Raw genomic sequence first — 144179 nt, forward strand, 5'->3', positions numbered from 1 at the left:
CTTTACTAGCTAGACATCTATATGTTACGAAAGTCGTTTAAACACTCTGTAGAGTGTATAGCAGGGCATGGGGATAGTAAAAAAAGTTCTAATTCCCAAACTTTTGATATACAGTCCCTTTACTGTATCTATATTAAAGATATTAAATGGAATGAATAAATTGACGAGTGTCTCAAAAGGGATAGTGAAGCTCACCATCAGTAAAACACGAACCACTTCAACACCTACATATATCTGCCACAGCGACACAGCCTGACAAATAGTATCATTTTCATCTCTCACACATTTATAAAACATTTCTTCTAAACTTTCATCTCTCACACATTTATAAAACATCTCTTCTAAAGAAGCACTCCCCAACTACTTCTATTCCATAAGAACAGACAATAATTAATAAGTTTGCTACCATATATTTTAGTATATCTACCTTTTTATTATTCACTAGTCAGAAACTACAAAAACTATTCACTATACCCAAATGCAAACCAGAAACCATATTCATATTTATCTCAACTTAGGATCACGTGATTCAAACTATGTGTACATGTAAAAGGATTGTATCACTTTTCCTATCTCCATCTCCTCTCCATGTAATCTCCAAAAACTGTACATGGCCCCACTGTACAACAACCTACCCTGACTTACATTCAAACCAACCTCTCAGTGTCAAAAATAAGACCACATCCTGCCCACATAACATTTCTGCATTTTGTTTCATCGCTTTTAACTTGATAACACATACGTCACCTACCTCCACCCCCAGCCCACTATTTCCACAAAAAGTATCAGTTGTAAACGTGCAACATTTTCTTTATCTCCTCAAATACATTACAAACTCAAATTAACGCTGTACCTCATTTTCAAAACAATACAGTCCTATAAAGATTAGGGGTGGGCGGAATTTGCGAAAGTGACTTTCGCAAATTATCGCGAAAATGTTAAAAATCTCCGCCAACACGTGGAAATATCGCGAAGATGCGGAAGTTTTTTTCCCGCCCGTTCGCGGTATTTTCTGCGTGGTCGCGGCTCGCCAACTTACCCATGCGGTTGCTCGCGGACGCGGCCATCTTGTTTTCACTCTTCTCATGGTGCATGATCGCGAGAAGAAAGACGTGATCGCGCGACCAATGACATTACTGCGGGCGCAAACTGTCGCGAGACTACCAACAATCCAACATCTCGTGGAGAACGCGACCGGATCGGGAAAACTTGTCGGCGAACGCGGGGATTCAGGTAAGGCGATCGCGTGCGCGCGGGAATGTATTATTTTACAGCACGAGCAAGAAACAAATTATCGCTAAGCTGCGGAATGCAGGAATTTTGACATTTTTGCGCTCTCCGCAGAACGCGAAAATATCAAATTATCGCAATTTCCGCGAGCGGAACGGAAATTTAGCCCTGGCCTAATAAAGATGATAAACTACACTTCTTCTCTGTGAAAAATTCCTAAATATATAATAAAATACTTATATAACAGCTCAAATTTTATGCATATTTCATAACCAATATCAAACACCACACTTTACTAACACTATATTACTTTGAAATAAAATATACTTTCAAAATTAAAAACATCACCTCAAATACTTAATCAATACTATAAAACACATAACACACCTTGTTCATTTCTAACTCACCTTTGTAGTTATTATCCAGATTTCAAATGACACACGCATACAATTCTCTCTTTCTCACATAGTACATGTAAAGCTCCGACTTCATCAAGAATGAAACCAGGAATGGCACAAATTCTCTGTCGCTCCACACATAAATACATGTAAAGAACAAATCAGAATACTTAATTCCTTCAACGACATTCCAAAACTTAACTCCATTGGTTAATTTTGAATTTTCCTACTGAAAAGCTACTTATTATTCCGCGCCACATACAGGTCACAAGTTCAACCTATTTTATCACCACACTTTCTGTAACCTTCTACGACACCTCTAGGTTAAAAGTTAATCTTTTTTTTTTTAACCTAACAATATACTTTTGCAACATTTTATCGTACATTTAACGACACATGCACGTTAAAAGTTCACAATAGGGGTCAGTAGTTCATCAGCTTTATTCCCAACTCCAGCAGCACTTCACCTTACGCCCCCAGCACCATCAGACCTGTAGGAGTCAGTGCTTTCCACTTTCCAAATACCAAATTCATTTCATACACACAAATTTACCTTCGCACTCCCTATATAACACCCCCTAAGCACCATACACAAGTTACAATGTTCGAAACAAAAGTTCCTCCAAGTAGCTATAACTACATGCTGACACTACTTGCACAGATGTGGCACAGCGGCAGAGCACATGACTTCACAGCGTATGACACAGTTTGGGCTCACGCTTTCATCCCCGAGTCTGGCAGCAGCTCAGCTTAGCAGCATGAGACTCTACACACTACCTCACATATTTTCCGTACCCAGGACTTTCACACCACTACGGGTCAGTAGTTCATCCTAGTAGGTATAAACACATGCTGACACTACTTCCACATCTGTACTGCAGCGGCCAGGGCACATGACTTCACAGCATAAGACACACAGTGTGGGTTCACGCTTTAATCCTCGAGTCGCGCACAAGCTCACCTTAGAAACATCACACACTAGCCAATACCTCACTTAATTTTTGTATCCTAGAACTTTCACACCGGTAGGTATGATTAGTTCACTTCTCACCCCCTCTATAGCACACCCTAAACACCCCACAAAGGTTACAGTGCTCCTACCCTCCTTTTTCCCACATTTTTCACCTTTTTCCCCCTTACTCACTTCAACGGAATCACAAAATGGCGGCCAACACTTCCAAGTTGCAAACGCTCGCAGCGCTCGCAGCCAATCAGCAGCATTCTTGTGCTCGTAACACCTCAGCCAATCAGATGGCAGAATTCCCAAATATCGATATCTGTAAATTTCGATATTTCTCAAAAACTACTGAACGGATTTACACCAAATAAACAAAAGTGTGCTTTCTAGACCAAGACCCTTCTCCCTGCCAAATTTGGGGTAATTTCGTTCACCCATTCGACCTGTAGCCTGGTCTAAAGTTTCCTATGGAAATTAACATTGAAAAAACACGTTTTGGGACCCTCATTTTTTCTCAGCCCCCACTTGACGAATCACCCTCAAACTTGCAACATAGGAGCTGATCTCAACAAAGAGTTAGTTTTGAAAATTTCACGAAGATTCATCAATCGCCGCCAAAGTTATTGCAAATAGAATGTTGCCATTTTCCTATAGTAACTAGGTCCTAACAATAACTACCTACTTTTCGACCGCCAGTAGGTTGTATATATATATATATATATATATAATATACATATATATATGTATATGTATATGTATATGTATATGTATATATATTATTTACTGGCGGTCGCTAGTAGATAGTTATAGTTAGGACCGTGTTTCCATAGGAAATCTGAAAATTCTATTTTGAATAACTTTGCCGCCGGTTGACAAATCGTTGTGAAATTTTCAAAATAGTTGGGGCGCTCCGCTCCGCTCCTACCCTGAAAGTCTTGGGGGGATTCGTCAAGCGGGGGCTGAGAAAAAAGGGGGGTCCCAAAAGCATTTTCCCCATGCATTTTTCCATTGGGACCTTTAGTCCAAGGTACAGCCCGAATGGCTGAACAGAATTACTTGAAATTTGGCAAAGAGGTAGTCCTCAGGTCAGGCATGTGCCTTTTGGATATCTGGAGTCAATCTGTTCAGTAGTTCCTGAGAAAATTGCAGTTAAATGTACATACATATCTATAGGCGCGCACCGTGCGTGTACGGTATGCATACCGTACGCGCACGCTGCCGTGCGCGAGCGTAATTCTGATTGGTGGTTACGTGACAGTAAACATTCCAGGCGGTCGAAATCAGGAAGTGTCGGCCGCCATTTTGTGTGTCTCACACTGAAAAACAAAGGTAAAGAACGTGAGAAGGGGGCAAGGTAGAGAGTTGCAGACCCCCTAGCCTTTGTCAGGGGGTCTAAAAAGGACACAGAAGTGTGAAAAATATTATTTTTTTTTTTTTTTTTTAAATCGCGACGTATGCGTACTGTGCGCGTATGGTACGCGTACGGCGGAAAAAAAATAAAGAAAAAAAATAGAATTAAAAATCTAAATTAAATGTTTAAATGTTTGTTGGCTCTAAAAAGAGCCGTTGTGTTTATTGAGTGTTTTTTTGGTACTTACAAGTAAGTACCGATGCAGAGTCTAAAGTTCAAGAGGAAGACTCTGTTCCCTTCATCATTGAAATGTACACCGTCTCCTCTATAAATGTCTTGCATGTTGTAACGCAAGTTGTTGTGACGTGCTTTCTTGCTTTGTCAATCTGCGGACAAAATTGGTTGGACCAGTTCCACTTTTGCCTTTGGCATATATTAGAATATACAAAGGCAGTTTGTGGAAAAAGTGACATCAATTGCACAAAGGTGTCCTTAACAAGCATTTCCAGACCTACCCCAGTTAAAGTGCCAAGGTCATTTCCACCACAGTGCACAATAATAAGGTTAGGCTGTGGGAGATGTAGAAAGGTTTTCACCAAAGGCATTAATTGGTGCCACTTTAACCCTCTCTGACCAATCCATTCAATGTCTACATTTGGCAAAGCAAGATCTTTCACAATACCTCTTTTTTCTGAAAACTTTTCACTCCAGAAGACATAGCTATGACCTACAATCCACACTGTGAACATCTTTCAAGGAGATCTGGATGCACTCAGAAGGTGTCTTTCAGTAGAATGGCAATATGAAAAGAAAGATAGTTGTAAAATGGAGGCTTACATACTTTTTTTTAAATAAAAAGAGCTCATTGCCTGTTTCAGACCATTTTACAGTTAAAACTAGGCTGTATGTTTAGATTTTTACAAGCATGTTTTGTATTGTCTCAGAAAAATGTGTACCCACAGAACATTACTTTGGATTTGCTGTTAGGTTTGAAAAGTCAAGCACTCTTGCTCTTTGGATTAGAAACATTGTGTGCTGAACTTTTGACCTCTCTGCTCACACCAGTGTTCCATGACCTGTTGCTATGGTAGCAGGCAGAAGTCATGTTGGGGGAAGGGATCATTTGGAAAGGGTTGAAATTTGCAACCAATAGAAATGTGTGTTTCCATTTGAAAAAATGTGGGAAACACTGTGATTTGGAGTTAACATGTATATGTGTGGAAAAAGAGAGGGAAACATTGCCATTAACTGGTTCTGGTGAGAGGAAAGAGGTGTACAGCTCAGAGATTCTGGCTCTGATAATCTGCTGTTTGAGTGCCACATTTCTTTCTGAACTAACTACTTTTAAAGGTGAGTTATGAATTTGAGAGGAAATGTATGTGGTGCATTTTGATATAAATATTAGAAATGTGATTGTTCTTTAAAGTTGTTTTTCACATTTTGTGTTTTGGGAGATATTTAACTGTCTTGAACTTGTAAGATATTATTGAGAATGTCTTCACCATAAGTTAAGGTGAACTGGTATCACCCAGGAATAAGGTTTTCTGCCTAGAATCACACCATGAGTCTGTTTACATACAGGAATTGTTATCAGAGATTTAATTCGTGTTGCTCTTGCTCTGTTAGCCTGGCACTCGCAGGAAAGGGGCAGTTTGTTTTCTTGAACTGTGATGGTTAGCATTCAGCAGAAATCACTTTCGCACAAATGAGAGGCAAATGCAAACACATTTGAAAATAGCATGGTACATTTTCCTAGCACTTTAAAAGTTGTGTTTTACATTTTATGTTAAGGAAGATATTTAAGTGCCTTGAACATGTCAGATATTATGGAGTATGTCTTCACCATAAGTTAAGGTGTACTGGTATCACCCAGGAATACTGTTTTCTGCCTACAATCACACTATGAGTCTGTGTGCACAAAGGAATTGTTGTCAGAGAATTAATTTGTGTTTGTCTGGTTCTGTAAGAATGGCATTCATAGGAAAGGCGCAGCTTGTTTTTTAGAACTGTGATGGTTTGTATTCAGCATAAAACAGCTGTTTGGGCATGTGCTATTTTCAGTTTCTGAAAAATATAATGAAAATGTGTCAGACTGTTAGAGTAATTATCATTTCCTCTACCACAGTAAGTGTGCTTTTAAATTGCAAATTAAATTTCATTTTATGTCTAGAATCACACCATGAGTCTGTGCGCACACAGGAATTGTTCTCAGAGATTCAATTCATGTTGCTCTGGTTCTTTCAGAATTGCATTCGTAGGAAAGGGGCAGCTTGTTTTATTGAACTGTGATGGCTACCATTGAGCCCAAATTAATATGTCACAAATGAGAGGGCAATGCAAACACATTTGACATCAACATGGTAGATTTTCCTTCCACTCCTGCAATGGGTCATGTAGTTTGTACCTGTTCAAAAGTCCAGTTAACCCTTACCACCATGTAGTGTTACATACATGTCTCCAATGTTTATGCAGTTGCGCAAGCGTCCATGCAGATCTCTTTTGCACCTGACAGTAGACAGTCTCCAGAAGCACAGTCTTAGCAGAGAGCAAGCTGTTTCTCATGTACAGTCATGCATACTATTCAGCGCTGTGTCGTGTTTCAGATAGCAGTGAGTAATGCTAATACATTGAACATCACCAAGGCTCATTTTCTTTGCTAGAGTGTAGTACGTCATTCAGGTTGCACATGTTCATGGTCTCAAAAAGCAGTTTGGGCATGTGCTGTTTTTTGTTTCTGAAAAATATAATGAAAATGTGACAGACTGTTACAGTAATTATCACTTGCTCTACCACAGTAGTAAGTGTGCTTTGAAATTGCAAATCAAATTTCGTTTTCTGCCTAGAATCACACCATGAGTCTGTGCGCACACAGGAATTGTTCTCAGAGATTCAATTTGTGTTACTCTGGTTCTTTTAGAATTGCATTCGTAGGAAAGGTGAAAACTTGTTTTCATGAACTGTGTTGGTTAGCATTCAGCCCAAATTAATATGTCACAAATGAGAGGGCAATGCTAACACATTTGAAATCAACATGGTAGATTTTCCTTCTACTCCTGCAATGGGTCATGTAGTTTGTACATGTTCATAAGTCCAATTAACCCTTATCACACATGTAGTGTTACATATATGTCTCCAATGTTTATGCAGTTGTGCAAGTGTCCATGCAGATCTCTTTTGCACCTGACAGTAGACAGTCTCCAGAAGCACAGTCTTAGCAGAGAGCAAACTGTTTCTCATGTACAGTCATGCTTACTATTCAGCGCTGTGTGGTGTTTCAGATAGCAGTGAGTAACGCTAATACATTGAACATCACCAAGGCTCATGTCCTTTGCTATAGTGTAGTACGTCATTCAGGTTGCACATGTTCATGGTCTCAAAAAGCAGTTTGGGCATGTGCTGTTTTCTGTTTCTGAAAAATATCATGAAAATGTGTCAGACTGTTAGAGTAATTATCACTTGCTCTACCACAGTAGTAAGTGTGCTTTCAAATTGCACATCAAATTTCATTTTCTGCCTAGAATCACACCATGAGTCTGTGCGCACACAGAAATTGTTCTCAGAGATTCAATTCGTGTTACTCTGGTTCTTTCAGAATTGCATTCGTAGGAAAGGGAAAGCTTGTTTTCTTGAACTGTGATGGCTACCATTGAGCCCAAATTAATATGTCACAAATGAGAGGGCAATGTAAACACATTTGACATCAAAATGGTAGATTTTCCTTCTACTCCTGCAATGGGTCATGTAGTTTGTACATGTTCAAAAGTCCAATTAACCCTTACCACACATGTAGTGTTACATACATGTCTCCAATGTTTATGCAGTTGCGCAAGCGTCCATGCAGATCTCTTTTGCACCTGACAGTAGACAGTCTCCAGAAGGACAATCTTAGCAGAGAGCAAGCTGTTTCTCATGTACAGTCATGCTTACTATTCAGCGCTGTGTGGTGTTTCAGATAGCAGTGAGTAACGCTACTACATTAAACATCACCAAGGCTCATTTCCTTTACCAAAGTGTAGTACGTCATTCAGGTTGCACATGTCCATGGTCTCAAAAAGCTGTTTGGGCAAGTGCTGTTTTCTGTTTCTGAAACAAATAATGAAAATGTGTCAGACTGTTACAGTAATTATCACTTGCTCTACTACAGTAGTAAGTGTGCTTTCAAATTGCAAATCAAATTTCATTTTCTGCCTAGAATCACACCATGAGTCTGTGCGCACACAGGAATTGTTCTCAGAGATTCAATTTGTGTTACTCTGGTTCTTTCAGAATTACATTCGTAGGAAAGAGGAAGCTTGTTTTCTTGAACTGTGATGGCTACCATTGAGCCCAAATTAATATGTCACAAATGAGAGGGCAATGCAAACACATTTGACATCAACATGGTAGATTTTTCTTCCACTCCTGCAATGGGTCATGTAGTTTGTACATGTTCAAAAGTCCAATTAATCCTTACCACCATGTAGTGTTAGAGACATGTCTCCAATGTTTATGCAGTTGCGAAGGATCAATGCAGATCTCTCTTGCACTTGACAGTAGACAGTCTCCAGAAGCACACTCTTAGCAGAGAGCAAGCTGTTTCTCATGTACAGTCAAGCTTACTATTCAGCACTGTGTGGTGTTTCAGATAGCAGTGAGTAACACTAATACATTGAACATCACCAAGGCTCATTTCCTTTGCTAGAGTGTAGGACGTCATCCAGGTTACACATGTTCATGGTTTCAAAAAGCAGTTTGGGCATGTGCTCTTTTCTGTTTCTGAAAAATATAATGAAAATGTGTCAGACTGTTAGAGTAATTATCACTTGCTCTACCACAGTAGTAAGTGTGCTTTCAAATTGCAAATCAAATTTCGTTTTCTGCCTAGAATCACACCATGAATCTGTGCGCACACAGGAATTGTTGTCAGAGATTTAATTTGTGTTACTCTGGTTCTTTTAGAATTGCATTCGTAGGAAAGGGAAAGCTTGTTTTCATGAACTGTGTTGGTTAGCATTGAGCCCAAATTAATATGTCACAAATGAGAGGGCAATGCTAACACATTTGAAATCAACATGGTAGATTTTCCTTCTACTCCTGCAATGGGTCATGTAGTTTGTACATGTTCAAAAGTCCAATTAACCCTTACAACACATGTAGTGTTACATACATGTCTCCAATGTTTATGCAGTTGCGCAAGCGTCCATTCAGATCTCTTTTGCACCTGACAGTAGACAGTCTCCAGAAGGACAATCTTAGCAGAGAGCAAGCTGTTTCTCATGTACAGTCATGCTTACTATTCAGCGCTGTGTGGTGTTTCAGATAGCAGTGAGTAATGCTAATACATTGAACATCACCAAGGCTCATTTCCTTTACCAAAGTGTAGTACGTCATTCAGGTTGCACATGTCCATGGTCTCAAAAAGCTGTTTGGGCAAGTGCTGTTTTCTGTTTCTGAAACAAATATTGAAAATGTGTCAGACTGTTAGAGTAGTTATCAGTTGCTCTACTACAGTAGTAAGTGTGCTTTCAAATTGCAAATCAAATTTCATTTTCTGCCTAGAATCACACCATGAGTCTGTGCGCACACAGGAATTGTTCTCAGAGATTCAATTTGTGTTACTCTGGTTCTTACAGAATTACATTCATAGGAAAGGGGAAGCTTGTTTTATTGAACTGTGATGGCTACCATTGAGCCCAACTTAATATGTCACAAATGAGAGGGCAATGCAAACACATTTGACATCAACATGGTAGATTTTTCTTCCACTCCTGCAATGGGTCATGTAGTTTGTACATGTTCAAAAGTCCAATTAATCCTTACCACCATGTAGTGTTACATACATGTCTCCAATGTTTATGCAGTTACGAAGGATCAATGCAGATCTCTCTTGCACTTGACAGTAGACAGTCTCCAGAAGCACACTCTTAGCTGAGAGCAAGCTGTTTCTCATGTACAGTCAAGCTTACTATTCAGCACTGTGTGGTGTTTCAGATAACAGTGAGTAATGCTAATACATTGAACATCACCAAGGCTCATTTCCTTTGCTAGAGTGTAGTACGTCATCCAGGTTACACATGTTCATGGTCTCAAAAAGCAGTTTGGGCATGTGCTCTTTTCTGTTTCTGAAAATGTGTCAGACTGTTAGAGTAATTATCACTTGCTCTACCACAGTAGTAAATGTGCTTTCAAATTGCAAATCATATTTCGTTTTCTGCCTAGAATCACACCATGAGTCTGTGCGCACACAGGAATTGTTGTCAGAGATTTAATTTGTGTTACTCTGGTTCTTTTAGAATTGCATTCGTAGGAAAGGGGAAGCTTTAATTTGTGTTGGTTTTATTGTGTTTTTCACTTGTAGGAAAGGGGTAGAAAGTATTATAAGATTTAAAAGCACACAAAAAATATAGTAATAAATTTAAATTACATAAAGGTATTTTTTTTTTTTAGTTTCTTTCAGATATTGCTGACCAACAGTGAAATAAATTAAAGATGCCTATAACATCAAGGAAGAGAAAAGAACAGAAAAAACATTTATATTTGAAGACAACTGGAGGACTCAAATTAGTTGAAGATGCTCATGTTGGAAAAAAGAGAAAGTCTTCTGGTAAGCAAACTAAGGATTTTTTTAAAAATATCTTCAAAAAAAGAACAAATTTGAAAAATGTCCCCACTGCAAATAGAGTTTCAAGTAGAAAACAACAGGCCAAAAAGTGAGAAATTACAAAATGCTAATGTCCAATTAGAAGCAATAAAGATTGACTTAAAAAGAAAAACTGCATTTAAAGACATTCGTAGAAAAATGTTTCAGAGAAGAGTGATGTCCAATTTACTAAAGGATGTGAAAAAATATAAGAAGAAAGCGAAATTTTATAATCGAAAAAAAGATATTGAATCAATTGTAGCTAAGGCTTTAGATTTAAAAAGAAAACTATTCATTTTAATTTTGAACAGGATCCGTACATTAGATAAAATGGTCAATGTAATGAAGTCACAAAGCAAAACGAAAAGAGTAGTGAAAAGAAATAACTTCTGTAAAGTGTTTTTAGGAGAATGGATGCATAGTTCAAGTACTGAACCATTTTTTAATGAAGAGAGTTATCTTCAAAGTAATAGTTTGCTGCATGCAGTTGACACCAGTGGCCGAGCTTATGAACTTAAAGATGGTTGTATAATGGAAAAGGAGAAAATGGTTCCAAGAAATGAGGAAGAAGTGTTAGCTGATGAGGTTATGGGGAGACGTCCTAAAGCCCCAGTGTACACTTGGAATTGTAGTAGTATTTGCACTGTACGACAGGAATCTATTGATAAATTTCGTGAGTTTTTAAGAGAATATAGTAAAAAAAAGTGTTAAACAGAAGATTAAGGTCCTTCAAAGACTAGATCCATGTAGAGTGAGAGAGAATACTGGTTTGCAAGGACATTCTCTGGCTTGTCTTTCTAGGAAAGTTTGCCAAAGTGTTTTTCACCATTTTAGGATGCTGGCAATTCATCATACTGAAATGAGAAAGTTTGTGAGAAGATTGTATTTTGCTAAAAGTCCAGCACTAAAGTTAAATGAGTTGAATAGGGCTCTATTCCGTGGATCTATATCAGATGTAGAGAAGGTTACTGATGAAATTCAGTTTTGTTACTTTGGTCCGGAACAAGAAAGTGCAGGTAATGACATAGTTATTGAAGAAAATGAGGAAGAGAATGTAGAACCCACTGTTAGTAAAAATTTTGAAGATCAAATGACAAAATTTACTATCATCTCTAATGAAAGACCAAATATTACTTGTATTTGTTGCCGGAGAAGCCATTATAAAAATCAAACAAGGTATGTTGATCTCTATAAAAAAAGTGAAAAAGAAAATAATACTAAGTGGTTGGATTTTGCTACATATTTATTTCTGGAAAATTGTTTTGATTTGGGTGAATATCACCGTATTTGTAAATTCTGTTATAACAAGTTAGAAGAAAATAAAATGCCAGCAAGAGCTGTACATAATAATTTAGAATTGGTTGAAATTCCTGCAGAACTTAGTGATTTAAATACGTATGAGTCTATACTCATTCAATGTGTCCATCCTTTTCAGACTATAGTTCGTATGGAGTCCAAAACAGGCAAATTACCTCTTTCGGATTTACAAAGAGGTTTAAAAGGAAGAGTTGTCTATTTGCCATTGGATTTGAAAAAAAATATGGAAACTATTGATGCAGATAGATTGGAAACTGAACCATTAGTTATTCTGGTTAATGGAGTACCAACAAAGAATAAGAAAATTTGGCAGGAGCTGGTAGATGTACGAAAAGTACAAAGAGCAAATTTATATTTGAAAAGAAATAATAAATGGTATGAAACAATTTATATGGATGAAGATGAAGAAGTTTTACTACCAGACTCAGGAATACCAGCTGGGCAAATTGAAAAAGTGGATAAGTCAAAAGAAGAAGAAATTTATGAACATTTCAGCATACATCCTCTTCATTCAAAAGAAGTTATGGCCAACACTATTGATCTGTTTCAAATGAAAAAAGCACAAGGAACTCCCGTGAGTGTATGGGAGGAGAGCTTGGAAGCTCGTTGTTTTCCCCAACTGTTTCCTACAGGAAAAGGTGGACGATATGCTGAACGTCCAGTACAGATTCCTGCTTCTGAGTATCGGACTACAAGATTATATGCAGAAGATCCCAGATTTCGTCAAAGTATTCCTTATTTGTTCCATCTTTTATTTGAAAGTGACTTGTCAGCACTATCTTATGCAGTAAATCACATTTTGAAAACTGGAGTACATCTACGTAATGTGACTGCAAAGGATTTTATGAACAAAGTGCAACAGCGAGATGATCATTTGGAATCTCAATTGATTAATCTAATGGTTTGTCAGCGTGGGACAAATAAATATTGGTACCGACGCCATGGAGAATTGAAGTGTATGTTACGGAATTTAGGAACTCCTACATGGTTTCTCACCCTAAGCTGTGCTGAGTACGCTTGGGATGATCTTTTGGATTTTCTTCGAGAGGCAAATTCAAATATTGAAAACATCCAATACAAGACAACGGGAGAATTGTGCTCATTGGATCCCGTTAATGTTTGCAGATATTTTAATCATAGATTTGAGGCTATGATGTCCTTCATCTGCAATAAAAAAAATCCACCTCTTGGAGAAGTTGTGGATTTCTTTTGGAGAAAAGAGTACCAAGCAAGAGGTGCTCCTCATATTCATATGCTGTTGTGGATCAAGGATGCCCCAAAATTTGGAACAGATTCTGATGTTGCAGTTTTAAGTTTCATCGAAGAATATGCAACATGTGCTATACCTAAAAGCACAGAAGAGAAAAATTTAAAAGAGCAAGTTTTACGTTTCCAAAGTCATCGGTGTGGAAAATACTGCCGACGAAAGTACCAGAGTAAAGACAAATTCTACACAAAATGTCGATTTGGATTTCCACGACCTGTTCTTTCAAAAGGAAGAGTCAACAGTTTTATGTCAGCTGTGCGACATACTATTACAAGAAAATCGCCTAAAAATACCTACAACCTAAGAAGAAAAGAAGAGTCAAAATATATAAATGACTACAACCCAGTCATTTTATCCATGTGGAATGCTCACATGGATATTCAGTATGTAGCTGACAATTCAATTGCTGTTGCTCGGTATGTCACATCTTACATCACTAAATCTGAGAAAACGGAATTGAAGGAAATGTGGGAAGAGATTTCTCACGAGAAGACTGTCAGTAAAAAGCTATACAGTTTCAGTTTAAAGATGTTATCGCATCGAGAAATTGGATCCTACGAATGCTCAGATAGGTTATCATCTGCAAGTCTGTACTCCAAATCCAGAAGAATAATTTGGGTAAGTTTAGGCCTTGCAGGAATGCGAAGTCGGGTACTGAAATCTGTTGGAGAAATTGAATATTTGGCAGAGAATGACCCGGAAAGTACAGATATTTTGAAATCAAACATGTTGGACACATATTACCCAAAAAGAAGTCGTCATCTTGAGAACATGTGTCTCTATGAAGTGCTGCAGAACTATATTTTTACACGGAAAGCCACAGAAGACATCAACAATGGAAAATATAAAGTCATTGGTGAGGAAGGATGTTTGGTGAAGCAAACAAAAGGAAGTTTGATTAATCACAGGAAGCTGAGTTGTGACACTCCCGACAAAAAGGAATTTTGCTACTTAGCACTTTTACAGCTGTTTAAACCATGGCGTTCAGAGGATGAATTACTTGGAGATTTTCACAACTATGAAGATTCCTTTAATGCATGTAAAGATACGATTGAATGCAGTACTTTCACAAATTATGTGCAAATGTTAAATGAAGAAATTGAACAGGAAGCTACAATTGCAGCTGAAGTAGCTAGAGACAGTTCTCAAGACAGCCAAAGTTCTGGAACGCTCAGTCAAGATCCCTTAGGACAACCAATCATAGAAAATCAAGCTGCAATAGCAATGACTCAAGTGGAAACAGCTATGAATCAAGCTCTGGAAGATTTAATAGACTTACCAAATTTGGAACAGCAACTGAATGAAGAACAAAAACAAATTTATGAAGAAGTCACAAAAAAAATTGAGCATGGATTACTACATGAAAAGAAAGAGTGCTCATGTGCATCATTTGAACCAATCAGGATGTATGTGAGTGGACAAGTTGGAACTGGGAAAAGTTTCTTAATTAAAGTCATCCGAAGCTACCTACAGCAAAAAACAGATTCAACTTTGTCTTGTGTTGTTACTGCTCCAACTGGATTAGCAGCATATAACATAAAAGGAATTACCTTACATCGCTTGCTAATGTTACCAGTGGAGCATGAGAACAAAATAGAATATCACAAGCTAACAGGAGAAGCATGCTTCGAAGTTTCAAGAGTGTTGAAGAAGATGCAAGTTCTCATTATTGATGAGGTAAGCATGGTATCAAACTTAATGCTTGCCTTTGTGCATTTAAGAATGCAGCAAATTCTAAAGAGAGACTATGACGTGTTATTTGGACGAAAATATGTTATAGTTTTTGGGGATCTTCTGCAGCTCACTCCAGTTAAAGGACAACCAGTGTTTAATACTGTGACACATGAAGACACAAAGAAGTCATTAGGAAGTATTGGTAATGCGAATATTTGGTCATTCTTTGAGTACAAAGAACTCACTACCAATATGAGGCAAGCAAACGATGAAGATTATGTAAGTATTCTGAAAGATATCAGAATTGGACTACTCACACAAGTTGGCAGAGAAGCATTACAGAGTCGGATGCTACATAATTTGGGGCAGATTTATGACGACTGGCGCATCCCTGCATATCAGCAGGGATGCGCCAGTTATTATGCGCCACAGCTGCGCCACCATGGATGCGCCGCATTTATAATGCGGTGCACCATGGGGCAAAAATGGCACAGATGCGTGACGCATCTGTGCCGAAAAGTGGCGCATTGCTGGAGTTGCGTCGCAAGCGCGACGCAGCTCCAACAATGATCTGGGGGGCCCTATCTTTAAAATGCTGCGTCAATCCTTACGCCTGCTTCAAGCAGGCGCAGGGTTTTGACGCAGCATGGGCCTAAAAGTGACTGAGTGAAATCTTGTAGATTTCACTCAGCCACTTTTAGGAGGCGTTCCTGCGCCGGAACGCCCCCACCTGCCCTGGAACGCCTACATGTGGCGCAGGGCTTTACAACGTGACGCATCTCCCAGATGCGTCACGTTGTAAATACCCCGCACCATGGCGCAGGATTTGCGCCGCTGCTGCGTCACAAAAGTGACGCAACGGCGGCGCAAAAGTGGCGCAAGTGCAACATAAATCTGCCCCTTTATTTCCAAATGAAGAAATAGTTGCAGAAAATAATACTGTAATCTGCTTAATGCCAACACTACATGAATGCTCGATATTCAATGAGGAACTTTTGAAATTGGAAAAGGAAGAGATTAAGAAAATGGAAGCAGTGGACAAAATTCAGCATGAAGGAATTACTATTACATTAACAGGAAAATTGAAAAATAAATTGGATTCTCTAGAGAAGAACATTTCGAAAACAGCTGGATTAGAAAAAAATCTTTATGTTTGTATGAACTGTCGAGTATTTTTAAGAAGAAATTTGGATGTAGAAAAAGGTTTAGTGAATGGAGCTATGGGTAAAGTAGTGGGTTTTGTGAAATACCAGAAAAAAGATGGAATTGAATTTTTAAAAATTAAATTTGATCAGATTGAAGAGGTTAAAGACATTTGTCGTTGTTCAATTCGTTTCCTGCTTGTGAAAGACTTATATGTACGTAGGAAGCAGTTTCCGTTTTCTCTAGCATATGCTGTAACTATTCACAAATCTCAAGGATTAACTGTAGATAGTGCTTTTGTAAACATTGGTTCTACTGTGTTCAAAGAAGGTATGGCATATGGTGCTTTGTCACGAGTGAAAACATTATCCGGTCTATTCTTGATAGACTTTGATGACTCAAAAGTTAGTGCTGATGCAAATTGTGTAAAAGAGTATAATAGATTAAGAAGAACCTATGCTCCTCATTTAGGTCAGTATCCTGTGTTTGAAAAACGTGTTGTTTGTCGGAAAAGGAGAATTGAGAATATCTTTAATGAGGATGTACAGAAAAGAAAACAAAAGGAAAGTGATGTGATTGCAAGCAAAAAGAAAAAGGACAGTGTTCAAGAGGTTGTTGGTTGTCATTTTGAAAATAGCTCTGGTGTCAACTGCTACGCTAATGTAGTGCTGAATGTTGTATTTTATCTTGAAAGTTTGCAAGAGCAGATAATACTAAATCATGAAAAAGGATTCTGTTCTCTGCTGAGTTTTCTTTTTGAGAAGCTGAGTAATGATAAAACTGAAATAGAAAGTGCTTCTGATGCTAGAAAACTTTTAGATGTATGTTCAGGAAGTACACAGTTTACTCAAAATGTCCAGCAAGATGCACAGGAATTCTTGATGTATATCCTTATGGTACTGGAAGAAGAAGGGGTAGAAATAGAAAATATGTTTGGTCTCTCTTATAAATAGGAACATAGTTGTGAAACACATGCAGCTCTAATGTTGATTCAGAAAGGTTCATATATTTAACATTACCAGAGAGTCAATCAGTCACTTTTAGTAAATTAGTTAAAGATGCCAATCACAGCATGGAATGTTCTAAATGTAAATCAGACATGTTTTCAACGTTATTTTTAAAGAAATATGGACAGTATGTAATTTTAATGATGCAACGTTGTAGAGGTGATGGTTCAAAATTGGACACTTTAATAAAGAAGTTTACAGGACATCAATTATCAATATCAGGAAAAACTTTTGTTGCAGTTGCAATAATTTTCCATGATGGACCTTCGATAACTTCTGGTCATTACACAGTTTATCTTAAATGTGAAAAAGGCTGGACACTGTGTAATGATTCTCAATTGATTTTCAAGCAACGTTTGCCTGCAAAATTACCAAATTCCTATTTAATTTTTCTAAAACCAAAATTTTAGATACAAATTGCAACATCTGAACAAATCATTTTTGCGATTTTATTGGATTAACATTGGATATTTCATCAAAAAAGAATTTAAAAATTACCATTTGGCCTCATGGAAAGGTAAAAATTTCTCTTGTGGACTTCTTTGACAGATATTATTTTGGTGTATGTGCTTAAGCAACAAGATTTACAGACGATATTTATTGAAAATAGTTATTGTTTTTAGATGATGTTTTTCTTAAATATGTTACTTTTCTATAAAGGTATGTTTTACTGAGAAGAGATTCAGGGCTTTTTTTAAACAATCTTTCAGATTGTTAATTTTTTTGCCCGCTGTTAAGTGATGAATGCAATTGGTTTCACGATTTACAGTGAAATTCAATATATTCTGAAAACAGCAAAAAAAGGGCAAAATATTGTTTTTTTAAATAAGAAAATATGTGTACTATATTGTAAAATGTATTGTTAAATATTAATACATTTTTCTTTTTTTACAGATTGAGAAAGAACATTTAGAAAAATTAATACTTTTTTCTAGCAATTAAAAAAATACAATTTATTGATAATTAAGTTATTTTGTTGGTCAGGTAACTTTGAAATATCTGTATTTATCACACATTTACTTTTGTACTCCCTTGTTTTCACTTCTCCTCACTCTGCTTTTCTCATTTCCATTGTGGTCCCTCATTTACATTGAATGGTGAAATATATATATGTATATATTTTTTTTAAAAGGTGCACGTACCGTACACGCACTTTAATTTTTTTTTTTTTTTTAAACTGTTAAAATAAATTTTAAAAAATTGTGAGGTAGGGTGGCTCTTAAAAGAGCCCTTGTGTACAGGGACAGAGGAAAGAGAGAATGGGAATATTAAAAGGTACCGCACTTGTGCTGCTCAATCTTATTGTCTATTAGAGGAATACTAGATTCCCCCATAGCAATAAGAGAGTAACAAGTGTTGCACCTTATATGTACTCTCTGAAACCGAGGGTAGATGTCCAGCGGAGCAGAAGAGGGTGATGCTCCCACCGCAGAGGAAGTGCTCGGCTGAGCTGCCGAAGATGTACTCGGCTGAGCTTCTGCGGATGTGCTCGGGTTACTCACTGGAGGGTTTGTTTCAGTATGTCGAGCAAAAGTCCTGGCATGTACTTCCCTAATGTGTCTAAACATAGAGAAATTTCCATAAGAATACTTCTTCTTTGGATTTCCTCTAGATAAGACACGCTGACAAAGTCTGCAGGTGACTAATGGAGCATTGACCTTTTTCTGCCCCTCTGGAAATGTGAAATATTTTCAGACAAAAGAATTCTTCTGTTTCCTCCTTCTCTGTCTTATAATGCTGTCCTGCTCACTCCCAGAAGTGGACTGCTGCTCTGCCATTGTATCCCAAAGACAATTCAGCTCCTTCTCCTAGGGAATCACAAGCAGTAATGAGGGGAATGGGTGTGGTGTTGGAAGTTTCTGGAAATGAAACAAGTTTAAACCAATGAAAAGTGTTGTTTCTGGATCACATGACCTACCGTGCGTGCCCAGTACGCTTACCGTATGCGCACGGTAAAAGTACACATGCGCGTACGTAAGACACGCGCACACGCGCACGCGCATTAGAGGCACGCGCGCACGCGTGCATGCGCATTAGAGGCACGCACGCACGCGCACACGCACGTACGGCGGGTCCGCGTAACGTGCGCGCGCGTGCGCGTAGGGAGCAAGCGCTTACGCGTCACAGACGAAGTACGGACATGTACGTAAATCGCGTACGCATGCGCACACGAAGCATAAATATTATGTACGCACACCGTACATAAAGCGTACCGTGCGCGTACCGTAAGCTTACCGTACGCGCACGGTAAAAAATCCTAAAAAATAAAAATAAAAAAAATAAAGGTTTGTAGAAGATATTAACAATGTTATTCAACTATATCTAACCATTTATTTAAAAAAGGTGAACCTTTCTATATTGCAGGATACAGTAAATCAATGATTATATACATAGGTAGCATATTGTTTAAAAAAAAATCAAAAGAAAAAAAAAAAAGAAAAGAAAAGGATTTAAAAAACCTTACAAATTCACTTAAAAAACCATAGGTATCACACACGTTATAGCTAGGAATTAGCATTTAAAAAACCTTGCAAATTCACTGAAAAAACCATAGGTTTCACACACGTTATAGTTAGGAATTAGCATTTAAAAAACCTTGCAAATTCACTGAAAAAAACAGAGGTTTCACACATGTTATAGTTAGCTGGACATTTTACTCGTACAAAACCATTGAAATTTCCCCGTTATAGTTAGTTCAGCTAACTATAACTCACGCGCCCGCAATCCACTGCTGATGACGTCACATATTACATCACTCATGACATGGTCAGTGACATCACTCATGACATCACTGATGACATCTCAAACGACTTCACTGATGACATCACTGATGACATCATCCATGTGATAAATTACCACATCTTCTCACACCCTAATATAACCTTTGATATACCGACACAAAATTTCAGAGTTCCATTCTCAAAACCATACATACTCCAATACCAATAACTACATACCCACTTATTAACTGTTAGGTCTACATACACCTCCACTCATTCACCTGTACAGTCACTCATACTTACAGTCACTCCATACAAGACTATCATATGCTTTTATACACCTACATAGACACTCACACACCACCAATCATCCATAGAGGTACTCTCACACCTACTCAGTCATGCAAATAATCACTCTCCCATTTTCTCACCTATGCGGTTATACACACTCAAGTTCACTTACTCACAAAAATAGTATCACATTCTTACGCTCTATTAGAATCATTGACACAAGCACACACTCATCCATACAGTCACTCTCACAATCACACACTCTCACATCTACCCACTTATATACTCTTACACACATATATACTGCCTTTCACATATGTAGTTAGTCACAAATGTACCACTGAGATATACATTCAATCCATAATACACCCATACATACACTCTCTCAACCATACAGTCCATCACAGATGCACTTTTAAAACCATGCACCCATAGAATCACCCACTCACACATCTATGCATAGAGTCACACACACCCTACCCACACAAACACTCAGGAACCCATACAGATACTGAGACAAGCAATCAATAACTCATATAGACACTTATATAGGTATTCACAAAACCATGCCGCCACTTATACACCAACACACAGACACATACAAACATTTATACAGTTTAGTCACTAGTCTGCAGTAAGATACAGTTAAACGACTCACTTATAGAGTCAGTTACGCACAACAGAAAATCATTCATTTACACACTTGTACACTCACTCATTCTTCAACAGGCCTTTCCCTATATATATAAAACATATTTAAACTTTTAGGAAAATCACACATTCACTGGATAATGTCATCAGTGATATCATCAGTGATGTCATTTGAGATGTCATGAGTGATGTCATGAGTGATGTCACTGACCATGTCATGAGTGATGTAATATGTGACGTCATCAGCATTGGATTGCGGGCATGTGAGATATAGTTAGCTGAACTAACTATAACGGGGAAATTTCAATGGTTTTGTACGAGTAAAATGTCCAGCTAACTATAACATGTGTGAAACCTCTGTTTTTTTCAGTGAATATATATGTATATTACCTACTAGTGGTCATGTTTCTATTAAAAGTGTTTTTGGTTTTGCCAATATCTTTGGCGCCGTTCGACGAATCTTAGCAAGATTTTCCAAACTAATGCTTCTCTCAGGTCAGCTCCTGTCTCGAAAGGTTCGGGGTGATTTGTCAAGCGGGGGCCAAGAAAAAAGATGGGATCCCAAAACACGTTTTCTCTATGTTAATTTCCATAGGAATTTTGGAGAAGGCTCAGCCCAAACTGCTGAACGGAATTACACCAAATTTGGCAAACAGGTAGCTCTTGGTTCAGAAAGCGCTTTTGATTTAAATGGTGTAAATACATTTAGTGGTTCCTGAGAAATTCAAAAAATAAAAATATGGATATCAGAGCACCGAGAAGGATTTGCAAACCCTCCCGAGCATGAGCTTTATTGTGATTGGCAGCCAATATTCCAAACCAGGAAGTGTTGGCAGCCATCTTGTGACTCAAAAACAGTAGTAAAAAAACATTAAAATACAAGAAAAGGGGGCAGGGTAGAAACACCCTGACCCCTACGCCTGCTCAGTGGGTCCCACAAGGACCCCAGGCCCAAAAAAAGCATTTTTTGTAAAACAAATTGGTCGCATTCACGCTGGGTGCGCAAATCGGTCTGAAAAATATAAAATAAGCCAAAGCACCGCTCCCGCTCTTTGTTTTCTATAAGCCCCCTGGTGGGCCAGGTCCCGGGAACAATGTTTATAATGCATAATGCGGGGGCCGAGCAGGCTTCTTTGAAAAAAATGTGTGGGGGCTCCTGCCCCCCCGCGCTGCCCTGGAAACCACCACCTCCCTAGGGCATCCTAAATTATGTGTGTGGGGGTCTCGAGGCCCCCCAAGCCCTGGGGACCACCACCTCCCTGGGTCTTAAATATAATTAAAGAAGTGTGCGTGGCTCCTGCCCCCCACAATGCCCCAGGGACCATCACCGCCCTGGGGCACACTTCATTAAAATGCGAGAGTCTGTTGCGGTTTGACAAAGAGAGGGGGCTGTGCGCCCCCCCTCTTGGAGCCCTCCATGGCCCTGGGGACCACCACCCCCTAGAGCCGGCTCCTGCAATGCCCACCCCCGGGACATTGCAGTTTGCAATGGCAGAGCGGGAGCACTGCTTCCACCCTGCCATAGCAAACACTGCTTTGCTTCTTGAAAGCGAGAGCAGGAAACCTGCTCTCGCTTCTAAGAAGCAAAGCAGAATTGCTTTTGGGCAAGAGAAGCTGCATGTTAGCAGCTCCCTTTGCCCAAAAGCAATGCTGGCTCCCGCAGGAGGCAGGGAGACAGTAGGGACCGTGGGGGCATTAGCATGGTCCCTAACTTGAGGGCCTGCACAGGGGGATGTGGTCCCCGGGGCCAGAAGTGGCCTAGGAGGGGGGACCACTCGGTCCCCTTCCCTTTCTAATTAAAAAAATAAATAAAAATAAGGCTGGCCCCGGGGGGTGGGGTCCCCGGGGCCAGAAGTGGCCCAGGGAAGGGAAGCCATGTGGCCCCCTCCCGTAATTAAAGCAAAAACGAGGCCAGGCCCTGGGGGATGGTGTCCCCGGGGCTAATAGTGGCCCAGGGAAGGGGGGCAATGTGGCCCCCCCTTCTGTATTAATAATTTTAAAAAAGAAAATAATAAATGAGGCCATGCCCCGGGGATGGGTTCCCCGGGACCGAAATCGGCCTCGGGAGGAGAGCCGTGCGGCCCCCTTCCTTTTTTTCCTTTTTTTAAAAAAATGGGTCAGGCCCTCGGGGATGGGGTCCCCAGGGCCCTCAAAATACTGAGGGAAGAGGGGCCACACAACCCCTTTCTAAAAAAACAAAGTAAAGCCGGCCTCTCCACGAAGGCCATGCTCCCTCCCTGTACCACTCTGTAAATGCACCTCCTGGCATGTTCTAAGTTGGAGGATTAAGTCCCCTTGAGTCCTGAGGGTCCCTGGGGGCCAACTAGCCCACTAGGTACCTCCAATAAGCCCCACACCGTGGGATTGCTGAAAGGAGGTCCGAGGCCAAGCCCCTTTTTTACCATGCTGCAAACATGCCTCTTTGCACATTGTTGGTGGGGTAAAGAGGTCCTCTTGTGTCCTGAGGACCTCAGGACTAAAGTGGACTTCATCGCCGATGCAGCTGTGCGCCAGGAGGTCCGTTCGCAGAGTGGTGTAAAAAGGGGGCATGGCTTCAGCAATCCAGCTGTGTCGGGCTTACTGGAGGTACCTGGTGGGCTAGTTGGCCTTTAGGGACTCTCAGGAGACAAGGGGACCTAATCCCCCAACCCAGAATGTGCCAGAAGGCATGTTTGCAGAGTTGTGGAAAAAGGGTGCATGGCCTGTGTCCATCTGTCAGCTATCCCACTATCTGGGGCATACCGGAGTTATCAGGTAGGCTAGTTGGCCCATAAGGACCCCCAGCAGTAAAGTGGACTTTAATCCCCATCCAAGAGCACACCAGGGAGCATGTTTGCATAGTGGTGGGGAAAGGGGGTGTGGCCTGCAATGTGAACTTAGCATAGCTGTTGTGTGGGTCTTTCTGGAGGTAATTGGAGGGATAGATGGCCCCCAAGGTTGTTCTTGGCGGCCAACTACCCCTACTGTTAGCTCTAGTAAGTCTCACACTGTGGTATTGGTAGGATGTCTTTGGAGGCCACCCCCCATTTCTCCACCGCTCTGCAAAAGTGCCTCTTGGCACACTAAGGGTTGGGGGATGAAGTCCACTTTGCTCCTGAGGGACTTTGGGGCCAAGAAGCCCTTCTGGTCCCTCCTGTAGGTCCTACGCAGCAGAATTCCTGAACTCTGGTTGGAGGCCCAGCCCCCTTTCTCCACCTCTCTGCAAACGCACATACTAGTGAAAGAAGCATTTGCAATGTAATAGGTTTCACATTTGCGAGAGTTAGAGCTATAGGCGTTGTAAATGTAAAAGTGTTTTACTAATGTTTCTTGGAGTGGAGTGGATGTAGGTTACGTGTAGTGGAATTATGTGGTATGATGTGCAGTGAAATTATGTGGATAGACTGTGACTTTGATGTAGATAGAAAGTATGTGGTATTTAGTGTATAGGAATTATGTAGAGTGAGATTATGTGTTATGGAGAGTAATTACATTGTATGGTAGTCTGTGTTGTGAAGTGGTATCCTTAGGTTTAGTCTTCCTAATTTCCATAGAAGCTAAACTATAAACTCAATGAGACAAAAAAAAGAAGAAATCACTGAGGAGCACTTCTGGACCTAGTCAGAGATATGAGCAGGGCCACTGGAATTATGCGACTGTTTGGCTGCACTGACTTAGCCACAATTATACATTTTCCGAATTTGTCACATAATCCATCATCTGTTGCATAATCTGTAGATTTGAACAAAAAAAAACTAGTTTCTAGCTCAAACAACTCAAACGTTACCAACAATGCAGTGACAAGTATTACAGCATGGTGGAAGGCCCTTTGAAAACCTAGAATGGTCACCTGTTAGTTATTGCTAAATGTAGGTATTAAATTGGGACTAACGGTGTGCAAACCAGACTTGCTTATTTCTGTGCCTCTCTTGCCTCTTTCTACATTTCTGTTGGTTCTTTCAGCGCCTTTATTTCTTTTTATGTACTTCTTTTGCCCCATTCTGCTCATCTCTTCTACTCTCTGCACCTCTGCTGCCTCTTTCTGCACCTCTGCTGTCTCTTTCTGTACCTCACTGCTTCTTTCTGCACCCCTCTTGCCACTTCCTATACCCCTCTTTGCTCTATCTGCACCTCTCTTGCCTTTTTTGCACCCCTGTTCCCCTTTTCTGCACTTCCCCAGCCTGTTTCTGCACCTCTCTTGCCTCTTTCTGTACCTCTGTTGCTTCTTTCTATACTTCTTTCTGCACCCTGCTTCATGCCTGTTTCAGTACCTCTATTGCTTCTTTCTGCACTTCCCTTCCTTCTTTCTGCACCCTTCTGACACTTTCTGTACCCCTCTTGCCTCTGTTTTTTACCTCGGTTGGTTCTTTCTGAACTGCTCTTGCTTCTTCCTGCACCTCATTTGTAAATTTCTGCATCCCTCTTGACTCTTTCTGCACTCTCTTCCCTATTTCTCTACCTCTCCTGCTTCTTTCTGCACTTCTCTTGCTTCTTTCTGCAGTGCTCTTGTTTCTTTCTGCACCTCTCTTGCAAATGTATGTATCCCTCTTTCCTCTTTCTGCAACCTTGTTCCCTCTTTCTGCACCTTTCTTGCCTGTTTCTGCATCCCTGTTACCTCTTTCTGAACTTCTCTTGCATCTTTCTGCACCTCTGTTGCTTCTTTCTAGACTTCTCTTGCCTCTTTCTGCACCCCTCCTCCCTCTTTCTGCACCTCTGTTGCTTCTTTCTGTACTTCTCGTGCTTCTTTGTGCACCTCTCTTGCTTCTTTCTGTACCTTTCTTGCCTCTTTCTGTACCCTTCTTCCCCCTTTCTGTACCTCTCTTGCCTCTTTCAACACACACAGGGCTACTTTTAAACTGACCTCATGCTCATGCAAACATGCAAGTGCAGAAATAGGCTGCTGGCCTCTAAACTGCCATGCCCTCATATGCTAGGGACTTAAGGTAGTTTCAATCCCCTGCCCTTTTCTATACTAGGGCCTTACAGGGGATGTCATACCAATCACAGGGGTACCCCAACCCATAGTGTACCCTAGTGTATGTAGGTGTTTTCACTGTATTCTAAGTGTCTTTAAGCATAGCACTGACTCCGGGCTGGGTTAGGCAGAGCCCAGGGTCAGTCAGAGTCAGCTACCACCAGTACCAGTCAGCAAAAGGTTGGGGGGTGCCTAAGGCACAGGACGACTTTGCAACAAGGCCTCTTTCTGCACCTCTGTTGGTTCTTTCTGCATTTCTCTTGCTTCTTTCTGTGGCTTTCTTCCTCTTTCTGCACATGTCTTACCTCTGTAGGCATAGTTAGAAATTTGTATTTAAAAAACCTTAGGAATTCACTGACAAAACTATAGGTTTCAGGGACGTTATAGTTAGAAATTAGCATTTAAAAAACCTTTGAAATTCACTGAAAAAAACATAGATTTCAGGGACGTTATAGTTAGAAATTAGCATTTAAAAAACTTAGAAATTCACTGACAAAAACAGGTTTCAGGGACGTTATAGTTAGCTGGACATTTCACTCGTACAAAACCAGAGAAATTTGTCTGTTATATTTAGTTGAGCTAACTATAACTTGCACCCCCGCAAATGCACTGCTGATGATGTCACATATTACTTCATTCATGACTTGGTCAGTGACATCACTAATGACATTATTGATGACATTTCAAATTATATCACTGATGATATCATCCACGTGATAATCTGATGCACACCCTCACACCTTAATATAACTTTTGATACACCCACTCTAAGATACAGACTACCATTCTCGAGACCATAGACACACCAATACCAGTTACTACATAACCACTCACTGATTTTTAGGTCTACACACACATCCAATCATTCACCCATACAGTCAACCATACATGCAGTCACTCATCAATACAGTACTATCATATGTAGGCCTGGGCAAAAATTTCGTTCCGTTCGCAGAAATTGCGATAATTTGACATTTTTGCGTTCCGCGGAGAGCGCGAAAATGTCAAAAATTCCGGTTTCCGCAGCTTGGCGATAATTTGTTTCTTACTCGCGCTGTAAAATGATACGTTCTCGCGCGCGCGCGATCGCCTTACCTGAATCCCTGCGTTCGCCGACAAGTTTTCTTGATCCGGTCGCGTTCTCCATGAGATGTTGTATTGTTTTTAGCCATTTGCGCTGTCTCGCGACAGTTCGCGCCCGCAGTGACGTCATGCGTCGCGCGATCACGTCTTTCTTCTCGCGATCATGCACCGCGAGAACAACTCAAAACAAGATGGCCGCGCCCGCAAGCAACCACGTGGGTAAGTTGGCGACCCGCAACCATGCAGAAAATCTCGCGAACATGCCGGAAAAAAACTTCCGCATCTTCGCGATATTTCTGCTTGTTTGCGATAATTTTAAACATTCTCGCGATAATTTGCGAAGGTTAATTCCGCAAATTCCGCCCACCCCTAATCATATGCACTCATACATCTATACAGACACTCACACACCGCCACTCATCCATAGAGGTACTCACACACGTAGTCAGTTGTGCAAAGAATCAATCACACTCCCATTTACTCACCTATACAGTTATACCCACATCACCTCACTTATTCATACAGATCCTAACACATACTTACTCTCTTATACAATCACTGATACAAACACACACTCATCCATACAGCCACTGTCACAATCACTCACTCTCACATATAGTCATTTATATACTCCAACACTCACATATACTGCCTTTCACAAATGTGATTCCTCACACACTGAGACATCCATTCACTCACCAACACACACATACACACACTCACCCACCCATACAGCCCTTTACAAATGCACTCTTGAACCCATACACTCAGTGAATCACCCACTCACACATCTATGAACAGAGTCACACACCCCACACCCACCCACACAGACACTCAGGCACCATACAGATACTCAGACAACCAATCAATAACCTATATAGACACTCATGTAGCTACTCACCAACCTGTGCAGCCGCTTACATACCAACTTACAGACTGATACAGACATTCCCACAGTTTTGTCACTAATCCATGCATTCAGTGAGACGCTTTTAATCACTCACTTATACAGTCAGTCCCGCACCCACTAAATCATTTATTTAGACTTATACACCCACTCATTCTTCAATGCACCTTGGCATATATATATATATATATATAAAACAAATTTAAACTTTACAGAAACACACAATCACTGGGCGATGTCATCAGTGATGTCATTTGAGATGTCATCAGTGATGTCATCAGTGATGTCACTGACCATGTCATGAATGATGCAATATGTGACATCATCAGCCGTGTATTGAGGGGGCACGAGTTATATTTAGCTCAACTAACTATAACGGCCAAATATCTCTGGCTTTGATAATGCTGCATACGTAAATAGTTTCTAAGTATGTGAGCTAATACATAACTCCCTCTGTGACTGGGTGAGAGAGAGGCTCAATACTTTGAGAAAATGCATGTCATTTGTATTATCAGTGGTATAGTCTATGTAGACATTGGCACAGGGGTCTGCAAGTGCATGAGTAGCTCACTAAAATTCAAAAGGTCATCTCTCAATCTGTTAAGCACAAAGCACCTTGCTTTATGACACACCTATAGTGTATCTCATACGTGAATCATGTGTACTAAAATGTGGACTTAAGAATGAACAAATGGCTTTACATGCCAACTGAAGTTGTCAGTGAGCGTGCACAGACAGGCTCTGCACTAGTAGGCCTGACCCATGTCTAAAGGAATACTTGTCTGGATGGATGATGAGGTTGTGTCACTACTTGCCTACATATCTGAATGAGTGAAGGAGTTCACCTATAGTAGTACCATGATATGTTCAAATAAATGTGCAAGAATGTGATTGTTTTAATACCTATATGGCTCTCTAAATGTACATGTAAGTGGCTAAAAGACTTCCTTAGTGCCTATGTTAGGGAATAGCAGGTGATGTAAGTGTGTCTGCAACTGCCTTTGATACTGCTGCATACATAAGTAGTTTCTGAGTATGTGAGGGAATGTATAAGTCCTTCAGTGCTATCTTACTGGATGAGAGAGAGGCTCCATGCTTTTGAAATATGTATGTTAGTTGCATTATGGGTGCTAAACTGTATGTAGTCCTTGTCCTAGGTGTCTGCAAATGCATGAGTAACTTACTGAAACTCAAAAAGAACATCACTCAATCTTTTAAAAACAATATGCTTGATGGCATGCCTTAATTGTATCTCAGAGGTGAATTAAGTGTACTGAAATGTGGGTGTAAGACTTGATGAACATCTTTTAAATGCTAAGTTAAGCTAGCAGTGAAAGTGCAAAGACAAGGTTGGCATTAGTAGGCCTCACCCATATTTAAAGGACTATTTGTCTGGATGGATAACAAGATTGTGTCAAAACTTGCCTAAATATCTAAGTGGGTGTGGGAATCCACCTATAGCTGTGCCATCAGATGTTTAATCAAATGTGCCAGCATTTGACTGTCTGTTTTAATAACTCTATGGCTGTGTAAATATGTGTGTAAGAGGCTGAACAAACACCTCAGTGCCTGTGTTAGGGAATAGAGGGTTATGTAGGTGTGTCTGCAACTGTTTTTGACACTGATGCATACATGAGTGGTTTGTGAGTATGTAAGTGAATGTATAAGTCCCTCTAGCATTGTCTGCCAAGTTGAGAGAAAGCATCTTTGCTTCGGAAACTTGTATGTCAGTTGTAGTATGGGTGGTGTACTCTATGTAGGTCTTGGGATAGGGGTCTGCACCTGCATGAGTAACTTACTAAAACTGAAGAGGACACCTCTGATTGTTTTAATCACAAAACACCATACTTTATGGCATACCGACAGAGTATCTCAGAGGTTAGTTATGTCTACTAAAACATCGGTTTAACAGTTGACAAAGGGCTTCTTCCAGGAAAAGTGAAGCTGCAAGAGAGAATGCACAGACAGGCTCTGCACTAGTAGACCTGTCCCACATTTGAACACCGCATTCTTAACTATGCCTAACACTCTCATAGTACATATGTGGCTCAGTATTAGTCATGTGAGCACATATAAACCTGCCCTATAATTTATCGAAAATTACCCTAAAGGGTATCTAATACACAGCTATCAAGTTTCACAGGTTCATGTGTTATGTACACCTATAGTGCATGTTTTTTTCCATTCAATTCTGAGTCTTGTAGTCCTCTTTTTTTAAATGTAATAAATAGGACTTCAAGTCCCAGAGATCAAAGAAAAACAATATTTGTGAGCAGCACATCATGTATAGACATGTAAAACTTTGGATATCTTCTAACACATTGTTAAGTATAAGTTTAACCCTTAGCATGCTAAGAAGCACTTTTGTTTCCAGCAATTAGAGCATGCAGTAGAACAACACTTGCACAATATTCGGTACCAGGTCAACACATTGTGAACTAACTTTTCACTCAGCTAGTCTGCACCATCAAACTGTTGCATACTCACACACTCAGAAAGCATATTACTCACCTTTTAATAAATATATATAAGCACTTACTTACCTGCTGAGACCATCCGCATTCACAAATCTCACCAGGAAGCATTCTAGCGCTCAAACATCACACTAGGGAACACAAACTCTTGCTTGTGTTCGCTAACTCAACTTTGGTGAGCAGTGCATGAGGTAAAACTCTGCCACGCATTGGTTGGGGGAGTTTTTCTGGAGCTCCGCACTCCAAGCGGAATGTGTAGTGGGCAAAGCTCTGCCAACTCTGCCAGCAGAGGGCAATTTTTTGCCCACCCCTACTTGAGAGTAAGTAGCAGAGTGGTAGAGAGGTAGTTCTAAAAACTGTTGTTAAAAGAGATGGGGTAGAGGTTAATGTGAAACTGCTTTTGGAATGTGTGCATAAATAAGTTAGTGATTCCATTTCTGTGTGCACACTGGTGCATTGGAGAGGGGCCCTCAGGCCTCTGGGCTTTGTGCCACTGTATCGTTAGCACCATTTATAGCCCTGCCAAAGATTTCGAGATACGGTTAGTCACCTAAAGTTATCTATAATTTTAGCAGAACCATTTAACAACACTTGAGGGCATATATGTCTGCAGCGAGCCATCAGTGGGTTGGGACCTGTAAATCATCTCTTGTTATGTTAGGATATGCAGATTTGGAGAACACACTATCACCACCAGGGTATCCAGGCGCTGATCAGGTGGACGTCTTGAAAAGCTAGGCCTTCAACTTCCTGCAAAATACAATAACTGAGGTGGAGGCTCTTATGTCTAGAGACAGGTTGTTCCATGATTTAGGAGCCATGTAAGAGAATACTCAACTGCCAGATCTGGTTTTTATGCTCACCATATGAGCTGCATATGGACCTCTAGAAGGTGTCCTTCTTTCTTGATGTTAGCACAACTGCAAATCCATTCAAAACGTGAAACAGAACTCTAAAAGCACTGTCAGACTGGATGGGTCAAATCTTCACTGTCATTTTAAAGAGTAAACTGTCCTCATTCTCTGGGCAACCTTTTGAGAGGTCAGTTGTTCTTGTCTAGACTCTTTGAGATCAATTCTCAACAGTGTTCATGTGAGATGTTGTAACTTACTCTATGGTACTGACTGTGATTGTAAAGCGAGCAGACACTGCCAACTGGCTCTACAGTTCATACTGTGCATTTATGATCCACAATTAAACTTTATTAGCCACTATTGTTCACAGCTGCATTTTAGTCACTTCTCCTACCTGAAAATTCAACAACCACGGCTGACAATGATGACGCTTTGAAGAGAATTCCCAAAAACTACCAATGACTTAGATGAGAAGTGTAGGATGCCCTTAAGTGGTCCTGTGTGGAGACCATGAAGCAGAAAAATACCACCATCCAGACGTAAGAACATGATGGTCAGAACAGCAATCTGAAATAGTTTTCTCAGAAAAGTGATTTTACACAGTTTTAAAGAGGATGCTGTTTATAGTGACAACCTTTAAGCATGCCTGTTGGGCCTGACATCATTGGCATGGTTTTCCCCCAACTTCTTGCCTTCCATCCCCCTGCTTTTGCTGGCCTTAGGACTCAGTGCACTTCACCACTGCTAATCTTTGCTAAAGTGCTTGTGCTCTCTCCCTAAAACATGCTAACATTGGTTTACACCCAAATGGCACATTTAATTTACTCATAAGTCCCTAGTAAAGTGGTACTAAATGTACCAGGGCCTGTAAATTAAAAGCTCCTATGGGGCCTGCAGCACTACACGCGCCACCCACTTAAATAACCTTTTAAAAACATCTCAGGCCTGAAATTTGAGCTTTTGTGTTCAGTTTAAGCTGCCATTTCGACCTCGCATAATAAAACTTTTGTCAGGCCTACAACTTCCTTTTTATTACACATATGTCATTCACCGGGCAGGGTGCAGTGAATTTTAAAAGTTAGACGTGTAGTTTTAACTTTTACTTGTCCTGCTTGTTCAATTGGAAGCAAATAGGAATGTCAAATTTCAAGACTAAAGAATTGTAATGTATACCCTCTTTAATCATCAAGTTGAATTTTAAGTCACGATTTTGAAATGCCACTTTTAGAAAGTTGCCAATACTGATAAGTAGTTTAAATAATAATGAAGAAAACGCGGGAGAACTCAAACACACCACGTCAGTACTAATTAATAGTACTTATTAGAAAATCATCTTTTTTGTTCGTTTGAATTTTTATCCATGAATATTCCTTGTCCTCACCATTTGGTAACCGCAGTCTGTATCCTGGTTCACATGACTAGGCATGGCTGGCAGTTGGTCTGTGTATATTGCTCTCAGACAGTGAGACAAAGGGAGAATAGGTGTTGGTAGTATGGGCCATCTCTGACTGGATGGGAAGAGGCGCAGTCACCTGCCATACTTGCAAATCACAGATCCTCTGCCTGAGCACACTCACTCAGCGTTTGACACTAGGTCTTTTGTGTTCCCAGCCAAGCTGGGGCCAGGGCAGGAAGGAAGGAGATTTCAAGAACCCCTGGGGGGTGGAATCCTCCAGAGCCTTCTTCTTCTTCAAACCTGGCACCAAGTATAAATATTGGACCCTCAGACCAAGCTTTTCATTACACCTCTGGACCTGTGGAAGACTTAGGGCTGCTGTGCTGCTCTGCAGAAGGACTACCTGCCTCTTAATACCAGGACCACCAGACACTCCAAGTGCTAGTTAGCAGGCCTCCTGCTGAAAGTGTCATGGACAGAAAAGGCTCAAACCACATTGAACCCAGCACCTGAGCTCTGTCTGCTGTGAGTCCTACCCCCCATCTGCTGCCACTCTAGTCCTGGAACCTTAGAAGTGGGCCTGAAGGTGCTCTGTCAACCCGGCTGTGGTCCTGTGGGCAGAACCGGCACAGCACGATGCAGCTCCCTGAACCTCCACTATGGGACGTACCAGTGGCGCCTCCTCTGCTAAGGCAGAGGAGCGCTATTACACTGCTTCAGCTGCAAGTGGAATACAAAAAACAAAATGGTAATAACGTTCGTTGTTATCATTTTGTTTTCTGTATTTAGCTTACAGCTAAAGCCAGGTGGGTGGGGCTGTGTTCCCCCTCACAGTGAGAGGAGTGGTGGCAGCACCTAAAGTGCGCATGACCCATTGGCCGGACGTCTCGGGCCGGCCAAAGCATCATGCACACTCTGCATGTTCTTCATGCAGGCTCCATTACAGCCTGCGTGGAGAATATGCACAGCCTGCCAGCCCCTGTCCAAACTAAGGCACCAAGGGGATTCTTGGGAGGCTGTGTGCTTCCTGCCATGATGACAGAGAAAGAAGAGGTGATGGCATCAGCTGGCATTAAAGAGGCAAGTTCTTTTATATTTTTTTATTATTCCCCGTCCCTCGTTCCCACATTACATCCCCAAAACCCTTCCCCTGGACAGTAGCAGCTGCTACTGGGATGTACCCTTGACGCAGCCCCTCGTTGACGGCATCGTCTATGATTATGCAGGACTCTGCATCACAACCCTGCAGCTTCCTTGCAACTGCATCCTAGAGCTGGAGATCTCACAACAGTCCGCAACCATGATTTAAGGTAATTTGTGCAGGGTGCCTCACTTGGTCCCTGTATCTGGCCTGCGCTCCATCGTGGTCAGCCTGAACTCATAACTTTGTCCCAGTCCGGTGCAACCAGATAACCATAGTTGGCACTTTGATCTTCTAGGCACTATTTTTCTTAAAAATGGAAAATGTCATATCTTTGGTTCTAGTAATAGGATTTTTGTTGTTTTTGTCTCAAATAATGTATTCATTTTTTTCTAAATCGGTATGGGATTTTACCTTGTGTTGTGTTTTTCCTTTATTACTGTTTGAAGTGCTCTATAAATACTTTACACATGGCCTTCAAGTTAAGCTTCTCTGCGTTGTGCCAACAGTGGCGGCTCCTCCGCTAAGGTGGAGGAGCATTGCCTCACTGCTTTTTAGCAGTGAAATTAAGTGGAAAAAAATTATAATGACTTGCGTTATTATCATTTTATTTTGTCCTGATGTCCAGCAGCTTTGCAGTGCGGGGCTGCTCTCATGGCAGGAGCAGGAGGAGTGATGAGCACACTGTAAGAGCGCATGAATGTTTGGCCGACCGTCTTGATCCGGCCAAAATATTAAAGCGCACTTTGCATGTTCACCACGCAGGCTGCATTACAGCCTGCATGGAGAACATGCCCAGGCTCCCAGTCAGCATTGCAGCATTGTGATTGGCTGACTGGGAGCCTGGGTGGGCTTCCTGTTCAGGCCAGAGCGAGGGACTACGAGAAGAGACGTGGGGAGGAAGCGGGGAGAAGGTAAGTTATTTTCTTTTTTTTTTGTTTATACCCGCTTCTCCCACTTCTCCCCCTCTAGTCCCCGCCACCCTACCCGCAATCCGTGGTGGCTGCCACTGTGTGCCAAGCTATCGGAGGGTTCAGCACAGGCAATATAGGGGTTGCTTGTGTTTCACCATGACAGAGATTGTGGTTGGTGCTTGGATAGGATTTGACCCCCCTCAACCAGTAATCTAATTTCCTACAATGCTTGTACCAAGTGAAACCAAGCAAAAAGAAAACACTATGCCTTATGCTGGTCATTGTCTAGAAACAGAAAAGGAGCGACATTACTTTGCCCTAAATTGGAACACATAAAATAGTGGTTATTCTGCCGTAAATCACTGCATTTTATGACTCAACTTTTGATTTGTAGCTTTCATTTCAAAAAGACAGCTCTGATTTTTATCAAACATGTTGATTTTTTTTCATCATAGTAATTATTATTTCTGCACCCCATGCCTTAACTCACCATAAATATAGCATTGTTATTGAAATAATTGATCGCTGCAACTGGCATGTGCTTTTCAATTCTCTGTTCACTTTGTAGGCTGTTTACGTAAAAAACTAAGAAATTGACCTTGCATGCTTGAAAAAAAAGTAGAAATGGAAAAGGCAGATGTGCCTCAAAATTAGCACAGTTTGGCAGCCATTCTGAAATAATGCAGCAACACATATCAAATCACCATGGTATTATATACTGCGGCCTTTAGATCTTTTGTTACTCTATTAATAGATTTTAGAATGCAAATAAAACATTTTGTGCCAGTAGGTAGAGCTGTAGTCAAACACATAATGCATAATGTAACACAAGGTCGAGGCCTATTCATATTTCTCAAGGCAGGCGTAAATGTTAATCTGGTGACATCATCTGGGGATTAGAAAGGCATGGCAGGCACTCAGGTGAAGGGTGCCCAGGATCCCATGGCTGCAGCACATGAGAAATGCAAACAAATAGAGATTTAAATAATGTAGCCAATGCATGAGATTACTAATACCATATAGTGTTACCAGTCTAATGAAAAGATAATGTTCTACAAGCAAATCTTCATGATGTCACCTCCTTTTTGGATGTTGTTGACACACATCGTGAAATTAGGATACTTTTGTGGTTAAGAGGCTTAATGACCCTGAACAAATTGTAGAAACTCAATTGCGACTGTGTAATAAAACAGAACCCTTTTAACATCATTGCGGTAGGAAACACAGTTCACTCATGAAATTATGCTGCCCTCTTCTGGCATTAAAGGTCGGTGGAATGTACATTTTTGGTCCACGCATACTCGCTTTATTTCCTTTTTGAATTCATCTTTTCTCCTTGAGTGCGGTGTCGTTCATCCCCCATTGGCCACTCACCAAAAATCTCACAAGAATGTATAATATCATATTCCGAGAATGTATTACGTATGTGCTGCTTACATATGTATAACACTGAGTTACTGTAGTTGTGTGTTTTAGGCACCCTCCTGAAGAAAAAGGCACTGACTGTTCATATCACCGTTTGTGATTGCTGCTCTAGCGTGTTTGACTAATTTTGCCTACTTTTTCTCATTATGTAGTATCCTAGTTTTGAAGCAGTTACTCAGCTTCTGTGAATGTTACCATCTGCTTTATTTAGATTACCGTGTTTATGCGCGTTTGGTTTAAACACGCTATGTGGACCCTCTGCAGTGCTGGTGCTGTGTAGAAGATACCTTTGAGCATTAGAGACGCCTAAATGGCTTCCACCAACCTCTTGTGATTGGTACAGGTGGCAAACCACGCATAAACGTCCAACAAAACATGTTTGAAAAACAATCTTGTCTGCGTCCACAACACTACGGCAATGCGACACAGTTGGCTATGCTCTCAACAGCACTTGCCACCACGAGGCGTCGTCACTCAGTAGCCATTTATTAGGACACACCGAACAGAAGACTTAACACACATCCAACATGGTCCGCTGAACACTACCACTACCCACCACACAGCACCTTTCCAATCACACCTAAAATGTGTCATTCTCAACCGGAATTTTCTAGATAGACTTCCTGACACTATTATTTACATACCAAAGCATTCCAGTCATAAAATGATCAATACACAGCCCACACGCAGTTTTTATTTAAATGCATAGAAATCCAATATCGTCAGCAGTTTGGCTATGAGACTGAAACTCAGTTTTTTTCTTCCTGGAGATACCCGACATGTTTTTGATTTTACTAAATCTATATGTATAATATAGTAACTTATAGGGCTTTCAGCCAGCCCCCTTATCTATTGACCTGCTATTATTGTATCCTTCACATTTTAGTTCTGCCCACTACAGCATACGGCATGGCTGAAGAGCGTCAGTCCTCTTCAACCATTGGCTGACTACATTGTGATTGAGGGCACTCCGGCCTTTCACAAGAAACACAACCACCCACAAAGTAGGTCCCTTAATTGCCAGGTATTACCAAGGAAATGTGTGCATTTTGAGAGCAAAGCCAATTTTGTTTTTTTAGATTGACGAGGGTCCCTCAGCTTCCCCAACAATAAACATTCGTAAAAACAAGGACAAAACAAAAAAACATTGGCAAAGCCAAAAGGCTGGCGACCAACATCAGACCTATTGGCGTTGCCAGTGTTTGTTTTCTCTGTGAACGAAGGTGCCACTGCACATCCCATTGCTGTGATGTTTCCCACGTATTTTTACCCTAGCTGATTGGTTTAATGTTATGAACGAAGGAGTCAATCCGTATTACATATGGCGGCCTCCGTTGCATAGTCAGTAAAGTAGGAAGACTGTTTTAGGCTTCTGTAATACTTTACTTTTAAGAATACCTGTAGTTGCAGTAGCGAAGCGCATTTTATTTTCCGGCATTGGTATTTTAATATCAAATATGCCCAGGCAAACATGATAATCCATCCGGCATTTTTGAAGATTGTCTGGTTCCCTAAGCAAAATACAAATGAGTTTCCTCAAAGTGGTTGCTCCCACATACTAAATGTGCTTCAAGTACTCCGGCTTTCGCACGTGCCGTTTTACATACGTGGGATACACAGATGGTTTGCTTGACTGGGCCATGTTCAATTACAACACCTTCCAGCGATGTGTTTTGTGTCTATCAATTGCAACCAAAGGTTCCATTCTTTCTAAATGTGCTTATTTTTTATGTTTGCCATTCAGATCTTTTCATTGCATGTAGAAATGTTAATAATGTATTCAAAGATTTTGACTTTATTTGTGGTGTTATTATTTTTGTCATACTATTTTTACTATTTACATTCATTTAGTTGTTTTCTGTGTTTTATCTTTTTCGTATTTGTATTGTTGTCATTGTTTTTTTTAAATGCTTTTATTTAGTTTTTTTCTAGTTATTGCATACTTGTTTCCTCTGTCAAGTCAAATGGGCCTATTTACTGAATGTCATGGGGAGGGAATGCAGATACAAATGCAACGAAATTGAGTAGTTTTTTTATTTGTATGATTGCTAAGTTGCTCCAGAAAATAGATGCAGAAAAATTAAGTGGTTCTTCCCCCTCTATGATTGCTCTCTGTATCTCCCCCCCTCTCTCTCTCTATATATATATATGTGTGTGTGTGTGTGTGTGTGTGTGGATGGAATAGTTGCTGGACCTACCCTTTAAAATAAAGACACAACGAACCAGTGATGTAACAGGAGAAAGTTCTTAGATAAAGGAATAGGTGAAGGATTTGTAAGATACAGAATTGTACCTTGTTTTTGGCGTAGGGCAAATTGTTTTGCAAGTGACCGAATGTGTTATTTATTGAAACATGGTATGGGGCTCGGTTCTAGTCATACTGATTGTAGGGCTCAAATTTCGAAACCAGGAGTAAAAAGAATCTATCAAAAATAATATAATTCCCTCTGTTTTTAAGTTATGTTTGTTAAATGAATTATTTTAAATATCCCAGAGTGGAATTTCGTGAACAAACAATATTTGATAAGTAAGGAATGAAAACCACAGCCGTTATGTTAAACCAAATTTCAACCGCAGCGTGGCCTGTGCGCAATAATATGGCAGAAGCAGCCATGGATGTGCCCACGTTGTACCATTGTCCCAGAACTCGGATTAGAATCCGAAAGTTGTCACAAATTTTCATTTCATGGATTAGCTATCTTAATAGGAACACAACATCAACTTCATAGACGTGGACATTAGATTGTTCACAGTGGGTGCTTTGATCTTTCAGGTGCTATTGTTCACTTGAAATTTTTTAATTCATTACTCCTGTTCAACTACTAGATTTTTGTCTGTTTGGCGGCAAATAATTTATTTAAATTTACTCTATTTTTCTAAATTAGTGTGGAATTTTCTTGTGTTGTGTTTTCACGTTGCAAGCGTTTAAATGCTGCATAAATACTCTACACATTGCCTCTAGGTTTGACCTAATTCATTTTGTGCTAAGATACCAGAGAGTCAAGCACAGGTTAATTTAGTGATCTTTTTGTGGTTTTACCCTCAAACCCTAATATGTAAGTATTGGAGGCAAGAACCTATGAAACTGATCTTTGTAGTTTCGAAAGTATTGGTGGAGCTTCAACAGTCATACTTTGCCTTTCCGGTATCAGTTTCATTGTTTGCGTTGCAAGATTCAAATCTTGTTTGATGAGGAACAAAGGAAATATTTTTCTGTTGTGCACGTGGTTTTCAATTCAACTGCACACTGATTGGTTCAGCGTTAAGAAACCACTGGCAGTATTCAAGCTGTGTGAAGAAGTACAAGAGGCAGGGTGGTTCTTGAGATGAACTTCTTTATTCAAGCTTCAGGTACAGCAACATCCTATCCACAGGGCACCCAACAGCAACTGATTCCAAGCACTTAGCAACAGGGACAAAGCACTCTACATTCTAGAGTTACAGTGAGGGGATGTTCCACATGGAAGCAGCAGCTAGTGCACAACAGCATATCAGGCAAATACTACACACCTTCCCCCCTAACCTAAAATAAAACATATCAACCCAGAGGAGAAAAGGAAAATAGATGGGCTATCAAAGAACATAAAACTAGAGAGTTGCAAGAACAAGGAAGCATAATCAGTTCACAACATAGTTGCGTAGATTCTCTGGCGCTTTATGTGTGCGAGAACTCCTGCGTACAGGAGAGACAACCCTGGAGGTAGAAGGTAGGACATTTTTATCAAAGGAGAGAAAAGGACGCATGGGAGCAATCCTACCCAAATTCCAAATGCGCCCATCGTCGAGCTTCACAGTATTGTGAAATAGCTTGGTCACCCTAAAGGGAGGGGAGAACCTTGCACCAGCAGTCTTCTGGGGAAAACTTACCTTTACATGGTCACTCACACGTACTAACGTGTGGGAGACAGCATGCCTGACATGAAAATTGGCCTTTCTTGTGGCGGACTTGAGATCCTGTAATGCCTGCCATTGAGGATCCTCATGAACCTCAATGTCATCACAGTTCCCTCTCATCCAAGTCTGGAACATAGAAGTGTTGGGGGTTCGGCCTCTAAACAACTCATAGGGAACTTTCTCAGTGGTGGAGTAAGGAGTCAAACGTTAAACCATAGCTCGTTCAAGTATTACAGATCTCCAGTCTCTGCCTTGTTCTTTGGCCAGTTGGATTGACTCCTTCAGTACACGGTTGAACCTCTCCACCTTCCGTTGCACTCGGGGTGGTAGAGGGAATAATGCTTGTGCTCAATCCCTTTCCTGGCCTGAAACTCTTCCATTTCTCTAGACACAAGCTGAACACCGTTGTCAGTCAAAAGAGATTCTGGAATGCCCTCCCTGCAGAAAATGTCCTACAATAATTTGGTAAGGCCCTTGGTCTCTATACCCTGAGTCACCTTGACTTCAGGCCATCTTGAGTACATGTCAATTAGGACAAGGACATAAGATTGTCCCGCCTTACTGGAAACAGGCCCCAAGAGGTCCAAGGCTACATGTTGCCAACACCGTGTGGAGGCATCTCGTATGACCATAGGTTGTACCCGTTTCTTGTAAACCTTATTGCAGGCATTGTACTACGTGCAGTCTCTCACCATTCGCTCCACCAGGATATCGATGCCCAGCCACCAGAAGTGCAAACAAACCCTTTCCTTTGTTTTGGAGATACCTTGGTGCCCCTGGTGAGCCAAGTGAACAATTTTCACTCTGAGGGATAATGGGGGAACAAGTCGTGTGTCCCTCCAAAGTAAACCTCTACCCACGGAAAGCTCATTAGGAACATTCCAGAACTTCTGGACATTTTCACTCAAGGACTTGATGCCTGTCCAACTTTCAGACACCAAATTGCACACTTCATGCATGTCAATATCACTCTTCATGGCGTCTTTCGACTCTGCCTTTGAAACTAAGCCTTCGATATTCTCGCATACCTTGAAGTCATCAATTTCCCAAGAATCTTCGAGATCAAGCGAGACTTCTACACACTGTTTTGGCACTAATCGAGTTGGTGACCTTGTTATCTGCCCCAGGGATGTATTTTACAACAAAGTCAAAATCTTGCAGACCAATCACCCACTTACATATTCTAGAGGAGAGAGCATCTAGAGCCTTTTTGAAGAACACATCCTTTAAGGGCTTGTGGTCTGAATGGACAACAAATGAGCTACCTCAGAGAAATGTCTTTACTTTCTTGATGGCCCAGAATATACACAGTGCTTCGTTTTCGATTACGGAATATTGAAGTTCTGGACCAACAAGAGCTCTGGAGAGGAACATGATGGTGACTTCCTTGCTGTCTCTTTCTTGCTGAAGGACAGCACCTAATCCCTTAGAACAGGCGTCAGTGACCAGAATAGAGCTTGAAGCAGTGTCGAAGCTCTGAAGAGAGGGAGCCGAACTCAGAGCCTTCTTGACATCCTCAAATTCCAATTGGGACTGAGGGGACAAAGAAAACTTCACGCCCCTCTTTAAGAGGGATCTCAACGTGTAGGTGCTGCAAGGAAACTGCTGAACACATTTATTGCAGTACTCCTCCATCCCTAAGAAGGTGACTAGTTTGTCTCTGGATTGCGGGATGGGAAGCTCCTCAATGGTCCTCACCAGATGATCCCTAGGCCTAACTCCACCCCCAGTCAGGCAGTGACCCAGGTAATTTATTTCAGAGAGGTTAAACCTGCATTTGTTTTCAAGCAAAGTCAAACCTCTCGCACTGAATCGCTCGAGTACGGCCCTCAGCCTTACATCATGCTCTTGTTGAGACAAGCTATGAACCAGTATGTCGTCTTGGTATATATTGACTCCTTCCACACCGTTCAACATGTCTTCCATGACTCTTTGGAATACTGAGGCTGCGGAGTTCAAGCCAAAGGGGAGACAAGTGACCTTTTAAGTCCCAAAAGGGGTTACGAAGGCAGTCAAGTCCATGGACTCATCATCAATTTTAACTTGATGATAAGCTGCCCTGAAATCTAGAATAGAGAAAATGTGTGTGTCTCCTAATTGAGCTAACATCTCGTTGATGTTACGGAGAGAGTACTTGTCAGCGACAACTGCATGGTTGAGGGCACGGAGGTCCACACACAAACATACTTCGCCGGAGGCCTTGCATGCAAGAACAACCGGAGCCAACCACTCGCTAGCCTCCGCCTCAACAATGATCCCCTCTTTCTTCAATTTTTCGAGCTCAGAGTGCATAGACTCCCTCATAGTCAATGGTACGCTGCACACCTTACATGTCACAGGAACAGCATCAGGCTTTAGTGTGATTTTGTGAGTGTAACTCGAGAGGCAACCCAACCTCTCGCTGAAGACTTCTTTAAACTCAGAACGTAAAGAAAAGCTCGACACAACCTCACTTGGAACAACATTTAAACTCAACTCATTCGAAACAACATTCAAAGGGACCGGATGCGGAGAGATGTCTCTGAGGAAAATGCAGAGGTCGCCACCAGGAATCAACGAGACAATCAGATCAGCCTAGTGGAACCAGCTAATTATGCTTTTGCCTCCACAGGAGATATATATTTTACCAGCAGTTAGCCTCCCTTTGTATTCAATAGTGCCTATGAAATAGCCAAACCATTTTATGGGTTGGCCACCATAAGCCAGGGGCTTAATGTCAGGTTTGTAAACCTTCACCCTCCCATGCAGTTTCATGTCAAAGAACTCCTTGGGGATAAGAGAGATCTTTGCCCCTGAGTCAAAAAGCATTCTAATGTTGCAATCATTCACCTGCACCTGCATCGACAGGCCTTTTACTCTTGTTGCAACCATTGAGTATTAAAAACTCCCCACAGTGTAACTCATATTAGTCTTCAAGGGGAACCTCCTTGCCCCTTCTGCCCATCTTATTCTTTTGAGCTCTACAAGCCTTGGCTAAGGGACCAATTTTCCTACAATTGTGACACTTAGAGCAGAAAGCAGGGCATGACTTGTCATTGGCAAGATGACGGATCATGTCACATTGGTAACACTTCATTTTGGTGTTTCCCTTGAGTTTAGAGCCAAAAGAGGAACGAGTAGGTTCACGCTGTTTCCAAACAGACTTTATGGGATTTTTAGTAACAGAGTGAACCTTCTCTTCTATGATGCCATTTTCTTTTTTGATGACCTCGACACAAGCAAAAGAGTGCTCTATCCTCTTGGCTACTATAACAACCTCACCGAGCTTTGGGTCATCCTTTTCGCCAAAGTTTATCTTTAATCTTCTCAACACTGCATCCTAGCATAAACTGATCGCGAATGGGTTCTTCCAGAGACCCATCAAATTTACAGATGACACCCAACTTACGCAAAGCGGTAATATATATCTCAACGGATTCTTTGGGTTTTTGTCCTCGTTTTCCAAAATGGTACCGCTCAAGAATAGTACTAACTTTCGGAAAGTAGTGCCTATCGAGATTCTTAAGGCAAAGTTCAAACTCATTGAGGCTATCTGATTCGCTATCGTTCAGATCAGGAAGATGTTCGAACACTTCCTGCCCTTCAGAACCCAGACAGTGTAACAGTAATGCAGATTTTCTCTCTGCGCTCAGTGAAACTCCACAAACTCTTGCATAATTAAGGAAAACCTTTTTCCTTTTTGACCAACGTAACATGGGGTCACCAGGGTTGGAAAGAAAGAACGGAGGAGGAGTAACATTTTGCATTGTGCAACAAAGAGCTCGACCTTATAGACACTGTAGTAGAAGTGAACTTTGCATGAGTAAAACTGCCATTTTACAGTCACGCCTCTTCAACAAAGAAGTAGTGTAAATAACCAAGAAGTAGCGAATGCATTTATCACAAACAAGTAACGTACGTACTCAGACGTGAGTTCGAATTTGTTGTGCGCTTGGGCGTATAGACAAGTGTATAAAGTTCAAGCTGTGCGTGCCAGCGCGGAGGAAGATAGACACGCTAAGTCTGCACACTCTACAAAGTGCGAAGCAAGGCTTGGAGGAGTTGGCAAGTAATAGATGAGTAAACAAGCTGTGCGTGTCAGCGTGGTTAAATAATGAACCATGAATGCATAACTTAAAGAACTGATCCGTAAGTAACCACAAGGGTTAATTGGTATGCTGAGCATATCAGTACAGACAAAGACAGGCAGAAAAATGAACACTAGAAGAGCTGACACGTAAAATGCTGTGCGTATCAGCGTAGTGATGGGAACTGAAATTGAGTGGTTGTGCGCATTGGCGCAAAATGACATGACATGCAGCAGAAATGCGGAAAAAGATAGGACATGCTGTGCACGTCAGCGTGTTCTCAAAGATACGGAGAAGATCCGTGAGCAGGTTGGACGTCATGCGTCAGGGAATTGCAGAGCAAGGAGTGATGACGTTGGCCTTCGCTGTGGAGAAGAATGGAGGTGTTTGCAGGAGTCAAGAGAGCGTTCTGCGCAAGCAGGTAACAGAGCAGTTTTGTAAAATGCTCTGAGATGGGCTCTTGCACTTGTTAGTCAAAGCAGGAGGCCTTACAGGTCCATGAAATGTGAAATGAACGCTTCCCCAGCGAATGAAGAGAGCAGTTCAGACGCAGCGAGTGGCATCTCTGCCACAGCAGCGTAACAAGGAAAACAAGTTAAAACCAGTCCAGAAAGTGGGTTGTAATCTTGCAGTAATTGAAAGCGCACTGTATGGTAAATTGGATTTGCGCTGTATGAAGGGTGCTTAGGGTACGTGCCGCGCTGTAAAGTATTTACGGGAGAAGGCAGCGAGTCGTGAAGAGACCTGCTGAGTGTAAATTCAGCATGCAGGCCGCATGCTAAAGCGTAAAGCAGAGCTGATGGGCAGAGAGGCACCCTGGGTATATAGTCTTGACTAAATACAGTGTGTACAGTACCTTGTAGTTCCAAGAGAAACTTAGCTGTGTTAGGACGTTTGCTGTTGACCACATTGGAGACTTCTTCTTGTCTTCTTGCCTGGGTTCAATCTTCTTCACTCGTTGCCAGTGTGAAGAAGTACAGGAGGCAGGGTGGTCCTTGAGATGAACTTCTTTATTGAAGCTTCAGGTACAGCAACGTCCTATCCACAGGGCACCCAACAGCAACTGACTCTAAGCACTTAGCAACAGGGACAAAGCACTCTACATTCTGGAGTTACAGTGAGGGGATGTTCCACATGGAAGCAGCCAGCTAGTGCACAGCAGCATATAAGGCAAATACCACAGAAATATGTTTCTGTAGTGCACATGGTTTTCAATTCAACTGCACACTGATTGGTGCAGCATTAAGAAACCACTGGCAGTATTCAAGCTTATGTGCCTCTGGAGGGATTTGAACCTTGGGTTGCAGTGTTGGAGACAAATATTAATACTACTTAGTTGGATGGTTCTATAGATACTGGCCTTGCATCAGCATATTCCTATTCTTTCTTAGGCTGAAATAGCTGATGCAAATGGTGAAGAATGCAGTTATTCCTCTGCTTGCTACCACCTGAAGAGAGTAGACCACTCTCTTCGCCACCTGTCCAGGTGTCCCATCTCTCTCTCTCCTCCATTGCACAGCCTCAATTTCATGACCAAACTGGGCATTCAGTACGCCCAGGACCAGCTATGCAAAATAAAGAGGCATCGAGTACATATCCAGCATCTCTCTAAATGTATTAGTGTCTTTAATTTCCTCTATTTCTGTCCCTAATTGTGCACAGGTGCAGCGACATAGATCAACTGTCACATTGTATTTAAAATTTGTTTTCAGTTTGTTTTGTGCTTTTGAATTCGGATGTATTCATTTTAATAAAAAGCTAACAGTACTTTTAATTTGGCTCACATCATGATATTCCACCTACTTTCAGCTCTACAAACGTTGCTGTAGGCTAGAAGCACATGTGCTTTGACACTACCGTTCAGTGTCACAATGAAATTAATTGTACACAATTGGCTTAATTTAAAAAAGCAGGATGCACCATATTATTTAAGAAAAGCATGTCTCAACAATTGAAAGTTGCCACAAGCTATTTGTTGCTGTGTGGGCCAAGTGATATTTTCCATGATTAGTCCTGTTTGTCTATAAACGTTGTTTTTATAATGTGATGTAAGAAATTAATAGAACAATGCTTAAATGTTATTTTTCACTTCTTATTAACATTATAATTCAATAGTGAAGATTTTTGATTTCTAATGGAAAATTAACTTTTAAAAACTGTTCTTGGGATTCAAAACCAGTTCGGTTAAATGTTGTCGCTACAGTGATCACCATTATCATTTTCATTAAGCATGAATTGCTATCCTCCTTGAAGACTACTCAGCCACTTTTAAGACCAAGTAGGGTAGAAGTTATGCAGATACGACCAACATATCAAGAATTAGGTGAATTGAAACAGGAAAAGATGGTCATACAATAGACTGCTACAAGCACTTCCTCTTCCATTGATAATCCCAAATGGGGACCCAGGTGACATAAACCCATTCATTCTCAGAGCACCTTCAGACATCAATTCTCAGCAGGAGGGAGCGCTAGTGTAGTAGAAGGGGTCGTCTACATAGAGGGTGCTGTAAGACAATAACCGGCTATTAAAAGCAGAAGATGGTCACCTTGAATAAGGGATCCCTCTAAGGCTTATACAGTAAGTTAAGAGAGTAAGTGTTGAAAAATTAGACTAGTTTTCTGATTTCATTTTTTCAGGATTTTGTGTAGGAATTGACACCTTTTGTTAGTCCATAGGATAAGAATGGAACCCTCCCTCCACTTTCTCAAAACATTCATGGAACTGGAAGAACACCTAAAGAAAGACTAAGATTCTACTTGACTGCAAGAGCAACGAGCCTGAAGCACTCCTGATATCCACTGGCATCCAGGCTCTGTAACAGCTCCCTGAGTGTCGTTTTTCTGCTCCCTGCTCAAAGTTTCAAGAAGAAAGAAGGGCTCAATCCTGTGAGATTATCCAACTGGCCAACTGTGAGTGGACTGTAGTGGACATTTGAGAGAGACCCAGCTAGAGAGCGACCTGGTCCTTAGAAGACCGCCCTGAGGACCTGGTGCCAGTATGACAGGGCTAAGAGTGTCTTTCAACGTTTGTGACTTACTAGTTTTTATATATCTGGAGGACATGGACAAAGCACTAATGCTCCCATAGGAAGGTGTGACCTAGTAAGTAACAGACTGTGTCTATCTCCCACTAAGAGCTTTTTTTTACACTTCAACATTACCACAGGACTGCCACAAAAGCACATTTGACCTGTGAAGCAGTCATTGGTTTTAGCTCTGTGGCTTCTCACAGGGAAACCTTTTAAAAACCAGAATTGAAACAAAGTGCCTGATTTAGATGTTGGCAGTAAGGATTTTCCTCTGCGATGGAGTATCCTTAACATGATGGGCCTCCCACCCAAAGAAACATGGGTGGACCATAGGTTTGGCTACGGTGGTGACAACTACATTTCCACCATAGCCAAACATCTCTGTTGGCCCGACAGTCTAAGGGCCATAGACGAAATAGCTATAAGTCCGCTCACGTGATCAAGATGGGCAAACATAGAACCATTTTTTACTATCTGTCACTGTAATGCAAACCCTGCCTGTCAGGGACCATAAAAAGCTAAAAAATGCTCCCCATGCCATTGTAGATACCTCTCATGGCGAGGGGAGTATGACATTTATTTTTAAAAAGAAAATCCCATTTCAGGATTTTGTTTTCGAAAATAGAAAACGAAAACTGTTTGGTGCAGAGGTTCATCATGTTGATGTAGTCCTGCACCAAACAGCGAAATGCAGTGGCTTGAACCGCCATGATGGTGTTGTAGCCCACTAGGCTCACCCCAATCCCACTCTATCATGGCGTGACTGAAGTCGCACCTGCCATCAACATTGGCTCTTATTGGTGCTTTATGTTTTTAGTGATTTTGTGACCGAACACTTTTAAGATCCATAGCTCCACTTCCCATTATCTGACTGTAACTATTTGTGTGTCTTTTTGCTTATACATTTTTCCTAAACTGTTTTAGAAATTCATATTTTTTGCTCAACTTTAGTGTTGTTAGGTACAGGTTGACCTTAGCACATATGGCTCTGAGAAAAACAAATCTGTAGTGCCAGCAGGTCATATCCACCCTATGCAATGACACTTCAATTGGCATCACAGAAACTGTACCGAAGAATTTCTCACAAGCACAGATATGTGCTCTGAAAGGGTAAAGCCTGCCAGCATTACAGATTTGTTTTTTCTTGCTCCAATTACTACTGAATACCACAAAGGGGTGGAAAGTCAATTTTAGCCTTGACTGCCCATTACCCCCTGCTCCTTTTGGTTGCTGTCTTCCTACTCTTTGGATAACAAGACTAGATGTTATGGACCTATCTAATTTGAATTGGGCCCTGAAGAAGTCCACTTTATGCTGGACGAAAGTGTTGGCTGGAGTTTTGAGCATTTTAAAGAAGCATCAATAAAAGAATAACATAATTTGAACCCCCCCCCCCACACACACACACACAATATGCACACATTCAAGCCAGAGCACCTTTCAGTCAGTCTATTATTGACCAGTCTTGGGAGAAGCCATATGAAAATCATCTCTGTCCAGGTAACAACAGTGTGGCTCACTCTGTATACTTTTAAACAGGACCCTAAGCAATCTCAGCTCATTTACAGTATTGTTTAACCTTGTCAGTGAGCTGTGGGACTCACGTCTGACATATCTATTCCAATCATATTTGTATTGGTATCTTATTGGACAAAATAAGGTGTCAGTATGTTTTTTGACAAGTCTGATTGGGATCCTGCTAATCAGGACCCCAGTCACTGTAATTCCTCCCTAAATAGACCATGGTAAGTGCTGTTGTACATCAACTATTTGTTACTGGTTGACTCTTTTAAGTCCCTAGTATATGGTACTAAGGTACCCAGAGCATAGATACATGAGGGGTCTCCCATGGGCTGCAGCATGTATTGTGCCACCCATGAGAGACCACTCAAAATTTGACTACAGGCCTGCCATTGCAGCCGGTGTCAGTTGGTGCTAGCACCCCTCACAACAGATATATATTTTCCTATATCTGCAGTCACTGCACTTAAAACCTATAAGTGACCTCTTTGGCAGGCCTTTCAGTCCTGAAGGAAGGGTGCTTGGTTAGAAGTGTGAGGGTGTCCCTCAATGAGCATGACACCCCTACAACCCCCTGAGTCAATTCAATTCAATTCAAAAAAACTTTATTCGTCCTTAAAAGTAATAGACCATAAAAGTACGTAAAAGAATAATGCGCAAAACAGAAAAAACACATGAGAATTCAAAATAGTAATAAAATGAGAAAGAACCTAAGATGCGAAATAGAATCAATTTGTAGCATGCTGTTACCAAATGGAAGTTAAAAGATACAATTAGAAAGCAGGAAGAGGGATAGCAGGAGAACAAAAATATCCAGTAGGATCCGCCATGCGCTTCTAGTGTCCCCCAATAATGGACCCGGCGCATCTATATGTTCAGTGTATTATGCCATGCTGCGGGGGAAATTCTATTGGACTAGCATGTGCACTTTTCCTAGAGACGGCGATGAAGTGGAGGAGGGCAGCCCAGGGATGCAGCAGCCAAGGTAAGTGTTTTTTTATTTACTTTAAAGTCTTTTTATTTAAGTTTTAAGCAATTGTTAATGGGGGCATGGGAGGCGGGGGCCGGCCAACTCCGCTCCGCAGCAGAGTGTGCAGAGATCTGCCTACTCCGTGTTCTCACGCAGAGTAGACAAATCTCCGCACACTCCAAGGAGGTCTCCGTCCGGGGTTAGTGACCTCTCTTTTAAAAGATCACACCTTTCAGGGTTCCTCTGCCAACATAAGGTCTAAGACCTTAGCTCTGACTTCTTGTATTTCTAAGGGATCCATTCTGAGCCCACCGCTCTTCAACATTTACACCCGCCCATTAGCAAACATGATTGAGTAATCTTGACTCACCCTCTTCTCATACGCTGATGATTCTCAGATCATATTTTCATTATCTGCTGCTCAGCATCAAGATCCCTCGTTACTCCTGCTTGGTCTCAGAAATGTCTCCCTCTGGATGAACGAAAATGCACTGAATCTTGATGGCAATAAAACAGAGATCCTGGTTCTGGAAAATAACCCCAAACTTTGGGAAGTCAATCATTGGCCGGATTCTCTGGGATCACTACCAACTCCGGCAACCAAGGTTAAGAATCTCAGGTTTATCATTGACAACAAGCTCTTCCTTAAGCCTCAGGTGTCCAAGGTCACAGCCACCTGTTTTTCAATTCTCAAATGGCTCAAGAAGATCCTCTGGCTAATTCCTCCAGCTGCCCAGAGAACAGTGATGCAGGCTTTGGTGACATCCAAATTCGACTAAGGCAATGTTCTATACCTTGGCGCAGACAAAGCATTGATCCATCGCTTGCAGCTCATTCAGAATGCGGCTGCACGGTTCCTTTCTAGCAGCCTAGATATGCTTCAGTTTCTCTGCTGCTTCACAAACCACACTGGCTTAGGGTTGATCAGCGTATCGAATTTAAGGCCTTATGCAATATGTTCCGGGCCAGGCATGGCATAGCCCCTTCATACATTCAAAGCTTGGTGAAACCCTATGTGCCCACCTGACAGCTGAGATCACCCAATCTTTCACTGTTTACAATGCCCATGTTTCGTCTTGCTGACATGAATGGTCGCTCTTTTTCCTACCTAGTCCCAAAACTCTGGAATTCTCTCCTGGTTTTCCTAAGAAACTATCACTCCCTGCTTATCTTTCGTAAGAATCTAATCTTCTGTTACAAAGGGTTGTTGTTAGCTGCCCATCGTGACTCCATTTTTGCAGCTTATGTCCGGCGATGGGAGACCATTTTTGGGTAGCTGAGCACTTTATAAGTTTCACCATAATATTAATAATAATAATCATAATAATAATAATACCCCAACACTGATTCCAGTGTTGGAAGTATGATGTACAGAGAGGCTCCCTTGGTGTACCCCTATCTACTCCCAGTTACAGCTTTTAGGGTCTGACAGCAAGCTAGTGCTACTGCCAACCATAGACATGATTCTGTCCTCATGGTTCTGAGCCAAGCTTGAGCAAGGAAAGGTGGAACAATAGGTTTCCTGTAGCAGGGACGTGTGACCACCTCCCAGACAGTACTTAGTGTATTGGGTTGGGGTGGGGGTGCTTGCCAGAGCCACCAGACTGCTTGGAGGGCACATTTGGTGTTGTCCTTGCATACTCCAGTTGGAACCAGTTCTGGGATCCCTTGGCTTCTGTTCTGGTGTGAAACTGGACAAAGCATATGGGAGTATCCTCCCCTCTGTCTCACCCCTCCTTTGGGAGGAATCCCTGAGTAGTTTCAAACCTTTCCCTAGGGTACCTAAGGGCTTACCTGTGGGTGGTTCTTCAGATTTGTCGAGGGACAAGACTCAAGCCTGAAACCACGTCATTCTTCGACAGTCTGATCACTTGGACTTTGGCTGAAACTGAGAATGCATCAAGGAAGACTCCTGCTGCTCATGTCTCACTGCTCTGCAAATATTCTTCATCGTCTGTGTCTGTTCTTCTTCCAGGTACTAAACAGACTTCAGGGCATCAAGGACACCCAAAATAATCTCCCTTGGAATAAAGGAGTCACCCCTCTGCACCAGCAGGCCCTGCAACAATGCTGACCTGTCTGCTGCTCCTGACATCCCATGGACTTCGAAATGCTCAGCAACACAGGTGGTGGTTCTGCAACTCCCTCGAGTCATGACCTGTCCTTTCTGCAATTTGAGGCCAGAATCTCTTGTCGGAGCCACTGGAATCAAACACCTGTGCACCACATCTACTTACCATGGCCAAAGCTTGTAGACTCTGTGTTAGACCTGGCCCCTTTGGCACGGGTCTCCCTTCCATTTTTGCTGTTGCCTTATGTGTTTTTGCTGGTGTTAGATGCTTTGGGCACTGTGCCACTGCTGTCCAGTGCCACAGTGCAAGTGCTCCCTACTGTAAATGAATGTATTGATTAGTGATTCCATGATTGACTGATTTGGTTTACTTGTCAGACTCCAGTATAGTGTACTTGGGGGCATATCAGCAACAACCGGCGATAATTATCGCTAAGCGCACTTAGCGCTAGGATAATTATCGCCGGCAAGCGTGGATTTTTATTGCTGAGATAGCGTGCTATCAGCAACGCTTATCTCAAAAGCGATAAAAATCCTCGCGCTAACTGCCTAACGTGAGATTATTGCTGAAAACTCAGCGATAATCTCACGCAATGTGGCGTTAGCTTGTTGATAGGGTCCCACAAACTTAGCCATGATATCCACCTTCCATAGGATATCATGGCTAAGTCAGTCCTGAAGCAGGCGTAAGGAAAGTAGCGATAACAGGGGTTATCGCTACTTTTCTTGCCGCTATGCTTCATAGCGTGGGGCTTGATGATAGGAGAAATGTCGCTTAGCGAAATTTTTCCTGCCATGTCGGGTTAGGAACGTCCACTTTGCATCTCATTAGAGATGCAAAACTGGGCGTTAGGAATTTCTACGCTAACGCAAGTTTTCACGTGTTAGCTTGCTAATTAGGCAATAAAATCATCGCCGCATTTCGGCCGAAAACAGCTGCAAAAGCGGTATTGCCTCGCCTTGCTGATATGCCCCTAAGTGTGCCCAGGGCTTGTTAATCCAAATGCTGCTGGTGGGCTTGCAGCACTGGTTGTGCCACCCACAGAAGCAGCCTTGTAAAATGTGTCTAAAGTCTGCCATTGCAGAGCCTGTGTGCAGTCTGGTACTGTTGTGCTGACTGGGCAAGTGCACCCACTTGCCAGTCCCTAAACCTTCCCTTTTCTTCATATCAGACACCCCTAAGGTAGGCCCAAGGGCAGGGTGCATTGTAAGTATAAGGTAGGACATGCCCTGATGTGTGTGGCATGTCCTGATAGTGAATTACAGCCATTTTCGTTTTTCACTATTGCATGTTTATAATCTTAACTGACTCAGAGAACATGGTAGAAATTCGAGTTTAGTATGCCTGAACTCAGAATGATAAAATACATCTTTTAGTGAAGGTGGTTTTAACATCCTGTGTTTGAAAAAAACACTTTTAGAAAGTAGGTATTTTCTTGCCTAACCTTTCAAGCCTGCCTCTGCTAGGTTGTGTATTCCTTTGTCTGGTTTCTGTGAGTGACAGGGCTGGGGGATTCCAAGAGACAGGATGAGTCAGCCCAGTGGTGAATAGAGAGATCTAGATGGGAGGGAGGGGTTACACCTGAACCTTGAATAGGGCTGTGCCTGACTTCCACAATGCTGGCTCTACCTCCTGGGGAGCGGCTGATGTCTCTGCCCTGCACAGTGAATTAAGAGAAGAAATCCTGTCAACAAAGTGCTGCAGGGCTGTACTTGCCTTCCACAATGCTGGCTCCACCTCATGTGGGGGGTCTGATATTTCTGCCCTACACTGTGAAAGGAAAGGAGAAGTCTGGTAAACAGAGTGCTCAGGAACTGGTTTGGACCAAGCAAAGGCCTCTCTACCCTCAGAGAACAAAGGATTTTTGGGGTATAATAGGGGGACCCTGATCCCAAAAATTTAGATCACTTTTGGAACAAGAAGAAACCTTTACTGAGGAGCGGAACCTGAAGAAACTGAGGAGAGACTATCCCTAAGCTGAAGTGCTTCTTGGGGGATTGGCCTGCAGTGGTTTGCCTGATTGCCAAAGGAAGGAGAAAAGACTTTGGTGCCGATTACGATCCGGTAAAAAAACTCCCCGTACGACACGTATCCGGTCTTTTTACCGTACGAATCGTACAAGTGCCGTACAAACTGCCAATTACGATTCGCATGGGAAAAACTCCATACGAATCGCATTGGGAATTACTCCCCACACGTCCTCGGGTCGGAAAATGTGTCCGACACGTCCTCGGACGAATCACCGTACAAATGTGAAAAGTGAAGTCCGACCGCGGAATCACGATCCATCCCGTGCGTCCGATGTTACAACCGTATGGAAAAAACACCGTCCGCACCGAACTCCCATGGCAACCATGGAGACATGTGCCCGCATACGCGCCCGACATTCCCCCCAGCCCCTGTACGTTCGAGTCGTACCCCCGTGTATGTACACCCATGTACGTGTCGTACCCCCCGTGTATGTACACCCGTGTACATGTCGTACCCCCCCGTGTATGTACACCCGTGTACGTTAGAGTCGTACCCCCACCCGTGTATGTACACCCGTGTACGTTAGAGTCGTACCCCCGTGTATGTACACCCGTGTACGTGTCGTACCCCCCGTGTATGTACACCTGTGTACGTTAGAGTCGTACCCCCACCCGTGTATGTACACCCGTGTACGTTAGAGTCGTACCCCCCCGTGTATGTACACCCGTGTACTTTCGAGTCGTACCCCCGTGTATGTACACCCGTGTACATGTCATACCCCCCGTGTATGTACACCCGTGTACGTTAGAGTCGTACCCCCACCCGTGTATGTACACCCGTGTACGTGTCGTACCCCCCCGTGTATGTACACCCGTGTACGTTCGAGTCGTACCCCCCGTGTATGTACACCCGTGTATGTTCGAGTCGTACCCCCCGTGTATGTACACCCGTGTACGTTCGAGTCGTACCCCCCGTGTATGTACACCCGTGTATGTTCGAGTCGTACCCCCCGTGTATGTACACCCGTGTACGTTCGAGTCGTACCCCCGTGTATGTACACCCGTGTACGTGTCATACCCCCCGTGTATGTACACCCGTGTACGTTAGAGTCGTACCCCCACCTGTGTATGTACACCCGTGTACGTGTCGTACCCCCGTGTATGTACACCCGTGTACGTGTCGTACCCCCCGTGTATGTACACCCGTGTACGTGTCATATTCCCCATGTATGTACACCCGTGTACGTGTCGTACCCCCGTGTATGTACACCTGTGTACGTTAGAGTCGTACCCCCACCCGTGTATGTACACCCGTGTACGTGTCGTACCCCCGTGTATGTACACCCGTGTACGTTCGAGTCGTACCCCCCGTGTATGTACACCCGTGTACGTTCGAGTCGTACCCCCCGTGTATGTACACCCGTGTACGTGTCGTACCCCCCGTGTATGTACACCCGTGTACGTTCGAGACGTACCCCCCCATGTATGTACACCCGTGTACGTGTTGTACCCCCGTGTACGTTCGTGTCGTACCCCCCTGTATGTACACCCGTGTACGTGTCGTACACCCCCCCTGTCTGTACACCCGTGTACGTGTCGTACCCCCGTGTATGTACACCCGTGTATGTGTCGTACCCCCCCGTGTATGTACACCCATGTACATGTCGTACCCCCTGTGTATGTACACCCGTGTACGTGTCGTACCCCCGTGTATGTACACCCGTGTACATGTCGTACCCCGTGTATGTACACCCGTGTACGTGTCGTACCCCCCATGTATGTACACCCGTGTACGTTAGAGTCGTACCCCCACCCGTGTATGTACACCCGTGTACGTGTCGTACCCCCCGTGTATGTACACCCGTGTACGTGTCGTACCCCCGTGTATGTACACCCGTGTACGTTCGAGTCGTATCCCCACCCATGTATGTACACCCGTGTACGTTCGAGACGTACCCGCCATGTATGTACACCCGTGTACGTGTCGCACCCCCGTGTACGTTCATGTCGTACCCCCCTGTATGTACACCCGTGTACGTGTCGTACACCCCCCCTGTCTGTACACCCGTGTACGTGTCGTACCCCCCGGGTATGTACACCCATGTACGTTAGAGTCATACCCCCACCCGCGTATGCATGGAGCGTACCCCCACCCCAACATTCTAAGTACGGAGCGCACCCCAGGTCCCAACATCACCACCTTCACACAACATCGCGCATGTACGAGTCGTACCAAGCCACACACAAGGACAGCACTGTACAACAAAATGGCCCATGTACACACCGTACACACGCTAAAAACGCACGTACACAACCAGGTCAAACCAAAACGACACAAGAATACACCATTCGAATGGCACAAAGCCACAAAACATGTCCAACAACCACGAAAACAACACATTCACTGACCTGCAACTGCCAAAAACCAAAACAGAGGCCCAAAGCACAACCACTCCTTATAACACACCCACCCAAACTTCAAACACAGCCACACCCACCAATGGACCAATAAAAAGGGCCCACACACACAAACCATGAGCCTTTGCAACAGACTCACTGCTGCCAGACCCCACAGACAACCTACAGCACCATACTAGAAGCTTTACCACACCTTACACTTGCACACCTTCACACACACACCTTCACAAACACCCCCTCATCACATTCACACACACACCTGCACAACCACACCCACACACCCACAACCATCCACACCCCCCAACCATCCACACCCACACCCCTCACCATGCCCACTAACAAGAATCCAAAGTTCACTAGCCGAGAGTTGGAGGTCCTTGTCGATGAAATCCTCAGAGTCGAGCAACACCTCTTTGGAACATTGGTCAGACAGACCAGCACTTCAGCAAAAACAGCCATGTGGCAGACCATCGTTGATGCTGTGAATGCTGTTGCGGACACCAGAAGGAACACGCAGGAATGCCAAGCCAGGTGGTACGATCTGCGGAGGAGGGTCCGAGCCAAGATGACCGATGAACACAACCAGGCCAACGTCACTGGAGGAGGCCCGGCCCGCAGACCCGTACACTACCATCCCTGGGAGGAGAGGGTGATGGCCATACTGCCGGTGGTGGCAGTCGACGGATTAGAAGGACTCCGAGACCCGGGTGAGTACACAAACAACTCACCTCACATGGGGGGAACGTCATCCACAACCAAACTCACAAACAGGCACGCAACCACCCCAAGCTATCGCATGACTCAACCACACTCCATGAACACGCACATGCCACTGGCGCCACCATGCCCCATGCACCCAGCTGGACAATGTCAAGTCACAGGCCACAGAAGACACAAACACATGACACGGTAAGCCGGATGGCGGAAGGGTGGGCCCAAAAAATCACATAGTGCAACTCAGAAGCAGACAACAATGCCCCCTGCCCATATGGCCTAGGTCACAGCCAGACAAACAGTGTGTCCCAACACAGGAATGACTTGCCAGCAAACGGCGGACGCCTTGCATCAACACATGGGGGTGACGGCACGTTCTTGCACATAACAGCAGCCAATGAACAGCCAACACTGTGAAAGAGTGGCAGCACACACCACCACAGCAGCAGTGCAGACACAGACACTACACCCAATGGGTGCCTGGAGATCAGAAACAAACTCACATCAACAATCCAAGGGCCATTCAAAGACCTGCTAAAAGTGTGTGCCCAGGAAGCTGGGCTGAGGTGACAGAGGGTGACACACAGAGGGAGGGAGAGGGGGACAGAGAGGGAGGGAGACACAGGGAGATGGACAGAGGGAGGAGGCCGACACACAGAGGGAGGGAGAGGGGGACAGAGAGGGAGGGAGACACAGGGAGACGGACAGAGGGAGGAGGCTGACACACAGAGGGAGGGAGAGGGGGACAGAGAGGGAGGGAGACACAGGGAGACGGACAGAGGGAGGAGGCTGACACACAGAGGGAGGGAGAGGGGGACAGAGAGGGAGGGAGACACAGGGAGACGGACAGAGGGAGGAGGCTGACACACAGAGGGAGGGAGAGGGGGACAGAGAGGGAGCAAGAAAGGGACACACAGGGAGAGCAAATCAGCCTTGTGGTGTGTGGGAATGTCTGCTCGTCAGCAGGTGGACTGCGTGCATGTAGACAAGGGTGGCCAGTGCCAGAACCCCCCCTCTTCTCCATGGCAAAACACAGGGCCATGTCACAACCTGTGCACGAGCACAACGACAGCTACCTGCATTATCTAAGTGTGTGGAACCACTCCATGTGCCCACGTACAGTGTTACACGGAAGGCGCCAATGCATGGTTCGCCACACCTGCCCACTCCACTGCTGACTGCAGTCACAATTGACAATTGAGGAAATGTGCCAACTTAGAAACCAATGAAACATGGATGTTGCATGGAACAAAATTAACATTGTCTCTCTCACACACAGGTCAACGTCGTGAATCACCCCCCAACACTGGGGGGGAAGACTCACAGGACCCGGCTCAGCGGGATGAAGGAGCCACCGGCAGCGACGACTCTCACCACTCTGTGGACGAACCCGACCCCGACCAACCTGGCCCCTCTGGTGTCCAACGACCTGCAGCACCTGCGTCAGGTACAAAGGGGCCAACCACCGCCCCCACTCCTGCCACATCCCAGGAGACACCCAGGATCCCTGCCCCACCACCACAAAGCAGCCAGGCTGGCAAGGAGGGACACGGTGTCCCGGGCACCCAGGAGGAGGCAGGCGACAACGCCAATGCCACCCATCAGGGGTCCCGGAGACCCGATGTGCCCACAAGGGCATGCCAGGTGCAAGTGGGCAGGGGTGGTGGGAGTGGAGGACGGCGGAGGCGCCAGCCTGACCAGTTGGCTGGGGAACCGGTATATTCCCATGTCCGAAACATCCTGGACACATACCGGCAGGACACCACGGGCATGGCCCAGGTTGTGTCCATCCTCGAGGAGATCAAGACCCAGCAGGCCCAGCAACATGCGGAGCAACATGCCTGTCTACAGCAACACCAACGGCGGATGGAGGACAGACAGGCTGAGTTTGTGACGTGTTCACGGGAATTCACAGTACACTCCGTCGGATGGCCGACAACATGGGCAACCCTCCCTGTGCCATCAGGCGTAGAACATCACCACCCACAGGGAGGGATCAGGAGGAGGAGGAGGAAACATCCGATGGAGCATCCCAAACATCGTCACGGCCTGCTTCTGAGGGTCCCCGCAGGAGGGCGGGTCGTCCACGTAAAAGACCGTGAGGGTCGGCGCTACAGCACCATCTCCCAGGACACCTGGCCTGGCACCTGGCCCACTGGAGCAACAGCAGCACAGCATCAAAAGACATACTCTGCCACATGGCCTTGCTGGTCACTGTCTGACCAATGTTGACAAAGACTGTGGCATGGACTCTGAGGATTTCAAATGGCAAGGACACCAACTCCCCTAGTGAACTTTGGATTCCACACACCCGGAAAGCCCCTCATGTCAAACCCCCCCCCTACCCCAACCAAAATAAAAAAGTCACACCATAAAGAGAAGATGCCTACTGATTGCATTATTACCTTACATGTGTCTTGTAAAGTCTAACTATGCCTGAGTTCTCATTTGACTGCAACCATCCACACCCTGGGGCCTGAGTCTGGCACAGGACACACATGGGTCACATTGTATTAGGCAAGACAGACATGGAGCACCATACACACCCGTGATGGGCCCAACCAGCTGAGGGGGTGGCCGCACAACCGTGCCGACAGACATATTGAGTACAGCGACAGCCATGCGCAGAGGTCAGGGATCATGTGGAATGTCTTGGGGGGCACCCAGGTATGTGTGGACAGGTGGCAGAACCATGTCCTGCAAGCTTGACTCAGGTGGATGAAGTGAATGGTGGCCTGGCCAACGTTGGATGCATGGGGATGGCACATGTCACAATACCCACACAGTCATTGACTACATGCACAATACACAGTCTAATCCCACACAAACAGCTTGCATCTTGCTACTCTACACATAGACACATAGCCACTATCACGGAAAACCATGCCAGACATGCCGGAAGCACCGTGGCAAAACACACCAGCATTGACTGAGAAAAGGCACCTTGGAGGCATAGGGACACCTTTATTAGTCATGTATTCGGGATTGCAGAGTCAACTCGGAGTACACATGAACGGGTCATGTGGAGTAACATGTGGGTCCAACACTGGAACCCCCCTTCTGCAGCACAAATGCGTGATAGCCATGGAACTGGCACACAAGTGTCGGCTAACAGCTAAACACCCCCTGCTGCTCACGGAGAGACTGCCATACACCATTGATCCGCTGATGTGGAAGTCCCACAGCATGTCAAGCCAAGGCAAACCGTATGTGTCCGAGGGCAGTGTAACACACATTGATGCCATCATCACATTCCACAATCCCATCACTGATGACTGTCAACAAGTCTGACCATCTATTCAGGTGTACCCAGCTGCATGTAATGTGTACCATGGTGATGCGACATGTCTGCAGAGGAACCAAACATCGACAGGGGCAGTGTGCATACATCGTGAACAACTGCCACACCCAATACACCCCTGATGCATCCCTTACCCTAAGGAGACTTCCAAACTTGTCCGTGCGTGTAACGCTGAGTCAGCACACGATGACGTGTCCATGAGGAATAGCAGTGCCACAACAATGCAACCAGCAGACGGCATGCGCAAGTACCTGGGGATGAGAGACACACAAGAAGTCAGCCACAAAAAGCACAGCCACTTGCATGTGCATGTACTCGACACATGTATGGATGACAACATGCTAGGTCACAATTATGACTGGGGAAATACACTCATCACTGGCACCATCACTCCAGTGACACATCCACACACACCTCTGACTCACGTGGCATACATGCAGATGGACACACACATCGCAACACATGCCACACGGGGACCAATGCGTGCACACTCAGACACTGGTACTCACCACTAAGCAAAGAAGTCGCGTATGAGCCGAGTCCGGATGTCCTCTTGCGGCTCCACATCCTCCACATCACTAGCCCCATTGCCAAGACCTTCGTCCTCCACGGGTGGATGGTCCTGATCATCTTGATCCAGGATGAGTGGCACAGCTTTCTCAACTGCCATGTTGTGCAGCATGCAGCAGACCATGAAGATTTTGCAGACCTTCGCCGGGGCATATGGGAGCGCGCCGCCGGTCTTGTGGAGGCATCGGAATCGGCTCTTCAGGAGGCCAAACGTCCTCTCTATCACTCGCCTTCTCCGGCCATGGGCGGTGTTGTAGCGGAGCTGGGCCGGCGTGATGGGGTTGCGGAGAGGTGTGATCAGCCATGGCATGTTGGGATAGCCAGCGTCCCCTACATGGAAAGCACATGGACATCAGTAGGACAGGAGAAGCGGTTGTGCTGGAAGTCTACGCAAAATACAGGACAGACAGACTGTACCCACCAACAACACATGCTCGTTCGTTGCGCAGCTGCGTCATCATTTCAGGCATCCTGCTACGCCTCATGATGTAGGCATCGTGTGCTGATCCTGGAAAACGAGCACAGACATGTGAAATCACCATGTTGGACAGACACACCACAAGGGCATTGATAGAGTGGTAGTGCTTGCGATTCCTGTACGCTACCTCCTGTGCCTGTGGTGGTACCAAAGCCACATGTGTCCCATCTATGGACCCAATGACATGGGGCATCCCTCCCAGGGCATAGAATCCACGCTTGACCCCAGTCAACATTTCAGGGGTTGGGAAATGGATGAAGTCATCCAGGTGAATCAACATGGCCTCTAAGAAATCATGCAGCACACGGCAGAACATGCTCTGGGACATGCCACCAACATGAGCTATGGTATTTTGAAAGGTACCCGTGGCAAGAAAATGTAGGGCTGCCATTACCTTCAGCTTGGGTGTCAGTGCCGTAGGATACCTGTGCAGCGGTTGCAGGTGTGGTGCCAGTCTCGCCGTCAACTCCAAAATCAACCGTTGGGGGAAGCGGTAGCACCGGATACAGTCATTCTCCCGCATGGCAGCCAAGTCCGGAATTGGTCGTGGAAGAGGCGGCACTCTGCAGTAATTTGGAAGTGACAAGGAAGAGTGAGTGCACCACAACAACAATTTATTTGTACTGAGCACATGTTAATCTGTCAATACACATATGCGACATACGGAGTCAGGTATGTGCCACATGCCCTGGATACGTATGGCTGCCAGGTGACACTCCTACCAAGACCCAGCTACACACGGAGATTGTGAACCTCCACATGCCATGGCATGGGATTAGCTGTGTCCCAGTGTAAGTGAACAGCCAGACGCAAGACAGGAGTGACATACATCCACACATCAGCAGAAGTAGGATGTCGATTGCAGAGACTGGTAGCGGTACACTAGAGCCACAGGTCACATGACATTACACTAGGACAGCCCACACACCTTGCCATGAAGGTGTACATGTCATGACTCACCACACATTCATAGAGAGGATGCAGACATGTCCTTGTTACGCTACTCCGTGTCCCATGCATACATACGCACCTCACATCCGATACCACATGTGGCATGGTGTGCGGAACAGTGTGCCATGTCCATCTACACACAGACACATGTTGGTTGCTGCAACAGCTGCAGCTTTTGAGGGAGCTCCAACATCAAGCTAATGGAAATCCCCCACACATACATGACATAGTCACATCGTGCACCGTGGGTAGTGACATGTCAGGTGTGGTAACCCCTGTACCGGGCCTCAGGGGACACTTCCGTGTGTTCTTGTCCGTGCCATGCCAGTGACGCTCATCCCAAGTGTGCAGTACGACATGCACACATGTCAAATGAGTCAAGGGCATGCCTGGCACACATTGCACAGTCACACATTACATGTGTACACATCTCATCATACATCTGGTGCCTTCTCGACTCTGGAGTAATGTGCCACATCACAGCCTTTCACACCTGTGCCCCACACATGTAGTACTGCCCAGAAAATGCCTTGATGTCCATCCATGGACAAGTATGTCAGCCCTATTCCTTCCTGTGTGCTGCCTGTCACCACTGTGATGTGTGAAAACCACCGTACTTTTGCAAAGAGGGCCTGTGTACGTTCCCGTATCACTATGGGAGTGCTGCCGTATGTGTACCCATAGTGATGGTGAGCGTACAGGCGTGTGTACGGTCCGTACCACCATGAGTACGCATACGCAAGAAGACCCATAGTGGTACAGACCGTACACGCGTGCGTACGCACACTATCACTATGGGTGTCCTCGCGTATGCGCACTCGTAGTGGTACGGCCCGTACACACGCCTGTACATTCACTATCACTATGGGTGTCCTCGCGTATGCGTACTCGTAGTGGTACGGGCCATACACACGCCTGTACGTTCACTATCACTATGGGTGTCCTCGCATATGCGTACTCGTAGTGGTACGGGCCGTACACACGCCTGTACGTTCACTATCACTATGGGTGTCCTCGCGTATGCGTACTCATAGTGGTACGGCCCGTACACACGCCTGTACGTTCACTATCACTATTGGTGTCCTCGCGTATGCGTACTCGTAGTGGTACGGCCCGTACACACGCCTGTACGTTCACTATCACTATGGGTGTCCTCGCGTATGCATACTCGTAGTGGTACGGCCCGTACACACGCCTGTACGCTCACTATCACTACGAGTACGCATACGCAAGAACACCCATAGTGATAGTGAGCGTACAGGCGTGTGTACGGCCCGTACCACTACGAGTACGCATACGCGAGAACAACCATAGTGATAGTGAACGTACGCACGCGTGTACGGTCCGTACCACTATGGGTGTTCTTGCGTATGTGTACTCATAGTGGTACGGACCGTACACACGCCTGTATGGGCCGTTGCTATGCATTTGGGGTGCCCTAGGGCCCCGGAACGCACCGTACCTGTGTGTGAAGCTCAAAATTACATAGGGGACACATGAGGGACAAGTATTAAGGCCTACATGCATGCTGGTTGTCATGGAGACCAAGTTTAAAGTTTGAATTTGTTCTGGAAGGTGCACAGCAGAAGTCAGTTGGAATGAATCTACTTTGTTGCAATGTGTTTGTGGGGTTGACATCATGCTGAAGAAAAAAATACAATAAGAACCCACTGACTGTGCTAGGTTTGAAGGGATTGGAGGAAACATAGGATGCAAATGTGAGTGACCAATCACTCTGTACTCCTGTGCATGAAACAGGCCAGCAAGGCAGATATAAGGCAGCCAGGTCCCATGAGGGAGCACTTGCCTGCACATCTCTGGATTCCACGACCCAGCTGCTGCTACTGATTCCCTGGAACCATGTCAAGGTCTGTGGAGAGGTCACAGCCCTTCACCCTGGAGGAGAACATGGCTTTGCTGGATGTGATCCTCCCACAGTACCCCATGCTGTATGGGCGAGCAGGGTATCAGGTGAGTGCAGAGTCCACTAGCACAGACTGTGTCCCTTTTTTGTGACTTCTGCCATTGTGTCCAGGTGTCTCACACATGCTATGTACTGTAGGGGGGTCCCAGGGGGGGGAATGCCTGATGTCTCCCAGCCAGAGCATGCAGTGGTGCATGTCTGCCATCCTCACTTGCATTGTGTTTACTGTGACAATCACTGCATGGTGCATGCCACATTCTGCCTGTCTTATCCTCCTGGGAATGTTGCCTCTACAGTCCTCATGTGATTATGTGGTCAGCCCAGTGTGACAGGTGACTGTACCCACAGATGTGTGTTAGTTCTGTGTACCTGTGCTGAGAGTGTCCACATGATGTGTTCGTACCCTGGACATCGGTGTGTGTGTAAGTCCCCTGTCATGTGGGTGGGTGCATATGTGGAGTGTAGCACCCCAGCTGCATTAGGGATGGATATACCCTGCCCATGTGATGTGAGCAGGGAGCAGTGCTGTGTGTCTGACGTGCAGAGCCAGCCCCACACCTGTGAGCCCCCCCCAGTCTAGTGGCACATGTGCAGAGTGAGGTATGTCGCTGCATTTGGCAATGGCAGGTGAATGTCCTGTGCCTGTGTGTGTCTGTGTACTCTGCTGCGGTAGCGTCAGTGGCCTGTGGCATGTGACTGCTTAGAGGTGCTGCACATTATCCTGGTGTAGCTTGTGATGCACAGTGTGAGCCTGGATCATTGATTGTATAGTTGCCCTCATTCCACCTGTGTCCTTTCAATGGCACGTACTGCTTTTGCCCTTCCCCAGAGGATCATGTCCCTATGACAAAGGTGCAATGCGCTGGATGCATACTATGCCTTGTTGTAAACAGCAAATGTGTTCTAATATGTGTCCCTGTGACATGTGCCAGGTGTATTGATGTAGTGTCACTTGTTCATCCTCACAGGTAGGCGCCTCTGCCAAGGAGCAGATATGGCTGACCGCCGTCAGCGCCGTGAGGAGTGCGGATGGTCGGAAGCGGTGCCTGTCCCGGTGAGGAAACGCTGGCAGGATATCCGGTGCTGGACGCGGAGGATCGCACTGGTCCTGCTGGGGGACTCACCTGAGAGCCATAAGAACCGCGGGCGCCGCCGACTGAGCCACATCCACAAGCGTGTGCTGCCGGTGGTCTTTCCAGACTTGGAGAGGCGCTTACAGGAGATGCAGCAGCAGGAAGGGGGCAGGTACATGTGTGCTTGTTGTGTTTCACCAGCATTTGTAAGTGCACAGTTGCATGGATACACTGCCAGGGTTTAAAGGTGCTGTGCAGATCCAGTTACCCACTGTATAGCTGTGCTCTCCTGCCTCCCTTCCCCTCCTTGCAATGTGTTCCCTGGTCTGTGTGTAGTCACTCCTTCACAAGGTTATCTAGGCTGGCACTTTCTCCACGTGAACTATGCCTGTAGCATCATATGTGGGGGTGGTGTGTAACAGGTTTTGGGACCTTGCCTGTGCCCTGTCCAGTTCAGTACATGTGGGTTCCATGTCAGTTGGCACTGATGCAGAGTCCAGACATGGGAGTTAGTCCACAAGTGTCATGCCTTACAGCGCGCATGTCCTATGTTGTGGCCTGTGACATGATGTGCATGAGTGTGCGATACGCATAGTGCAGGGATGGTGGCGTGTGTTGAAGTCATTCCCATTCAGGACCATGGAGCTGTGTTGCCACTACTGTCCCCTGGGTCATATTTTCCTAGGTGTCATGTGTGTCATCACAAAACGTGGACACTCTCAGTGTCTACAGCATAGGTTGTGCTCTCTGCCATTGTCCCCTGGCACCATGTATATTGACGTGAAATGTAGTACAAGTGTCCACTGTACAGCCTGACCTGATTTTCCTTGTTCATAGTCACAGTGGCCAGTGCCTGTGTGTCTTGTTACAATCATCTGATGCTGGCCATTTGTATATGATTATTTGGACAGGCGCACCTCGGGTATTTGGCGTCCAATCTTGCATTTATGCATCCCCTGTGTATTTCACCCAGACTAAGAGATGTAAGTGCCACCTGTGTCTCAACAAATTGTCTCATGTAGGGGGTGGTTGGTGCGGGGCAAGCCTACATGTCAAAACCTGAAATCTCCTTGCTAGTTCTGGCCAGTGTGTGATGTTTGGCTGGACATACACTCAAGGTGCAGTGAGCCAGTCATGTTGGGCATGTTTTCAGTATTACCTATGCAGCATGTGCCTCAAGCTCATGGATTTGGTCCCTCCTCATCCCTATTGTCGGCAACGCTGTGTGGTGCAGATGCAGTGCTGGATTGTCCCCAGGGCCTGGCTCCTATGTCAAACTCCATTTCATGTCATTTGCTATTGTGTCATGCTCTCCATGGATTTTCATTGGCATGGTGGGTCAACCAACTGTGTGTTGCATGCCCTACATCTGTACCTTGTTTTGTAGATGTTACTGATCTTTCTTTGCAGGCTATGCACTGTAACCTATGTAGATTGGACTCATGTGACATATGTATCCAGGTGTGTGATTAATTGCTGTCTCTTCACCTTGCCCACAGCATCGTCGGGGGACACGGAGGGAGACATGAGCACAGACAGAGAGGAGGGACCGAGCACCAGTGCCAGTGTTGACATCGTGGCTGGCACATTGAGTGGTACAGAGGCGGAGGAGAGTGAGGCCGAGGACCTGTCCACTGGCACCACCAAATATGAAGCTGACGGGTCCGAGGATGATCTCTCCGAGTGGGCGGAGGCTGCACCACCAGCTGACAGCGGCACAACATCGCACCCCGCCCCCTCCATTGCCATCAGCCGCCTCCCAATTGCTCGTGTCCCTTCCCAACGTGCCCGGTCACCACATGTCTCCATCCTGCCAGGCTCCGCACCCCCTGCCCCTGTCTCCACTGCTGCCGCCAATGCCGAGTCTGTGGACATCCAGCGGCAGTTGCAGGTTGGTCAGGCTGCGATCCTTAATGTCCTCCATGGCCACAGCCAGGTCCTCAACAACATGGAGGCATACTTGGAGGGCATTCACTCATCGCAGGCTGACCAACGCAGCTTGCTGAGGTCGATAGACTCGACACTGACTGCAGCAGTGGGTCTCCTGCAGCGCTACATCCAACCCCCTACCCCTGACCCATCCACACTTCCCACTCCCATGCCTGTCCCACGTACACCCAGACGTCAGCATGCATCCACCACGACGGACACAGGCACCACACCAGCAGGGAAGGTCACCCGCACACCTCCTGGCACGCACACACAGGGTGAAGTAGGCACACCCACTGGGTCAGGGGGCAAACGTAAGACACGCAGCCAGAGTGGGAGTCCGCATTCCACCAAATCCACTCCCTCCAAATCCCCTCCCCTCAGCTCTCCTGGCCACATATCACACAAAGACTCCTTCATGGCCGCTCTGTCCCTGAGCCCCACAGTGACACCACCCCGCAAGCGGTCAAGGGAGTCCCCGGTCAGGGTGGTTGAGTCCCCCCCCCTGTCTACACCCTCCCCCAGTGGCGCTGCGACCCATCCCTTGGGGCCTGTGGTTCCTTCGGGTGCAGGGGATTCCCTGGAGGACCTTGCTAAGGTGTGCAGCGAGATCCTGGCCTCCGCCTTTGGCCCTGCCCCACCCCTGTGGAAGACGACGGAATCTAACTGTGCAGGCAAGCTAGGGGACACGCATCCCACTGTGTCCCCCATCCAGCTGTGACTTCTGGACTGCCCTATGGGCTTTGTAAATATTGAACTTCCTACAAACAAGATTTTTTTGTTCATGCTGAATAAAGCAATTTATTTTTTTCCCCTTGGAACACTACTGCTTTGCTGGTATTGCTGTTGGTGGGGCTGCTATATGGTTTTGGGTGGTGTTCATGTGTTGGGTGTGTGGGAAATGTAGTAGTGTGCTGGTCATAGGGGGGACCCTGGGATCTGTGTGCCATCACACGGTGTTAGCTAGGTTTCTCTGTTCATGTGAGCAGTTGCTGCATGGTGAAATTGTCCAAAGGTGTATTCCTTCCTCTGTGTACCCTGACATCTTCCCTGCAGGGTGTTCCCAATATTTAGCGCTGAGCTGTGTGTACATTCGCTGGGTGTGTGACGGACTCCTTCAACTTTGCACATGCATGCTGAGCGATGTCTCCACCTGCATCATTCGTGGCATCCTTGGTAGTCATTGTACTTGTGTATGTGGACTATTGACATGACTTCATGTGGATATGTTTTCTTTTCTGCGCTATGCATGCGTATACTCCCAGCCTCGCACACATGTGGGACATGTACTGCAGGGTCTTTGTGCACCTGACTGAAATTTGTGGGCATGGTATCTGTGGCTACTCCACCCTTTGCGTTCCATGGGCACTGCTGTGAGTGTTAGGCACCCACCCCTCCTGTGTCTGGGCACTGCTGGGAGGACTCTGCACACACCCCTCTTGTGACTGGGCACTGCTGGGAGGACTCTGCACACACCCCTCCTGTGACTGGGCACTGCTGGGAGTGATAGGCACCCACCCTTCCTGTTTCTGGGCACTGCTGGGAGGACTCTGCCCCCACCCCTCCTGTGTCTGGGCACTGCTGGGAGGACTCTGCACACACCCCTCCTGTCTCTAGGCACTGCTGGGAGGACTCTGCACCCACCCCTCCTGTCTCTGGGCACTGCTGGGAGGACTCTGCACCCACCCCTCCTGTGTCTGGGCACTGCTGGGAGGACTCTGCACCCACCCCTCCTGTGTCTGGGCGCTGCTGTGAGTGTTAGTCACACACCCCTCCTGTGTCTGGGCACTGCTGGGAGGACTCTGCACCCACCCCTCCTGTGTCTGGGCACTGCTGGGAGTGTTAGGCACCCACCCCTCCTGTGTCTGGGCACTGCTGGGAGGACTCTGCACACACCCCTTCTGTGTCTGGGCACTGCTGTGAGTGTTAGGCACCCACCCCTCCTGTGTCTGGGCACTGCTGGGAGGACTCTGCACCCACCCCTCCTGTGTCTGGGCACTGCTGGGAGGACTCTGCACCCACCCCTCCTGTGTCTGGGCACTGCTGGGAGGACTCTGCACACACCACTCTTGTGTCTGGGCACTGCTGGGAGGACTCTGCACCCACCCCTCCTGCGTCTGGGCACTGCTGGGAGGACTCTGCACCCACCCCTCCTGTGTCTGGGCACTGCTGGGAGGACTCTGCACCCACCCCTCCTGTGTCTGGGCACTGCTGGGAGTGATAGGCACCCACCCCTCCTATGTCTGGGCACTGCTGGGAGGACTCTGCACACACCACTCTTGTGACTGGGCACTGTTGGGAGGACTCTGCACCCACCCCTCCTGTGTCTGGGCACTGCTGGGAGGACTCTGCACACACCCCTCTTGTGACTGGGCACTGCTGGGAGGACTCTGCACACACCCCTCCTATGTCTGGGCACTGCTGGGAGGACTCTGCACACACCCCTCCGGTGTCTGGGCACTGCTGGGAGGACTCTGCACACACCCCTCCTGCGTCTGGGCACTGCTGGGAGGACTCTGCACACACCCCTCCTGTGTATGGGCACTGCTGGGAAGATTCTGCACACACCCCTCTTATGACTGGCCACTGCTGGGAGTGTTAGGCACCCACCCCTCCTGTGTCTGGGCACTGCTGGGAGGACTCTGCACACACCCCTCTTGTGACTGGGCACTGCTGGGAGGACTCTGCACACACCCCTCCTGTGTCTGGGCACTGCTGGGAGTGATAGGCACCCACCCCTCCTGTTTCTGGGCACTGCTGGGAGGACTCTGCACTCACCCCTCCTGTGTCTGGGCACTGCTGGGAGGATTCTGCACACACCCCTCCTATTTAACAATATGTACGCTTAGAACATACACGTGTGTGGGTTCGCTCCATGGGGGTACGGGTCGTACTTACACTGTTGGGGTGGGAGTATGCTCCATACGTATGCGGGTGGGGTACGGGTCGTACTTACACTGTTGGGGTGGGAGTACACTCCATACGTACACGGGTGGGGTACGGGTCGTACTTACACTGTTGGGGTGGGAGTACGCTCCATACGTACGCGGGTGGGGTACGGGTCGTACTTACACTGTTGGGGTTGGGGTACGCTCCATGCATACGAGGTGGGGGTACGTGTCGTACATACACGGTTGGGGTGGGGGTACGCTCCATGCATACGCTGGTGAGGGTACAGGTCGTACTTACACTGTTGGGGTGGGGGGTACGCTCCATACGTACGCGGGTGGGGTACGGTTCGTACTTACACTGTTGGGTGGGGGGTACGCTCCATACGTCCACGGGTGAGGGTACGGTTCGTACTTACACTGTTGGGGTGGGGGGTACGCTCCATATGTCCGCGGGTGAGGGTACGGGTCATACTTACACTGTTGGGGTGGGAGTACGCTCCATACGTACGCTGGTGAGGGTACGGGTCATACTTACACTGTTGGGGTGGGGGGTACGGTACGTACATACATGGTTGGGGTGGGGGTATGCTCCATGCATACGGGGGGTGGGGGTACGGGTCGTACATACACGGTTGGGGTGGGAGTACGGTACGTACATACATGGTTGGGTGGGGGTACACTCCATGCATATGCGGGTGGGGGTACGGGTCGTACTTACACTGTTGGGATGGGGGGTACGCTCCATACGTACGCGGGTGAGGGTACGGGTCGTACATACACGGTTGGGGTGGGGGGTACGCTCCATGCATACGTGGGTGGGGGTACGGGTCGTACTTACACTGTTGGGGTGGTGGGTACGCTCCATATGTACGCGGGTGAGGGTACGGGTCATACATTCATGGTTGGGGTGGGGGGTACGCCCCATGCATACGCGGGTGGGGGTACGGTCCATACATATCTGTACCCATGCTGTGGAATGCTTGTGCGGGCTGTACCCAGGCCTTTGCCACGTGGGTACAGCCGTCCCGCCATTGTTGGGGTGACGTAGGTGTGGGCGTGGTATGACTCGTACCCACGCTCTTAAGGCGAGGGTATGGGACGTACCTGTATTGTTGTGTTGCCGGTTCGCGTCGTCAGGCACTTCCGTTGTGGCGGACGCTGGCTTTGCTGGACACACCCCCACCCCCTCGTAGTGACCAGGGCCTGGGGGTCAGGTATGTCCAGGGCATGTGTGCTGTGTGACTTTGGTGGGGGTTTTGTGGCCTGCCCCTGGTCCTGCCCCCCCCTTTCCCCCCTCCCTTTGTTGTTCTGACCTTCTGCGGCGTCTGCGTCCGAACCTGTAGAGGAGGTCGACTGCTATGAGGGCCGGGATGACACGTAGGTTCGGGTCCATGTCTGTCCGTGGCGTACAGGTACTCCTTGTTCGCGTTGTACTGATTTCCCGGCAGTTTTTGGCAGCCGGAAAATATTGTCCGTGCGGGATGACGTCTGTGCGAATCGTAATTCCTGGTTCGTGAATGGCAGGCTGCGTGCGTCCCGACGTCACGTCGGCGCTTTCCCGGATCGCATTTGTATGTTTATTTTCGTCGGTCGGGGTTTTGTACGATTCGTACGGAAATTGAGTTTCCGTGCGAATCGTAATTCCATGTTTGTATATTGTTACGACCGGGTACGCGTCGGACGGAGAATATGCTCCGTCCGACGGTTCGTACCCGGTTTTTACAGGATCGTAATCGGCACCTTAGTGTGCTTATTTCAACTTGTAAGGATCTCCAAGGGCTTGGAACAGAGCTTGCCTCCTGCTGAAGTCTCAGGGACAACAGACTTCAACTTCCAGCTCTCCAGAGTTCTTTGGAAGTGCCTGCTGCTGTTTTGGGTCTTCTGAGGGACTGCGTGTCGCAAGGAGCTGGAAGCGCGACTCAACGAAGGTGAAGCGTGTCGCACTTCTGAACAAGGGTGTCGCAGCTGGAGTTGTCGCACTGCACTGCATCGAGAGAAGCGTCTCGCAACGAAGAGGAAGCGTGTCGCCGTCGCTGATGCCTGCCGTCGCACTTGTGAACAAGGGTGTCGCCGCTGGTGTTGTCGCACTGCACCGCATTGAGAACAGGGTCTTCAAACGTGGAAGAAGCATGTCACCATTGCTGTTGCTGCTGTCACACTTCTGAACAAGGGTGTCGCCGCTGGAACTGTCGCATTGCACCGCATCGAGGAAAGCGCCTCAAATCCCAAGAGAAGCACGCCACCGTCGGAGCTGCTGCCGTCGCATTTCTGAACAAAGATGTCGCCGCTGTAGTTGTCGCATTGTGTGGAAGCTTCCCGCAAACTGGGATAAGACTGTCACAGCTGAAGCTGTTGCCGTCGCACTTCTGAACAAGGGTGTTGCCGCTGCAATCCACGCATCGAACCGACAACTTCTCGCATCCCCGGAGAAGCGTGCCGCATCTGGAAGATCTTCACGTCTTTATTTCTTTGCACCAGAACTTTGCCGCATTTCCATCGCTGTGACATCACTTGTCATGGAAGCGCAACGCATCGTAAGGTACATTGACGCAAAGTGTTGCATCTTAAGAACTGAACTGAACTAAGCTAAAAACTACCATCTTAAAGTAATAGTATTGTGTATTTTTGTTGTTTATGGTCTTGTGGTAAATCTATATAACACCTGTGTGGTGTCCATTTGTAGTGTTGTCACTGGATTACTGTATGTGGTCACAAATGCTTTACACACTGCCTCTGAGATAAGCCTGTCTGCTCGTGCCAAGCTACCAAAGGGGTGAGCAGGGGTTATTGTAGGAGTGTACCCCCTTACCCTGACTAGAGGCAAGGGTCCCTATTTGTCACAAGTACCTACCTGTGCCAACTAGAGACCCCCAAATCTAACATTGGTGGTCAGCGGTGCGGATTCTGGACTTGCATTTGTGACTTATGTACAGTGATTGGTGAACACTACTTAGTGAGTGCAGACCATAACGCAACCACATACTTTTTCGTAGATACCTTTTTGGATTTTCTATTTTTGAAAGATGCCAGATTCAGTTGTCATGGGAGATACAGAATCCATAGCCTCTATTGATTGTGATTGGGAAGAAGAGAAGCTAGAAAGCTACAAAGTATGGCATCTGAAGTACTTCTGCAAGAAATTCAAGGTTTCCACTGTTCGGTGCACCAAGAAGGAAGAGTTCTACAAGGCTCTGAGGGTTTGGGTAGAAGCAAGGAAAACCCCTAAAATTGAGGAGGGTGATGACCATGCAGATGTACAGCTGGAAGGGCCAGTGGCCCAAGGAGGAAGGGAAGAACCTTCCCCCGTAGGTAGGAGTGCTTCTGGCAAGAATCTGTCTCCAGTGGAGCTGGAGGACAGAGAGAGATCTAGGAGGCACAAAATGGAGGTGACCAGGCAACTGGAGCTAGAAAATAGGAGATTAGAAATAGAGGGAAAAAGGTTACAGTTTGAACATGAAAAGGTTTTGAGGAAGTTGGATTTTAAAACCAAGAGTTTAGAGGTTACTCCCTCTGGTGGCAGCGTACCGTCAGTGCCTGTGGAAGCTAGAGTGTACATTCCCAAAGATGTGGTGAAATAATTTTATAAAAATTATGATATTGGGCAGTGGTTCAGAGCCTATGAGGTAGCCATGTCTTCCCACCTGGTCCCTGAGAGAGATTGGGGAGGGGGTTGTGGGGAAGGTTCCTTAGTGAGGGGTGGGACACACTATTAGACTTGCCTTCTGAAGTCCACAATTCATACAGCCACATGAAGGATGCAGGTCTAGGTATGGTTTGACCCCTGAACTCTATAGACAGAGGTTCAGGAAATGCAAGAAGTTAGAAAACAGTACCTGGGTAGCGTATGTCACTTTCTTTTGCAGAGCATTGGATGGTTGGGTGAAGGGCAGCAAGGTTAATGATTTTCAAGGTCTCTTTGATGTGATTGCATGGGAGCACATGTCTGAAAATTGTTTTCCAGAGCTGCGTCAGCATCTGATAGATAGCAAGCTGACTAACCCTAGGAAGCTCGCTGAGGAGGCGGACCACTGAGTTAGCACAAGGGTCCACAAGGGTCACATGGGAGACTCAGCCAAAGGTGGGCAGGGTCCCCAGCCGAAGAGTGGGGGGGACAAGGGTAAACAGATGGAGTTCCGTAAAGGGCCCCAAAGTAGTCCCCAAGGGAACCAAGGAAAAGGTTCCCAGCCTCCCCCTGAGAGAAAGCAGGGGGTCCTGACAGGTAGTCCTGTTCCACAGGGGCCCCTGAAATGTTATAAATGTGGGGACCTGGGTCATAAGGCGAATGATCCCAGGTGCCACCTGTTTGGAAATACATCACCCACTGGTGCTCCACCCCAGCAGATGGCTAGTGTAGCCTTTGGGGAGGAGATTGCTGTCCAAGGTGGGTGGGGTCCCGTAGAGCTGTCCCTTGTCTCTTTAGGAGACTGTGAGGTGGTCCCAGGGACCCAACTGCCCAGGAACACTAAGAAATATGGGCAGTGGGTGACCATCAATGGCCACAAGGTGGAGGCTCTTAGTGTTACAGGAGCCAGTGTGACAGCTGTCAAGTGTCACCTGGTGTCTCAAGAGCAGATTGTCCCTCATGCATTTTGCTGAGTTGTTGCCGCCGACAACACAGAGAGCCATTGTCCAATGGCTCAGGTTCCCTTCGAGTGGGAGGGTCTCTGGTACTCTTCAGGTAGCTGTGAGGCCTGCCATGCCTGTTGACTGTTTGTTGGGGTACGATTTGGAGAGCTCATCTTGGGGAAAGGTGGAGAAGAGTACTGACCTGGAGATGTTGGGTCTGCCTGACTGGGCGTGTGTGACCACCCGGTCGATGGCAGCCAGTGGGGGTGCTCAGGAGGACATGGAGCCTGAGAGGGAGGTCCAGGAACCTGCCTTAGAGAGAAGAGGCCGGGGGTGCGGGAAACCGGCCCCCGAAGTTCCCACGACCCAGGAGGAGGTAGACCCTGAGGGGGATGCCCTGGAGTCTACCGGGGAGCAAGTAGCTGAACTGGGGGACCTACCTGAGCTGACCCATTGGCAGCAAGAAGGAGGCCCCTCCAGGGAAGAATTCTGCAGGAAGCAGAGAGAATGCCCTTCTCTTGAGGACTTGAGGCGACAGGCTGCAAGTCAGGCAGCAGGTGATCAGTCAGGATCACATTGGATTTATTGGGAGAATGGTCTCCTGTATAGTGAGCCTAGGGTTGCTGAACCTGGGTCAGCCTGTGTGCTGGTGGTACCCCAGAGTTTCAGAGCCTTCCTACTGGGGCTGGCTCATGATTTGCCGTTAGCAGGACATTTGGGACAGGACAAGACCTCTGAAAGGCTTGTCACCCACTTTCATTGGCCCCAAATGAGCAAGCATTCAGACACCTCATTGCAGGATCTGTCAGACTTGCCAGGCAAGTGGAAAGAGTGGGAGGAAGTAGAAGGCTCCTCTCCAGCCATTCCCTGTGGTCAGTACCCCCTTTGAACGGGTGGGGATTGACATTGTGGGGCCAGTGGACCCCAAGACAGCCATGGGCAACAGGTTCATCCTGGTCTTGGTGGACCATGCCACCCGGTACCCGAAAGCCATACATCTGAGGACAGTGACGGCCCCCGTGGTGGGACGGGCACTGATGGGAATTTTCTCCCGAGTGGGATTCCCTCGCGAGGTAGTGTCTGACCGGGATACCAACTTCATCTCCAAGTATATGAAGTCCCTGTGGCAGGAGTGTGGGGTAACTTACAACTTCACCACTCCTTACCACCCCCAAGGAAATGGGTTGGTTGAAAGGTTTAACCAAACCCTGAAAGGCATGATAATGGGTCTTGAGGAACCCCTGAGGCGTAAGTGGGACGTCCTTTTACCATGCCTACTCTTTGCATACCGGGAGGTGCCACAGAAATCTCTAGGGTTCAGTCCCTTTTTAGATTCTCTATGGACACCCAGTCAGAGGACCTCTGAGTCTGGTCAAGGAAGACTGGGAGCAATCTTCCAGGAAACCTCCCCAGGATGTATATAGCTACATGCTGACCTTCAGGAACCAGATTAGGCATTTCAGGCAACTCGCTGAGGCGAATCTGGAAGCCAGCCAGGAGGAGATGAAGCGATGGTATGACCAGAATGCCACTCTGGTAGAGCTTCAGCCTGGTCAGAAAGTGTGGGTCATGGCCCCAGTGGAGCCCTGCACGCTCCAAGATAAGTGGACCAGACCGTTTGAGGTTGTGGAGTGCAAGAGTCCAGTTATCTACTTGGTGGACTTGTGATCTCCCAGGAACCCCTTGAGGATCCTGCATGTCAACCGCCTTAAGCCCCATTTGGAGAGGTCCGAAGTGGGCATGCTCTTAGCAACAGATGCTGGAATGGAGGAGGAGACCGAGCCTCTTCCTAACCTCCTGTCTGCAACAGAGCAAGATGGGTCAGTGGATGGTGTTAACCTCTCTTTCACCATGACCCCTGAGCAACAGAATGACTGCCGCCAGTTGCTGAGACAGTTTTCTGACCTGTTCTCCCTGGTTCCTGGTATCACAGATTGGTGTGTCCATGATGTGGATACAGGAGACAGCTTACCTGTGAAGCAAAAAACTTACAGGGTAACTGACAGGGTGAGGGCTTGCATCAAAGAGGAGGTCTCATAGATGCTTGCGCTAGGGGTGATTGAGTCCTCTAGCAGTCCTTGGGCCATCCCAGTGGCCTTGGTCCCAAAGGCTGCAGTGCCGGGTGCCACACCCAAACTCGGTACTGTGTGGACTACCGAGGGCTCAATTCGGTCACGAAGACTGACACGCACCCCATCCCCAGAGCTGATGAGCTCATTGATCGGCTAGGGGCTGCACGGTACCTCAGCATGTTTGATTTAACATCTGGGTACTGGCAGATTGCCTTGACTGATGGGGCAAAGGAGAGGTCAGCATTCTCCACACCAGATGGGCATTTCCAGTTCCAGGTTATGCCCTTTGGGATGAAGAATGCCCCTACCACCTTTCAGAGGTTGGTCAACCAGGTTTTGGTTGGACTAGATGAGTTCAGTGCTGCCTACCTGGATTATATCGCAGTGTTCAGCGCCAGTTGGGAAGAACATCTGCACCACCTCTGGGAGGTGTTGTTGGCGCTGCGGAAGGCGGGCCTCACGATCAAGGCGAGTAAGTGCCAGATCGGGCATGATTCCGTGGTGTACTTGGGACACCAAGTTGGGAGCGGCCAGGTGGCACCCCTACAGCCCAAGATTGAAACCATCCTGGCTTGGGAACCCCCCAAAACCCAGACAGAGGTGAGAGCCTTTTTAGGACTCACAGGGTACTACAGGAGGTTTGTCAAGGGGCATGGCAACATTGTTGCACCCTTGACAGAGCAGACTTCCAGGAAGCAGCCCAAGAAAGTGATTTGGACTGACACCTGTCAGAAAGCTTTTGAGGCCTGAAAACTGCCATGTGCACGGCGCCCGTGCTCCTGGCACCCAACTTCTCCAAAGAGTTTATCGTTCAGAGGTATAAGGTAGGACATGCCCTGATGTGTGTGGCGTGTCCTGATAGTGAATAAAAGTCATTTTCATTTTTCACTATTGCAAGGATACCTGTTCTCCATAGGCCAGAATGGGCTGGTAGATTATTATATGTTTATAATCTTAACTGACTCAGAGAACATGGTAGAAATTCGAGTTTAGTATGCCTAAACTCAGAATGATAAAATACATCTTTTAGTGAAGGTGGTTTTAACATCCTGTGCTTGAAAATACCACTTTTAGAAAGTAGGTATTTTCTTGCTTAACCTTTCAAGCCTGCCTCTGCTAGGTTGTGTATTCCTTTGTCTGGTTTCTGTGAGTGACAGGGCTGCACTTCTGAACAAGGGTGTCGCCGCTGGAGTTGTCGCACTGCACCACATCGAGAGAAGCTTCTCGCAATGAAAAGGAAGCGTGTCGCCGTCGCTGCTGCCTGCCGTCACACTTCTGAATAAGGGTGTCGCTGCTGGAGTTGTCGCACTGCACCGCATTGAGAGAAGGGTCTCGCAACGAGAAAGAAGTGTGTCGCTGTTGCTGCCGTCGCACTTCTGAACAAGGGTGTCGCTGCTGGAACTGTCGCATTGCACTGCATCGAGGAAAGCACCTCGCATCCCAAGAGAAGCGCTCCGCCGTTGGAACTGCTGCCATTGCATTTCTGAACAAGGATGTCGCTGCCGTAGTTCACGCATCAAACCGAGAACTTCTCGCATCCCCGGAGAAGCGTGCCGCATCTGGAAGATCTTCACGTCTTTATTTCTTTGCACCAGAACTTTGATGCATTTCCATCGCTGCGACATCACTTGTCGTGGAAGCGCAACGCATCGTAAGGTACATTGACACAAAGTGTCGCATCTTAAGAACTGAACTGAACTAAGCTAAAAACTACCATCTTAAAGTAATAGTATTGTGTATTTTTGTCCTTTATGGTCTTGTGGTAAATCTATATAAAGTATACTTATTTTTTATATAAAACCTGTGTGGTGTCCATTTGTAGTGTTGTCACTGGATTACTGTATGTGGTCACAAATGCTTTACACACTGCCTCTGAGATAAGTACGGGTGGGCGGAATTTGCATAGTCGCGTTACGCAAATCTCCGCGAACATGCAGATATTCCGCAAACACGCGGAATTGCTTGTTCGCGATGCTTTTTTCCTGTTCGCGACCGCTGTTTGCGTGCTCGGGGGGAAATATCCCGTGAACACGCATTTTGAGATCGCGAACAAGCAAAAATTCCGCGAAGCTGCGGAAAGCAGAATTTTGGGCAATTCCGCGTTCTCCGCGGAACGCGAAATTACCTAAATTCCGCAAATTCCGCGAGCGGAACGGAATTTTAACGCCCAGGCCTAGAGATAAGCCTGTCTGCCCGTGCCAAGCTACCAAGGGGGTGAGCAGGGGTTATTGTAGGAGTGTACCCCCTTACCCTGACTAGAGCCAATGTTCCCTATTTGTCACAAGTACCTACCTGTGCCAACGAGAGACCCCCAAATCTAACACTCTGCATTCCAGAGATCTTCAGGCTACAACAAGTTCTAGCCTCCAGCATCTTCACTGCATCAACTGCACTGTGAACCTTCCTTCTTGGTGAGCTGCTCATGGTCGTTTTATGACTCCTGTGCCTTAAGCCTGTGGGTCCTATTGAGGGTCTTCTTCTGCTTCAGTTGACTCCCCTGCTTGTTCAGGGCCATCTCTGACACCCCTGCTTGTGGTAAGTCCCTTGGACCTTGCTGGTACTGACATTGCTCCTTTTTTGCTTTCCATGCATGTTGCAGCTGCCAAGGCTTGTTGATGCTCCCACCGGACACCAACCCCCTGGTTCTCGACTTCCAATGTGGGATAGCTCATGAATGGCTCTTGATATTCCTCAGCATCACCTGGTCCTCACAGCTGCATTGACAAGTTCAGTGTCGACTCTTCAGAGCCGTCCGTCATTGGTGGGCATTGCTCGTCCTTGCCTCCTGGTCACCTCCGAGTGGCATGGACACTGTCCCCCCTGCTTACAGGTTCTTCACTTCCAGAATCCACCCTTGGATTCAACCGGACTCTTATACAGTCTTCTCCAGCAGCATCTTTCCTGAAGTCCTCGATTGTGGTCTATGGCAGTTTCCGACATCACATCGCAACTATGCACCCGGCTTCCCAGGTGTAGGTATTCTGGTTCCTTTGGAACCACGGGTGGGGTGACTCTCCAACCTTTTGTCTTTCATGGGGTTTCTTAAGGATCTACTGGTAAGGGTCCTTCTTCTTGAAAACTGCAACCACAACTTCCCAGTTTACTTTTATTGGACACATAGGTGTGTTTCCACTCTGCACACTGCCTCCTTGGGGTTCCTGGGTAATGTCCTTGTGTCCCCATGTCCTCTGAGTCTCCTGGTCCATGTCCCAACTTCGGTCGCAGTTCACATTCCATTTTCGTATTATATTGGTTTGCTCTCCCCCTGGAGACCACTATATTTTGTGCTTACCTATTGCAAACAAAGTATTATTGTGCATTTGTGTAGATATCTCCGGGAAGGAGATATGCTAATGTCTTAGTGAGTGCTGTGTAATAAATAGACATATTTGTATATATACGCTGTGTGGTTATTTTTAGTTTGACCTACACTACATGATTACAAATGGTAAAACAAGCTGCTTAGCACCCCTTCAAGATAAGCCAGAAGGCTGTTCTCCACAGCTACCACTTCCAGAGCTTTCAAAAGGTTATCAAAGACCACCAAAACCACTGTAAGTGTTGCATGAATTAGTACAAGGTGTTTCACTTAAATAAGTGTGCACTATATAGTAAGCCAGCCTCCTACACATGTGAATTAAGGTCACCCACTGGTAATTTCTGTAGACTACATTCCAGTCCATCATTTTTGCAACCGCAGACAGTGACAAACCATAGGCAAATTAACATTGGTCCTGGTCTAAAAGGAACAGTTTGATCGGAACTCGTAGGCTACGCCTCTTTCTAAGGTCCTTTATGAGTGTTCTGGAAAGTGGCACAAGATTTTCCCCACCCTCAGAGTTACCAATACTGGGTATCAGTAACTAGGATGGTGGGGAAAATATAGGCCATTACTAGTGGGACCCTCAAGGTTCCCTTAGAAATGTTGACTTATCAGGGAAATCAGTTACTCTGAGTTCAGTTCCCAGAAATGTCGCCATCTCCCCAGGATTTTAATAGAGATGTTTTGGCTGCAGGCCATATGAAGTTAAACCATTTCATGGAAACAGTGCAGTGCTCATAATTCCAATGGGACTGTTAACTATTGTTACTGTCCCCGTTTGAATTGGGAAGCTGCTCATAATGAGTGCCAAACAGGGAATCCAATCAACCATGTATCAGTTTTAGTCCTATTTTGTCTTATCAATGAGGTACAGCTTGTGCTCTGTTTCATTGTGAATCCTATTTCGTAGTATGTCTCAATTGATAGGAGTTAAAAACCTCTGTACTCCAGTTCTATTTGCAGTACATGACTGACAATCTGGCACTATCAGACAGTGAAACTCAACATTTTCCATATTATGGCATATTTGCTAGATTGAGGAGGGTAGAAAGGGAATTACATAGGGGATCCAAATACATTTTATATCTCACATCTGTCCGCTGGCACCCAAAAATAAACAAAAAAACCACATCTTCCTTCTAGAGAGGAGCGGTGAATGAAGATGCAGTATAGCCAGTAGTAAGGTGAAACAGGATCAAGTTTTATTCTTAAGGTTGTAGTCTCAGGTTTTAAGTAAAATAGGCATGAAGGGAGCCCCACCTGGAGCAGCCTCCTTGCTGCTCAGCCCATGCATTCAACTGACACTCTCAAATCGTGCTCACACCAGCATTTTAATTACATGACAGTCACTCTGGCTGAGCAGCAGGGGGCATTATACTAAGAGGAGAATGCATGGCAAAGATGAAGGTACCACACACCTCCCTTCTTCATTGAACAAATAGACAGTATCAATGCAAGTAAGACAGTAATACAAAACAGCAATAAAAATGAGAACAAAGCAAAGGAGTACAAAATGACCAGAGAAAAGAATAATGACATAAGAATAACACATACAAATCTCAATCAGTAGAAACACTCACACTCTCCCCTTTCACCGACAATAAAATATGGAGGGCCAACAAAAGTGACAGTATTCTTGTACTATGTTGCGACTTCGCAGCATAGTACAAGGGTGCAATACATGTGACCCTACTAGGGCCATACAGTTTCCCCATATTAAAGTGCAAAAATTATGCCCCTGCAGGTGCAACACTTATGCTCCATTCACAAAGGTCAATACTTGTGCCTCTACGGGTGCCAATGCTTTTGCCCAATATTAAAGTGCAAAACATATGCCCCTGAGGGTACAACACATATGCCTCAGAAAACAAGAGTACAATATGTGTGCCCTATGGGTGCCATAAACTTGCCCAAAATGAAAAGGTAAAATATATGCCCCTGCTAGTGCAACACATATGCCCCAAAAAATGCAACTGCAAGAATGTTTTGAGCGTAAGTCAAATGCCCAACACCAGGAAACAATATACTCCACCACAGGTAAATGTAAGAATGGTTTGAGCGTAATGCTGATGCCCACCACCATGAAACGTAATTACTATTTGGGGTTATAAACCATATACCCCACAACAGGTAAATGTACAAATGGTTTGAGCTTAATGGAGATGCCCACCACCATGTAACGTAAATGCATGTACGGTTTGAGTTGCAAGATCCCTGCACCATCACCAAAACTATAAGAACTACTCAAAATGAAATCCATTTTATCAGCGTTGCCAGTGCTGCTTTATGTTTAATGGTTACAAAGCGCCAGGATAGATTGCCTGGCGTCCCTCGGATGCACTCCTAATGGGTCCGGGAGGAGTCAAAAGGTCGTCTGAATGAATTTCGCAAATGCTTGAGAATATATACTCCACGGTGTGTTTTGTAGATGGTGAAAATCTTTTATTCACTGTAACATTAAAGTAAATTTCATCCTTTGTACGTAATAAACAATGCATCAATCAGTTGTTTAAGGTAGCATGGTAATCCCGATGCATTTCGAGTCGAAATGACTCTTCGTCAGGGGAAAAAGGTCCTAGGAATAAATGTAAAAATCAATAACAAGACACAGGACATAAACATTGCGCAAGTGGTGTGCTATGAGATAAGACTAGGTGATTAGAGGAAAAAAAGTCACTAGATTAGGTGTGCGATCCCAAAAGGGTCAAAGCGTGTCGAGGAGGAAAGTAGAGTAAAAAATTTGGTGAGAATGGTTAGACACAAGAGATCATGCCAAACCAGTACATAGAAGGTTAGGGGTGTTACGTGAACGTAGGAACGCAGTGAAGAAACAGTCCAACGAGAATATGGTTCAACGATAGTCAATAAAGGTGCAGGTTGAGGATAAATGGAGAATACAAATACCAGGTGAAGGGACCCGAAGAAGTGGGTATAGCCAAGGTGCAAGATGCAGAAGAAATAAACAGTTGTGATCATGCTAATAGAAAAAGGTCGTAAGCGTGTACGCTGTGGGGAACTTGAGGAGCATGAGGCAGAAGAATGGATGAATTTCCTTAAATCAAACGGAGAATCTGTGACGGTACAAAGGTTTCTAAATAACCAGGTCTATCGGGGTGAAAAATAAGGTTGAGATAGGTGAGAACTAAAACGGAAAACTTCAATAAAGTTACACATCGGGATGTAAAAAAACGTGAATGCCTCTTACCGAGTGTAAAGCGGTCTTCCGTTACACCATGAAGTGAAGAAAGTAACAAAGGACCAGGATTGGCCGGGTAAAAATACGTAAAGGAAGTAAGACAAGGAAATAGGACTAAAGGGTAAAGGAGGATAATGGCGCGCCATGTTTGAACAGGGATCTGTTCAAAGAAGGTTGTAGCGAAGCTAGCAGGGTATAAGCAAGAAAGATCAATAAACAAATAAGAAGGATGTAAGAAGAGAAACAAAAGAATGGACAGGTCGCGCTGGATAGAACGGGTGCAAAAAAAGCTTAAGACGGGCAAGAAGGAATCAAAGAATGTGTGTGTATGCGGATATAGGAGAAGTCCAAGATTCACCAAAAGAGTGTTAAGGATGAAGAACAGGAGGTGTGCCAAGTGTAAAATGGGAACTGTGAGTGTATCAGCAAAAAATGTAATAAACAGTGTGGTAGGGAAAACATCATGAATGAATAAGGTACACTGTACAATCAGGAGATATTGAGATCACAGGAAACAACTGTATTCCAGACGGTCATTAAGCCCATTGGGGTGACAGGAATCGAGTCTTTTAATCCAAATAAGTTCTTTTTGCAGGAGTCTTTTGGTGTTGTCGGTGCCTTGTAGTGTGTTCACGACTTCTAGCACCAGAAATCCCAATTGACTGATGTTATGTCTCTCTTTGTTGAAATGGACGGCGATGAGTGATTTCTCAGACTTGGTTCTGATGTTACTTTTATGTTCAGTTAATCTGACTTTAATTTTGCGCTCAGTCTTTCCAACATATGATAAGCCGCAGGGACATTTGAGTAAGTAAATCAAATTTTTTGAGTCGCATGTGGCGGTCGTGTGTAATTGGATAGGTGTTCCTTTGGTTGGATGGAGGATCTGTGTGCCTTTAATAACGTTGTTGCAATGACTGCAGTTCAGGCAAGGGATTGTTCCTCTGTACGTACCAACGGTGGGTTTAGCGGGGTGAGACAGCAGTTCTTTCAAATTTTTTGTGCGTTGATATGCAAAGAGTGGTTGAAAATTGAATATCCCGTTAAAATCGCTTTCATTACGCATCATAGGCCAGTATTTCAAAATCACTCTTTTAATTTGTTGACTTTTAGTGGAAAATTTAGATACAAATACCGGTCTATTAGTTGTATCTGATTTCATAGATTTGTTGAGTAATTGCGTTCGTCCAACTGATTTAGCTCTCTCAATAGCATCGGTGATGACTGTGATGGGATATTTTCTTTCTTGGTAATAAGAAGATCTTTGTTTTTTTCAAACATTTCCGTGGTGGATGAGATGCGTTTAATCCGTAGGAATTGAGAGTACGGCAGGTGTCTTTTCAGGGAAATCTGATGGCAACTATTGAAGTGAAGAGTGTTATTTCTATCTGTGTCTTTCCTGTATACATCGGTCATCAATTTCTTGCCTTGTCTTATGACCAATACGTCCAAAAACGGTATTTGATGGAAATTCATGTTGTGGGTGAACTGAATTCTATCATTAATGGTATTCAAGACTCTAAGAAAACGATTCAAGTCAGCAGTATCGCCATGCCATATCAGGAAGATGTCATCTATTTATCTCCAAAATTGTAGGATCTTGTCGCACCACTCAGGATTGAATAAAATATGGTCCCGTTCCAGTTTGTGCATGTAGAGGTTCGCATAGCATGGAGCTGCACAATTGCCCATAGAAGTACCAGATATTTGCTGGAAACATGGTTCTCGACTTCCAATGTTGGATAGCTCATGAATGGCTCTTGATATTCCTCAGCATCACCTGATCCTCACAGCTGCATTGACAAGTTCAGTGCCGACTCTTCAGAGCCGTCCGTCATTGGTGGGCATTGCTCGTCCTTGCCTCCTGGTCACCTCCGAGTGGCATGGACACTGTCCCCCCTGCTTACAGGTTCTTCACTTCCAGAATCCACCCTTGGATTCAACCGGACTCTTATACAGTCTTCTCCAGCAGCATCTTTCCTGAAGTCCTCGATTGTGGTCTATGGCAGTTTCCGACATCACATCGCAACTATGCACCCGGCTTCCCAGGTGTAGGTATTCTGGTTCCTTTGGAACCACGGGTGGGGTGACTCTCCAACCTTTTGTCTTTCATGGGGTTTCTTAAGGATCTACTGGTAAGGGTCCTTCTTCTTGAAAACTGCAACCACAACTTCCCAGTTTACTTTTATTGGACACATAGGTGTGTTTCCACTCTGCACACTGCCTCCTTGGGGTTCCTGGGTAATGTCCTTGTGTCCCCATGTCCTCTGAGTCTCCTGGTCCATGTCCCAACTTCGGTCGCAGTTCACATTCCATTTTCGTATTATATTGGTTTGCTCTCCCCCTGGAGACCACTATATTTTGTGCTTACCTATTGCAAACAAAGTATTATTGTGCATTTGTGTAGATATCTCCGGGAAGGAGATATGCTAATGTCTTAGTGAGTGCTGTGTAATAAATAGACATATTTGTATATATACGCTGTGTGGTTATTTTTAGTTTGACCTACACTACATGATTACAAATGGTAAAACAAGCTGCTTAGCACCCCTTCAAGATAAGCCAGAAGGCTGTTCTCCACAGCTACCACTTCCAGAGCTTTCAAAAGGTTATCAAAGACCACCAAAACCACTGTAAGTGTTGCATGAATTAGTACAAGGTGTTTCACTTAAATAAGTGTGCACTATATAGTAAGCCAGCCTCCTACACATGTGAATTAAGGTCACCCACTGGTAATTTCTGTAGACTACATTCCAGTCCATCATTTTTGCAACCGCAGACAGTGACAAACCATAGGCAAATTAACATTGGTCCTGGTCTAAAAGGAACAGTTTGATCGGAACTCGTAGGCTACGCCTCTTTCTAAGGTCCTTTATGAGTGTTCTGGAAAGTGGCTCAAGATTTTCCCCACCCTCAGAGTTACCAATACTGGGTATCAGTAACTAGGATGGTGGGGAAAATATAGGCCATTACTAGTGGGACCCTCAAGGTTCCCTTAGAAATGTTGACTTATCAGGGAAATCAGTTACTCTGAGTTCAGTTCCCAGAAATGTCGCCATCTCCCCAGGATTTTAATAGAGATGTTTTGGCTGCAGGCCATATGAAGTTAAACCATTTCATGGAAACAGTGCAGTGCTCATAATTCCAATGGGACTGTTAACTATTGTTACTGTCCCCGTTTGAATTGGGAAGCTGCTCATAATGAGTGCCAAACAGGGAATCCAATCAACCATGTATCAGTTTTAGTCCTATTTTGTCTTATCAATGAGGTACAGCTTGTGCTCTGTTTCATTGTGAATCCTATTTCGTAGTATGTCTCAATTGATAGGAGTTAAAAACCTCTGTACTCCAGTTCTATTTGCAGTACATGACTGACAATCTGGCACTATCAGACAGTGAAACTCAACATTTTCCATATTATGGCATATTTGCTAGATTGAGGAGGGTAGAAAGGGAATTACATAGGGGATCCGAATACATTTTATATCTCACATCTGTCCGCTGGCACCCAAAAATAAACAAAAAAATCACATCTTCCTTCTAGAGAGGAGTGGTGAATGAAGATGCAGTATAGCCAGTAGTAAGGTGAAACAGGATCAAGTTTTATTCTTAAGGTTGTAGTCTCAGGTTTTAAGTAAAATAGGCATGAAGGGAGCCCCACCTGGAGCAGCCTCCTTGCTGCTCAGCCCATGCATTCAACTGACACTCTCAAATCGTGCTCACACCAGCATTTTAATTACATGACAGTCACTCTGGCTGAGCAGCAGGGGGCATTATACTAAGAGGAGAATGCATGGCAAAGATGAAGGTACCACACACCTCCCTTCTTCATTGAACAAATAGACAGTATCAATGCAAGTAAGACAGTAATACAAAACAGCAATAAAAATGAGAACAAAGCAAAGGAGTACAAAATGACCAGAGAAAAGAATAATGACATAAGAATAACACATACAAATCTCAATCAGTAGAAACACTCACACTCTCCCCTTTCACCGACAATAAAATATGGAGGGCCAACAAAAGTGACAGTATTCTTGTACTATGTTGCGACTTCGCAGCATAGTACAAGGGTGCAATACATGTGACCCTACTAGGGCCATACAGTTTCCCCATATTAAAGTGCAAAAATTATGCCCCTGCAGGTGCAACACTTATGCTCCATTCACAAAGGTCAATACTTGTGCCTCTACGGGTGCCAATGCTTTTGCCCAATATTAAAGTGCAAAACATATGCCCCTGAGGGTACAACACATATGCCTCAGAAAACAAGAGTACAATATGTGTGCCCTATGGGTGCCATAAACTTGCCCAAAATGAAAAGGTAAAATATATGCCCCTGCTAGTGCAACACATATGCCCCAAAAAATGCAACTGCAAGAATGTTTTGAGCGTAAGTCAAATGCCCAACACCAGGAAACAATATACTCCACCACAGGTAAATGTAAGAATGGTTTGAGCGTAATGCTGATGCCCACCACCATGAAACGTAATTACTATTTGGGGTTATAAACCATATACCCCACAACAGGTAAATGTACAAATGGTTTGAGCTTAATGGAGATGCCCACCACCATGTAACGTAAATGCATGTACGGTTTGAGTTGCAAGATCCCTGCACCATCACCAAAACTATAAGAACTACTCAAAATGAAATCCATTTTATCAGCGTTGCCAGTGCTGCTTTATGTTTAATGGTTACAAAGCGCCAGGATAGATTGCCTGGCGTCCCTGGATTGTGTGTGTGGTTGTATGTGTGTGTGGTTGTATGTGTGTGTAGTTGTGTGTGTGTGGTTGTGTGTGTGTGTGTGTGTGGTTGTGGTTGATTGTGTGGTTGTGGTTGTTGTGTGTTTGTGTTTTTTTGTGTGGTTGTGTGGTTGTGTGTGTATGGTTGTGTGTGTGGTTGTGGTTGTTTGTGTGGTTGTGTGTGTGGTTGTGTGTGTGTTTGGTTGTGTGTGTGGGGTTGTGTGTGTGTGGTTGTGGTTGTGTGCATGTGTAGTTGTGTGCGTGTGTGGTTGTGTGTGTGGTTGTGTGTGTGGTTGTGTGTGTGTGGTTGTGTGTGTGTGTGGTTGTGAGTGTGTGTGTGGTTGTGTGTGTGTTTGGTTGTGTGTGTGATTGTGGTTGTGTGTGTGTGTGTGTGTGTGTGTGTGGTTGGGTGTGTGTGTGGTTGGGTGTGAGTGTGGGTGTGGTTGGGTGTAGGTGTGGGTGTGTGTGTGGTTGGGTGTGGTTGTGTGTGGTTGTGTGTATGGTTGTGTGTGTGGTTGTGTCTGTGTGATTGTGTGTGTGATTGTGTGGTTGATTGTGGTTGGTTGTGTGTCTTGACATTATTCTGGAAGACCATACTTTGGTTAAGTGTTTCGTGGCAGCTAAAGATCTGGTAACTTACACAAACATTATGGGATGTAATACTTAACATATTGCACTATTTTTACCAGACCTCTGCAGAATGGAAAGTAAACAGGACTGGAAACTTGGTGTGGTGAGATGATAGCACCAGCCAAAAGGGCGTAATTAGAAATTATGCCTATTTGATTTGTCACTTATGCAGATTTTTGGGACTGGTGATATTTCAAGAGTACTTAAAGTGCTGCATGATCTTTTTCCATAGTTAATAGCAAAAATGATCAATAGGTGAGGTGTCACAGTAGATTTTAACCGCAGATGCACCCCAAATGGTGACATACATGTTTAGCCTAGATGTACCTAAAAGACTTTATAAGACTAGAAAAGAGCTTTTAAAAGCTCAGACCTACCTAGAGGGCGTGGTAAAGCCAAGTGTACTCTTCAGTTTCATACGATTTTTCAGGTTAAATCATTTTGGGAAGATAATTGGACTGGTTTAGTCTAATTCCACAACCATTCCATAGCAAAAGTTATTGCAATATGAAACTGCATCCCATTTACCCTGGCTATCAAGTGTAAGGTATCAGCCAAGGCACAGCAGCAGCAAAGGAATCTTAAAGTCTGCAGCTAGAGATTCAGGTGGCCCAAATTTTTGTGGTTTACCTGATGGTAAAAATATGAACTGCTGCGGGGCAGGGAAAATGAGAAAATTGGGGGAAGGGCAAGGAAATGCTATTTTTGTTTAATTGTGACACAATTTGGATAATTCTTAATGTTTACACCAGATAGTTTCAGATATGTTTACAATTTCATAGTGTAACCAGAATTGAAATAGTTTTAAGCAGCATCTGCCAAAAAAAGCAGAGAGTAACACATTGTCTGTCATTGGCTGCTGAAGCATTAGGATATTATAAGCTACAGAGTTCTTGGAAAGGAGGCCTTTGTTACAAATAAGTACCCGGATTGGGTTTCCTTGCATGAAAATCCCACTGCATACTCTATTAAGAATAGGCCTCCCTTTCTGTTCTAAAAGGTTATCGGCATTTGAATTACCATATGATAGATAAAGGATGCATAAACATTGTGACATACAAGATACACAATACAGTGCAATAGAATTAATTGTATCACAAAACATAGATCAAATTAAGAGTACAAGCATGGACCGTTACCACCCAGCATAGTAGGTCACATATGATGAATTTATAGGCCTCCCTTTCCTCAATTCGGGAACATTTGTCTACCATCTACCTCAGTGGAATGGACATCTGCAATTTGCACTACCAGGAGGAGAAGTTGTTACATCAGAGAGCTCATATTATCGCACTGGTGGCTTCAGGCAACCAAAACTGGGGGTGCCACCTCAGAGGTATGAAGTATTCACAACCTGAGTTATTCTGCTCTCACTCATCAGTGAGGGTTAAAAACGCGAGTTCTGAACAATTATTATAAATGTTTCATGCTGTGAAACAGTATGTCATGGGACATTCATGCAGCCATCTATAATTGTTCTATATAATTTATACACAGTATTTGTGGCTAGAGAGGCCGGTAAGCTTTTATTAAGATCTCCAAACCCGAGAGCTAGGAGAACCAGGTTTGTAGTATCCAAAGTCAGATGGGCTCGTAACCTTGGCACTATGCATATTTCAAACCTAAACTCCACCACAATGGACAAAAATTGTCCCCATATTGAGTGCCTCAGTAGAGAGGCCAAGGACTGAATGTGCAAGCAGACGAAAGGCAAAAGTACTGGTTTTTCACTGGAGGGGATTGTGAGGAATACTGCACTGGAGTGAAGGGCTGCAACTTAACGTGCTCTCAAACCAACTCAACAAACAATACATTCACAAGCAAAAAAACAAAAGAACCTAGAGGACTTTTGGTTTTCATATTGCACAATGCAACAAACATTAGTTTTGGTGCGATTGCTGCAACGCATCATATGGTCGCAGGTGTTAAAGAAAGGCAACCAAATGCACTAAATACCCAGACTCATGATTCCACCTGGCATGACATGTATTTGAAAACGTTTGCTAACGCTGCAAACTGATTTTCCATTTTCGCACTAACCTGCCTAAGACATTGTTCACACATGTGTTTCAGCGAGACAAAGACATGCATGGACAGTGAAACACTGACTGTAGTCAATGCAGCTGTAAAAATGTTAATGCAATGGAAGGTGAGCTATTATTTGGTGACTGTGCAATGAGTTTGTTTTTACAACAAAGTGGTTAGTATATAGCAAATCTACAAGCACAGTTATCCCACAACAATAAGGGGCCATTATACATGGGTACACTCAGGTCACATTTACAGGAAACCTGTTAAAGCTGTGGCCGGCGGTAGCATTTTTTTCTTTCTAATTGCGGCATCGGTTCTTTACTTTTAACATTAAAAGTAAAGCGCCGGTGCCGCGATTATAGCAAAAGTAAAGAAATAGAAACTAACATCTATTTCTTTACTTTTGCTATAATCGCGGCACCCGCGCTTTACTTTTAATGTTAAAAGTAAAGCACCGGTGCCGCGATTAGAAAGAAAAAACAAGCGGCCGTGCAGCCGCGAAAGTGATCGCGATCAAACATCAAAGCGGCCGTGAAACTGAAAGTAATCGCGGTAAAAGCGGTGCGCGTGCCCGCGCACATGCACTGTAGCTCTAGGCTGGCCTGGTAGCACTTTTTGGAGACCTCTCAATAAGTCTCGCCAGACCAGTGCATGCGCTGGGTCAGGCGAGACCTAAAAACAAGCATTGGCATAGCCAATAGGTATCGCCTTTGGGACCTTATAAGTGTTTAGCCATGCAACAGTTGCATAACTAAATACTTATAAGGTCCCAAAAGCAAGACCTATTGGCTATGCCAAGCGGCCGCGAAAGTGAAAGTAATCGCGGTAAAGCCCGGCGCGCACGCCCGCGCACATGCACTGTAGCTCTAGGCTGGCCTGGTAGCACTTTTTGGAGCCCTCTCAATAAGTCTCGCCAGACCAGCGCATGCGCTAGGTCAGGCGAGACCTAATGACTGCTGTGCATCACAATGCATGCATGCATCACAACACGTGTACACATCACTAACCAGCTCGGAATGGGTTTTCTTTAAGAATAAACCACTGCAAAACTGATATGCATGCGTACATCTGTATGATGATGCAGGTGTGTCCATTGCTTGCCCTTTTAAAACAAGACCTTTTGACTTTGCCAATGCTTGTTTTATGACGCAACGGTCAGACAACTATGTATGATGAAATGTGCCATTGACAGATTTTAATGTTATTCATATTTTTAAAGGTGCATGTGAGGAGCTTTGCCCACGTCATTTTCGTACATCAGGTGTTTATTGTTAAGTGCTGAGCATTAGCTGCTTCTAGCAACAATTCACCCCACTAGCCAATGTCACAAGCACGGGGACAGTCTGACCAGAGATAACAGAATCCACCTATGTCTCACACCAGGAGGACTCTTTGTACTATTGGATGATGTCGGTATGCGTGGACACCTCCTAATGGACATCTGTAAACATTAATGAGAACGGGATGAGATGTTAAACAAGACTTGTTATTTTTCCGAAGCTAGGCCCTGCTGGCAGTGGCATGCACCTCTGAAAATCATACACACTGCGTGCCAGCAGGGCCTAGCGTCAGAAACGTAACATTTCTTGTAGATAGAAATGTTTCTGAAGCTAGGCCCTGCTGGCACGCATCGTATATGCTTCTCAGAGGAAGTGCATGGCAGGGTCTAGCTCTGCTTCAGAAACATTTTTAAGTGCCACTGCACCAGTGTGTCTGTGTTCCCGCTATATAAACATTAACACTCTTTGTAGTGCAGAGTCACTATGCACTTCAAAGAGTGTTAATGTTTATATAGCGGGAATGCGACCCGAACCAAAGCTGTTAAGCGCTACAGGCAGCTGCGGCGCCGCAGTGGTGGCTGGCTTACATGAGCGTGTCTGGACTTCGCAAAGTCCATGATCAAACTAGTAGTCAGTACGCACAATCGAATATACTGTTTTAATCACAATAACATTCAAATCTTAAATCTTCCCAGCCATGCCTAACGAAAAATACTTTGTTAGGCACAACGGTGAAGATTAGGATTTTTATTTTATTAAGTGATTTGCCCAGAATCAGAGGATGTTGAGGCGACGACGCCGATACTCGAATCTGGTTCCCTTTAGGTGAACCAACCAAGTTCGAGTCTTGGCGTCGATGGCTCGACATTTTATTGTGCAACGTAGTGTGCAGCAGGGTTCATGGTCCAAGAACCCTGCTGCAAACTACGTTGCACGATAAAATGTTGAGCAAACGGAATCAGGGCCATAATGCTCACCCACCAAATTAATTTGTTGGAAGGCGGGTGACAAGTTATGGTTGGAAAACTGAATCATTTGAGAAAAGGTTAAATAAAATATATGGGACCTTCTCTCATAAAGGTTTAAGGAAAAATGTGGTCATTCTAGATTGGAGTGAGCTGGGGAACAGGTCCTGGCTGGTCAAAGTATAAATAAGGATGAAATGTGTTATAACTCACTTGTGCTCCGTTATCCTCTTGCCAAGGATGAAATGTGTTATAACTCACTTGTGCTCCGTTATCCTCTTGCCAAGGAATCTTACTATGTGTCCTGTGAACGTCACATGTGAGGGACCCCCCCATGGAAATAATGCCAAAGATTCTGCCCGTCGCCCGGAAACAACATCGGGTTGTAGGGTGAAAGGATGGGTAAGGGGCAGAGGCAGGGGAGACGGACGTAAGCCTAAGGGCGAAGGGATGACCCCGCGTAAATGTAGGGACACAGAAGACAATACTTTCAGGGTCAGAAGTGCAGAGGCGGTGTCAGACCATGGCAGAACTAGGGGGCGGGAGGAGAGGAGACAGACGGGAGGGGTTGCAGTAGAAGAGGAAGCCTTCCTTGGAAGAAGGGGAGGCTGACGGCTGATTTGGGGAAAGAGCTAAGATCGATCGCGGGGAAAAATGCTACCGCCGGCCACAGCTTGCAGTGCATGTGCGCGAGTGGTGCACGCGCAGCAGTAATCACGCCATATGGCGCCGCTGCTCAAGCGCGCGTCCGCGCACATGAACTGCAAGCTGTGGCCGGCGGTAGCATTTTTTGAAGCCCTTATTTAAAGTCTCGCCAGACCAGCGCAAGCACTGGGTCAGGTGAGACCTAAAAAAGTACCACTTGAATAAGCGAGCAGTGGAAGTATGCACAAGAATGTGTCCATGCTACAGGGAAGGACCAAACACAAGAAGAGGAAGGGAAGCCTACGAAAACCTCCTTCACCAAGGACCTAAGGCATTTGATCTTGCCAGAGTTAAAATCAATATATCCTTTTATCTCTGAATTTAATGCTGTTCCAGGGGAAATACTTTAGGCAGAGAACATTGAGAACAACTGTTCAGGCTTCCATCTCACTAAGGCCTGTTGCTGTTTGAATGCTGAGGCAAGCACACACACAATGGAAGGTGGGCAGGAGGGCTGAGGAAAGCAGTCAGACAACAAAGGGTATGAGGAAGGGGCTGGGGAAGCACATGGAAAACAGAGGGTGGGCGGCAGGAGAATGGGCTAGAAGTAGATGAGAGAGATAGCTGGAAAACACATGCACTCTCGTGGAGTGCTTAACAAAAAGAAACAAGCAATGGCATAGCCAGTAGCTCTCGCTTTTGGGACCTTCTAAGTATTTAGTTATGCAGCACAATATCCTTGGTGCAACCACATCAAATGTTGCGTGGCTAAACACTTATAAGGTCCCAAAGGCGAGACCTATGTGTGGTTGTGTGTGTGTGTGTGTGGTTGTGTGTGTGTGGTTGTGTGTGTGTGATTGTGTGGTTGTGTGTGTGTGGTTGTGTGTGTGTGTGTGGTTGTATGTGTGTGTGGTTGTGTATGTGTGGTTGTGTGTGTGTGGTTGTGTGTGTGGTTGTGTGTGTGGTTGTGTGTGGGTGTGGTTGAGGGTGTGGTTGTGGTTGTGGGTGCGGGTGCGGTTGTGGGTGTGGGTGCGGTTGTGGGTGTGTGTATGGATGTATGGTTGTGTGTGGTTGTGTGTGTGGTTGTGTGTGTGTGGTTGGGTGTGGTCGTGGTTGTGTGTGGTGTGTGTGGTTGTGTGTGGTTGTGGTTGTGTGTGTTGTGTGTAGTTGTGTGTGTGGTTGTGTGTGTGCGGTTGTGTGTGTGTGGTTGTGATTGTGTGTGGTTGTGTGTGTAAGGTTGTGTGAGTGTGTGTGGTGTGTGTGTAGTTGTGTGTGTGGTTATGTGTGTGGTTGTGTGTGTGGTTGTGTGTGTGTGTGTGGGTTTGTGTTACTATCCTTGTGGGGACTTGGGTGTGATAACACACTCACGCTGTGGGGACTTGATTGCACTGTGGGGACCTGAACCCAAGTCCCCACAAGGCAATGTCTTCTAAATGATAAAAAAATGACTAAAGGAACATCTGTGTCAATTTTTACAACATTTTGAAAAAATGCCTTGTGGGGACCTGTGTTTTATCAAGTGTGTTTATATTTCTGCTCAGCTCTGCCCCTGTAGACAGGAGGCGGTATTGCAGTCTTAAACACACTTTGCATTTAAACACACTTTCCTCATTGGAAACTCATACTTGCAGTAGAAAGGACAGATCTCTTGAAGGAAAAACTGCATATCCAAATATTTTTCATGTAAATTAACCATTTCTCTATTTATTAAAAGGAAAATGTATTTTAAATGAAGCTATTGAATTTAGATTTTCTGTGTTAGAAAATATTTAATGGTTTTATTAACATTGCTAAACATTGCTGAAAGCAATTTGGGCCAATTTTGAATTCCAGAATACTTCACTATTCCTGTTTGATCTTCCTCTGCAATTAAAGAATGATGGTGTACTACACTGCCGTAGATTATAAACTGATCTCATAGATTTTTGCAAATAACCTAAAGGTAATCAATTCCTATTGTTACATTGTAATGCTTGTAAAATAAATGAATGGGTATTTGATCATTATGATGAATGGTGAATGTATAGATGAATTGCTGGTTTCATGAGTTAATGGATGAATGATTAGGCAAGCGGACGCATGGATTGAAGTGTGAGTGCATGAATGGATGACTGATAAGTGGATGTACTTATCAGTGATTCGGTGCATCGATTGTAAACAGGGGGATGAGTGAGCACTCTTGTGGCTCCTTCATCAGCCCAAAGTGTGCCTGCTACAGGGTGCCCTGCACTGGCAGCCACTTTACAGTTTCCTCTGAAATGTATGGTACATTGGAGAGGTCGAATAATAGCTGTCCAGAAGAATGCATAATGTGAGAAGTTGGCCTGGTATATGATGCTCACTAGTTAAAGTGATCACCTTGTACCATGCCAAGCAACCCTTATGGTGTGGTTGTAAGTCAACCTTTTCGGACTAGCTGCCCTAGTGGTAGCGTAGGCTAAGCAGTCTTTGAGGCTAAACTCGTGAAGCGTGTTAAGCCAGCTGTTTTACCAAATGTAACCCCCTTTTATACCAATGAAAGGACACCACACAGATATATATTCAAAATATATATGTATTTATTTCTCAAAGTAACCCCTAGTCTCTTTATGAGCACAGGAGCACAAATCGTCAAACAAGATTATCACAGAATACACAGAAGTTGCACGTTATATGGATAGGCCCTGGTGGCCACTCAAACCATATACTAAAATAGTGGTATAAGTACCACGAACAGAAAAGGGAAAAGGCCTAGGGCCTCTAGAATCGCTGGGCCTACAAGGAGCTAACGTCAGTTAGTGACCAGGAGGTCCACGGGTGGCGTGTGCAGAGCAAATAGTCACACGCGTGCTCCCATAGGTTTCAATGGGTGCGTAAAAAGTACAAAGTTACTGCAAAGAGGATCTTCCGGATGGACTAGGAACTCAAGATTTGGAACACAGGCACTAGAGATGTAATACTACACTTGGGCACAGGTGTGCCAGCTTTACCTCACCCACAGGAAGCGGGTGCATAGGCCTCGAAGTGCGTCGGGTTTCTTCTATCTGTTCCGTGGAGCTTGAAGACAAAGATGCTGCAGGCGGTCGGTCCGGGAGAGATGCAGTGGATCCAAGAGTGGATCGGAGATGTTGAAGACCTGTAAGCAGAGGGGACAGTGTTCACAGTCACTAGCCAGTGACCAGCGTGGCACCAGGTGGGTACCAGGCGAAGTCGGGTGCAAACAGGTGATGAGGGGTAGCTTGTCTCCGCAGCCACGTGGTCCCTGAAGGTCGACGACGTCCAGGAGTCGGCTCACGAGCTGTCCCACGCAGGCTCTCGCTGTCGGCGGTGTCGGTGACTTGATCGAAGCAAACAAGCCTTGGCAAAAGCAATTGTAGGAGGATTCGGAAATCAGCTGTTGGTTCTGACCAGAAAGATCAGAGGGATTGCTCCTTTGGAGGGGAGCAAGGGCCACTCTGGAGCAACCAGACCAGCAGTGTATTTCGTAGAGTTCGTCGCCAAGATGGCCACTGGCCAGCGGGCCAGCAACCGGTTAGGCACGTCGAGTGGCAAAATGCAGAAGGGCCCCACGCAGGTCGTGGAGATGCTGGAGGGCTCACCTTTGGTGCAGATGCTGCTCGGGGGTTGGGCTTCTCAGATCCCAAAGCACAACTTGGAGGGAGCCTCGGTTGTTGCACTTGTCAGCTTGTCGTAGTCGTTCCAAGATGGCTGGCTCCACGTGTCTCGGTGCCTCCACGGGTCTCTTCTTCTCAGGGACTGTGGATCGGGCGGTGAGAGGTCTGGAGGTCCAGGTCTTGTCAGTCTCTGGGCTCGGGCTCCGGCGGGAGGCGGCGGCAAAGCAGACGTTGATGCGCTGGATGGTGCTTGCGTTAGCAAGGTGGTCACTCCCTGACCACAGGGGAGATTTTCTTCAGTCTTCTGTGCAGCAGAATGTCGAAGTTCCCGTCTTCTTCTTAGTTTCAAGTTGATTCCAGGATGTCTCTTTTAAGGTTAGGTATAGGTATACTACACCTAAGTAAGAGGTGATTACACCAACTTACCCCAGCTGAGTGATCAGCCAGTTGTGTCAGATTGTTAGGCCAAGCCTGGGGTGGCATAATACATGCTGCAGCCCTTGGCAGGCCTTGGGTACACCAATGCCCTGGGTACCTAGTGTACACTGGTACAGGGGCTGACAGGGTGATCCACTTCCAATTGGTTATGCACCTAGGGTGCATAGTTTTAATTTAGTAGAGAGAACAGCAGGCTGGGGGTCTGATTGGCAGGCCCACAGCCTCAATATGTCAAAAACCAGTGAAGCAAAAAGCAAAAATTTGGGGTGACCATAGGATAGCAGACCCTACTCTCCTACACAACCCCCCCCCAAACGCTGGGACATTAAACTAGCCTTGACCAGTCTCGTCTTCATGTCCTAAGTGGAAGTACCTGGAGAGACCATCTGCATTCCCATGGTCAGTACCTGGCCGGTGCTCCACTGTAAAGTCCATCCCCTGTAGGGAAATGGACCACCTAAGCAGTTTGGGGTTTTCACCCTTCATCTGATTTAGCCACAAGAGGGGCTTATGGTCGGTCTGAATCTTGAAGTGAGTGCCAAACAAGTATGGCCTCAGCTTCTTCAGGGCCCACACCACAGCAAAGGCCTCCCTCTCAATAGCTGACCAATTCTTCTCTCTGGGGGTCAACCTTCTGCTAATAAAAGCAATGGGTTGGTCTTGACCATCTACATTAAGTTGTGACAGCACAGCTCCCACACCCAACTCAGAAGCATCTGTTTGGACAATAAACTCTTTGGAGTAGTCAGGACTTTTCAGGATAGGTGCAGAGCACATGGCCTTCTTCAGGTCATCAAATGCCTTTTGACAGCTTACTGTCCACTGAACCTTTTTGGGCATCTTCTTGGATGTCAGATCATTAAGAGGAGTCACAATGGACCCATAGTTCTTAACAAACTTCCTGTAGTACCCAGTCAAGCCCAAGAAAGCTCGAACTTGAGTCTGGGTGGTTGGAGGGGACCAGTCCTTGATGGATTGTATCTTACTCTCCAGTGGTTGAACTTGGCCTCCACCTACAAGGTGGCCCAAATATACAACCTTACTCTGCCCTATCTGGCACTTAGTAGCCTTGATAGTGAGGCCTGCCCTCTGCAGGGCCTCAAGAGCCTTCTTCAGGTGGATCAGGTGATCCTCCCAGGTGGAGCTAAAGACAGCAATGTCATCAAGATATGCTGCACAAACGTCATCCAACCCAGTAAGGACTTGGTTCACCAGCCTTTGGAAGGTGGCAGGTGCATTCTTCAGACCAAAGGGCATCACCACAAACTGATAATGCCCACCTGGGGTTGAGAATGCTGTTTTGGCCTTAGACTCCTCAGCTAATCTGATTTGCCAATAGCCAGCTGTTAAGTCAAATGTGCTCAAAAACTTTGCAGAAGCTAGTTTGTCTATGAGCTCATCTGCCCTTGGAATAGGGTTTGCATCTGTCCTGGTGACAGCATTGAGTCCTCTGTAATCCACACAGAACCTCATCTCTCTCTTGCCATCTTTGGTGTGAGGTTTGGGGACCAGAACCACTGGGCTAGCCCAGGGGCTCTCTGAGGGTTCAATGACACCTAATTCCAGCATTTTATGTACCTCAGCCTTTATACAGTCCCTGACGTGGTCAGGTTGTCTGTAAAGCTTGTTCTTTACAGGCAGACTGTCACCAGTGTCCACCACATGGGTACACCAGTCAGTTTGACTAGGTATCAAGGAAAACATATGTGAAAATGATTGTAGAACCTGTCTACATTCAGTCTGCTGATGGGCAGTGAGGTTGCCTCCAAGGGTCACTCCTTCAACTGAGCCATCTTCAGGGTTCTGAGACAACAGGTCTGGGAGAGGGTCACTCTCTTCCTCCTGTCCCTCATCTGTAGCCATGAGCAAGCCCATGTCTGCCCTGTCAACATATGCTTTAAGCCTGTTAACATGGAGTACCCGGTGGGGACTCCTGGGAGTTCCTAGGTCCACCAAGTAGGTGACCTCCCCCTTCTTTTCCAGGATTGTATGGGGTCCAGACCATTTGTCTTGGAGTGCTGCTGGGGCCACTGGCTCCAACACCCATACCCTCTGTCCTGGCTGATACTCAACCAAGACAGCCTTTTGGTCATGCCAAGCTTTCTGTAAGGCCTGGCTTGCCTCAAGGTTTTTGGATGCCTTCTCCATATACTCAGCCATCCTGGAGCGGAGACCAAGTACATAGTCCACTATGTCTAGCTTAGGCTTTTTGAGAGGTAACTCCCATCCTTCCTTCACCAAACACAGTGGGCCTCTCACAGGGTGCCCAAACAACAATTCAAAGGGGCTGTAGCCAACTCCTTTTTGTGGGACCTCTCTGTAAGCAAACAGAAGGCAGGGTAGAAGGATGTCCCATCTTCGCCTGAGCTTTTCAGGTAATCCTTTGATCATACCCTTTAGGGTCTTGTTGAATCTCTCAACAAGCCCATTGCATTGTGGGTGATAAGGGGTGGTGAACTTGTAGTTGACACCACATTCCTTCCACATAGCTGTCAAGTATCCTGACATAAAGTTGGTACCTCTGTCAGATACTACCTCCTTAGGAAACCCCACTCTGGAGAATACTCCCAGCAGGGCCCTGGCCACAACAGGTGCTGTAGTGGTCCTAAGGGGAATTGCCTCTGGATACCTGGTGGCATGATCCACTACCACCAGTATAAATCTGTGCCCAGATGCAGTGGGAGGATCCATGGGACCCACTATGTCTATTCCCACTCTTTCAAAGGGGACCCCCACCACAGGTAGTGGGATTAGGGGGGCCTTTGTTGTGCCACCTGATTTGCCACTGGCTTGGCAGGTGACACAGGAGCGACAAAACTCCTTTGTATCTTCATTCATATGAGGCCAGTGAAAGTGAGGGACAAGCCTGTCCCAAGTCTTGTTCTGGCCTTAGTGTCCTGCTAAAGGAATGTCATGGGCCAAGGTAAGAAGGAAGCCCCTAAATTGCAGAGGTATGACCAACCTCCTGGTAGCACCAGGCTTGGGGTCTCTAGCCTCTGAATAAAGGAGCCCTTCATCCCAATACACTTTATGGGTACCTTGAGCATTCCCAGCAGCCTCAGCAGCAGCCAGCTGTCTGAGGGGTTCAAGAGAGGGACAGGATAACTGAGCCTGCCTCAAGTCAGCCCTTGAAGGTCCCCCTGTCCCCAGAAACTCAACCTGATCAGGTTCAAGCTCTTCAGGGACAGTTCCTTCAGGGTCCTCTAGATCAGCTTCCTGGGAAGGCTGATCATCACTCTGAGGCAGGGGGGAAGGCACAGCCTTGACCCTCCTGTTCTTCTTCTTGGTAGGTGCTTGGTCCATTGTTCCAGGATCCAAGACCTGAGGTTCAGTGAGGCACTTTTTGGCCTGTGACCTGGTCACAGCAAGGACATGTGATGATATACCTAACATCTCTGCATGAGTCCTGTACTCCACTTCTGACCATAGAGAACTCTCTAGGTCATTGCCCAACAAACATTCTACTGGGAGGTCTGCACTAACCACAACCCTTTTGAGGCCAGTTACCCCTCCCCATGAGAAGTTAACAACTGCCACACTATGTGAAGTAGTGGCATTGCTGGCATTGGTCACCAGGTAGTTCTCACCTGGTATGTACTGTCCAGGGTCCACAAAGCCTGGTGTCACCATAGTGACACTGGCACATGTGTCCCTGTAGGCTTGAGCCACTTTGTCATTAATTAAAGGAGTCTGTCTGTACTTGCCCAGGTTACTGGGGCTCACAGTCAGGGACAAATCAATGTCCCCATCACAGATCAAGACTGCCTGTGTAAGGGTTCTGTCTAAGTCAGAATCTCCTTCAGTTCCCATAGTGATTCCCACTACACCCTTTGTCTGGGGACCAACACTGCTAACAGTAGTACTGGGAGCAGGTGCCTTAGGGGCAACAGTGTTGGGGGCTCCACCCTTTTTGCAATCACTAGTCCAGTGAGTTGTATTTTTACAATGATTGCACCAGGGTTTCTTCTGACCTTCTTTCTTCTTCTTGGACTGTTGGGACCCACCCTCCTTAGCAGTAGTTTGGGGCCCTGTTGAAGACTTCTGGTCTTTAGGTTTCTGATCTCCACCCTTTTGGTCTGTTTTCTTCTGATCACCCCCTTGGCCCTGGTTCTGGTTCTTTTGCTTAACCCTGGTTCTGACCCATTTGTCTGCCTTCTTTCCCAATTCTTGGGGAGAGGTCAGATCAGAGTCAACCAAGTGTTGATGCAGTTGCTGGTTTTGACAGTTATTTAAAATCTGTTCTCTCATCATCAAATTATACAATCCTGTAAAATCAGATACCTTACTTCCCAGCAACCAACCCTCCAAAGCCTTAGTGGCACATTCAACATATTCAGACCAGTCCTGAGTCTGTGTCTTTTGGGTGTCTCTGAACATTAACCTGTACTGTTCAGTGGTTAAGCCTAACCCATCTACCAGAACACTCTTCAGGACTCTGTAGTTTCTGACATCCTCTTCTCTAACAGTGAGGAGTCTGTCTCTGCCTCTTCCTTCAAAGGAGAGCCAGAGGATTGCTGCCCACTGGTCTTCAGGAACCTGCTGTACTTTGCAGGCTCTCTCAAGAGCAGTTATCCATTTGTGGATGTCATCCCCACTTTTGTAGGGGGGCACAACCTTAGACAGGTTCCTATTGTCAAAGACCCTATCTTTGTCCTTAGGGACAATGCTGCCACCAGTGGGTATAGACCCACTCTCTCTAGGTTGCCTAGCCTTGTTCAGTTTTTCTTCCATCAGGGCTACTTCTAGCTCCTGCTTCCTGATCCTCAGCTGGGCTTCCTGCATTCTGGCCTCATGTTCCCTCCTCTGAGGGGTGGTCATCCTTTTCCTGGAGTGACCTTGAGAGCCTCTAGAGCCATGAGAAGCATTGGAGTCACCTGAGCGATTCCTTTGCCTCCCAAGCCCTGTGTTAAGTCCACTGGGGAGATCCAATGGGGTGAACCCATTGTCAGTCCCCAATAGCCTTAGTTTAGCTGGGCCAAGTATAATACTTGGCACTGGGCTAGTTCTCCCTTCATCATCACTACTTTCTGTATCCTCACCACTTTCCTCCCCTGTAGTATGGTTCTCATCTAAGGGATGGCTATTGGAACTGGGTACCTCTGTAGTATCTTCAGAAGGGGGGCCTCCTGTTCCTGACCCTAAGGGGGCTAACTGGGAAGCTTTCTTGAGTGCTCTCTGATTCTCATCATTCTGTAAGAGCTCTCTGAGCTCAGCAGAGTTTGGGTTCTTGGGCTGTTTAAGGCCTCTAAGAGTTGCCAAATGCCTGAGCTCATTCTGATTAAGGGTAGCAAAGCTGGATGTTGCCCTCTGGGGGTCACTCTCAACAGAGATGGGTACAGTGGACCCCTCTGCCCCGGCCATTGCTCTTAAGTGTGGGTGGATGTGTTGCAATCTACCTACACTTGGGTTTACCTACTAAACCTATCTAGTAGTTGTAGTCAGGGTGTGCTACTCCCTTTGCTCTACAACAACTAAGTTCAGTAGAACTTATGTATATCTAATCTTGTTTTATATGTACCTACAGGTACCTATGTGATCTTTCAATTGGTAACCAAGAGATTACAATGGTAAAACACAGCAAGCTCAAATCCAACCGCTGCTCACCAATGTGAGAAGTTGGCCTGGTATATGATGCTCACTAGTTAAAGTGATCACCTTGTACCATGCCAAGCAACCCTTATGGTGTGGTTGTAAGTCAACCTTTTCGGACTAGCTGCCCTAGTGGTAGCGTAGGCTAAGCAGTCTTTGAGGCTAAACTCGTGAAGCGTGTTAAGCCAGCTGTTTTACCAAATGTAACCCCCTTTTATACCAATGAAAGGACACCACACAGATATATATTCAAAATATATATGTATTTATTTCTCAAAGTAACCCCTAGTCTCTTTATGAGCACAGGAGCACAAATCGTCAAACAAGATTATCACAGAATACACAGAAGTTGCACGTTATATGGATAGGCCCTGGTGGCCACTCAAACCATATACTAAAATAGTGGTATAAGTACCACGAACAGAAAAGGGAAAAGGCCTAGGGCCTCTAGAATCGCTGGGCCTACAAGGAGCTAACGTCAGTTAGTGACCAGGAGGTCCACGGGTGGCGTGTGCAGAGCAAATAGTCACACGCGTGCTCCCATAGGTTTCAATGGGTGCGTAAAAAGTACAAAGTTACTGCAAAGAGGATCTTCCGGATGGACTAGGAACTCAAGATTTGGAACACAGGCACTAGAGATGTAATACTACACTTGGGCACAGGTGTGCCAGCTTTACCTCACCCACAGGAAGCGGGTGCATAGGCCTCGAAGTGCGTCGGGTTTCTTCTATCTGTTCCGTGGAGCTTGAAGACAAAGATGCTGCAGGCGGTCGGTCCGGGAGAGATGCAGTGGATCCAAGAGTGGATCGGAGATGTTGAAGACCTGTAAGCAGAGGGGACAGTGTTCACAGTCACTAGCCAGTGACCAGCGTGGCACCAGGTGGGTACCAGGAGATGTCGGGTGCAAACAGGTGATGAGGGGTAGCTTGTCTCCGCAGCCACGTGGTCCCTGAAGGTCAACGACGTCCAGGAGTCGGCTCACGAGCTGTCCCACGCAGGCTCTCGCTGTCGGCGGTGTCGGCGACTTGATCGAAGCAAACAAGCCTTGGCAAAAGCAATTGTAGGAGGATTCGGAAATCAGCTGTTGGTTCTGACCAGAAAGGTCAGAGGGATTGCTCCTTTGGAGGGGAGCAAGGGCCAGTCTGGAGCAACCAGACCAGCAGTGTATTTCGTAGAGTTCGTCGCCAAGATGGCCACTGGCCAGCGGGCCAGCAACCGGTTAGGCACGTCGAGTGGCAAAATGCAGAAGGGCCCCACGCAGATCGTGGAGATGCTGGAGGGCTCACCTTTGGTGCAGATGCTGCTCGGGGGTTGGGCTTCTCAGATCCCAAAGCACAACTTGGAGGGAGCCTCGGTTGTTGCACTTGTCAGCTTGTCGTAGTCGTTCCAAGATGGCTGGCTCCACGTGTCTCGGTGCCTCCACGGGTCTCTTCTTCTCAGGGACTGTGGATCGGGCGGTGAGAGGTCTGGAGGTCCAGGTCTTGTCAGTCTCTGGGCTCGGGCTCCGGCGGGAGGCGGCGGCAAAGCAGACGTTGATGCGCTGGATGGTGCTTGCGTTAGCAAGGTGGTCACTCCCTGACCACAGGGGAGATTTTCTTCAGTCTTCTGTGCAGCAGAATGTCGAAGTTCCCGTCTTCTTCTTAGTTTCAAGTTGATTCCAGGATGTCTCTTTTAAGGTTAGGTATAGGTATACTACACCTAAGTAAGAGGTGATTACACCAACTTACCCCAGCTGAGTGATCAGCCAGTTGTGTCAGATTGTTAGGCCAAGCCTGGGGTGGCATAATACATGCTGCAGCCCTTGGCAGGCCTTGGGTACACCAATGCTCTGGGTACCTAGTGTACACTGGTACAGGGGCTGACAGGGTGATCCACTTCCAATTGGTTATGCACCTAGGGTGCATAGTTTTAATTTAGTAGAGAGAACAGCAGGCTGGGGGTCTGATTGGCAGGCCCACAGCCTCAATATGTCAAAAACCAGTGAAGCAAAAAGCAAAAATTTGGGGTGACCATAGGATAGCAGACCCTACTCTCCTACACATAAAGATTATTATTATAGGGGACATTGAATTACGTTTCTTCTTTGGAATTTGTCTAAAGTGCTTGCAGGTTTTACATGGATGAGGGAGGGCTTCTTAGATTGTGGTCAGGGCCTACCGGAATATTACAAGTACGCACTTTTGTGATGCAAACCGCGAGCAAAGTTCAGTCTTGGATAATACCACTCCTGAGTGATTCTTGTGTTTTTATTTTGGCCTTTAGTGGCAGACAATCTTTACTAAATAGGATGAAACTTCTAAGAGCTGTTACTCCCATAATGCACAGACCCAGAAGGGTCTCACCTTTTTACAGGAAGGTTCATGCCTCATTAGCACACAAGTAGTTTTGTTTCTCTCTTGATATGGTGATGAAAAAAGGAGAGCGCTGTAGAGGCCAAGTATAAAAACATTAGTACGAACATTTGTTATGTTCTTTTGTACTTCAAATACCTAAAACGTTCTTTCCTTCCTCTATCAAAAACAAAATGTTAGCCATATGTATGTATTTTGTTATATAACGCTGTATTTTCCATATATTTTAGTTATACTCAGTGCTTTAACTGTGCAGGTACTGTCCCGTACTCAGTATGTACACTTCTATATTTCCATTTAGAGCACTGACTACACTATTAGAGAGTAGAATCACAAGGTACCCCTGGCGAATATATGTCGTTACAACGCAAACAATTACAACGCTTGCTTGTACAGCACGGTTTTTACATCGCAATTACCATTATATCGATTAATGATTTTATAACGCATGCCATTACCATGCATTTCTGAAACCTACCATTACAACTCATTCCATCACAACACATACCATTACAACGCATAATACTTTTAGGGCAACAGTAATATATAGGATAGTGTAGGGGTAAAAATCACTATTCCCACTCCAGTGAGTGCAACAGTAGGGTAAGTGTTGGATAGCGAAGGGGTAAAAATCACTATTCCCACTCCAGTGAGTGCAACAGTAGGGTAAGTGTTGGATAGCGTAGGGATAACAATTACTATTCCCATCTACCCCAAAACCACCCTAAAACAAAAAAAAATCCATTACAATGCGTTGCAATGGAATGTTTTGTAATGGTATGCGTTGTAATGGCATGCATTGTAGTGACATTTATTGTAATGGCATGCGATGTAAAGGCAGTTGCTTTGTAACAGTTGTGTTGTAAAAGCAGTGCGATGTAATGACTGCGTTGTAATGGAGGTTTCCCACCCCTGGCTGGGTGGAAGGACGGAGGATACGAGACACTTGGAGACCTCTTTCACGCTGACAATTGCATCACCATTGAGAAGGTGGTGAGACATTTGGGGTGGTTCCTGATGTTTGCTGCCCTTACTGGTGTGGTACAAATGCTGTGGCCCGACGTCCCTCTGACTCATAAACAGAACTTTACTCTGGTCATACTATTAAACTTGGAATCATCCAGACGATTAGTCTCTAACTTAAATAGAGCTTTGAAGGACAACCAATTTCAAGTCGCCTTCCCAGCATGGGGTCGGTGGGAAAGGACTTACCGGAACCCATATCTGATGCAGAATGGATCAAAATGTGTGCCCTCAAGAAGGTGTCATTCAATGCACACTTTACGTTGGCCCAGTTCAACATTCTTCACAGACTGTACTTGGCCCGCATGGGGCTTAGCAGGATATGTCCAACTCACACAGATGAATGCCTGAGATTTAGGGAGCACGGAGTGGGATTCTCCCACATAATCTGTTGCTGTAGCAAGATAGACCAGTACTCGCAATCGAGGCTGCTATCTGATGATCCAACACTCAATTGTGAGCTGGTCCCTGAACAGACTCTTAAGAATTCCAAAGACCAAATTCTTCACAGCACTTCAGCACAGCTTTTTATTTGAATATGATGCAAAATCTTCATGGCAACTTCACGTGGTAATAAACGCTGCCTCTTTCAGGCACTAGTTATCTTCAGAAGTTTAGTTTGTGACCACATAGCTTCCAATGTGAGAGCCTCAGGAAACCCCCAAAAGATTTTTGGAAAAGATTAAAATATTTTAGGGGTTCTTCCCAAATAGCCCCCAAGTCCGGCAATAAGACTGACTTCCCCTGTGGCCACAGATTGTTATACAATTTCTGTGGAACACTGGAAGAATAGTGTGGCAGTAAATGCAAGCCTGTTACTTGTACAAGAAGCTTGGTGCCTTGATATTCCAAGTGTCAACCTGCTTATCATCATAGGGTAGTCTAGTAGTACTGTTTATACTTCACCATGTGAGGGCAATATTTATTATAATTTTACATGGATGTTTCCACAACTCTGTGCAATGCTTCATTATGTAAAGCGTTCAAATAAGAAGTGCTGATCAACTTTTGCGCAAAAAAAAAGCTTTGCACCAACATTTTATGCAAGTGGTACAGCATAATAATTTGCTTCCCAAATCACCAGGCACCGGGACTCTGAAACGTTTTGTTAGTTCTTTAAAGTGCCTTGCTAGACACCTCTGTACTGTGCTTGCTTCACGCCAGTTCTGGATGGGTAGATGTTTGCACTTCCCTTTGTGACCAGTTGCTCTTGAGGGCCTGTATTTACACCTTGAAAAATTAAACATGCTTCTCTGTTGTCCATGCAATATTGAACAAAGAAGCAGGAAAAGGTGATGCCCTCAAAGTAATTTATTTTCCTTAGTTAGATGCTTTCAACCACAGCTCTTTTTCATATTTTAGAAATTATGAACACAGAGGGAGGAGAATAACAAATTCTCATTCTATATGAGTATAAAGAAACTATTTGCAATGTATATTCTTCCATAATCTGTGCCCCTTTAAAATCAATTTTGGCATAACAGTGGAGAGAGACGTTAGAACCAATCACTCTTTGACTATGTACATGCCTGCTTTAAGGACCCACAAGTTGTGAAGCATATGCTGATATTGAAGTGTTGTGTGCTGGTGGTGGGCGCAACAGGTAACATACACATATCCCTACATGTCTTGGTCACGATTATAGTTATAAACACATCTGCAGTGCACCTTATAGTTGTGTTGATTTTGTATGTACACTTATTTATTGTGTGAGCACAAAACGTATGTCAGGGAGCAGGTGTGCCACAATGGTATAGTCAGTGCTAGCACTCCTCCTGCCATAGCAATAGTGTGAGAAGTTGGCCTGGTATATGATGCTCACTAGTTAAAGTGATCACCTTGTACCATGCCAAGCAACCCTTATGGTGTGGTTGTAAGTCAACCTTTTCGGACTAGCTGCCCTAGTGGTAGCGTAGGCTAAGCAGTCTTTGAGGCTAAACTCGTGAAGCGTGTTAAGCCAGCTGTTTTACCAAATGTAACCCCCTTTTATACCAATGAAAGGACACCACACAGATATATATTCAAAATATATATTTATTTATTTCTCAAAGTAACCCCTAGTCTCTTTATGAGCACAGGAGCACAAATCGTCAAACAAGATTATCACAGAATACACAGAAGTTGCACGTTATATGGATAGGCCCTGGTGGCCACTCAAACCATATACTAAAATAGTGGTATAAGTACCACGAACAGAAAAGGGAAAAGGCCTAGGGCCTCTAGAATCGCTGGGCCTACAAGGAGCTAACGTCAGTTAGTGACCAGGAGGTCCACGGGTGGCGTGTGCAGAGCAAATAGTCACACGCGTGCTCCCATAGGTTTCAATGGGTGCGTAAAAAGTACAAAGTTACTGCAAAGAGGATCTTCCGGATGGACTAGGAACTCAAGATTTGGAACACAGGCACTAGAGATGTAATACTACACTTGGGCACAGGTGTGCCAGCTTTACCTCACCCACAGGAAGCGGGTGCATAGGCCTCGAAGTGCGTCGGGTTTCTTCTATCTGTTCCGTGGAGCTTGAAGACAAAGATGCTGCAGGCGGTCGGTCCGGGGGAGATGCAGTGGATCCAAGAGTGGATCGGAGATGTTGAAGACCTGTAAGCAGAGGGGACAGTGTTCACAGTCACTAGCCAGTGACCAGCGTGGCACCAGGTGGGTACCAGGCGATGTCGGGTGCAAACAGGTGATGAGGGGTAGCTTGTCTCCGCAGCCACGTGGTCCCTGAAGGTCGACGACGTCCAGGAGTCGGCTCACAAGCTGTGCCACGCAGGCTCTCGCTGTCGGCGGTGTCGGCGACTTGATCGAAGCAAACAAGCCTTGGCAAAAGCAATTGTAGGAGGATTCGGAAATCAGCTGTTGGTTCTGACCAGCAAGGTCAGAGGGATTGCTCCTTTGGAGGGGAGCAAGGGCCAGTCTGGAGCAACCAGACCAGCAGTGTATTTTGTAGAGTTCGTCGCCAAGATGGCCACTAGCCAGCGGGCCAGCAACCGGTTAGGCGCGTCGAGTGGCAAAATGCAGAAGGGCCCCACGCAGATCGTGGAGATGCTGGAGGGCTCACCTTTGGTGCAAATGCTGCTCGGGGGTTGGGCTTCTCAGATCCCAAAGCACAACTTGGAGAGAGCCTCGGTTGTTGCACTTGTCAGCTTGTCGTAGTCGTTCCAAGATGGCTGGCTCCACGTGTCTCGGTGCCTCCACGGGTCTCCTCTTTTCAGGGACTGTGGATCGGGCGGTGAGAGGTCTGGAGGTCCAGGTCTTGTCAGTCTCTGGGCTCGGGCTCCGGCGGGAGGCGGCGGCAAAGCAGACGGTGATTCGCTGGATGGTGCTTGTGTTAGCAAGGTGGTCACTCCCTGACCACAGGGGAGATTTTCTTCAGTCTTCTGTGCAGCAGAATGTCGAAGTTCCCGTCTTCTTCTTAGTTTCAAGTTGATTCCAGGATGTCTGAAGTCTTAGGACACAGCTCCTACCTTTAAGCGGATTCTAGGGGCCGGACTACCTGCTAGGTCCCTCCCTATGGGTGGGACCAGGAAGGGGGGTGGTTACACCCCCAATCCTTTGTCCAGCTCGCCCCAGGCCCGGGACTGGTGTGCCCCAGGACCGGTTTGAACTGGCATATGCACCGAGGCTCCTTGTGAGCCACAGGCATGTCTGGTTTCTTTCAAGCCCTACCTGACCAATACACAAAATCCTGTCTGGGGTGGTGCACGCACCTCCCCTGGCAGGAAACCCTTTGTCCACACCTCCCAAGCTGGAAGGACTCCCAGCAGCAGGAGGGCAGACTTGTGTCTGTGGTGGCAGCATCCATTTTGTGGAGCTGAGGCTATGTCTGATTTTATCCGGGTTTCAGGCACTGTACATGTCGTGTCCCTCTAGAAGGGTGGAATGCTAACCCCGTCGCCAGAATTGGCGAGGGGTTAGTATTCCAATTCGTATGACACCTTACTCGACATGTTTTGATAAAGCCAAACCAAAGATAGCATTTAACCGCGAGGTTCATAATGCACTTAAGAGTATATGGTATGACGATATCTGGAAACAGTAGAAGGAAGTTGTTCCGACCACTGCAGACAGGCTCAGCTCATGCCAGAGCACCATCTCACATGGAACCAAGCACTCTGCCTTCAGGATTGTTAAGGCCTGCCATAGGAGTGACTTATAGGTTACCAGGTGTCCCATTTAAGGTTAGGTATAGGTATACTACACCTAAGTAAGAGGTGATTACACCAACTTACCCCAGCTGAGTGATCAGCCAGTTGTGTCAGATTGTTAGGCCAAGCCTGGGGTGGCATAATACATGCTTCAGCCCTTGGCAGGCCTTGGGTACACCAATGCCCTGGGTACCTAGTGTACACTGGTACAGGGGCTGACAGGGTGATCCAACCAATTGGGTATGTACCTAGGGTACATGGAGTCCATTTTAAAGAGAGAACAGCCAGGCTGAGATCCTGAATAGCAGGATCTCAGGCCAACTAAGTCGAAAAACCAGCTAGACACTAGGCAAAAATTTGGGGGTAACCATAGTCAGGTATCCACCTTCCTACACAACCCCCCCCCCAAACGAAGGGAGATAAGGCTGACCTTGACCAGGTAAGCCTATATTGCCCAAGTGGCCATATAAGGAGGAACCAGCACTGGCATGGTTACCCCCTGTCTCATGGTCCACTAAGCAATCCCTCACCCTAAGGGTATCAGAGGGTCTCCACCATAGGGAATCTCTACCTTTGGTGTGTCTTGGCAAAGTAAAAGGCTGGTGTTGAGATGGAGTACTGAAGTGAGTGTCCTCAAAGTGAGGCCTCACCTTCCTCCAATCCCCCTCCACCATGGATGCCTTTCTTTCCTTAACTGAGTTGCACTGTGCTCTCAGGGTCAGCCTCTGGCTACCTAAAGCTGGAGGCTGGGTCCCTTTTGTGGGCTTACTGGAGGGACAGGTCAGGTCTGGGGCCCTAAGGTCCCATGTTTGCCTGTACCCAACAGAATCCCTCTGGGGGAGGTCCCTAACTACCTGTAAAGGAGATCCCTCAGGAATGTTTTTACCCATCACCTGACTAGGGCTACTAGCCAGGCAATCCTCATTCTTTTGATGGGGGGGTTCTTGTGGACAGGGGCCCTCTTGGGGTCCACTGGCCTCCCTGACCTCTGCAGCCCTGGGCTGACTGAGGCAGGGTAGAGAGAGGCAGGCTACCTGCACCAGACTGGGTCCCACCTTGGAAGGGGCCACTGACATCAGAGGCTCTGCCAGGCCAGGCCTGGCTACCTCTGGGGCAGTTCCTTCACAAGGGGTGAGGTCAGCTCCCTGAGGAGGCTGACTTTTTCCTAATGTCTGGGGAGAGGGAGACTTTTCTTCCTCCCCACTACTCTCTGTTTGTGTGGAGTGATCCATAGTTTCAGGCTTCACTACACCTATGTCAGTCTGAGTATAGGCTGAGACCATTACAGCCTTGCCAACCTTTTCAGGGGGGCACTCAGTTTGTGTTTGAGCTGTGACTGTCACAGCTCTGCCAGTCTCTACAGGGAAGTCTGTCTGTGCCTGGGCTGTAGCTACCACTGCCCTTCCAACCTTTCCAGGGAGGAAATCTATTTGGACAGGGGTTGTGAATGGCACAACCCCACTACCCTTTTGTGAAAGGCCTACCATTTTAGAATGGGTGTCTTGTTCAACTCCAGCCCAAGCTGAGAGTTCTAAGTCATTCCCCAGTAAGCAGTCTACAGGCAAGGTTGGGGACACTGCCACCCTTTTAGGGCCAGTGACACCTCCCCAGCTGAGACATACCTCTGCCATGGGATGACTGTTCTGTTTGCCATCAATGTTGGTCACCTGGTAGGAGAAACCAGGCAAAAGCTGCTCAGAGGGAACTAGCCAATGGGCCACCATTGTGATGCTAGCTCCAGTGTCTCTGTAGGCCTCAGCTTTTGTACCATTGATGTAGGGCTCCTGTCTGTACCTACCCAAAGTGTTGGGACAGGCAGTGAAGTTGGCAAACCCCATGCCACCATCATAGACAAGAGTATCTGCTGCAGGGGAATTGGCTAAGCCAGGGTCCCCCTGTGTTCCCCAAGTAAGCCCACCCAAATTTTTGGGGGCACTCCCACCACCTGGGGGATTACTGCTGACAGTAATAGGTGGTGTGACAGGAGTAATTGGAGGAACAGTTTTGTTTGTAGCCCTTGGGCAACTGCTGTCAGTTTTCCAATGCCCAGGAGTTTTACACTCATGGCAGTAAGGCTTTTTAGCTGTGGTAGAGGAGGGAGCTTGGGACCCACCACCCTGTGTGGAGTTTTGGGGCCCTGAGGAAGATTTCTCTTTTGCTTTATCCCCACCCTTCTCTTGAGGCTTGGTGGTATTTTTCTTTTGGTCACCACCCTGGTTTTTAGGCCTGATCCTGGTCCTGACCCATTTATCTGCCCTCTTTCCCAATTCTTGGGGAGAGGTCAAATCTGAGTCTACCAGGTGTTGATGGAGAAGCTGGTTTTGACAATTACTTAAAATCTGCTCTCTCATCATCAAATTGTACAATCCTGTATAATCAGACACCTTACTTCCCAGCAACCAACCCTCCAAAGCCTTAGTTGCACATTCCACATATTCAGACCAGTCCTGAGTCTGTGTCTTTTGGGTGTCTCTGAACATTAACCTGCACTGTTCAGTGGTTAAGCCTAACCCATCAACCAGAACACTCTTCAGGACTCTGTAGTTTCTGACATCCTCTTCTCTAACAGTGAGGAGTCTGTCTCTGCCTCTTCCTTCAAAGGAGAGCCAGAGGATTGCTGCCCACTGGTCTTCAGGAACCTGCTGTACTTTGCAGGCTCTCTCAAGAGCAGTTATCCATTTGTGGATGTCATCCCCACTTTTGTAGGGGGGCACAACCTTAGACAGGTTCCTATTATCAAAGACCCTATCTTTGTCCTTAGGGACAATGCTGCCACCAGTGGGTATAGACCCACTCTCTCTAGGTTGCCTAGCCTTGTTCAGTTTTTCTTCCATCAGGGCTACTTCTAGCTCCTGCTTCCTGATCCTCAGCTGGGCTTGCTGCATTCTGGCCTCATGTTCCCTCCTCTGAGGGGTGGTCATCCTTTTCCTGGAGTGACCTTGAGAGCCTCTAGAGCCATGAGAAGCATTGGAGTCACCTGAGCGATTCCTTTGCCTCCCAAGCCCTGTGTTAAGTCCACTGGGGAGATCCAATGGGGTGAACCCATTGTCAGTCCCCAATAGCCTTAGTTTAGCTGGGCCAAGTATAATACTTGGCACTGGGCTAGTTCTCCCTTCATCATCACTACTTTCTGTATCCTCATCACTTTCCTCCCCTGTAGTATGGTTCTCATCTAAGGGATGGCTATTGGAACTGGGTACCTCTGTAGTATCTTCAGAAGGGGGGCCTCCTGTTCCTGACCCTAAGGGGGCTAACTGGGAAGCTTTCTTGAGTGCTCTCTGATTCTCATCATTCTGTAAGAGCTCTCTGAGCTCAGCAGAGTTTGGGTTCTTGGGCTGTTTAAGGCCTCTAAGAGTTGCCAAATGCCTGAGCTCATTCTGATTAAGGGTAGCAAAGCTGGATGTTGCCCTCTGGGGGTCACTCTCAACAGAGATGGGTACAGTGGACCCCTCTGCCCCGGCCATTGCTCTTAAGTGTGGGTGGATGTGTTGCAATCTACCTACACTTGTGTTTACCTACTAAACCTATCTAGTAGTTGTAGTCAGGGTGTGCTACTCCCTTTGCTCTACAACAACTAAGTTCAGTAGAACTTATGTATATCTAATCTTGTTTTATATGTACCTACAGGTACCTATGTGATCTTTCAATTGGTAACCAAGAGATTACAATGGTAAAACACAGCAAGCTCAAATCCCACCGCTGCTCACCAATGTGAGAAGTTGGCCTGGTATATGATGCTCACTAGTTAAAGTGATCACCTTGTACCATGCCAAGCAACCCTTATGGTGTGGTTGTAAGTCAACCTTTTCGGACTAGCTGCCCTAGTGGTAGCGTAGGCTAAGCAGTCTTTGAGGCTAAACTCGTGAAGCGTGTTAAGCCAGCTGTTTTACCAAATGTAACCCCCTTTTATACCAATGAAAGGACACCACACAGATATATATTCAAAATATATATGTATTTATTTCTCAAAGTAACCCCTAGTCTCTTTATGAGCACAGGAGCACAAATCGTCAAACAAGATTATCACAGAATACACAGAAGTTGCACGTTATATGGATAGGCCCTGGTGGCCACTCAAACCATATACTAAAATAGTGGTATAAGTACCACGAACAGAAAAGGGAAAAGGCCTAGGGCCTCTAGAATCGCTGGGCCTACAAGGAGCTAACGTCAGTTAGTGACCAGGAGGTCCACGGGTGGCGTGTGCAGAGCAAATAGTCACACGCGTGCTCCCATAGGTTTCAATGGGTGCGTAAAAAGTACAAAGTTACTGCAAAGAGGATCTTCCGGATGGACTAGGAACTCAAGATTTGGAACACAGGCACTAGAGATGTAATACTACACTTGGGCACAGGTGTGCCAGCTTTACCTCACCCACAGGAAGCGGGTGCATAGGCCTCGAAGTGCGTCGGGTTTCTTCTATCTGTTCCGTGGAGCTTGAAGACAAAGATGCTGCAGGCGGTCGGTCCGGGGGAGATGCAGTGGATCCAAGAGTGGATCGGAGATGTTGAAGACCTGTAAGCAGAGGGGACAGTGTTCACAGTCACTAGCCTGTGACCAGCGTGGCACCAGGTGGGTACCAGGCGATGTCGGGTGCAAACAGGTGATGAGGGGTAGCTTGTCTCCGCAGCCACGTGGTCCCTGAAGGTCGACGACGTCCAGGAGTCGGCTCACGAGCTGTCCCACGCAGGCTCTCGCTGTCGGCGGTGTCGGTGACTTGATCGAAGCAAACAAGCCTTGGCAAAAGCAATTGTAGGAGGATTCGGAAATCAGCTGTTGGTTCTGACCAGCAAGGTCAGAGGGATTGCTCCTTTGGAGGGGAGCAAGGGCCAGTCTGGAGCAACCAGACCAGCAGTGTATTTTGTAGAGTTCGTCGCCAAGATGGCCACTAGCCAGCGGGCCAGCAACCGGTTAGGCGCGTCGAGTGGCAAAATGCAGAAGGGCCCCACGCAGATCGTGGAGATGCTGGAGGGCTCACCTTTGGTGCAGATGCTGCTCGGGGGTTGGGCTTCTCAGATCCCAAAGCACAACTTGGAGGGAGCCTCGGTTGTTGCACTTGTCAGCTTGTCGTAGTCGTTCCAAGATGGCTGGCTCCACGTGTCTCGGTGCCTCCACGGGTCTCCTCTTTTCAGGGACTGTGGATCGGGCGGTGAGAGGTCTGGAGGTCCAGGTCTTGTCGGTCTCTGGGCTCGGGCTCCGGCGGGAGGCGGCGGCAAAGCAGACGGTGATTCGCTGGATGGTGCTTGCGTTAGCAAGGTGGTCACTCCCTGACCACAGGGGAGATTTTCTTCAGTCTTCTGTGCAGCAGAATGTCGAAGTTCCCGTCTTCTTCTTAGTTTCAAGTTGATTCCAGGATGTCTGAAGTCTTAGGACACAGCTCCTACCTTTAAGCGGATTCTAGGGGCCGGACTACCTGCTAGGTCCCTCCCTATGGGTGGGACCAGGAAGGGGGGTGGTTACACCCCCAATCCTTTGTCCAGCTCGCCCCAGGCCCGGGACTGGTGTGCCCCAGGACCGGTTTGAACTGGCATATGCACCGAGGCTCCTTGTGAGCCACAGGCATGTCTGGTTTCTTTCAAGCCCTACCTGACCAATACACAAAATCCTGTCTGGGGTGGTGCACGCACCTCCCCTGGCAGGAAACCCTTTGTCCACACCTCCCAAGCTGGAAGGACTCCCAGCAGCAGGAGGGCAGACTTGTGTCTGTGGTGGCAGCATCCATTTTGTGGAGCTGAGGCTATGTCTGATTTTACCCGGGTTTCAGGCACTGTACATGTCGTGTCCCTCTAGAAGGGTGGAATGCTAACCCCGTCGCCAGAATTGGCGAGGGGTTAGTATTCCAATTCGTATGACACCTTACTCGACATGTTTTGATAAAGCCAAACCAAAGATAGCATTTAACCGCGAGGTTCATAATGCACTTAAGAGTATATGGTATGACGATATCTGGAAACAGTAGAAGGAAGTTGTTCCGACCACTGCAGACAGGCTCAGCTCATGCCAGAGCACCATCTCACATGGAACCAAGCACTCTGCCTTCAGGATTGTTAAGGCCTGCCATAGGAGTGACTTATAGGTTACCAGGTGTCCCATTTAAGGTTAGGTATAGGTATACTACACCTAAGTAAGAGGTGATTACACCAACTTACCCCAGCTGAGTGATCAGCCAGTTGTGTCAGATTGTTAGGCCAAGCCTGGGGTGGCATAATACATGCTTCAGCCCTTGGCAGGCCTTGGGTACACCAATGCCCTGGGTACCTAGTGTACACTGGTACAGGGGCTGACAGGGTGATCCAACCAATTGGGTATGTACCTAGGGTACATGGAGTCCATTTTAAAGAGAGAACAGCCAGGCTGAGATCCTGAATAGCAGGATCTCAGGCCAACTAAGTCGAAAAACCAGCTAGACACTAGGCAAAAATTTGGGGGTAACCATAGTCAGGTATCCACCTTCCTACAAATAGTTACCCCGAACAACTTCCCTGTACTCTGTTCAGCACCTAAATATTAATTATGAATTATGTAGGTGCTGGGACAGAATCATATTTCTCGAAATGTATGCTTTAGTTTCAGACAGCATAGGTCAGAAGTAAAAATAGTCAACCTGCTATTTCTGAGCTGTACTGTCTGAAAAAAATTTAGTAACTGACATAAATATGGCATAAATAAGTTTTCTTTATCCACTGCAGGTCTACAGAAGCAGGTGCTCGCACTGCGCCAGAAAAGCTTGTGTAAGATTATGTTAAACTCAACAGAAATTTTAAATGCATGTACACACTATATAAAACAAAAGGTACGCCTGTTTCATTCTGCACATCCCAATTGTTTCTTCAATTCCCGATTGTGTATATTGTGCTGTATGTAGCCTGTGTAACATTACACACGGACACATTCCTTTTTTGTTTGTTTTAGGCACGTGGAGGTTAACTGATTAAAGTCATCAGGTCTTAAAAGAGAGGTCGCTTGTTGGGCATGATTCTAAAATCTGTGAGGCCTTTCCTTTCTCAACAGAGTCTGTGAACACTCCCTGCTTTGAGAGGAAACTCAGGGCAGGGCCTCAGGATGCCGCCGGACTAGAGATGCAAATGCATCTCTTCGCATAACAAAGGGACAATTAGCATCGCAAGAGGCCCGTGTTCTCTTAACTCTGACTGGGGGATGGGCCCTGCCACTAACACACCTTTCTAGAGAGAAGCAGCATAGGATGCAGGTGTGCAAAAAAGACACTGTCTCTGTAGAGCTTCAATCTGCGAGCAGTTAAACGAGTGTTAAGTGATGAATGATTTAAAGGCGTAGCACAATTTACTGTGGAAATTATTTCATTTGTACTTAAAAATACTGTAGTTCTATGGCGAGCAGACTGAAAGGGTTACATGCCTCTCCGATCTCTTCACCAGCTGAACGGGGATATGCGAGTAAACAAAAAATATATGGCTGGGGACTGGAACACATAATGTGGTGACCAAAGAGAAATCCAGGAAAGTATAGGATGTGGGGAAATGACCAGAGCTGCCGCCTTTAAGAACTGGGGAGAGTTGGACTCTCTGCATAGGCCCAATAGCTTCTTATTCTGGATGCATGTAAAGACTGCTCACTCTGCTTGATTTAGCAGCAATGATATTTTAACATGGCTTCAACACCAAATTATTTCAGGTCTTCTGATAAGGTTAAATTAAAACTGCTGTTAGCGCTAATCTCTCATTGAAGACTAATAGTTAGACATTCGTTTCTTTTACAGTGCCAACGTTGCAGAAGGCTTACATGAAAGTTTAAAAATAATTATTGATATGGCACATTTTTATAAATGCCTGTTGATTAGGGGTCTGTACAATACACAATATTTGCTTTTAAAACATGAAAGCGTTTTTTTTGCTCCATAGCGTGTATGCAAAGCCCTTTCTCAGTCTACCATTGAAGATGTTAAATTATATGCTTTGAGAGCAAGCTTATGGCAGGACTTCGATATGGGCAGCGAACAACGTGCAAATAGGCACCTGTGCATTACAAGGGCCATTAGAATATCAATAGGCCAGTGCGCCGGGAGCTCGTGAAGTCAGTTTAACCTGCAGACTGGGGGATGAGCCCTGTTACAAGGAAAACACCTTCGAGAAATAAGGACCATCAGGTGCCTCTGATCTGAGACCCTGGCAGCAGCAAGGATGTAGCTATGACATCCAAAAAGAGGCTGATTTATCATAGTCTCCTGCTTGGAGACAATAAAACAAAATACGCAGTTTTAAAGTGCATAGTGTATTTAAATGTATCAATGTTTTCTAGTTACATATAAATTCACAACTGTCTCAGGCGTTTTTACTCAGTAAAAGGAACAAATATTTCTCAGATCCCTTCAAAAGCGGACTACATATTTGAAGCTTTTTCATAAGGTTCTTGCGTTGAAGTTAATTGAAGGTCTGGTATGGGTATGTGGAATATGTGAGTAGGTACAAATGGTAAGATCTAGTTTGATGTGGGAGGGAAGAGGATGACTTGCATCCAACATCTATAAATAGAGATAAGCATAGTTGAGATTTAAGAAGATGAAGTGTCCACTGCCCCTTTGGATGCAGGGTCAGAGGGCAGTAATAAAAATGCACAGCGAACTACATTGAGAACTGACAAGCCCATTCAAACAATTTCGTTCCTGAAACTTTCCAGTTTGCAAAACAGGCTGCAAAGATTAAGTGCAGAGTTTGAAAACATTTGCAATTTGTCCAAGATAATAAGAACGTCTGAGGACAGGGAGAGATGAGGAGAAAGAAAGAGATATGGATAGATGGAACCGAAAGAGAAAAAGACAGAGAGATACATACAAAGTCAGAGAAAGAGAAGAAGGAATGTGAGAGAGACAGCAAGCTGCAAAGATAAGTCAGGGGGAGTGAGAGAACAGGATAAAAAGAAAGGGACAGAAAACGACAAAAGGAGAGAGACACAGGAGAGAGAGACGTGGGAAAATACAGAGAGAAATACATTTGCAGACATAGAAAGACAGAGAGGGAGAATGCCAGGAAGAGGCAGAAAGACAACAGCACTTCTCATGATGGCTGATATGTTTATGAACAGGATTTTCTTGCCTTCATTCAGACTTTACAATCACTTCAGGACAGCTGCCCCTTTCCTGGGATTGGAACTATTGGAAATGGCATCAAGAGGCACACCCAAACATCTAAGCATAAATATGCCTTAAAACCAGGGCAACTAGATTGTGCAATTCTGAGGCTGTCTTTTTTCACATCATTATGAATTTGCCACATTTGACATATCTGTCATCTGCTGCTTAATCTGCAGATTTTAACAAAAAAAGTTTCTAGCTCAAATAGATCAAAAAGTACTAAAACTGTGTGTCATCTTTCAGTTGCTGCTTTCTGTAGTTGGTTGTTAAACTGGTCCTAACGGGGTGACATTTTGCACAGAACACTTCATTTACATCCCAGACAGCTCCGATGTGCCATATTATCTATTGTGAGTTGACTTCGATGTTTACCAGGTATCTCACACAAACCATCAACACACACACGATAGAGCATGCCTCTGTTCTATATGCCTCTGTTAGGTCCTAAATTATCAAGTTTACGATTCCAAAACAGCACCGTGGTTAAGTGCAGGCTAATGAGATGCCTGCATAATTTGATTTGCATGTCAAAGTCTAAATGGCTGGCATTGCTGTGATCCTCTGTAGTTATTTTGAAATGTATTAAAATATATAATTATTGTCTTGTGAAAAGCTATCATGTTTTGTAACATTGTTTTGGGACTGGTGTTACCTTGGATGGATACTTGTATATAGACAGGTTTTCCACAGTAACACCTATTTTCCCTCTCAAACTCGAAATAATTCTCACATAAATCACACAAAAACATTCAGACTACCAGCACAAGCAGTGCTTCCTTTTGATATTTGTAATTCTTTTAGATTTTTTCTGTTCATTTCATATTGGTGCTAAATCATTCGCAAGAAAAAGCTACACAAAATATGCACCCACACTCAAAATGCTTGTGAGTTACCCGTGCAATGTTTCACAGAACTCACAAGAAAAGGCTAAGCAACGTACTTGTTTACAAAATGCTTGTATGTTACGGCTCCTACAAATTTCTCAAGCAAAAAGTATGCAAGTGTGGAAGAATAACAAGTGCAGGAAACTAACAGAATGCCACAGGCCTCGGTGAGATTGCTTACCCTTACTTCTTTAAACTGGATATAATGTAACTGACTTGAAACTGTAAAATGTTAACAATCTGATGAGGGACTTGGTAATTTGAATTAGAAACACCTAAATCAGGGTGTTGCTTGTAAAAGGGTGATGCATGCTGTTAAAAATTGGGTTTCTGGTTGGAATGGGATGCACCCTGTATGAGCAGAAACCACAATCCTAGTCAGGGTAAGCCAGATACACGCCCTAAATTAACCTGTGCTCATCCTCTGGGAGCTTGGCACAGAGAAGTCAGGCTAAACGTAAGAGGCAATGTGTAAAGTGTTAGTGCAAAACTTAATGCCGTAATGCAGTGAAAACACTGCACAAAAATAACCCACACCAAGTTATAACAATAGAGCGTAATGTAATGAAAAAAACAAGATCAAGAAGACAAACATTTAATAGGAACTGCAGTTATGAGATTTTAAAGAATATCTTAAAATATAGTGTTAAGAAATGTAAAGTGCCAACTGGGGTTATTAGTTACGCTGGACCAGGTCAAGTTGGAAAAGTCAGGCCAACCACAATGGAGCGTGGGTCGGATACAGAAGCCAGGCAGGCCCATCTTATAACAGTACCTTCTTGAAGGAAGCGTCGATGTCAAGGAGGAAGGTACTCGGAGCAGTCAGAGGTGATGAGTTGGCGTAGATCCATTGAATTGAAGGCGATGCATCAGTTCCAAGTGACGCAGTTCGGGGATGCATCTGCAGTGAAACCCTGGCAATGAAGGCAATGCGTCATCATTGAGCCGTGCTGTCGGCACTGATGCATCAACATCGAAGAGAATATGCCGGGTCCGACGGACGCAAAGTAAGCCCTGCATGGATTTTTGCTGAAAAACGTAGAAAGCCCACTTCCATGGACCCAGGACTGGCCTGGCACCACTTGGCAAGGCAGGACTCGCAGTTGGCAGAGTTCAGAGGATGTAGCAGGGTTGAATCAAGTCTTTAATGTCCCTGAGACTTCAGAACAGTAGGCAAGCCCTTGGAGTCACTTGGCTCTGGGGATGTAGAGATGCAGGGCCAGCCCTTTCTAGTAACAGGCAAGGAGGGCAGCAGAGCAGGGGCAGCAAAGTAGGAGCCCCGCAGAGTTGCAGCCCTTTCAGCAGCATAGCAGTTCATCTTCTTGGTAGAGTGCTCTCAGGTCCATAAGTGTACTGAGTTGGTGGTGTAAGGGGTGGAATACTTATACCCAGTTGTGCCTCTGAAGTTGGAGAGGCTTCAGGCCCTTGATGAGCACAAAGTCCTTACCCTTCCTACTCTGGCTCCAAACTTACTACAGGGAGGTAGTCAGCTCTTTGTGTGGGGACAGACACAGCACTATTCAGGTGCAAGTGTAAGCTCCTCCCTCCCATCTTACCCTGGATGACCCATCAGGATGTGAATGGCCCATAAGGATGTGAATTGCCCATCAGGCACACCTCAGCCCCCGTTGTGTGTGACTGTCTAGAGGTAAGGCACAAACCTAGCTGTCACCGATCCCAGGTGTGTATTCAGAAATAGACAGAGGCACGGAATGGTTGAAGTAAGAAAATGCAATAAACAAGTCAATAGACCTGAGCAAAGTGTGCAATGTTCACCTTTATATAATACAAAACTTAAATGCTTTTCATCAATGTCATCAAAATGGCTTGTTTATTGCATTGTCATTATAGCTTGTATGTTTGACAGCATATAGTACAGTGTTGCACTATTGGAAAACAATCACAAAAGTCAATTGATCAATCAATCAATCAGGGGTTTATAAAGCACGCTACTTACCTGTGAGGGTCTCAAGGCGCTGTAGTAGTTGATAAATCAATAGCCAGGAGTGCACTTCGCACTTACACTTATTTTATTTAAGTAAGAAAATGCTAAATTTTTAAAGTACAAAACAACACACATGCTACTACTGATGTCAGTTATTCTTCACTTCACATGATCACACATGACACTTGATGTGACCATAGGTCATCATTTTATTTTTTCTTTCAATTTTTTAATTTTCCATAGTTTTTTTCAAATACCCATCTGTGAGAAGTTGGCCTGGTATATGATGCTCACTAGTTAAAGTGATCACCTTGTACCATGCCAAGCAACCCTTATGGTGTGGTTGTAAGTCAACCTTTTCGGACTAGCTGCCCTAGTGGTAGCGTAGGCTAAGCAGTCTTTGAGGCTAAACTCGTGAAGCGTGTTAAGCCAGCTGTTTTACCAAATGTAACCCCCTTTTATACCAATGAAAGGACACCACACAGATATATATTCAAAATATATATGTATTTATTTCTCAAAGTGACCCCTAGTCTCTTTATGAGCACAGGAGCACAAATCGTCAAACAAGATCATCACAGAATACACAGAAGTTGCACGTTATATGGATAGGCCCTGGTGGCCACTCAAACCATATACTAAAATAGTGGTATAAGTACCACGAACAGAAAAGGGAAAAGGCCTAGGGCCTCTAGAATCGCTGGGCCTACCAGGAGCTAACGTCAGTTAGTGACCAGGAGGTCCACGGGTGGCGTGTGCAGAGCAAATAGTCACACGCGTGCTCCCATAGGTTTCAATGGGTGCGTAAAAAGTACAAAGTTACTGCAAAGAGGATCTTCCGGATGGACTAGGAACTCAAGATTTGGAACACAGGCACTAGAGATGTAATACTACACTTGGGCACAGGTGTGCCAGCTTTACCTCACCCACAGGAAGCGGGTGCATAGGCCTCGAAGTGCGTCGGGTTGCTTCTATCTGTTCCGTGGAGCTTGAAGACAAAGATGCTGCAGGCGGTCGGTCCGGGAGAGATGCAGTGGATCCAAGAGTGGATCGGAGATGTTGAAGACCTGTAAGCAGAGGGGACAGTGTTCACAGTCACTAGCCAGTGACCAGCGTGGCACCAGGTGGGTACCAGGCGATGTCGGGTGCAAACAGGTGATGAGGGGTAGCTTGTCTCCGCAGCCACGTGGTCCCTGAAGGTCAACTACGTCCAGGAGTCGGCTCACGAGCTGTCCCACGCAGGCTCTCGCTGTCGGCGGTGTCGGCGACTTGATCGAAGCAAACAAGCCTTGGCAAAAGCAATTGTAGGAGGATTCGGAAATCAGCTGTTGGTTCTGACCAGCAAGGTCAGAGGGATTGCTCCTTTGGAGGGGAGCAAGGGCCAGTCTGGAGCAACCAGACCAGCGGTGTTTGTCATAGATTTCGTCGCCAAGATGACCACTAGCCAGCGGGCCAGCAACCGGTTAGGCGCGTCGAGTGGCAAAATGCAGAAGGGCCCCACGCAGATCGTGGAGATGCTGGAGGGCTCACCTTTGGTGCAGATGCTGCTCGAGGGTTGGGCTTCTCAGGACCCAAAGCACAACTTGGAGGGAGCCTCGGTTGTTGCACTTGTCAGCTTGTCGTAGTCGTTCCAAGATGGCTGGCTCCACGTGTCTCGGTGCCTCCACGGGTCTCCTCTTTTCAGGGACTGTGGATCGGGCGGTGAGAGGTCTGGAGGTCCAGGTCTTGTCAGTCTCTGGGCTCGGGCTCCGGCGGGAGGCGGCGGCAAAGCAGACGGTGATTCGCTGGATGGTGCTTGCGTTAGCAAGGTGGTCACTCCCTGACCACAGGGGAGATTTTCTTCAGTCTTCTGTGCAGCAGAATGTCGAAGTTCCCGTCTTCTTCTTAGTTTCAAGTTGATTCCAGGATGTCTGAAGTCTTAGGACACAGCTCCTACCTTTAAGCGGATTCTAGGGGCCGGACTACCTGCTAGGTCCCTCCCTATGGGTGGGGACCAGGAAGGGGGGTGGTTACACCCCCAATCCTTTGTCCAGCTCGCCCCAGGCCCGGGACTGGTGTGCCCCAGGACCGGTTTGAACTGGCATATGCACCGAGGCTCCTTGTGAGCCACAGGCATGTCTGGTTTCTTTCAAGCCCTACCTGACCAATACACAAAATCCTGTCTGGGGTGGTGCACGCACCTCCCCTGGCAGGAAACCCTTTGTCCACACCTCCCAAGCTGGAAGGACTCCCAGCAGCAGGAGGGCAGACTTGTGTCTGTGGTGGCAGCATCCATTTTGTGGAGCTGAGGCTATGTCTGATTTTACCCGGGTTTCAGGTACTGTACATGTCGTGTCCCTCTAGAAGGGTGGAATGCTAACCCCGTCGCCAGAATTGGCGAGGGGTTAGTATTCCAATTCGTATGACACCTTACTCGACATGTTTTGATAAAGCCAAACCAAAGATAGCATTTAACCGCGAGGTTCATAATGCACTTAAGAGTATATGGTATGACGATATCTGGAAACAGTAGAAGGAAGTTGTTCCGACCACTGCAGACAGGCTCAGCTCATGCCAGAGCACCATCTCACATGGAACCAAGCACTCTGCCTTCAGGATTGTTAAGGCCTGCCATAGGAGTGACTTATAGGTTACCAGGTGTCCCATTTAAGGTTAGGTATAGGTATACTACACCTAAGTAAGAGGTGATTACACCAACTTACCCCAGCTGAGTGATCAGCCAGTTGTGTCAGATTGTTAGGCCAAGCCTGGGGTGGCATAATACATGCTTCAGCCCTTGGCAGGCCTTGGGTACACCAATGCCCTGGGTACCTAGTGTACACTGGTACAGGGGCTGACAGGGTGATCCACTTCCAATTGGTTATGCACCTAGGGTGCATAGTTTTAATGTAGTAGAGAGAACAGCAGGCTGGGGGTCTGATTGGCAGGCCCACAGCCTCAATATGTCAAAAACCAGTGAAGCAAAAAGCAAAAATTTGGGGTGACCATAGGATAGCAGACCCTACTCTCCTACACCATCGGTTTTGCAAATAAAAAAAATCAACATACAAAAAATTCACAGAAGAACACAGCATTGGAGGGAATCAAATTTCAAAAATACTCAACGCCACAAACTACATAGTTGGACATGACATAGACACAACATAGACAACAAATTCAACAGCCCTGTAGGTTGAAATGTGATACTTTTTTAACAAACAGAAGAGCAACCTTAATCAGGGCAAAAGCCAGGCAGTGAACTATTCAGGCTCACAACAATATTTAATTTAGCTTTGGATGATTTTTAACAAAAAGTTATACAAAATGAGCCAATGTAGTCTATTTTAGAGCACACTTGCGTGGTGAAATACTAGTCGACGTGTTTCGAACCAAATGATGTGAATTAACAGGGTTCTCCTTAGGACTCAGAACTCTCATCCAAAGCTAAATGCAATATTGTTGTGAGCCTGAATAGTTCACACGGGGAATAGGTTTGTGAATGGAAATCAGGACAGCTATAATGCGCCCTGAAGGATCCGTTTTGAGCCCCTCAATGCATATAGTGCTAATGAGTTACTTCCTTCTCCTCCGAGAAAGGATCAAACCCTCCCTCAGGCAGACTCAGAAGGTCTAGCCCCACCTGCAGTTTTGTCAATCTGGTAAGACCATACTTGAGCAATCTACTAGCCAATTGTCATCTACAAACATGAAGGGCTTGAATATTCAATACGGTCTCCCATCACACACTCATATTAAGCCATTTAGTGCGGCGCAAAATTCGCCGCACTGCAGGCGTTCAAGTGCGCGGGCGGGGCCGCGTCGGCCAACGGATGTGGGCAGGACACTAGCGAGGTAGTGCTCGCAGCGGCCGACGGGTGCAGCGCAGGGGCTAAGGCTGCACAACATAAGCATCCAAGGAGATTCTCTCGGGTGGATCGCCTCTTTACTCACCAGAAAAATGCAAGTTTTCCACTTCCCCTTCACACCCAAACCCAGGGAAATCATCTGTGGAGTAGCCCAAGGAGCCTCACTGAGCCCTACCCTCTTCAACACTTATATGATACCTCTGGCCAGCATCACCAAAACCAACGGGTTCAAATCATATCCTACTCTGATGACAAACAACTCATGTACAAAAGCTGTGCATTAAGCCTTTTCCCATTTTGCATGTGTGCTATACAATGCAGCATTCATGCACAGTTGAGAAAATAAGGAGAAATTAAGGCATTTCTTCTCATTACACCAGCCTCGTGGAAGCATTAGGTTTTGGCACAAATTCATGCCTACCAATGTAAGTAGATAGGGATTTGCATCAAAACCCATAGAACACTCATTGACGCAAATTACAGGAGAGGCCATGTCCGTGTGGCGAAATAGATAGCAAGGCTAGATAATTTTGGAAGTCATACATAACATAAAATTAGAGATGGGTAAAAGTGAACAACAGGGATTTTTTCACCTTGTAGTTTTGAGCTTCACTCTTGTTGTCTACCTGATATTACTCAGGCATCCATGGTAAATTTATCCCTGTTATTCACATTTATCCATCTATAAATGTATAAGTCCCTTTCTTCCACTTTGTGGCCACCTCACCTGGTGTTTTAGAGAGAGCCTTATACACCTGAACAATTTTTTGTCTATTCCTTAAAACACACATTGAGTTTCTTGGTGGATTTGTATGTCTTCGTAAAGGGAGCTGATACTTTAGAAATATCTCAACTTCTATGGTTAAGATTGCTCTTTTTATGTGTCACCTTATCTTAACGACGGGCTGCTAAAAAATAAATGAGAGCTGAAGGTGTTACTCTGTTTCTTGCCTGTGCTGACGATTTGTAGGTGGCGTGGGTTTCACAATAATCATAGTTTGATGTGTTCAGACTGTTGCAGTAACTATGACAGAGTACATTTCTATTCCTCCCAAGAGTCATGTTTTGCCCTACCCTTGCCACTTCACAGCACAACCAACACACATGACCATTCTTTAACTAACTATTGGCTTTATCATTCAATATTTTTGCCTGTTTAAAGATGATAATGCAAAGCAATTCTGTTTCTAGACCTGCAACTTTTCTGAGTCCATTAACTTATGCCACACACCCATCCTGACTAGTTCAGCAAGAATGAGCATGTTGGGGACATGGTCAGAGATGCATGAAGATGACAGTGTGATTGCCGAGCTCCGGTGCCTGAGGCCCTCACGACCATGAGTGCAAGGGCAAACTCTAGGGAGGCAAAGAACTTGGCAGGATTGCTGTGGCTTCTGCGTACGGGGAGCAAACAACCTGTCATCAGCACCGGGAAAGCGACGCGGCAGGCAAGATGGCAATGGGTGCATAGGGAATACTGCAATTCACCAGTTCGGGGCCCGGAGATGGGTGTGCAGTGACCTGAGGTGACCAGCAGATGACTACACCCTGAACCCTATTTACGATGGAGGGGGACTGCAAAGCACCAGCAGGGCTCACAGTGGAGACAACAATACAGTACAATGTGGAGCTCACACGGTGGATCAGCCTGCTAAAATACAGGACCCACCTACAGCATTCCCGAGGGCAAGCAACAGGAGATCCCCTGCGCACACACCACCCCAGGAGAGAACACATGGGATCAGTTGCCCACCGGCATCAATGGCAGCTGCAGCACCTGGTGAGGTGCACTAGAAGGGCAGGAAAAGAAAAGTGAAGTGGAGAGGTGAGGTGAAACCTGGTAGATTTGTAGGGAGGGAGGAGGGGAAAAGCAGCAGCAGGGTGCTCATGACGAGGGTGTAGCAGGTGAGATAGTCCCAGAAGGATGAAACACCCATCTATGTGGCATGCCTGGAGGGGAGACAAGAATCCAAGAAACTGTGCAAACGGACACGGAGCCTAGACCGGAACTCCTGCCGAAGGTGACTCCACTGCCGGGCGCATCCCCGACCACTCCTGGTGCCTACTTGCAATCTTCTAGTAGGCCCTGACCCCAGCCTACGGAGGCCCCCATCAATATCAAACGTGCAACCCCCTTAGACACCTGCCAAAGAAGAAACTGCGCTCAGTCTCTCCCAAAATGATATCCTTCAAGCATTCTTTTTAGATGGGTAGTGTTCAACCTCTCCAATATATCATGTATTTCAGTGGAAACTGTAAAGTGGCTGTGAGTGCAGGGCATCCTGTAGCAGGCACATTGTGGGCTGCAGAAATATGAGCCACAAGAGTGCTCCCTCATCCTCCTGTTTACCATTGATGTACCAAATAACTGATACATCCATTTACTCAGTGATTCATTCATGCACTCACGTCATTCCATGTGCCCACTTGGGTAGTCATTCATCCATTCACTCATTTATCCAGCAATTCATCTATACCCATTTATCGGAATATTCACTCACCTATTCATTTATCAGTCAATGCACTAAATCACTCAACCATCCATGTGCTCACCCAGGGAAAACAAGTTGGCAAACATGTTTCTCTGTTGTCCATTCAGTGTTGAACAAAGAGAGCAGGAACAGGCGAATAGCCCTCAAAGTAATATATTTTTCTTTGTTGGATGCTTTCATCCACAGCTCTTTTTATTATTTTAGAAAATATGAAGACAGAATGAGGAGAATAACAATTTGTTATTCTTTAGGAGTTTAATGAGTATGGGCACCGATTTTAGTTATAGACACAATTGCAGTGCACCTGATAATTGTGTTTATTTTGTGTTTACACATATATATTTTATAAGCTCAAAACGTATGACCGGGAGAAGGTGTGCCACAATTGTGCATCTCATGGCACCACTCCGCCTGCTATAGCAACAAAGCATTAGGTACTCAAAACAAATTTCCAGCACTCTGAACTTAATTATCAAGGGCCGCACAACGGGGTGCTAAATCGACGCAACGCTTGAGATGCAATTTATCAAGCCATGCAAGGCCACCTTCCTTGGCCCTAAGTGGCTTGATAAATCAAGAGTAACTCTGCCTAAGGGAGGCATTCCATGGGTGGTGCATGGTTTTTCCCATGCAAAACCCATGGATTTTGATGCAGTCCGAGATTTACCATAAGTGGTTGTTAGAAGGCGACCTCAGAGGGGCCCGGAGGGGGCCCTGACTGTCCTGAGACCCACCCTCAAAGTATCGTAGCCGGGCACTGGCGGGAGACTCCGCAGGGAAGGAATCTCGTATCTAGGATCGTACACTCGGCACCACACGACAAAGAGACACCACACCGAGGGTTCTTAGGATTCAAGCTTTATCAAATCGAAGTAGTAGGATCTTTATGATCGGCAAGGCAGATATTTACAAGCAGAGCATGGGCTCACAGAGTCTTGGCGGGGGTAGGAGGTAGCGGGACAGTCTTTGGGGGGATATGGATCAAATGCAGGAGCGTACCCGGCGCACAGCTCACAATCCTCGAGCTGGGGGATACGCTTTTCGTCGTGGGGTCCGGCGGGACCAAGGAGAGTCTGGGGGAGCCGCGAGTCACTCAGCAGGCTCAAGCACAAGTTCAGAGGTCTTACGATCTTCAGGGAGCCGCGAGTCACTCAGCAGGGCTCAAGCACAAGGTCGGAGGTCTTACGATCTTCAGGGAGCCGCGAGTCACTCAGCAGGCTCAGGTACAAGTTCGGAGGTCTTACGATCTTCGGGGATCCGCGAGTCACTCAGCAGGGCTCAAGCACAAGTTCGGAGGTCTTACGATCTTCGGGGAGCCGCGAGTCACTCAGCAGGGCTCAAGCACAAGTTCGGAGGTCTTACGATCTTCGGGGAGCCGCGAGTCACTCAGCAGGGCTCAGATGTTCCAAGGCGAATCTGCCGGACAGTCCCAGAGCACCCCTTGTTATAGGTCGACCCCTCTTTGATGTCCGGAGTCGGTGCAGGCAGGGGTCTTGTCACCTGGGGGTCGCTTGTCGGGATTTCCTGCCATTGTCTTTTGATCCTTTCAGGGCCGGGTCGGGAGGAGTCCCAGACACCCAGCAGGCGTGGAGCCAGCCCTCAGGGAGGCCGGAGGGCCGATCGAAACCCATCGTCCCAGGGGAGTTCAGAGGTGCGATAGAAACTGCTCCTCCCTCTCTCATCCCCTGGAAGCGTGATGTCCTCCAGCCGGAGTGGCGCCTCTAGGCCCGGGTTGTGCTGGGGCCGGGCGGCCATCTTGGTGCATGAAGGGGGCACGCGTGCCCGGGGTGGCCGAAAGGAGAGAGGCCATGGACGGGGAGGCCCGGGTCGCGTGTGTGTGTTCTGGTGGAAAGGATCGGCTGGGCCGTGTGCTTGGGGTCCCATCGGACCAGGTTAGGTAGTGCGAGGACAGGAAGAGCCATGCTACGAGGCCGGGTCTAACACGCGTCCCCCCCAGCTGAAAGCCGGAAAGAACTACCCATCATCTTGGGGGGTTCTCTTCGCTGAGGCGGAAGAACCGGGAGAGGCCGTCAGCGTTGGCGTGGTCCGTACCAGGGCGATGTTCTACGGTGAAATCCATCCCCTGGAGGGAGATTGACCACCGCAGTAGCTTGGGGTTTTCTCCTCGCATCTGCATGAGCCATCGCAAGGGCCGATGGTCGGTTTGGACTTTGAAATGGGTGCCAAACAGGTAAGGGCGCAGCTTTTTGAGGGCCCAGACTACGGCAAATGCTTCGCGCTCAATGGTGCTCCACCTTTGTTCTCTGGGCAACAGCCGCCGGCTGAGGAAGGCGATGGGCTGGTCTAGGCCTTGGTCATTCACCTGGGACAGGACGGCCCCAATGCCATGCTTGGAGGCATCGGTCTGGACTACAAACTCCTTGGAGTAGTCGGGAGCCTGGAGGACGGGGGCCGTGCACATGGCCTTCTTTAGGGCATCGAACGCTTCCTGGCAGGCAGTCGTCCACTGCACCCTCTTGGGCTGTTTTTTGGATGTGAGTTCGGTGAGGGGGCCAACCAGGCTGCCATACCCCCGGATGAACCTTCGGTAGTAGCCAGTGAGGCCCAGGAAGGCTCGGACCTCCGTTTGGGTGGTGGGTGGTTCCCAGGCTAGGATGGCGTCGATCTTTGGCTGTAGAGGGGCGACCTGACCGCTCCCGACCTGGTGCCCCAGGTAGACTACTGATCCTTGCCCAATCTGGCACTTGCTGGCTTTTACTGTGAGGCCTGCCTGGCGCAGGGCGGTTAGCACTCTCCGGAGGTGCTGGAGGTGCTCACTCCATCCGGAACTGAAAACGGCGATGTCGTCTAGATAGGCCGCACTGAACTGTTCCATCCCGGCCAGGACCCTATTCACCAGTCGCTGGAAGGTGGCCGGGGCATTTTTCATTCCGAAGGGCATTACGCGGAAGCGATAATGCCCATCTGGGGTGGAGAAGGCGGACCGCTCCTTGGCTTCCTCTGTGAGCGCAATCTGCCAGTATCCGCAGGTGAGGTCGAATGTGCTGAGGAACCGGGCCGCCCGAGTCGGTCAATGAGCTCGTCGGCTCGGGGGATGGGGTGGGCATCGGCCCGGGTGACGTCATTGAGCCCCCGGTAGTCCACGCAGAATCGGAGCTCGGGGGCGACACCGGGGGCCGCTGCCTTCGGAACTAGGACCACGGGGCTGGCCCAGGGACTATCGGATGGCTCGATCACCCCCAGGGTCAACATCTTCGAGACTTCAGCTTGAATGCAGGACCGGACCCGGTCAGGGACTCGGTAGGCTCAGTGTCTTACTGGCGGGCTGTCCCCGGTGTCCACGTCATGGACACACCAGTCGGTGACTCGGGGAATCAGGGAGAAGAGGTCGGAGAATTGTCCTAGGAGCTGGCGACAGTCCGCTTGTTGCTGGTCAGTGAGGGATGGGGAGAGGTTCACTCCTTCCACGGAGCTATCCTTCTCCTTGGCACACAGGAGGTCCGGGAGGGGATCGGACTCATCTTCGGCCCCGTCATCGGTGGCCAGCAGGAGGCTCAGTTCTGACCGCACGAAGTGAGGCTTGAGGCGGTTCACGTGTAGGACCCGCAGGGGATCCCGGGGCGACTGGACGTCCACCAAGTACGTGACTGGACTCTTCCGCTCAATCACCTTGAAGGGCCCGGTCCACTTGTCCTGGAGGGCGCCAGGCTTCACGGGGGCCATGACCCATACCTGCTGGCCCGGCTGGAACTCGACCAGAGTGGCATTCTGGTCGTACCAGCGCTTCATCTCTTCTTGGCTTGCCTCCAGGTTGGCCTCGGCCAGCTCTCGGAACTTCCTGGTCTGGTTCCGGAGGGCCAGAACGTATTGGAACACATCTCGTGGGGTGGTCTGGGGTGCTGCCTCCCACCCTTCCTTAACCAAGCTGAGGGGACCTCGGACGGGGTGTCCATATAGTAATTCAAACGGGCTGAACCCCAAGGACTTCTGTGGGACTTCCCGGTAAGCGAACAGGAGGCAGGGGAGCAGGACGTCCCACTTACGCCGGAGGGGTTCTTCTAGGCCGTTGATCATCCCTTTCAGAGTCCGGTTAAACCTTTCTACTAGGCCGTTCCCCTGGGGATGGTACGTGGTGGTGAACTTATAGGACACCCCACATTGTTGCCACAGGGACGTCATGTATTTTGAGATAAAATTAGTGCAGCGATCGCTCACGACCTCGCGGGGAAAACCCACCCGGGAAAAGATCCCCATCAGGGCTCGGCCCACCACGGGAGCCGTGACGGTGCGTAGGGGGATCGCCTCAGGGTATCGGGTGGCGTGATCCACTAGGACCAGGATGAAACGGTGACCTTGGGAGGTGGGGGGATCCAGGGGCCCCACGATGTCGATTCCGACTCGTTCGAATGGGGTACTGACGACCGGGAAGGGTTGGAGGGGAGCCTTGCGCTTCCCCCCACTCTTCCCACTAGCCTGGCACGTGGGACAGGACTTGCAGTGGGCTTCTACAGCTGCTCTCATCCTAGGACAGTAAAAGTGAGTCACGATACGGCTGTAGGTTTTGTCTTGACCCAGGTGGCCGGCAAGGGGGACATCGTGGGCCAAGCCCAGGAGGAAGTCTCGGAAGCGTAGGGGTACCACCAGCACCCGGCCGGATCCTAGCTCCACCGACTTCTGCTCACTGTACAAGAGGTTATTCTCCCAATAAACTCGGTGCGTTCCGGTTTGGTCGCCTGCGGCTTGGCCCTCGGCCTGGTGCCGCAGTCCGACCAGGGAAGGACAGGTGGCTTGCTCCCGGCAGAACTCCTCCCGGGTGGGCCCGCCCTCGTGGCACCACGGGGCCAATTCGGCCAGATCGTCTAACTCGGGGACCGGGGTGGTGTCGGACGGTGAGGGTTCGTCGCTGGCGACTGACCCTCCCGATGGGGGGACGGGAGGACCCTCGGCGGGGACTGCTCTGACTCCCTCGGTCGGGGGGTCCTCGAATTCCCCCAGGGGGGTGAGTCGGGCGGACATAGATCGGGTGGTGGCGCACACCCACTCGGGAAGTCCCATCATCCCTAGGTGGGCCTTGCGCTCGACGTACTTCCAGGGAGAACTCTCCAGGTCGTTCCCTAAGAGGCAGTCGACCGGCTGGGAGGTTCTTACGGCAACCCTCAGTTTACCTATCACCCCTCCCCACTCAAACGGCACCAGGGCTACCTGACACATACTCTCTCTATTATCTGCGGAAATTACGGGGCAAAAGACGTTGGGTAGGATCTGCTCCTCGGGGACTAAGTGCCTGAGGACACCGGTGATGCTGGCCCCGGTGTCTCGCAGGGCTTCTATTTGGTGGCCATTGATCTTGACGAGCTGCCCGTACTTCTTCGTATTGGAGGGCAGGAGGCTACCAGGGACCATCTCTCTATCTCCCAGGGATACTAGGGCCATAGCTGCGGGTTCCCACTCCCCGGTGTCCTCAACCTCCTCCCCCAGGGCTACGTTGGCTATCTGTCTAGCCGGGTTTGCAGCAGGGGGGACCTGGGGGGCCATGGGGCACTCCGGGTCATTGGCGTAGTGCCCGGGCCTCTGACAACGGAAGCAAGTGATGGTTACCCGGTGCCCCCGTCTCCCGGGGGTCCGGAGACTGGTGGGGGGGCGCCGGGAAAGGTGGAGGTTGGGCCTTCGGGGGACTCGACTGGGACTCTCTCTGTCCTCCCTGGTTCCCTCCCCCTCTCTGGCGGGGTGGTCCCTGACTGGCTCGGGGGTATTCTCCTACAATGCTCCGGGGGACCCGGGTGTTGGTCCAGCGGTCTGCTTCCACAGCCAGCTTCCAGGGATCGGTGAGTTTGCTGTCGAGCAGATGCTGGCGTAGTTCCACAAAGCAGTTCGCCGCCAGGTGTTCCCACAACATGAGGTCGGTGAGTTCCTCGAGGGTGGTGACCTTGCTGCCCTTGATCCACCCATCGAAGGCCCGACTGAAAAAGTTTACATACTCCACCCAGGTGGTGCCCGGGATCTTCCTGCAGTCCCGGAATCGCTGACGGTACATCTCTGGGGTGAGGCCGTACCTAGTGAGGAGAGCCTCTTTCATGTGGCTGTAGGAGGTCTGCAGGGAGAGGGGTAGGTCGAGCAGGGTGTCCCTTCCTTCGCTTAGAAACCGTCCCCACAGCCCTGCCCCCCAGTCCTTCTGCGGGACCCGATGAGAGGTCATGGAGACCTCGTAGGCCCTGAACCATTGTTGAATGTCATCATTTTTATAATATTCTTTGACCACGTCCTTGGGGATGTGGACCTTCTGTTCCGCCGGGGAGGCCGCCTCTCGGTTCCCTGGGGGCCTCCCTTCCTCGTTTCTGGCTTTGAGCTCGATCTCCTTCAAGCTGCGTTCGTGCTCTAGTTGGAGCTTCCTTCCTTCGTGCTCCCGTTGGAGCTTCTTCTCTTCCAATTCGCCTTGTACGCGCATTTGTTCTACTGCTAGCTTTTTTTCCGCTAATTTCAATTCGCCTTCGATTTTGAGTTTGGCTAACTCGAGTTCGTGATTGCGACTTCTCTCTCTGTCTGCGAGTTCTTCCGGGGACAGGCCCCCGTCTGGCACGAAGCCTCGCACCTGATTGCTGCTGCTTTCGCCTTGGGTGGGTTCTGCTTCGTCGTGTCGCTCCCCCATGCCTTCTGGGCGGGAGGCCCCGGCATCCACCCAAGCTTTCAGTGCTTTCTGCAAATCTTCTTTGGTGTTGAGACCGGTGGTAGCGATTTTAAGTTCTTTGCAGAATTGCTTCAGTTCTTTGTGCGTGTATTCTTCTAGTTGTTCCACCTGGAACACCCTGTTGGTGTTGGTTTCTGCGGGGCTCATGGCGCTTCCTTCTGCCATCTTTGTCGGTAGTGCGTCAGTCGTTCACGGTACGATCTCTAGGTTATGGGCCCTGTGAGAAGTTGGCCTGGTATATGATGCTCACTAGTTAAAGTGATCACCTTGTACCATGCCAAGCAACCCTTATGGTGTGGTTGTAAGTCAACCTTTTCGGACTAGCTGCCCTAGTGGTAGCGTAGGCTAAGCAGTCTTTGAGGCTAAACTCGTGAAGCGTGTTAAGCCAGCTGTTTTACCAAATGCAACCCCCTTTTATACCAATGAAAGGACACCACACAGATATATATTCAAAATATATATGTATTTATTTCTCAAAGTAACCCCTAGTCTCTTTATGAGCACAGGAGCACAAATCGTCAAACAAGATTACAGTAGAATACACAGAAGTTGCACTTTATATGGATAGGCCCTGGTGGCCGCTCGAACCATATACTAAAATAGTGGTATAAGTACCACGAACAGAAAAGGGAAAAGGCCTAGGGCCTCTAGAATCGCTGGGCCTACAAGGAGCTAACTTCAGTTAGTGACCAGCAGGTCCACGGGTGGCGTGTGCAGAGCAAATAGTCACACGCGTGCTCCCATAGGTTTCAATGGGTGCGTAAAAAGTACAAAGTTACTGCAAAAAGGATCTTCCGGATGGACTAGGAACTCAAGATTTTGAACACAGGCACTAGAGATGTAATACTACACTTGGGCACAGGTGTGCCAGCTTTACCTCACCCACAGGAAGCGGGTGCATAGGCCTCGAAGTGCGTCGGGTTTCTTCTATCTGTTCCGTGGAGCCTGAAGACAAAGATGCTGCAGGCGGTCGGTCCGGGAGAGATGCAGTGGATCCAAGAGTGGATCGGAGATGTTGAAGACCTGTAAGCAGAGGGGACAGTGTTCACAGTCACTAGCCAGTGACCGGCGTGGCACCAGGTGGGTACCAGGCAATGTCGGGTGCAAACAGGAAGAAAGGTGTAGCTTGTCTCTGCAGCCACGTGGTCCCTGGAGGTCGACGACGTCCAGGAGTCGGTTCACGAGCTGTCCCACGCAGGCTCTCGCTGTCGGCAGTGTCGGCGACTTGATCGAAGCAAACAAGCCTTGGCAAAAGCAATTGTTGTAGGAGATGAAATAAGCTGATGGTTCTGACCAGCAAGGTCAGAAGGACTGCTCCTTTGGAGGGGAGCAAGGGCCAGTCTGGAGCAACCAGACCAGCAGTGTATTTTGTAGAGTTCATCGCCAAGATGGCTACTAGCCAGCGGGCCAGCAACCGGTTAGGCGCGTCGAGTGGCAAAATGCAGAAGGGCCCCCCGCAGATCGTGGAAATGCTGGAGGGCTCACCTTTGGTGCAGATGCTGCTCGGGTGTTGGGCTTCTCAGATCCCAAAGCACAACTTGGAGGGAGCCTCGGTTGTTGCACTTGTCAGCTTGTCGAGGTCGTTTCAAGATGGCTGTCTCCACGTGTCTCGGTGCCTCCACGGGTCTCCTCTTTTCAGGGACTGTGGATCGGGCGGTGAGAGGTCTGGAGGTCCAGGTCTTGTCAGTCTCTGGGCTCGGGCTCCGGCGGGAGGCGGCGGCAAAGCAGACGTTGATTCGCTGGATGGTGCTTGCGTTAGCAAGGTGGTCACTCCCTGACCACAGGGAAGATTGGCTTCAGTCCTCTGGGCAGCAGAGCGTCGAAGTTCCCGTCTTCTTCTTAGTGTTAAGTTGATTCCAGGATGTCTGAAGTCTTAGGACACAGCTCCTACCTTTAAGCGGATTCTAGGGGCCGGACTACCTGCTAGGTCCCTCCCTATGGGTGGGACCAGGAAGGGGGGTGGTTACACCCCCAATCCTTTGTCCAGCTCGCCCCAGGCCCGGGACTGGTGTGCCCCAGGACCGGTTTGAACTGGCATATGCACCGAGGCTCCTTGTGAGCCACAGGCATGTCTGGTTTCTTTCAAGCCCTACCTGACCAATACACAAAATCCTGTCTGGGGTGGTGCATGCACCTCCCCTGGCAGGAAACCCTTTGTCCACACCTCCCAAGCTGGAAGGACTCCCAGCAGCAGGAGGGCAGACTTGTGTCTGTGGTGGCAGCATCCATTTTGTGGAGCTGAGGCTATGTCTGATTTTACCCGGGTTTCAGGTACTGTACATGTCGTGTCCCTCTAGAAGGGTGGAATGCTAACCCCGTCGCCAGAATTGGCGAGGGGTTAGTATTCCAATTCGTATGACACCTTACTCGACATGTTTTGATAAAGCCAAACCAAAGATAGCATTTAACCGCGAGGTTCATAATGCACTTAAGAGTATATGGTATGACGATATCTGGAAACAGTAGAAGGAAGTTGTTCCGACCACCGCAGACAGGCTCAGCTCATGCCAGAGCACCATCTCACATGGAACCAAGCACTCTGCCTTCAGGATTGTTAAGGCCTGCCATAGGAGTGACTTATAGGTTACCAGGTGTCCCATTTAAGGTTAGGTATAGGTATACTACACCTAAGTAAGAGGTGATTACACCAACTTACCCCAGCTGAGTGATCAGCCAGTTGTGTCAAATTGTTAGGCCAATCCTGGGGTGGCATAATACATGCTGCAGCCCCTGGCAGGCCTTGGGTACACCAATGCCCTGGGTACCTAGTGTACACTGGTACAGGGGCTGACAGGGTGATCCACTTCCAATTGGTTATGCACCTAGGGTGCATAGTTTTAATTTAGTAGAGAGAACAGCAGGCTGGGGGTCTGATTGGCAGGCCCACAGCCTCAATATGTCAAAAACCAGTGAAGCAAAAAGCAAAAATTTGGGGTGACCATAGGATAGCAGACCCTACTCTCCTACAGGCCCGAATCCCGTCGCTTGCCACCAATGTTAGAAGGCGACCTCAGAGGGGCCCGGAGGGGGCCCTGCCTGTCCTGAGACCCACCCTCAAAGTATCGTAGCCGGGCACTGGCGGGAGACTCCGCAGGGAAGGAATCTCGTATCTAGGATCGTACACTCGGCACCACACGACAAAGAGACACCACACCGAGGGTTCTTAGGATTCAAGCTTTATCAAATCGAAGTAGTAGGATCTTTATGATCGGCAAGGCAGATATTTACAAGCAGAGCATGGGCTCACAGAGTCTTGGCGGGGGTAGGAGGTAGCGGGACAGTCTTTGGGGGGATATGGATCAAATGCAGGAGCCTACCCGGCGCACAGCTCACAATCCTCGAGCTGGGGGATACGCTTGTTGTCGTGGGGTCCAGCGGGACCAAGGAGAGTCTGTGGGAGCCGCGAGTCACTCAGCAGGCTCAAGCACAAGTTCGGAGGTCTTACGATCTTCAGGGAGCCGCGAGTCACTCAGCAGGGCTCAAGCACAAGGTCGGAGGTCTTACGATCTTCAGGGAGCCGCGAGTCACTCAGCAGGCTCAGGTACAAGTTCGGAGGTCTTACGATCTTCAGGGAGCCGCGAGTCACTCAGCAGGGCTCAAGCACAAGTTCGGAGGTCTTACGATCTTCGGGGAGCCGCGAGTCACTCAGCAGGGCTCAAGCACAAGTTCGGAGGTCTTACGATCTTCGGGGAGCCGCGAGTCACTCAGCAGGGCTCAGATGTTCCAAGGCGAATCTGCCGGACAGTCCCAGAGCACCCCTTGTTATAGGTCGACCCCTCTTTGATGTCCGGAGTCGGTGCAGGCAGGGGTCTTGTCACCTGGGGGTCGCTTGTCGGGATTTCCTGCCATTGTCTTTTGATCCTTTCAGGGCCGGGTCGGGAGGAGTCCCAGACACCCAGCAGGCGTGGAGCCTGCCCTCAGGGAGGCCGGGGGCCGATCGAAACCCATCGTCCCAGGGGAGTTCAGAGGTGCGATAGAAACTGCTCCTCCCTCTCTCATCCCCTGGAAGCGTGATGTCCTCCAGCCGGAGTGGCGCCTCTAGGCCCGGGTTGTGCTGGGGCCGGGCGGCCATCTTGGTGCATGAAGGGGGCACGCGTGCCCGGGGTGGCCGAAAGGAGAGAGGCCATGGACGGGGAGGCCCGGGTCGCGTGTGTGTTCTGGTGGAAAGGATCGGCTGGGCCGTGTGCTTGGGGTCCCATCGGACCAGGTTAGGTAGTGCGAGGACAGGAAGAGCCATGCTACGAGGCCGGGTCTAACAGTGGTAGATCTGGGAATGCGCCAAAAAGGCTACACCTCCCCAGGTGAGACATAACGACGAGAAATATGATTATGTCCCCTCATTTTTTCCTGCATTCTGCAGCACACATGTAAAGAGGAAAATGCCTCAGGGGATTGTTTTTGCTCAGGAAGGGGTCCCTTTCTGCACAAAAACAATCATGCTAGCAATGCAGGAACCCTTGCACCATGGTGCAAGAGTGCCTGCATTGGCGCTAGGCAGTACATTCTGCACCAGCAGAGGGAAAAGCAGAAGTGTGCTGTACAATGTTAAATACAGCGCATTGCTGCCCTTTTCCTATCACAAAGCGCAGCAAAGTCACTTGCTGCGCTGCATGATATGATGATAAATATGTCCCTGACATAGGTGCTGGGCCTTTTAATTATATTTTTCTGGATAGGTGCTTTAGTTTCAGACAGCACAGCTCAGAAACAAATATAGGCAACGTTTGACTACTGTTTCTGAGCTGTACTATCTGAAAATAAAGCAGTAACTGAGAGAAATCTGGTGTAAATGAGTTTTGTTTACTCAGTACAGGACCACAGAAACAGGTGCTTTGCTAAGTGCACCAAAACACCTTGTGTAAGACCTATGTTAAACTCAACCGAAAATAAAAAAAAAATATCCATACTTGATCTAGCAAAACGTACGCCCAGGGCGTTAAGTTGTATGAAAAAACTGCTGGAACTCTCAAAGGGGCGTGGCCAATGTAATTAAGGGCGTGGCTTAAAACACCTAAGCTAAAACGTCTGTGTTTAGCATAGTGACCCACCCAACTTGTATTGTGCTGTTTCTGTCATTGCATCCAGATATATGATACAACATATAACATCATACTTACAACAAGTCAGGACTATTGGCTTTGTCAGTGGTTGTTAGTTGCATAAGATAAATAAGCAGCAACTATGGCTTGTATATAATATTGAAGAAGCTTCCACTTAAGGCCCTGGTGACACCCCAATGTTGCTGTTCCTGAGTTTAAAAAAGAGCAGGGAAATCCAGAGAGAAAATGACTATCTTTAAAGGATTTCCTTTCCCCCATAATGCTCACCTGGCATGCCGTAACTTCTCCACTATTGAGAAATGAGCAGTGTGAGCAAGCGCACATACATGTGCCTGCTGTCAATGCAATCCAGAAAAAAACAGACCGCCTGTGCCTGGGCACAAAACAGAGCCGATAGAGACCTGTTTCGAGGCCCGCTTTAAAAAAAACACTGCCGGTGCTCAGCACCCGGCCCACTTAAAGCCCTGCATACACCTGTTTATTCTGCACATCCCAATTGTGTCTACATTATTGTGCATATTGGAGTAGCTCTTTCCATTAGGAAAGAGGCCTGACAAACCATATAGTGCAATATTTATTATTGATGTTTCTGATTAGGCAGCATTATGGCTTTTTGGCTTTTTTTTTTTTTGCAGTTTATATAGGCGAACCCGACCCAAATGGTTTTGGTGCGCTTTACATAAGCACCAGCTACATTACACAAGTTTTAGGCACATGGAGATTAACTGCTTAAACTCTTCAAACCTTAAAAGAGAGATGTGCGTGGCTAGCATCATTCTACTTTCTGAGAAGCCTTTTGAAAAAAGTATCGAATGTTCTGCTGTTTCTCTGATTCCTTCCTGCTTTGAGAGGAAACTTGAGGCATGACTTCAGGATGCCCGACCAGAGATGCAAATGTACCTCTACACACAACAAGGGGGACATTAGCATCGCAAAAGACCCGTACACTCTTAATCCAGTCGGGGGGCTGGGCACGCTTCTAAGAGCGCACCTTTCTACAGAGAAGCAAAATGAAAGGGCTGAGGTGTGCAAACCCAGGCTGTCTCTGCACAGCCACAATATACTACCAGTTAAACAATTGCAACCTTTAAACGATGTAGGATTTTGAAGGTGCAGCCAATTGTATCTGTACATTGCATGTTAGATTTAATTATAACATCTACTGATACTGTTTTAGCTAAAGTGATTGAATAAAAGCACTATGTACAAACACTTTTATAATCAAATGCTGCTTTTCCCCCCAATATGAAAGAGTTATTTTTTATTTCCTCTCTAATACATTTAACCACAGTAAAGAACAAACACACATTCTCCCACCATTTAACAAAAAATGTGCACCTGTATGAAAGCGAACAGGAATCGAGAGGAAGAGCAATCGCCCCTTTGGAAGAACAGACAGTTAGCGGCTCTGAGTTTCGCCCACCCCAGACCCTTCCCATACACTCGGTGTGGAAGACTTGGGGGGCTAAAAAGCACCCTCTGAGGCTGCGTGTAAGGCGTGGCAGTCGAAGCCCTAGCACTGAATGGAACACATTAACAGCTCCGTGGGGGAGATGCTGAAGGTGAGAGCTGCTCTAGGTCTTGGTGGGCACTTCTCACTCCTTCATGTAATATTTTTTAATTAAAAAAAAAAAAAACAACCAGCATCCTGATAAAGGGCAGGTTACGCATAAATCACTTATGTAATTTTTTTTGTCTTGCAACATCGAAATTTTACATTTAGAACAGGCGCTCTTTTGAGATATACCCCGTGTGAGCCTACAGTATTCTGATCAAATGGAATAGTAAATCTGTCGTACTGTCTCTGTAGAGGTGTGGAGCTTCCTTTTGTGCATTCATTTCCATAAGAGCACTAAGGCATTTCAACAAATGTAGTTTGCTGCTATTTATTTTAAATTAATTTTGCTAATTTTTTTATTCCTCCTGCAACTTTTGTGAGTTAGTCTTACAATTCACTGTTATATTGTGTGTAATGCCATGCCATGTTAGTGAAAGTAAATATGGAACAGTGCAAAGGTAAAATCTATAGCATAGTCAGAGCCAAATTATGCAGCAGGGTTGAGTAAATTATGGGGCAAGAAAAGGCAAGTTATGTGGCTAACGCATGATATTTTGTGATAGTATTACTTCATTATTTTTTCATTTTTACACTTGTTAACATAGGTCTGGGCATTAGCTGCACTTCATTAGTAACAGTTGAACACCTATATTGAGCGAAGATGCAAAAGAAAGAGAATCTGTCAGACTTTGCACAGGGCCTTTTACTGTGAGGCAACGCATGTCGCAGCATTTATAGCAACTTTTGAACCATTTGAGGTAGAATCTTTTTTTGGTGAACTCCACATCATAACTATTTGCCGTGAGCTGATGCAAGAGCGCCGGCTACTATTCAGACCTATCTTCAACAAAAGCCAAATACGGTTGTGTAGACAAGCGTTGCTTGCAAGCTTCTCTGGCGAAGACATTCAACTAAGCTGTTGTCTAGTAAAGTTTTTATCTGTAGCTGACCTTCGTTTAAAAAAAACAATAAGTGCACTGTAATAGTGTTTTAAGTACATAATTTTAAGGGTTTTTTGCACATGCAAATGTCTCAAGAAAATCATCAACAGGCTAACTATATGGCCATTTTCGATCTTTTTGAGGTGTCACTATGCACTTTAAATTCACAACCCTTGGCCTGATATCATTCTGTAGCCAAGACTCTGGTCAGGGGGGTAATCCTACCTCACGAACTGCCGTTAATACTTGACAACAGAAATGAAGAAATAAGAATATGGGTTACCAAGGTCGGGGGAGCTGACATTCTCCGCAATTTTAAATTACTTATTTTATTAAGAGATGATCAACTTTTTTGTAATGGTTTTTATTAACTGCACAATAAATATATTACTTACTTACTTACCACAGGTTAGGGAGCAGATGAAGGATTATATGGAGAATACAGCTAATCTATCATTGTGCGAATTATGCAAAAGCCGCACAATCACATAGTTACAGTGACACTGAGTATAGGAAAAGAGACAGGAACACAACTGTTTTACTGCCTCACAATTCATAATCTGCTATCTATTTAACTCTAAACATGGACCCCTAGGTAGTGTGCTACTTGCCTCAAAACGTATCAACGCCTCATCAAGGGTAGTTAGCTTAATATAAATCCAATTTACAATTACATGAAAAAATATTATGCCATAATCTAAATATGCAGATGTAAAAAAGTAAATTATGCTATTTTATGTCATACTTAAGGATGGGGAGACCAAAGGATAACGTTGACAGGTTTGTACCCTGTCCAAGCACGGACCTTTCCTTCTAGTCAGGGCAAGGGGGCTTACACTTCTGAAATAACCTCTGCTCACCCCCTTGGAAGCTTGGCATGAGCAGACAGGCTTATCTCAGAGGCAATGTGTAAAGCATTTGTACATAACACACGTAGTAACACAGTGAAAACAATACAAATGGACACCACACCAGTTTAGAAAAATAAAATACCTTTATCTAAACCAAACAACGACAAAAATCCAGCACACATATATCAAGATATCACTTTTAGAATGATTATTGCAAAAATAACGCTTGTAACAACCTATAGTTCCAACTGGGGTTATTACGACATCGTGACAGGCAGAAATCCCAAGTACGCCGCTGACTGTAAGGTCTACAGGCAGGCCATAAAGTCATATTGATCCCTAAGTAACAGTACCTTGGAAATCGAAGTCAACGGACGGTGCACAGCATCACAAAGGTAAATGGTTGATGGGCCAAGGCGAGGGTCAGCTCCTTACTGCCACAGGGGAGGCGAGGCGTTGAGTCCACAAGGCATCGAGTTCGGGCTGGCAGGGGAGGTGAGGCGATGTTGAGGCATCAATTCCGTTAAGCAGTCAGTGTTGATAAGTTTGGGAAGTCACCCACATCGGTTATTGACTCCGTGATGACGAGATGCAGGTACTGGTGACGACAGGCGTCAGTGCGAGCGCTAGCGTCGAGAAGAACGATAACTTGCAGGTGTCTGCGGGTGTCAGAGCTGCGGTGCAGTCAGGGCAGTGCGTCGTACACTT

Source organism: Triturus cristatus, chromosome 9 (genome assembly GCF_964204655.1).
Source record: "Triturus cristatus chromosome 9, aTriCri1.1, whole genome shotgun sequence".
Lineage (NCBI taxonomy): Eukaryota > Metazoa > Chordata > Amphibia > Caudata > Salamandridae > Triturus > Triturus cristatus.